Below are 144,179 nucleotides of genomic sequence, written 5' to 3'. Positions count from 1 at the left end.
GTCCGCCTCCTCAGCAAGCTTCCTAGGGTTAGTCAGCTTGCTATCAAAAGCTCTGGAAAACAATTACTAGACAAATGCTCCCATGCAATCAAATCATAGAGTGCTTCAAAATCATTCACTTTGCTACCCTTCACCCAACCATCCAATGCTCTGCAAAAAAAAGACACATATTCCAACCAAGTACTTGACTCCAGTTTCTTACAATTCCTAAACCTTTGTCTATAAAGCTTTGGGGTCAACCCACACCTGGTCATTAAGGTTTCCTTCATGTGGACATAGGAATTCTGGTCCTCAGAGGGCAAGTCTAACAAGGTGTCCCGCCCATCACTGAGAAACCGCCCCCACAACCCCGCTCCCCAATCCTTCTCAGGGACCCGGTGGGAGGTCATAGCTACTTCATAGGCCTTAAACCATTGCCCAATATTTTCATGCTTGTGGAACTCCTTAATGACATATTTGGGGAGGAATACTCTTGTTTCTACAGGCACGGAGGGTGTGCTGCCACCAGAGGGAGTAATTTCTAAACTCTTGGCTTTCAACTCCAACTCCCTCAACATCCTTTCATGCTCTAAATGCATCCTCTTCTCTTCCAAGGCTAACTTCTTCTTCTCTAACTCCATCTGACCACCCAGCTAGAGCATGGCTAGCTCCAACTTATGCAACCTATCCCTCTCCCTGTCCTCCAGCTCTTCTGAGGACAGGCCCTTTGAAGAAACACTGATGCCTGTCCTGAAAGGTGCTTTCTCCCCGTCAGGCCCAATGGCCCATTCAGCTGCCCATCTGTATTCTCTGCCTCATCCCTAGGCTCTTCAGGATGCTCAGTAGCATCTCTTGATTCCAACCAGGCCCTCAGCGCCTTTTGGAACTCTTCCTTCTCGGTGATGCCTTTCACAGGGGTTTTAAATATTTTACAGAAGGTTTTAAGCTGTGGCACAATGTATGTATCAACCCTCTCTTCTTCAAATTGTAGATCCATAGATGCATTGGATGCTGCTTTGGTCATGGTGGCAAGAATTGGCAGTTCTTAACAAAAATAGAAGTCCCAAGGAAAACAAATTTTACCAAAATGTATGTGGTCTCATTATGGTCTGCACTCACTAGTAGTGTACACCAATCACTGTATATGAGTCATAAATGCAAGTCCAAATCCTCACCACTGACAACCAATGTTAGAAATGGGGGTATCTAGTTAGCAATGGCTTGCACCTTTGTCCAAATAGGGACCCTTGCTTCTAGTCAGGGAAAGGGGGATACACTCCTAAAATAACCCCTGCTCACCCCTTTGGTAGCTTGGCACGAGCAGGCAGGCTTATCTCAAAGGCAGTGTGTAAAGCATTTGTGAACACACACAGTAATACAGTGAAAACACTACAAATGGACACCACACCAGTTTAGAAAAATAAGTAATCTTTACTAGACTAGACTTAACACAAGACCAAATAACAGAAATCCACAATACAATATCAAGAATATGACTTTAAAATGGTAGAAATAGCTTAGTTCAATGTAGATGGTAAAAGCGACACTTTACTCTCAAAGTACCTTGGATGCGTCACGAAAACAAACAAAAGGGTCGCAGGGAAGGTGATGCATCGGTTCCTTGCTTCGGGGGAGGTCATGCATCGGTTCCTTACTGCAGCGCAGGGGAGGTGATGCATTGGTTCCTTACCAGAGAGGATGTGATGCTTCGGTTTCTTACTGCGTTCCAGTTAAGATGCGACAAGATGGCGCCTCGATGCGATGTGACGATCCGGTGCGATGCGACAAAATGGCATCTTTGATGAGATGCGTGCACATTCGAAGGCCGTGCGGCGAAATCAATGAACTTTGGAGCCGCGACAGGCCCTGTGACATGCTTCTCTGGTAATACAACGGCAACCGCTGCAGCAGCGGCACCCTTCTCCAGTGATGTGACACGCTTCCTCGGCAATGCGCCGGCGAACAGCTGCGGCGGCGACACGCTTCCTTGGCGATGCGATGGCAACTGTTGCGGCGGCGACACGCTTCTTCCTTGTTGCGTGGCGCTTCCAGCTTCCAGCGACACGCAGTCTCCAGAGGGCCCAAAACAACAGCAGGCACCTCACTGCAGGTAGAATTCCCAGCAAGGAAATTCAGAGGGAGCTGGTGGTGAAATCTTTGTGTCCCTGAGACTTCAGATCAGGAGGCAAGCTCAGCTTCAAGCCCTTGGAGATCTTCCTCAAGATAGTAAAAATACACACAAAATTCCTTTTCTCCTTTCCTTGGCACTAAGTAACTATTGCAGGCCAACCCCCAACAGCAAACAGCACAGGGGCAGTCTCCTCCTTCAGCTTCCTTGGTTTCTCTCCTTGGCAAAGGGTTTGTCTTGATTCCCAGAAGTGATATAAAGTTCTGGGGTCTGGGCCCCAATATTTATACTGCAAAATCCTTTGTCCTCTGAAGGCAGAGGGTGTCTGTGCCCAGCCAAAACCAGTTCTGTCCTCCCTGGTGCAGCTTCCTGGCAGGAGGTGGAGACAGCATTGTTGAAAGCAGACATGGCCCAGGTAGCTGAAAAGAAAACTCCTTCCCATACTCTCTATTCTATGAAGGCTCAGGTCAGTGAAAGGAAATCTCCTCCCCCTACTCTCTATTCAATGCAGGTCCTATTCAGCCCAGCCCTGACCCATCAGACTGCTGAAGCCAAGGCCCTCTCCAGCCCTCTGTCACTCACAAACCAGAAATGGAATACACAAACCTAGCAGAGGCATACTGGATGGTTAGGCAAGAAAATACCTACTTTCTAAAAGTGGTATTTTCAAACACAGAATGTAAAAATCACCCACACTAAAAGACGTATTTTAACCTTCTCAGTTCAGGCATACTAAACTTTATTTTCCTATCTTGTTCCCTGGGTCAGTTATGATTATAAGATGTTACAATCAAACTGCCCTTTCTGGCCTATGGGAACTGATAGGCTTGCAATAATGAAAAATGTAATTGGCTGTAATTCACTATCAGGACATGTCACACACATCAGGGCATGTCCTACCTTTCACATACAATGCACCCTGCCCTTGGGCCTACCTTAGGGGTGACTGACATGTAGGAAAGGGAAGGTTTAGGGACTGGCAAATGTGTGCACTTGCCAAGTTGACATGGCAGGCCCAGACTGCATACAGGCTCTGCAATGGCAGGCCTGAGGCACACTTTACAAGCTGCTTCTATGGGTGGAACAACCAGAGCTGCAAGGCCACCAGCAGCATTTGATTTACAGACCCTGGGCACACATGGTGCACTGTACTGGGGTCTGACAAGTAAATCAAATAAGCCAATCATGGAGTCACTAATCCATTACAACAATTTAAAATAGGGAGCACTTGCACTTTGGCACTGAATAACAGTGGCAAAGTGCCCAAAGCATGTAGACCAGCAGAAACATAGCAAAAACACAGGAGGCACCAGCAAAAAATTGGAAGGGAGACCCATCCCAATGGTGCCAGGTCTAACATCCGTGTTGAGTTGTAGGCAGCTGCTTTTCATTCATTTGGCAACAGCTTCCATGCCTTCTTGAAAGTTGTGTTTGGCTGTGTTGGGTTCCTTGGATAGGGAGAGGATGAGTTGGATGTTGTCTGCATATGAAACAATGTTGAGTCTGTGGGTTCTGACAATGGGGGCGAGCAGAGCCATGTAGATGTTGAAGAGCATGGGGCTGAGGGAGCACCCCTGGGTGACTCCACAAGTGGTTGGTGTAGGGTCCGAGAGGAAGGGAGGGAGTCTGACACGCTGCGTTCTGCCAGAGAGGAAAGAGTGGATCCAGTTGAGGGCCTTGTCCCGGATCCCTGCGTCATGGAGTCTGCGTGTTAGGGTGCAGTGGGAGACTGTGTCGAAGGCCACTGAGAGGTCGAGGAGGACGAGGGATACTATTTTTCCTTTGTCCAGTAGGGAGCAGATGTCGTCTGTTGCGGCGAGGAGGGCAGTTTCTGTGCTGTGGTTTTGAGGATGTTGTGCTCTTCGATGAAGGTGGCGAGTTGGCTGTTGATGGCTTTCTCAATTACTTTTGTTGGGAACGGGAACAGGGAGATGGGTCTGTAGTTTTTGAGGTCGGTGGTGTCCACCGAGGGCTTCTTCAGGAGGGGGTTGACCTCGGTGTGTTTCCAGTCGTCGGGGAAGGACGCGGTCGCCAGGGAGCAGTTGATGGTGTGGCGAAGCAGGGGTGCGATGGTTAGGCGGCTCTGTTGAAGATGTGGTGGGGACAGGGGTCTGTGGGTGCTCCGGAGTAGATTGACTTAATTGTCTTCAGTGTGTCTTTGGTGGTGAGGGCTGTCCAGCTGCCAATCATTGGTTTCAGGGTGTCGGGGTAGCTGGTGAGGGTTCAGTGTGTTGGTTATCTTCGTCGAAGTTGTCGTAGATGTTCTTGATTTTGTGGTGGAAGAAGGCGCTGAGTTTGTTGCAGAAGTCTTGTGAGGAAGGATTGTCAGTAGACTCGCTGGTGGGTTGGGCAAACTCCTTGATGACGCTGAAGAGTTCTTTGCTGTTGTTTGCGTGTGTGGAGATTCTGTCTTTGATCGCTGTTTTTCTCGTATTTTTGATGGGTTTGTGGTGGATGTTGGTGCGGTTCTGAAATTGTTGTGGGCTTCTGTGGATTTGGAGTTCCTCCAGGCCTTTTCGGGGCGGCTGGCATGTGCGTCTGGACTTTCGGAGTTCGGTGGTAAACCATCTGGCTTTCTTGGCATGTGTGTTGTTCTTCTTCTTGAGGGGGGCTATGGTGTTGTTGGAGATCCATCTGTGCAGGGTTCGGGCTGCGGTGTTGGGGTTGTCGTCTTCTGCGGTGGTTGAGGTTGAGTTGCCGAGTGAGGAGGTGAGCTGGTCGTCGGTGATTTTGGTCCAGTTTCTTCGTGGGAGGAGGTGCTGGGGTCTGTGGGTGGTGGGTGTTCTGAAGGTGAAGTGGATGCATCAATGGTCTGTCCACTGAAGTTCGTGGTGTGGCTGAAAGTGATGGAGTTTCCTGATGTGTAGAGGGGGTCAAGGGTGTGTCCTGCGGAGTGTGTGGGTTAAGTCACGATCTGGCGGAGTCCAATGTTGTGGAGGTTGTCCAGGAGGGATGCGGTGTTGGGGTCTAGTTGGTTGTCTAGGTGGATGTAGAGGTCTCCCAGCAGGGTGTAGTTGGTGGATACGATGGCTTGCGGGGAGATGATGTCCATGATGGAGTTGGTGAAAAGTCCGCAGGGTCCGGGTGGTCGGTAGATAAGAGTTCTTTGGAGGGTGGTGGTAGGGCTGGCCTGTATCTTGAAGTGTAGGTGTTCCATCAGATCTCTGGGCTCGTCGGGGAGTGTGCTCAGGCGGAGGGTGGATTTGTGGATGATGGCGATTCCTCCTTCCGAGCGGGTGGGGCGGTCCTTCTAGGAGATCTTGTATCCTTGGGGGATGGTGATGGCGATGTCAGGTCCTGAGGTGGTGTTGGTCCAGGTTTCGGTGAAGAATGCTATGTCCGGGGTGGTGCTGTCGAGGAGGTACCAGATTTCGGTGGCGTGTTTGTGGAGTGATCGGACTTTGAGGAGAATGCATTGCAGGGTCTTCAGTTCGGTTGTGTTCTTGCGCGCGGGTTGTGCTGGGTCCGTGTTCCTGGCGGTGCTGCAGGTGTGACGGCAGTGCTAACAGCTGAAGGGTCCGTGGGTGTCAGCAGGTGACGCTAGCTTGCAGTTGTTATTGTGGACTGGGTTGAGTGCGTGGAGTGCCGTTGGGTTGTAGCGTTGGCAGTGCGGAGGTCCAGGGTTCCTGGCGCTGGTCGCGATCAGGTCGCGGACAGGCGCAGACAGGCTTGGATTTGGCACGCCAGTGGTGCGGCCACACAGCAGCCCCCATTAAGTAGGGGTCGGGGAGGGCTGGACAGCTGGGAGATGGGGTTGGGGAGGGGAACTGACTCGGGCTGGTCGCGCTGGGGGAGGAGGGGCCGTGGGGGCAGCAGCTGTGGGGAAAAACGGGGTAGAACAAGCAACAGAGGAAGAAAGTAAGGAGTAGAAAGGGTGAAAAAGAAACGAAAAAGATCTGAAGAGTAGAAAGGTGGGAAAAATAGAGGGTGAAAATGGAGCAGAAAGCAGAAGAAGAGTGCTGAGAAGAGTGAAAGGGTGAAAAGAGCTAAAGGGTGAAAATGGAGCAGAAAGCAGAAGAGTGCTAAGAAGAGTGAAAGGGTGAAAGGAGCTAAAGGGTGAAAAGCTGAGCAGAGAGCAGAAGAGTGCTAAGAAGAGTGAAAGGGTGAAAAGAGCTAAAGGGTAAAAAACGGAGCAGAAAGCAGAAGAGTGTTAAGAAGAGTGAAAGAGTGAAAAGAGCTAAAGGCTGAAAAACGGAGCAGAAGGCAGAAGGGTGCTAAGAAGAGTGAAAGGGTGAAAAGAGCGGCAGAAAGCAGAGCGAGAGAAAGGAGTCAGAGGTCCACTGGACCACCAGAGATGAGGCACAGGGGTAACCTGCGGGTGGAGGTGGGCCTCGAACACCAAACACTATGGGAGTGCAGGGGCTCAGGAGAGGCCTCACTTAATGGTGGAGCTGCGAGGTTGGGAGAGCAATTTCACTGACAATTAGTCAGTGGTCTTGCCCCCTCGATACTCCTCTCTAAATCATTGCACAATGAGGACTAAAAACAAATGGCTAAAAAATTAGAGCAGCCAAGAAAGGAGGATATCTGAGTGGAGATGTGAATGATGATGGTCAGACTACAAATGGTATGAAAGGTTTAGTTTCATATGACAATACAGTGACACAGATGGTTCCGATGGGTCATGGAAGAGGCAGAGGTAATTTTGAGAACATAGAAGATTTCAAACAAAAACGTCCTTGTTTTAATTGTGGCAAGTTTGACAATTGGCGTCGCGAGTATAAGATGGTGTTGAATAATAATGGGAAGTCAGGTTCATTTGATTAGGGACAAGAGCAGATGCAGAGCCAAAATCAGAACTATCAGGTGCAGATTAATCAGGCGCAGAATCAAAATCAACAAGTGCAGATGACAAATAGGGTACAGAATTTGCACATTTCACAAGCTCCAATGTCTAATGACAAAGTGAATTGTTGAATGCAAAGACAAAATGTAAATACTAGTTTGCGTACAAATGCTCAAAACAAATTCAAATGTGCAGGTTGTTTCACAGTATGTTTTGCAAACAGATGGGAGTGATTTGGATTCATCACAATGACTGTGCCTGAGGGGGGAGGAGGAGTGTGTTCTTGGCGCATCTCTAGTGGTAGATCAGTCGGGTCCATATGTGGATGGCGAGGTTGATGGTAATGCAATTACTTTCCTCGTACATACTGGTGCTACCCGTTCCACTGTGAGAACTGTGGAAATTCCAAACCTACCCCTCTCGGGAGAAAATATCTGAGTTGTCGGAGTATCAAACAAACTCATTAGAACACCAAACACTAAGCCAATGAAAGTTCAAATAGGGAATTTCAAGGAATTACACAAATTTGTTGTGTGTGATTCAAGCCCTGTTAATTTACTAGGTAGGGATTTGTTGTGTAAAATGAATTGTTCCATTTATTGTACACCAGATGGAATAGCGTTTCACACAAAAGATGAAGATGTGGTCTTCAAAATGCTGACTCCAGGGACAGAAGTGAATGAGTTGTATCCATTGCTTACAGAGAATGATTTGCCTGTTGAGTTGAGAAAAACGGTGTTGTCTAATGTGCGGGATTTTTCTGGGAAAGATATTGGTCTGATGAAAGGAGTTGCTCCAATTCAGATTACAGTCAAACCTAATGCAGAGTTTCCGAGAACTTCACAATACAAAATGAGTCCTGATATTATTGCAGGAGTGACACCTGTGATAGATATGCTGATTGAACAAGGAATTTTGAGAGAGATACTAGGAAGTCCATGCAATTCGCCTATAATGTGAATTCGCAAGCCTAAAAGAAAGTACAGGATCGTACAGGACCTGAGAAAGGTTAACCAAATTGTTATACCTTGTTGTCCTATAGCACCGAATCCAGCAGTGATTCTATATCAAATTCCATGTGATGCAGAATGGTTCTCAGTGATCGATCTGTGTGAAGTCAATCTTTATTTGCATTCCGGTTGGGAAACAGTGTCTTGGCACAGTGCCGAGTTCCTCAAGGGTATACAGAGAGCCACTCGATTTTCAATCAGATATTGAAGAAGTATTTGGAGTCATTGGTCATGCCCAGAAATTCAGTTTTAGTGCAGTATATTGATGACTTGCTGGTGGCATCAAGGACTAGAGAAGATTGTGTGACAGATACAATTGCCTTACTGAATCATTTAGCAGTAGGTTGTCACAAAGTGTCACCAACAAAATTACAATTTTGTAAGACTGAAGTGCTTTATTTTGGACACATCATTGAAAAGAGAATTCAAAAAGTTTCTCAGGGTCGAATAAATGCCATCATGCGATTGAAACCACCAAAAATGCAGAAAGAGGTTAAAATGTTTTTGGGAATGGTTGGTTACCACAGACAGTGGATTATGAATTTTTCACTGATCGCAAAACCACTTCAGAGACTGACACAAAAAGATGTAATAGATCCTATACATCTTGATGAGGAATGCATTAAGACTTTCCTAGGATTGCGAGACAGTTTATGTCGAGCCCCAGCATTAGGGATGCCAGACTTTGAGAAAGAATTTGCGTTGTTTTGCAATGAGCGTGAGGGTTGCACACTCTCAGTTCTAATGCAAACAGAAGGGACAGCACGCAGACCAGTGGCATATTTTCTGCTACTGTGGATCCTGTCGCTGCAGCATTAATGGGATGTTTGAAAGCAATTGCTGCTACTTGTGTGAGTCTTGAACAATGCAAGTCGATTGTTATGGGACATCCATTGAGAGTGTTTGTACTGAATTCGGTTGAGATTATGTTGCCGTGCACGCAAACATTTGACAAAATATGAGCAAGTGATTCTTGGTGCTGAATATGTGACAATAATGAGGTGTACTAGCCTAAACCCAGCCACGTTATTGCCAACTCCAGACTGTGAGGAAGTTCTTGATGAAATGGATCATGATTGCCTGGATGTGACAGAGATGTACACAAAACCAAGGCCTGATATCAAGGATACACAGTTACCTGAATATGATGTTGTTTTGTTTGTGGATGGCTCATGTTTGAGAGTTTCTGAGGGTTGCTTGAGAGCTGCCTATGCAATTTGCACAGTAGCAAATGTGATTGAAGCATCAAGGTTGAAAGGAGTGAGTTCTGCACAAGTGGCTGAATTGAAAGCGCTCCCCGAGCTTGTATCTTGTCAAGACAAATGAGGGTTACAATTTTTACGGATAGCCAATATGGCTTCGGTGTCGTACATGACTTTGGGCAGTTGTGGTCCCAACGTGGATTTTTGACCTCTTCTGGTTCTCCGATCAGAAACGGAGAGTGTGTAAAAGATCTACTGATGGCATTACAGTTGCCGGCACAAATTGGGGTGGTGAAGTGCAGTGCACATAGATCTGGTTGTGAGTACATCACACTAGATAACAGATACGCAAATGAAATTGCTGAATTTTGTGGTTTGAATGCATATTCGATTAATATGGAACCATCAGTAAATGAGCAAATTGAACAAACCGAATGCAAATTATTGTTCACATCTGTTGAGACTTGGGATGAAGTGAGAGACTTAAAAGAAGGGTGGATTAAATTGGGGTGCACTTGCAGGTCAGATGATGAGGTCTGGGTATACACTGATGGGAGAATAGTAATGCCAGACAGCCGCCTTTCTCAGATGGCCAGAGTCCATCATGGGCCGACACATATTGGGGAATGAGAAAATTCGATTTTCGATCGTGATCGAATCGACCCGCCATTTTGTGCTCCGCCGCCATTTTGTGTTGCCCTCACTCAGGCAGCACGGCGAACAAAGTCTATTCTGCTTTTTCTGCAGCTTCGTGTCAAAATAAGCCTTCTGCCTCTATTTGCAAAGCTGGTGTTAGGACTGGCCGAGTACACTAATCCCTGTCTGGTTTTCATAATCCCCGTCTCAACTATTTGTTGGTTCACACTATTCTCTTCTGACTTTATCTTATCGTCTGGCCTTCACTGTCCTCTGCTAGCATTCTCTCGTTTCACAACTGTCCTCCAACACACACAAACGTATCTCGCCACCTGCAAGTTAGTTGCAGACCTGTTAATGAATTAGTTCGAGGGAGGGGTGACAAACACAGTTGGAGGAGAGGTTTCTTCGAGTCATCTAATACTTTGTTTTCAAACCTTTCCTATTGGTTCTGTCCTGTTTTCCAACTTTTCTTATTGGCTCTTTCTTATATGTTCTGGGTGTGTATTTGGTTAATGTATATTTCACATATGTGGTATATAAGATTGTGCGCCACGGAGTGAAGTGGCAGTCTCCTGAGAACCTACCTTGTGTACTTCTGGGATAACTGTACTAGCTGCAGCTAATAAATCCGATCTTCTAACGCCTAACAAAGTGTCCCGTGTCTCTGTGTAGCTGAGCAGGAGAACCCCGGAGATTAAGGCGTACCCTGCGCCGCCAGGCCCAAAAGGTTCTGGTTCTTCAACTGGCGCCCAACGTGGGGCGGCTTCAGCGGTACCGGTTCTGCCTGAAGGTCGTGAGGAACCCCGCAAGAAAATTCCGGAGGATTCGCGAGCCACGTCAAGCGACCCCTGTATGTCGAAAGTGGTTCGAAGGTCTTTTGCAGCGTGGTTACTCCTTCCTGACGGCTACTGACGACTGCTGCCCTGACTGCCGCCCTACCTTGGCCCTTCCTTTGGTGATGTATGGTAAGGCGAGACGATAGACGGGCCTCTGTTGGCATGAGAAGACGTCCTTAGTTAAGTATTTGGTGGGTCGCTCCCACAATTTTGTTTCTTAGTTGCTTTGATCCTTTGGTTCTTAGATTCGACTATTGCAATAGCCGAAGCCGAGGGGTAAGTGCATTTGTGCTGCGTAAACTAAGTTTTACCCCCTTGAAGTTTGTGAACAGTCCGGTGAAATCACGAGATGCCTGGTCTGAATAAGTTTGGGAAACTTTGTTGCTTTGGTTGTAATAGGGATTCCCGGCTTGAGGACTCTTCTCCGATTCCTTCGGTTGGAACTCCCACATATGAGCTCTATTCAAAACATGGTATTGGCCCCATTGCCTTTAACAAGGCATGGACCCGATACACAAAGAAAGATGGTGTTCTAAAATGGCCAGAAAATGGTAGCTTTGAGACTGATGTGTTAGATGATTTAGAAGCAGTTTTATTCAAAAGAAAAGCCCGGCCGGCAATGTTTGACTCTTTCCGCCTTTGGCGTAAGGAAGCCAAACAGAAAGAAATTAAGCAAACAAAACGAGATAGGAAAGCACATGGTATGACAATTATACAGGCTGCACAACGATTTAAAGACGATGAAATTGATAATGCGACGGAAATCTCAGAGAGACAGCATCATATGGCGATAGATAAATGCTATCCGGTGTTGCCTGTTTCCCCTTCCGAAAACAAGAGGGATTTAGAAGAAGATCCCCTAATGTCTCACTTATTGAGATTGCCTCCGCCCTATGCACAAGGTGCCAATGCACCCCAGTTGTTACAGCCTGTTCAGCCGCCAGCCTGTTCCGGTATTACCGCCTTTGCCAGTTTTACCATTAACTACGACTTCTTTGCCCTCATCTCCTGATCTTCGATCTCCTTCGCCTTCTGCACCTCCTGCACCTATCGGTTCTCCTTCCGTTAGCTCGCCTAATACTTTGTCTCCTATTCTTATGTCCAATTCTCCGTCTATGTGTAAGCGACTCACGGACACTGTCACTGGTATTCTATCTCCTTTCTTTGAAGCTTTAAATGTCTCTCTGGCTTTTGCTCGAAGACAATCTCGTAGTCAGTTCCCAGATTCTGAAGAACGAGAGAGATTGGAATCTCTCGCACGAAGATGGATTAAAAAGGGTCCCCAATACAGTGTACTCGATATTATGCCTACCTTCTCACAATGGAATGCACCCACGCAAAGATATGTTTTCGATGTAATGTGTGATACTCTCATTAAAGAATGGGAGGATGTAAATTTGAATTCGGTTCCACAGGGCCTGCTAGATGTTCAGGCTGACTTTGATAAAGGACTTATTGTGGGTTCCAAAGTTGAAAATGCTGTAAGGACACTTATTTCCTTTAGAAACTTATTATCCTCTCAGACTTTCCTTGATTCCGATTCGTCGGTTAGACTGACACTGAAAAATTATCCCATGAGAGAGGTTCCTCCAGTATGGAAGGAAGAGGTTGCAGCAGTAGGTGCTAATCCAGCTATTCCCGCTCATTTTCAGCGTATATGGGTACATGTCCCCTGGAAGAGATCTGAAGTTTTGGCCCTTAAACAGACTCTACCGGATCCTCGTAAAAACCCTGCGGGTTATTATAAAGAATTATCACAGACAGTTGACGCTTGCATTATGAACCTAGCTGATATCGATATGTTGATGGGAAATGTAGTCCCACAGACAATATGGGCTAGGATTCGTAAAGAGAATCACGCACAGGAATTAGGTGCTAATTGGGATGTTATAACTGCCGCAGATAGAGACCAAGTGGGTGGTGCAAAGCCTGACGCTTTGATTTCAGAACTCCCTGGTAGGATTATTACATTAATGAAAACGATGATGCCTGCATTGAGAGTTAATTGGGATAAATTAGCGGCATGCAAACAAAAGAAAGATGAAAGTGTCTCTGATTTCTTTACTCGTTTCGAGGAGACATTTATTGATCACAGTGGTCAAGATATGGCTACAGAGGGTGGACAGCGATTATTTGTGGACAAATTTGTATATAATTTGCTTCCCGAGCTGTCACACAAATTGAAAGATTCTGAAAGTTCATGGGCTGTTTCTTCTTCTGCCCAGATATTGGCTACTGCACAATATTATGAAAACAGAGATAAAGAAGAAAAAGAAAAGCAAGCGAAAAAGACGAGGAATTAAAAACGAAGGTTCTCTTGCAACAAGCTTATCCTCCTCGCTATGCTCAGCCTCAGCTTCAACAGCCTCCACAGTTTCAGAGGTTGTATCAAAAACCTGAGCCATACATTCCGCGACCTTTGTTAGGACCTAATCAATGTGCCTATTGTAGAGAAGAAGGTCATTTTAAGAATAGTTGTCCGGTTTTATTGCAGCGCAGTGGAGCATTATTTGCTCCACGAGGTCGTGCTGGTCTCCAGTCAGCAAACAGAGGTAGAAGTCGAGGTGTGTTGACTTCAGAACAGCGTGCTCTTCCCTCTCCCAATTCCATGAATTACTTTGATCAGCAAAATGTTAGGTCTACACAGTACTATAATGAAGACCATTATATTGAAGACGGAAATGAAAGTCTTCATGCTAACTAGGACAGCCATGGACAAAGTAAGGGAGTTGTGTCGGTTCCAGTAGATCAGAATGGACCTTATGTTAATGTCACTACAATGGGTGTTTTAGAGCCATTTCTTCTAGATACTGGGGCGATGAGAAGTTCTATCATTCATTCTAAACTCCCTGGGGCACCTTTGTCTGGCTTAACGTATGTATCTGTAGGAATTTCTGGCGCCCCTGTTCGTAATCCGGTTTCTTGCCCTTTGCCTATTTCAATTGGCCCTTATGATTTGGAAGCTCCACTTCTTTTGACGAATGGTTGTGGTGAGAATCTATTGGGTTTAGACTTGTTGAAAAGAATGCATGCTACGATATATTGTTCTCCTTCTGGTGTACATCTTACTTTAGGACAGAAACTGATTTCTCCAATGTATTTGTCCAAAGATCAGTTTCCACCTGAATTGCTTTCTCTCCCGGCAACGCTTTGGGCCACGGGCCCGAACGATGTGGGCTGTCTTGAAATTCCACCTTATGTTGTCACTCTCAAGCCTAATGTTGAATTGCCGCGTATTCTGCAGTATAGAATTTCCACTGAAGGTGAAAAAGCGCTTTTGGAAATCATTCATGATTTGATTCAGAAGGGTGTGGTTGAAGAAACGAGAGGAAATACATGTAATAGTCCTATTCTTCCTGTTCTTAAACACACTGATCCTTCTCAGCCACCTGTATATCGTTTCGTAATTGACCTTCGGGAGGTAAACAAAATTGTTGTAACACAATTTCCTGTCGTTCCAGATATCGCTGCTCTGTTAACAATGATACCTTCCACAGCGACTTGGTTTTCTGTTATCGATCTAAAGAATGCCTTCTTTAGTATTCCCATTGCAGAAGAGAGTATGGACATTTTTGGCTTCTCTCTTGGAGGCCGAAGCTTCCGGTTTAAGCGCGCACCTCAGGGCTATTGTGAAAGTCCCTCCATTTACAGCCAAGCTTTAAAATGTCATCTTGATACTTTTAATTTGCCGTCTGGTGCTGCTCTTATACAATACATGGATGACTTGTTAATCGCTGCTGATTCAGAAGATATTTGCAAAAATGTCACTGTTGCATTGTTACGCCATTTGTTTAGTCTGAATCATAAGGTTTCACCTTCCAAACTACAATATGTCCGTCGAGAGGTTACCTATTTGGGTCATCTCCTATCAAGGGAGCGACGACGATTAACACCAGAACGAATTCAGGCGATTACGTAAATGTCTGTGCCATCCACACAAAGGAAGGTACGTGCCTTTCTGGGTATTTCTTCTTATTGTAGGCAGTGGATCCCTAACTTCTCTCTGTTGGCCAAGCCTTTGTTGGCCCTCACTTTGAAAGATACGCCTCAGCCCCTTCCTTGGACTGACGAATGCCAAAGGAGTTTTACTGACTTACGTACTGCTCTGTGTTCTGCTCCTGTACTAGGTACTCCAGATTACAGTAAGCCTTTTACGCTCTATGTTCATGAGAGAGAGGGTTGTGTGCTGTCAGTTTTAACACAGCAATTTGGAGACAAACAGCGGCCATGTGCCTATGTTTCGGCTACGCTAGATCCCGTAGCTAAAGCATTGCCTAGTTGTCTCAAAGCGACAGCAGCAGCAGCAATTTCTATTCGACATTCTGCTGGAGTGGTGCTAGATAATACTCTCATTGTCATGGTACCACATGCAGTGGATACCTTACTAAACAAAACGAAAACGCAGCATCTTACGAGTGCTCGTCTAACTGGATACGAGCTGACACTTTTGGCTAGTCACGTACACATCAAACGATGTAATACCCTAAATCCAGCTACTCTGTTGCCCCTTCCAGAGGAGAAAGGTGTTGAGGAACAACATGATTGTTTCTTTCGTACTGAGGAAGAGACAAATGGAAGAATTGACTTGAAAGATACGCCGCTAGAGAATCCGGATGGAACTCTATGGGTAGATGGTTCTTGTTTTAAAATGCCTAATGGAGATACAGTTTCAGCCTATGCTGTTACTACTCTACATACAGTTGTGGAAACAGCCCGTATCAGACACAACTCAGCTCAAGCAGCAGAACTGATAGCATTAACGAGAGCATGTGTATTGTCAGAAGGGAAAAGAGTGAACGTGTACACCGACAGTCAATACGCCTTTGGTGTAGCGTTCAATTTTGGGCGTCTTTGGAAAGAAAGGGGATTCCTTACTTCACATGGCACTAAAATACAACATGGTCAGTTGGTGACTGATCTTCTTGAGTCACTTGCCTTGCCCACCCAAATAGCAATCGTGAAGTGTAGTGCGCACCAAAAGATTACAGATGATGTTGGCCGAGGAAATGCATTTGCAGATGAAGTAGCGAAAAAGACAGCGAGAGATGCTACAAGTCGAATGTGTGTGGCGGGTCCTGCGAATTGGGTCAGAGAAAGAGGAATGTATGAGAATACAGTAGAAAGTGTAAAGTCGATTCAGAAAGAGGCTACAGAGAAGGAATTGAGTAAGTGGAAAGAAAGTACAGGAATGTTAGATGGGATGGGTTGTTGGGTGGAATTATCTGAACACCAACGTTGGCTGTTACCAGATGCCTATGTACTCCCAGTGGTTACTATGGCACATGGTCCAGCCCACTTAAGTGCGAAAGGTATATGCAAGCTTCTGGCTCCAGTGTGGCAAAATGAAGGAATCCCAAAATGCGCAGACAATGTAGTGAAACATTGTATTGTTTGTTTAATGTACAATCCGGGAAAGGGAACCCCAACTCCAGCGGGTCACTTTGCCCCTCCGACATATCCATTTGAGGTGTTGCAGATCGATTACATACACATGGAACGATGCAACAATCTCAAATATGTTCTGGTGGTAGTAGGTGCCTTCTCTAGATGGATAGAAGCATACCCTCTAAAAGACAATACAGCCTTATCCACAGCCAAAATTTTACTGAAAGAATTTTTCCCTAGGTTTGGTTTGCCGCGCATTGTCTGGAGTGACAATGGGAGCGAATTTGTTGGCCAAGTCATGCAAAAAGTTTGTGCGGGTCTTGGTATCAAGCAAAAGTTCCATCCACAGTCAGCAGGTTTAGTGGAATGTTATAACGGAACTTTGAAGCTCAAACTGGCAAAAGTCCAAGCTAGTACAGGACTTAATTGGCCTGATGCTTTGCCACTGGCTCTCCTGTCCACCAGAACTGCTGTGCACTCTCGTTTGGGACTTAGCCCTTACGAAGTGGTCTTTGGGCGCCCAGCTAATGTATGGGGAGTCCCTCGCCCTAAGAAATACTCAGACTTGCCATATCCAATGTTGATTGACTACTTGCAAGAACTTACAACTAAATTGCGTGTTCTCCATCAACAGGTTCAGAGTGCTTTACCGGAGGCTTCCACAGATCCAGGTCATTCCATCCGACCAGGTGACTGGGTCTGTACAAAGAATTTCCAAAGGACGAGAAATTTGGAGCCCAGGTGGAGGGAGCCTTGTTTAGTACTTTTAACAATGAGAACAGCAGTCAAAGTCGAAGGAAAGAAGAATTGGATTCACGGCGTGCATTGTAAGAAAGTGCCTTTGCCTCTACCCTTCGATCAATGGGTGCGTAGGGGCATTGGTGACTCTGAGAGTGAGAAGGTTCCACGATTTGTACCTTTTAGCGATGCACGCCTGAATGGAACACTATCTGAGAAAGAGGACGACGACATTCTGCAGGAAGCGATAACACCACATCGTCGCTTGGATACGACAATTCCGCGAACATTGTTCCGAGACCAAACTGTACCGGATAAAGAACATTATAATCTGAGACCTAGACCAAAGAACACTTAAGATTTTTCTCTCTCTTGTGTAGTATTCTATCCCGGTTGCAGGGTCACAGTAGGAGTCTTGATTGTGACCTGAGTAGTGGCAATAGGCCTGCAGGACTTGCAGTGTCATAGGACGGCAGATAATCATAATTAAGTGATCGAGGAAGATTGCCGTGAGCATCCATTAGAACAATGGAAACTACACTAGGCAAAAAAGAGAGGAAGGATGAAATGAAAAAAGAATCCTGTAGATTAATGTACAGTTGTTTCAGTATAATCTTATGTATTATTATATTATTGTGTATCCTTCTGGCATTTATAAGTTGGATTATTTATGCTCTGCAGCAAAAAGTTGTCTCTCCTTCTTCCTCTTCGTCTTCTTCTACTGTCTCTCCACATCTATTTCATACCCTTCCTCAACATGAACTCATTAGAAGAACTGAATATTATAACAATTCCTTTGTCCAGTAATTACATCAACACCAGTTAGTGGTCAATACAACTGACTGTTGGGTATGTGGACTTATGCCACATACCACAGAAAAAGGAATGCCATATTTAGTTCTCCCGTTTTCTTATGAGGGTTCTGCTTGGGCTTATTTTGTCATCTTCTCCAATGCCTACCAAAGCAAATTCAAACGATCCGTTAGTTCATATATTGGTGGTCCAGATTTTAGTCATAGCTCATTGATAAAGGGAATGGTAGTTATGGCTAAAATCATGGAAAATAGTAAGATTTCCATTGAGGAAAGGAAAGCGTACACAAATTGGAACGTCACCCATTATGTCACTAGCCTTAGTGATAAGGTTAAACAAAGAAAATCTCCACCAATTTGGACTATTCCTCATCAGGGAAATTTCTGTCTGCAAAATAAATGATAGGTCTTCTGACACCATACAAAGAAACAACTGTTCCCACACATACGTCTACTCCTCTCAGAACTCGCCTCCTCTAGTGCCATCTCAAGGCACGTATTTTATCTGCCACAATAGGGCTTACACATGGTTGTCAACTGTTTTTTCTGGTACCTGCTATATAGCTTTCCTTCTTCCCCCTTCATACACCGCTTCTGCAAACTATCATCGAAACAGATATGGCAGAGGGATTATTGATTCCAAAGACACAGCAGGACAAGAGGGAGGAGATTTCCTCAAAGGATTTCTTCCATTTTGGGGTCCATTGGCCAACAGCAGAAATATAAGGCAACTAGTTTGTGTCGTAGAAACCACAATAGACATCACTGTAGGAGCCTTAAGTAATATCACGGCAGAACTACAGGCGGATCGTCTTATGACCTTACAAAACCGAGTTGCCTTAGATTTTGTTCTTGCGGATCGTGGTGGAGTGTGCAAATTGATCGGGTCAAGTTGCTGTATTTTCATACCTAATGACGCTCCGACAGTATACCGAGCTATCTCTAAATTGCATATAATCTCTGAGTCGATTCATCAGGACGAAGGAGATTGGTCATTTTCGGAGTGGTTTTGGGGACTACTGTCCAAATGGGGTTGGAAAGCGTTGACATTCCTTGGAATAGTTTTGACCATTATTTTCTCTTCTTGCCTTTGTATGCACTGTGGTCCCGCCATCTGCGACCTTTGTGCTACTATGTGCATCCCTAAACCCAAATCACAAAGAGCAGAGAACATAAGAATGATGTTACAGCAACAGCTCGATGACCTCATGGCCATCGACATTGACTCAGATTAACATGAGTCTATCTTGCCTGAGTTCTGGCAAAAGGAGGGTCTGAGAAAATTCGATTTTCGATCGTGATCGAATCGACCCGCCATTTTGTGCTCCGCCGCCATTTTGTGTTGCCCTCACTCAGGCAGCACGGCGAACAAAGTCTATTCTGCTTTTTCTGCAGCTTCGTGTCAAAATAAGCCTTCTGCCTCTATTTGCAAAACTGGTGTTAGGATTGGCCGAGTACACTAATCCCTGTCTGGTTTTCCTAATCCCCGTCTCAACTATCTGTTGGTTCACACTATTCTCTTCTGACTTTATCTTATCGTCTGGCCTTCACTGTCCTCTGCTAGCATTCTCTCGTTTCACAACTGTCCTCCAACACACACAAACGTATCTCGCCACCTGCAAGTTAGTTGCAGACCTGTTAATGAATTAGTTCGAGGGAGGGGTGACAAACACAGTTGGAGGAGAGGTTTCTTCGAGTCATCTAATACTTTGTTTTCAAACCTTTCCTATTGGTTCTGTCCTGTTTTCCAACTTTTCTTATTGGCTCTTTCTTATATGTTCTGGGTGTGTATTTGGTTAATGTATATTTCACATATGTGGTATATAAGATTGTGTGCCACGGAGTGAAGTGGCAGTCTCCTGAGAACCTACCTTGTGTACTTCTGGGATAACTGTACTAGCTGCAGCTAATAAATCTGATCTTCTAACGCCTAACAGAGTGTCCCGTGTCTCTGTGTAGCTGAGCAGGAGAACCCCGGAGATTAAGGCGTACCCTGCGCCGCCAGGCCCAAAAGGTTCTGGTTCTTCAGGCAGATGCAATGATTCGATTATTTCAACAGACATGGTTTAATCCCACGTTCAGAATGATTGCAGAAAGTCGCTGTCAGAGATGTACAACTTGTCAGCAGAAAAACCCTGGAAGAAAGACAGTGATTAGCATGGGACGAATTGGGAAGGCAGCTGGTCCATTTACCAGAATGCAGTTGGATTTTATTGAGATGCCCCCTTGCAATGGATTAAAATATGTCCTTGTGGTTATCTGTTTGTTTTCTCGTTGGGTTGAAGCATATTCAACAAGACGAAATGACAGTTTAACAGTTGTTAAACTGCTTCTTAGACATATTATTCCTAGATTTGGTTTTTCAGTCACGTTGGAATCAGATAGAGGGACACATTTTAATAATAAAATAATTTGGATGCTTTGTGCAGCATTACAGATTGAGCAAAAACTGCACTGTGCATATAAACCTGAGGCTTCAGGTGTAGTTGAACAGGTCAATGACACAATAAAATCAAGGTTGGCTACAGTTTGTGCTTCCAAAAAACTGAAATGGCCTGATGCATTGCCATTAGTATTATTGAGCTTAAGAAGTATCCCAGACAAGAAAACTGTATAGTCTGCCCACGAAATCATTATGGACAGGGCTATGAGACCGCCAATAGTTCCAGCAAATCAACTAATGAACATTACTGATGACTTGGTACTGGATTATTGTGAAGGATTGGCTGATGTGGTGCGTTCTGTGTCTCATCAGGTTGGAGAAGTTGCGACAACAGCTCAACAAGAACAAGGCCACGATCTATCTCCTGGAGATTGGGTTGTGGTGAAGAAACATGTCAGAAAGTCATGTTTAGAACCTCGCTGGCATGGCCCTTACCAGATCATACTGGTGACTACGACAGCTGTCAAATGTGCAGGTCTGCCGTATTGGATTCACGCAAGTCACACGAGAAAAGTCCCAAGTCCACTTGAAAATGAAGAAACTGCTGGAGAAGAGCGACGTGAACAAGGAAATGGTCCAGAGCAGGTTGAAGTCGGAGTAGCGTGGGCACAAGTTACTGGGACTAGTGAAGATAACATTGACGCTGTTAATGGTGAGAACAGGGTGATTCCTTCAGCTCCTGCAGTTGTCAGAGACAAAAGAAAGAGGAACTCATCTGAAGAAAGTTCAGAAACTATAGTTAAAAATGAAAATGGAAAAAGGCCAAAGAAGGGAGACAAGTGGCCAAAGGAGTGAAAAAGCTGAAATACACTGTCAATAGCAACGTTCCTGAAACAATACTTGAAGTATCGAGTCAATCAGAGCAAAGTGAAGCAGAAGAGGATAATCAAGTATGAAGAACAAAAAGAGTAAAAGTAGCAAACAAGAAAAAAACTCAGCACCAGAATGGACTTATGTGGTTGTAGGTGCAAATGAATTTGTTTCAAAAAATGATTGGGAAAAATATATTTTTTTAATTCTGTGTAAAGAGGGACAACTCTTTTAAGCCGCCCTAAGTGAACTGCTATTTTGAAGAGGGTGTTCAAAAAGAGAGAGGAGATTTATGTGATAAATGTGATACATTAAAAATCTAACATGATCAGAGACCTGAATGTAGTGAGCACTGTTCACTTAGAACTGCCCGTTCTATGATATGTTTTGTACAATTTACATGTGTGAAATCGAAAGTAAACAAAATCCATTCAATAAACACTACTCCGTTTTGTTGTGTCTCATTCAGAATGTTATTGTTGAACAAATCGGATTTAACACATCATACAATTTGCTGTGTTCAATAAGTAACAGTAAAATTGCATTTAAATTGCAGTCATGTTTTACATTCCAAACCAAAATATATATATATAAAATACAATCTTAGCAGACACAGCTTGTATCATAACATTAATGTAAAGCCCGATGCATTTAGGGACTCTGTGGTCCCTTCCTCAGGGGCATATCTGCAATTAAACAAATTCAATATTATATAATTGTATGCAAGTATAAATGAAGAAAATCCCGTGGCCCAACAATTAATCAATGCCCTCACATGCTTGTATATAATATGAAATGAGCTCAATTCAAGGAATATGGAAAAAGATATCTGGGTAAACAAAACATGCACAAGATAGAAAAGTGCGAATAAGATCTAACAAAAGTTAAAAAACGTTAGAACAGCATGATGAATATGGACAACCTTAGTCAATAAAGTTTTGTGAGGTTCATGGTGAAAAAATAGAAGTGATCTGAACCCTGTTTGCCGATTCACCCAAAAATGTGAAGTGGAGTGCTGAGAAGGATACGCGATAGGGAACTTGAAGAGCGTACCTGTATTATGAAAGCTGTGACCTACAGTGAAAAGATGCCATATTAAAAGGGCGTGTCTGTATACCGATTCTGTGTAAAGAAGAATATTGACGATAACATACCTTGAGCATATCAGTGTTGTCCTACAAACATTCAATTTTTATTGATTGGATTTTGTTTACTTTAGATTTCACACATATAAATTGTGCAAAACATATCATAAAACGGGCAGTCCTGAGTGAACAGTGCTCACTACATTCAGGTCTCTGATCCTGTTAGATTTTTGGTTTTCTAATGCATGTGCCGTCAACACGTGCAGGGGTGAGGCACCCATAGATTAAAATTAGTTAAAAATAGTTTAGATACATAAGCAACTGAGCATAAAACATTTCATTTAAGGAGTGTTCCTCTACCATCCACATTCATAACTTAACACAAATGTGATACATTTCCAGAAGTGTCCGAAGCTGTGGATTTTGAAGAAGAGCTCAAGGCTCAAGTATTTGGTGTGGAGTGCACAAACTAAACCAGCCTAGTAAAATTTATAATTATTTGGAGTACATTTTTTTGTTAGAATTTTTTTGTCTATTTTTTTCTTTTACATAATTTTTGAAGATGATTAGAACTGAGACTGGTGGGCGGAATCAGGGAATGTGTAGGCAGCAAGGCTTCAATATTTGTGTTTTCTGTGTTTTATTAACAATGTCTGTATGGTTGGTTTTAACAATTGTGATACCACGCTTTATGTTTATTAATGTAGTAAACACTATGATTAACAATAATGAGCATGTGACTTTGCTTACTAAAAGTGAGCTGAAAGAAGATTCAGAAATGAATATGAAAGAAATAACGGTAGTGCCTTACATTTGGATAAATCTATTGGTGATTATTCGTTAAATGTTTTTACAAAATTGCTTTATGAGTGTGTAGATACAATGGATGTGAGATTGTTATGTCTGCATTCAGTTACCTACATCTGTGTCTGAGGGTATAACGTACCACCACTTACCACTAACATATGGTATATTGTGTAGTGTACTAACTAGTCTATTTTATGCTAAAGGGGTTTTCCAACATTATTACTCAAATTATCACTTAGTGTTTTCAGAAATTCCTATCAGAACGAATATGAATATAGAATATTGTGCTAAGGGTGCAGAATATTTGGGATAGTATGTTCACACTATTAAAACAATAGATACAGTTTATCCACATAGGCATAATTTGACCTGTAGGTTACACAGTGTAGAGATTGACTTAATACATTATGTAGAAGATAGACGTAGAGAGTTCAAACGTAGGGCTGCTGAACAGAAGAGTAAAGAGCCTCCATGGGTGCATAAAGAAGGAAATTATCAGAAGACTAAGACTTATGCTGCAATGGTTCTGGATTTGCCCCATAGGGGAAAGCTTTGAATACTAAGGCAGAAAACGGATTATAATAACCATTTTATTGGTTCCAGTGAATGTGAACACACTTTCTTAATTACTGGTGGTTGGGGATTAAAGGGTAGTACAGATCCTGTTTACCCTGGGGTGTACTTCATTTGTGGTAAAAATGCCTATTATATGTTGCCACCACATTGGTATGGATGTTGTTATATGGGAATTGTTTTTCCTAAGATTAACCACGTGAATGATGAACAAGGAACCAATGAAAAGCAACTAACTCAAAGCAAAAAGGGTTTGAGTGCTGCTGAAATAACAGGGGATATACTTGGTGCATTGATACCTTCAGTTGGGGTTATTCTAAATTCACAGAAAATTTGAAAATTGTCTACAGTGGTTGATCGTTTATCTACAGATACCGCTGGAGGGGTCTTGATGGTTAATACTGAAATGGTTGCTATGAAGACCATGGTTTTACAAAATAGACTTGCCTTAGATGTACTATTGGCAAAAGAAGGCGGAGTCTGTATTATGTTAAAGATTCAACAATGTTGCACTTATATCCCTGATAAGAGTAAGGATTTGGAGGGATATATTAGTAACATTACTCATTTACATGATGATCTGTCAAATCTGAAGGCTGATGGTGCATGGGTGAACATTGGTAATATTTCTTCCATAGGTAGCTGGTTTTCTAATTTTTCTAACAGCTTATTAGGGAGGATACGAACACCGATAATTGCTATTGCTACAAGCATACTAATGATAATACTGCTTTATAAGTGTCGCAAGAGTAAGCCTACTAAGGGAAAACGACGAGCAAGAAAAAGGAAAAGAAATAGAAATGGAAGATCAAAGAGGGGTTTATTACGATGCCAGGAAGGATATAGAGTGTGTTAGGTTGAAACAAATGAGAATTACTGCATTCTGATTGTTCTTTATCAGATAGTAATCTGATATGGGTTAGTGTGATAAGTTTGGGATACCATCAAATGGAGGTTTGATGGAGCATGATTTTTTGCTAATATAATCTGCTCTGGAAAATCCACCCATGTGTGTGTTTTAATAAATTACTAACGTGTGTGAAAACCGAAATTACTAAAACGTGAAGATTTAGAAGGTACGTCCAAAAATGTGCAAGGCTGCACGCATTTTTAAAAGTCAAAATAAAACATGCAGAAGAAATTATTAATTTGTGTGTCTAATATTAATGTTCTTATTTTTCCTGAAATGCAGGAATATTCAAGCACAAACATGAGCAAGCACTTTTATTCTTCGTGAAAGAAGTGTAGGCTTAGAAATGTAGAAAAGATTTTTCTTTTCTCTCTGTCTTTCATTGCTAAAACATGCAGGCATAAGCAAACGTATTGGTTAGGGGGATGTGCTTCCGTGCTCCTTTGTTTCTTTTCACATTGTTTCCTGATGTCCTTGCAAAGAATAACATTTACATCCTTAGAGAGCTGAGAATACTATGCCTCTTTCCTGTCTAGGCGAGGATTTAGAATGAAACTGTTGCTATGTAGTTACAAAATATGTAATTGTAATTTTCTACTTCCTCTCTAGGAAGTTATACAATTTTAGACAAAGACTGTTTAGAGAAATTTGTAAAGTCATCGTTAGGAGATGTTTGCTTCCCCTAGTTCTGACCAATGAGAGTGACTTGTAGAGTTTAGGAGAGTTGCTAACCTAGTGTAACAAAGTTGCGAAGTCAGTATAAAGACGCTGGTGTAAGAAATGATCATCGGCTCGTTCATATTCTGGTGACCTGTCCTGCATCCATGATACGCAGTATGCTGTGTTGTGCTGATTCCTGATCAGGCTGGCAATCCTCACTGCAAAGAACTTATCCCTAGAGACTTTGCACATCATCGGCTGGTGATGCTACCCACACTATTCTCCTACGGCCGTGGAGATAGTTTTCTTGACTAATTGCACGCTGTGCATTCATTTTATCTAAATACAGAGATACCTCGATGTTCCTTGTTTCCCTCTCTTCCTCCCTTATTTGTCACCTGAGTTTGGTGATCTCCGATTTACTCTGTTTGTGATTGATGTTTTACCTGTAATATTGTGAACAAAGTGTTATCGTATGATTTGTATTTGTCTATGACCATTCATATTTTCTGAAATAATACCAAAATGTACCTAGATAGAATAGAGTCTGTCGTTATTTCCTGAGTCATTACATTTTTAGGATAATATTTGTTATATTATTGATGTATTTGTGGTGTATTTTATGGAATAGCTGTTTCTTCATTAAAGGTCATCATGAAGGAATAGTTCTCTGATTTCTCAACTTAGTCCTTTCAGCTCTACCAAAGATCCATTGGAGGACATTTGATATTGCTATTGCTAACAGAAAGGATAATGAATTATGGGCCCCTCATTATAGTATTTACGCTTCCTATGGTATTGTAAAGGTTAGTGTGGAATATTATATGACCCTCCACCGCTTCACGTTTCATCACTGGTATGGCAAAAAAAGAGGAAGGACTATGATTCCAAGATGTTATTTAGGGGTTGTGTGGGGCCTGATTAGTGGAATATGGGATGTGGGGCTCATGGGAAATGTAGTGTTTTTTTCTTTATGTTACTTTGCGGCTGTGTTCAGTAGATAAAGAAAGAGAAGCATAATCGAAATAATTCAAAGATAGTTTCGACGGTCCTAAAATGCTTTTGATAAGATCTCTTCTTATATTTGGTGCGTTGTTCATTATTTAGGGGAAAATGACTAGTGCTGATTTTTTTCAATGTCTTTTACGTTCTTAGACACAAACATTAGACATGCCGATAAAATATTGGTCAGGTGTCTACATTAGCTGCAGCTCGCTTTAAAAGTGTGTTTATTGTCGTCTTCGTATAAGTTTATTTGGGAGTTGCGGAGTTCTGAAGTCATGATACTTTGCATTCCAGTGAACAATACATGTTAAACATTCGCACTAAATGGCGCTATACATTTACCAAATGAAATAGGGAACTTGTAATTTCCCTACGTATGAAATGGACTGGCCTGTTAAAACCGCTGTACTCGCAGGGGCAGCCCCTTCCACCTATATTCCCTCCCCTTTCCCTTGCCCGCCATTTCACTACCGCCTCCTACTACCCGAGCTGCCTGCAATCTAAACAGAGAACAAGGAAAGAAAAGGACGAGGAAGGATTCCAGACGGATAAGGTGCAGCGTCTACTTCGCCTGTAAGTAAAAGAACACCTCACCGGATGCTGTGCTCACAACAGTAGACCGTGTCCACTGGGCCAGATCTAAATAACTTTGGTTCTTTACCAAAAACGAGCAAATGCTCTTCTTCAGAAACAAATACGGGGGTATGTGTTTAGCCAATGAATGACATGCTTAGCTGCTTTGAGTACGTCGCTTCCTCCACAATAAGATGTGATTGCAAATGCGTAAACATGTGTGTGCTTTAATAGTTTTTGTCATATCGTTTGAAGGCCGTGATATTTTACGCACACATTAGCAGTATGTTGTGTTTGATGCAGAAGCGGGTTATGTGAACTGTCCTCCCCAAGGAGGTCCGAATGGAGGGCGCCATCTCCTCTGCTGCACACAAGCTACTGTTCCCGCCTCTTAACGTAAAGGAAGGTACAGCCCGAGGCCCACTCTGCTGTAAGAACCGATTAAATAGAGACGACCCGACCCCCTCCCCTCTTGCGAGCGACACCTTTTATTCTTTTACAGTATACCCCTTTTAATAGTTTCAGTTATTTTCTTTACCCCTCCCGCTTTTCAACCCCGCCTCCTCCGTGGCCTAGCCGAACCTGCAGTTTTTTTCATTTATAAAATGACGCGCCACGGGTGGGCTTGACGGATTATTTTCGCTAATTATTTTGCATGGCGTTTCAAGCAGCCCCCTACAGTAACCTTAGTTTATGTTTCGTTGTAACCTCTAGCAATAAAACAATCACTCGACCCGCGCTCTAAAAACCGCACCGTTCTTTCAATTGGTATGTTTTTGTTTTCTTTCCCAAGATTGTTTGAATTAAACAACAAATCTGTTTCGTGGTTACCCCAAACCTGATTCGACCTCTTTTCTCCACCCTCCCTTTCCAACGGACTCCATTTTCGAGGTTATAGGCGGCGTGGAGAGGGGGAGGGGCACATTGGACGGACCCATGTTACCTCTATACAAACGAATTTAAAGTAAAAATACATTTTGCAAAGAACAATGCTGTGCGTTCCACGCGTACGGCGGGTATATAATACTTTGCCTACATCCATTTTCTAGTCATCTCGTTTAGCTACAAGCAGTATTTGTCAAAGCAAGTATGTATTTTCATCGTACTGTGATAGTTCAAGCCAGCTGAGATGGAACACTTAAGGCGCTCATCCCGGCCTCAGGGGTCATTGCAGTAGCAGTCGTACACCCTTTGTGTCATGGCGGACTTCTTCCGGATTGCAGCGAGACTGGTGGTGTGATTGTGCACCAGGGTTGCACTTCCCGTTTCTGCTGATTGTATGTTGTGCGTTTTAACCGCGTAATTGTCTCCGAGTTGTCCATCTAGTCACATTTAGAAAGGTGATTTTCAAACCACCTTAACAACTGTGTTAATTATTTTAAACAAGACTTTTGGGGAGTGAAATAGCTCACAATGACTTATAGTGTTTTAGGATTGTTTTTTCTAACACGATGCCTTACTATAAGAGCATAATTTCGCCAAAGCGGACAACTGTCTCTGCCAGTCGCAAATTAGCACTTTTAACAATTAACGGCGATTTATTTATTATATTATTAGCTAGTAGTGCTCTAGCAACCCGGACTTGAATACTGTGATAATGTAGAAAGCGAAACTGCAACCAACTGCAGGCACTTAGAGGGCGACTAGATTTTTTCAAAACCGAGGACTTCTCGCAAACATAGAAATAGGACTACTATTTACATCCATGGGCGACATGGAAATGCTTTAATTAACAGTGCAATAAACAGAAAATACAGGCAATGAGGTACTAAGGGGCCATTATATGCTCACAACATCATTGTGCTAATTAAATAGTTTTCTGTTAAGGGTAGCTAACCAATTAAGTAAGTATCGGAACACATGTAAACTTGCCTCCTGTGTTCAGTCGTCTGAAAACCGGACGTGTTAATATTCTGAAATCTGATAGGATAGGTGGTGAACCAAACGGACATGACCAGCAAATCAGGGTCGCCTGGTCACCTATAAACTTTGGTATGCTGAGCATTTGAAAAACTTAAATGGTTGTGAAAGTAAATGGCATGAAAAATAACGTGGGCTAAAAGTTGGCATTCGTAACCCGTTCAGAAAAGCCTTTGTCCTTTAGTTCTACCTAGGGCCACTGGAATTATGTGACAGGGAAGGACCAAATTATGTGGGATTTACTAAATTATGCTACAAGGAAAAAAAAGTACAAGCATATTGTGCCTATTACATACATGCCAACATTTTAGGACAGGGACGTGGGAGATTTAAAATAAAAAATCGGGAGAATGAAAATTCCCCCTTGACTTCTATTGTAGAAAATACAATTTCCGGCAGCTTGAATCGGGTCTATTGGCATGCATGCTATTAATTCTTATTTTGTCATGTTTACTTACACAGGTTAAGTATGGGAAAAAGTGGACTAGTCAACCTTTGCAGAGGGCCTTCCACGGTATGGCAACTTATGTTGCCACTTTTTCAGTAACTTTGATCCCTTTGAGCGAGTGTTAGACATGGGGTCTCTAGTTGCCAGTGGTTTGCACCCAGTCAAAGTAGGGACCCACAATCCTAGTCTGGGTAAGTTACAAAATAAGAATACCCTGTTCTCACCCCCTTGGTAGCTTGGCAAGAGCAGTCAGGCTTACCCACAGAGGCCATATGTAAAGTATTTACACACACAGTAACACACTGAAAACACCATAAAAGTGCTCCACACTTGTTTAGAAGGTTGTTGGAATGTCAGCACTTAAGGATAGTGCATTGCACTAAGTTGGTGAGGCCGTACTGAAGCAAGTGATGCAGCTGTGCAGAGTCACTGATGCCTGGGAATGTTGCAGGGCGCAGAGGAGGTGATGCAGCAGTTGCCGAGAAACACACTCTGTTCCTTACTGCTGTGCGGCGTCGGTGTTGCTGGTCAAGTCACGAGGCTTCGGTTTCATGGCGTCTACGTCAAACCACTGGGCCACGGGGGAGTGGTACGTCAGACGTTGGTGGCACGGTGCTCAGGACTCCAGCAGTGGCAGTCATTTAAAGGCTCTGCAACGCTGTCGAAGCCTGTGTTGTAAGGTGCAGTCATTGCGTCGAGTGGGAACCACCGCTTGGTACAGACAGCGGCACGTGTCAGAGTTGCAGACAGGTGCAAGTTCTGAATCGCATGTTGTCTGGTTCTTCTGGCAGCACTGAAACACTTCCATGGGCCCAGGAACTGGATTTGACCCCACTTGGCAAGTAGGGCTCTCAGCAGAGGAGCCCAGGTGTTACAGGTGAAGTCTTTGATGGCCCTGAGACTTCCAACAGGAGGTAAGCTCAACTGAAGTCCTTGGAGAAACTTTAAAAAGCAGGATGTTCAGGTGCAGCGGTCGGCCACTCTCACCACTTTAGCTCAGGCTTATCAGCCTGGTGATGGGCAATCAGGATATGCAAAGCACACCTCAGCTCCCTTTATGTGTGACTGTCTAGAGAGAATTCACGAAGCCCAACTGTCATCCAACCCAGACGTGTATTCTAGGGACATGCAGAGGCACAGATTGGTTAAGTTAAAATCAATCAATCAGAACATTTATAGAGCGCGCTGCTCTCCCGTGAGGGTCTGAAGGCGCTGAAAGGGGGGGGGGGGGTGCTGCTGCTGCTCGAAAAGCCAGGTCTTGAGGTGTTTCCTGAAGATGAGATGGTCCTGGGTCATTCGTAGGTGTGCGGGGAGGGAGTTCCATGTTTTGGCTGCCAGGTAGGAGAACGATCTTCCCCTGGCGGTGGTTCTGCGAATCCGTGGGATGGTGGCGAGGGCAAGGCTGGCGGGTGGGAGTGTAGAGTGAGAGGCGGTTGTTGAGGTATTCGGGGCCCATGTCGTGGAGCGCTTTGTGTGCGTGGGTGAGGAGCCTGAATGTGATCCTCTTGTTGACGGGGAGCCAGTGCAGGTTTCTCAGGTGGGCAGATATGTGGCTGTGGCGAGGGATGTCGAGGATGTCGTGCGGAGGCGTTCTGTATGCGATGTAGTCGTTTCTGAAGTTTGGTGGTGGTTCCTGCGTATAGGGCGTTTCCGTAGTCCAGTCGGCTGGTGACGAGGGCCTGGGTGACCGTCTTTCTGGTTTCGGTGGGGATCCATCGGAAGATCTTTCGGAGCATGCGCAGGGTGTTGAAGCATGATGACGAGACGGCGTTGACTTGCTTGGTCATCGTGAGGGAGGAGTCCAGGATGAATCCCAGGTTGCGTGCGTGGTCTGAGGGTGTTGGCGCGGAGCCCAGTGCTGAGGGCCACCAGGAGTCGTCCCAGGCGGATGGGGATTGTCCGAGGATGAGGACCTCCGTCTTGCCTGAGTTCAGCTTCAGGCGGCTGAGCTTCATCCATTCTGCCAACTTTCTAAAAGTGTCATTTTCAGACCTGAAATTTAAAAACCAACTTCACTAAAAGATGTGTTTTTAATTTGGGAGTCAGTGCTCAGATTTTTACTCCTAAAAGTAGGGGTGCAAGCCAAATGGTGTCTTCTAAATGGTTACGCCCCACTTTGGAATCGCAAAGCAAAGTTGAAGACCCCTGTGGGTCCATCAAAAATCTCTTAAGGAAGGTGTTCTCAGTATCTTGGAGCTTAGAACAGTCCCCATAACCCCAAACCTCTACACCATAAGTTGCTATATAAATTAACTTTTCATACATTTTTGTATGAATCCGTTCAAGTGGGACAGCTCTGTTTTTAACAAACTGATTGTTTACATAGATTTGTACTCTGTCGTATCATGTGAAGAGTTTGGAGTCTAGCCTTAAGCTGAAAAATTGCTTTTGGTTTGAAACTCTGCTTAATCATTTAGATGATTAACCTGGAAATTATGGTGTAAATTCTTGCTTCTGCTTGACACCTGCCATACATCTCTCTTTGCAGTATTACAAAGATTGTAGATTTATTGTATTGTAGAGGATATGGGGGTGTATTTTTTTTTATATATACCACGCCTTTACTTCTCGATTCCCTGCCACCGTAATCAGTCAGGAACGGACACCACTTTCTGCGTGCAAATTGTTTCTTTTCGTGCTCCTGTCGCCATTGCGCGTATCAGCCCCTTGAGGCCTTGACCGCCAGTAGGTGGTTATAGTTGGGACCTAGTTTCCATAGGAAAAGCGTTTTTTTGCCCAATAATTTAGACATCGTTTGACGAATCTTCGCGAAATTTTCAAACCTAGTGGGGTGCTCCGGTCCGCTCCTGTCTTGCAACTTTCAGGGTGATTCGTCAAGCGGGGGCCGAGGAAAAAGGGGGTCCCAAAACGCGTTTTTCCATTGGAAAATTTAGACCAAGCTAGAGCCCGAACCGCTGAACGGAATTACACCAAATTTGGCAGATGGGTAGCTCTTGGTTCAGAAAGCGACCTTTTTGTTAAATGGTGTAAATCCATTCAGTAGTTTTTTTAATATTAAAGGAAAAATAACTTTATATATCTGGGCGGAGCCTAACCACACATCTCATCGTGAGATCTGATTGGCTGTCAGCACTTCATCCAAGAAGTGTTGGCAGCCACCTTGGGACCAATATACATGATAGCACCTCATTAAAAAACATTGTAGTGAATGGAAGGTTTTGAGGGTCACCAAAAGGAGAACGTATAAAGGGCGATAAGACTTTAGTTACATTCTAAATCATTTGTTGATGGTACCATATTAATTTTAGGAATTGTGGTGTGTTCTAAGGTGATTTTACCCTGTGAAAAAACTTTCTGTTGGGATATCATGAATCGTGTTTGAGAGAGAACTATTTTCTCATACTTTTACCACAGAGGTTTGGAAGGTGACCTAGAAGCAAAAATGAGAGCATATTTTCTGTAAATTCACATTATCTTTCTCAGTCGTGAGAATGTGTTGTGATCTTCCTGTCACTGCGGCAGCGCACGCGCGCCTCAGTGGAATGCGGGGAATGTCAAGATTCTAATGTTAACGGTGCGCTTGCGTCCTGTCAGTGGAACAGCTGAAGGATGAGGCGCGCTGATGTTACGTGCTTGAAGAAATAAACCTGGAGTATTCTAGCCACTGTCTCTGTGTCGTGTTGTGGCTACAACAGAATGCAGTCTGACATTCTAAGTAAAACATGCACATCCAACAAGAGCAGAGACTGTCAGTTGATTTCTATGTGTTCTACTGCAGCTTCCCAGAGTGTTCTAATTAACAACTAGAGCGCTAACAGTCTAACTTATGACAAAAGTACAAGTTACTGTACCACCATACCATTCGCAGATACATGCCATTAAGCACGGGGTCCCTCAGGGCTCGATATTGAGCCCTGCACTGTTTAACATTTAGGTTCAACCCCTAGCAATGGTTGCCAAAAGTAGAGGGATGTCATTGGTATCTTATGCCGATGACACCCAGCTAGTAATTGCCTTTTCAAAAAACTGTAAAAACAACCTTTTTAAATTTAAAGAGGTCTCAGACTGGATGACAACAAATTGCTTGCAGCTTAATGCTGCCTAGTCGGAAATTCTTGTGCTAGGGAGAGATCTCTCTGGTCAGAACAGTGGTGGCCGGATAAACTCAAAACAGCGCCATTGCCCAAAGAGGCGGTTAAGAATCTGGGCTTCTGGATAGATAGGGATCTTTCATTTGATACACAATCCAAAGTTCTTGCAGGGGTCTGTTTTGGACTCCTGAGGGTGTTGAAACCCCTGCTTGGATATTTTGAACCAAAAATTCGCCAAACCATTCTCCAGGCCACAATATTATCCGGGTTGGATCATGGCAACTCCCTTTATCTGGGCGCCAGTGTATCTTACGCCTCCAACTAATTCAGAATGCTGCGGCTCGGGCTTTGCTGGCTCTTCCCAAGTCCTGCTCGGTATTAATTTTTTATCAAAGTTGCATTGGCTGCCTATAGCCAATATAATTCAGTTTAAGTCCTTGTGTTTAGGCCACACAATTCTGACTCACCAAGGCCCTCCGATTTTAATGGACCTGTTAGTCCAGTACATTCCGAATCGCCTTCTTCGTTCTGCCAACTCGGGATTGGCTTTTCCTCTCATTTTCAAAGAGTCCGAGCTGGTGGACGTTATTTTAAGGTCCAGGCGGCCCACCTCTGGAATTCCCTCCCGATCGCTATCAGAGGACTCCAGAATCATGATCTTTCGAAAGGCTTTAAAGATCTGGCTTTTCCCGACGTAACTGGTCTGTGTTGGTTGAAGCAGTCTTTTGGCACTTGTCCTTTGGGAAGCGCTGGGACGCCCCGTGGCTGGGGCAGCTACGCGCTGTATAAATCCGTAAATAATAATAAGTATTGCACACCTGAAGCCATCTTGATTGGAATAAAGTGGTAACTCTAAAAACATTTAATTTAGCAAGCATTTACAATGCAATGGTCTCGGCATTGTTAAAGTTAGAGCTATTGGCATTGCTCATGACATTATTTTTGTTTTTTTTGTTTATAAACATTTAAAGAAACGGCATTGTTATTTACAATGTCAATAGCTTAATCACTCTCAAATGCGAGACCTATTGCATTTGCACCCACACACAGATCCACACACACAAATAGAGCCACCCACAGAGAGCCACTCACATAGAGCAACCCACACACAAATCGAGACACCTACACACACACACACACACACACACACACACACACACACACAGAGTTATTAAAAGGTGTTTATGATGGCGTGACAATCGTCTGCTCTAAATACACAAACACATTAGGGTATTTATTATCTTTAATAAAGTTTTATTTTCTTACAGCCTCACAAGCACGCACAAGAAAGGCACACAAACTTCAACAAACACACATTTCTGCATATGGGTGCACCTTCGTTGGCATAAGGAACCACGCTTAAAAGCATTTCTATATCCAAAATAATCCTAACACAATAGTTAACACAACCACAACGCATGTGTGCATTTCGCAGCACACATAACGGCATAACACTGACACCACACACACATACACACCGGTAAATGTGAACCAGTGGTTGCAGGTGGCACTCACCGGCATTCATTTTTTATTTGTTGTTCAGCTTTTTACTCTTGTATAGTGCATGCTTTGAAACAAGTCGCCTCCAGGTGTTTATAACCGCAACAATTAAGAGATCCAGAGTTGAGGCTGAAAGCAGTGAGAGTTTCTCGCAGTGGCTGTCAGTGGGCCAAAAAGGTGATCTGTGGCCGCGGGAAAGTTTCTCTGTACGCTGACGTGCAGCAGGGGAGGGCTAAATATGACCGGCTTACTACACCTACAAAGTCTGAATGCCATGCGTGGCAGGAGCACGTCGAAGTGGGTATCTGTAGGCACAAAATAACACTGTTGAAAGGAACATTACGAGTAAACCAGGCTTGGGGTGTAAGTGTCGTATTTTTCGTTGTCGGCAAGTTCCATACATGTTTGTTTCAGTGTAGCCCTAACAAATACACAATCTTACACATATACACACACAGGCGCTGAAAAGACACATTTATTCACGCGATGCCTTAAAAACACACTCGTATATAAAGACTAGCGCAGACACAAACAAAAATGCATTTTGGCTGTGCAAACGCAGGCATGCATATAGGTAACTACACACATAGAAAATAAACACACACACACATCCTTTCAAACACACTAATCTGCATTGATGATTGCAGCACACATAGAAATAAACAACGCATTCACTCGGGCAAACGCACACACATGAATGTACATGCACACCCGCTTGTGAATAGGCACATACAACACACACACGAATAGGCACAGACGCATATACACACATCCTTACGAACACTAATATGCATAGATGAGTGCCCACACAAACACAATGCGCACACTTTGGAAACTCATACGAATGAAGAGGCACACACAAACACGCACCCGCGAGAGAATAGGCACACACGCACACAGACATGAATAGGCATGAACACATACACACACATCCGTACAAACACACTAATCTGTATAGATGAGTGCCCACACACAAACACAAAGCACACACTGGCAAACACACACGAAGAGGCGCGCACACACACAAATGAAGAGGCGCACACAAACACAGATACGCGAGTAAATGGGCACACACACACCAACACAGACATGAATAGGCACGAACACATACACACACATCTGTACAAACACACTAATATGTATAGATTAGTGCCCAAACACAAAGCACACTCTGGCAAACACACACAAAGAGGCGCACAAACACGTACAGGCGAGTGAATAGGCACGCACTCCACACAGCCCACAGACATGAAGAGGCAAAAATACACGTTTACAGACCTCTAGCTGTAAAGATAGAACCAGCTCTCTTCCCCGGGCAGGACTGCCCCAAAAGCGGAGAATATGGTAAAATTGACCCCTGTGCAAACCATGTCTCAGCTTTAGCTCTTAGAACGTGTCCGGACGCTGCGTGGCGAGCTGCACGTGGTATTAAAAGTGAATGCTGGCTACACACACACTGATAAGACCCGTCCAGGCCGCCTACCAAATGTTGTGCTTTCCATTCTTGTATTTACCTTCGTAATGTTTCCCTTGGAGGATGTGTGTGTGTACGCGGGGGCATGGTCTGTTTGGCAGTTTTTCGACACGCTTCTACAGAGTAGGAAAGTGACGCACAAGTTGATCAATAAAAATGCAAGTTCTCCAGACAATGCACACCATAAAAAGGCTAGCTGGGAAGACATTTATGGGCGACTGCGTTATCAACACACACACCTGTTCTATGAAAGGCAAAGCCCATTCATAACGTCTATTTGAATTACGACTATTAATTATTCAAGCGCCTTCCTCCCTCCCCTCTTAATATTTAATTTGGCTGCACCCCCATTAAGTCAGACGTGTCTTTAACATGCAGTGCTTACTCGGAGATTAAGGAAGCGCTGCCTTTAAAAGTCCACTCACTTCATTTATATGAAGCAGAGGTCGGGAAAGCGGGCCACAAATCTGAGGCTAGTGCTTTCACAAGGCCCGGGCCCTTCCTGGCCCTGCTCCCTGGATTCTTTCCGTTGTCTTTCATTCAAAAATGTGCCTGCTGTCTCGGGTGTCACCAGAGCTCTGTTTCAGCGACCCGACCTGCAAGCCCCTTCAAACACTGCACCTTTCACTGGCAAATCCCGGCGCGCCCCACGACTCCTGTGTGCTCCGGGGCTCGTGGCTGATGTACGAGGCGCCTAGCAATGACTGCGGTATGAATTAAAGCGCTGCCCTTGCAGCTTTTTTACAAAGCACTCAGTAGGAGTGAGTTGAGTTGAGATGTGACTGGTGACCTGCGTGCACAGCCTGAGAGGACAGGGGGAGGAGACAGAGCAGCAGCCGGTCACGGGAGCACCGAGGGAGCCGAGAGCAGGGGAGAGGACGAGCACACCACCGCCTTTCTCCGAGGTCAAGCAGAAATGCCTCTGAGAAACGCAGCGGCGTTTTCGGATTGGGGGGCGTGTTTTTCTTTCTCTCCTCTTCCCATTGGCTGGAATGTTTACATTCCAGAGGAGAGAAAGAAAGTTAAAAACGCGCCCCCGAATCCGAAAAAGACGGGGCTTAAACGGACAGACGCCCCTCTCCTCCAATGTCTGGCCTCCGTTTAGGAAGCCAGCCAATGGAGAAGAGGGGCGGGTTCAAGCCCCGTACTAAAAAACATTAAATCTCGCCAGCGAGACTGCGCAAGCACAGCCTTCGCTAGCCGAGACCTAAAAAGGAACAAAATGAGGGGGTTCATTTTGCCATAGAAAGTATGATTAGTACTGCAGAATGAAAAATTAGGGCACATTTTGAGTGACTTCTTAAATCCTCTTCTATTTCATTAAAGAATTCTGACATGCAGACTGAAACAAAACATGCACTTTTAATACCACCAGCAGACTTCACTGTAGCAAAGCTACTGCTCACCAGGGATCTAATGAGCAATTAGAGTGCAAACATTCTGAATTTATGGCAAATGTGTGACACATCTGAATGCCTTCTTGATGGAATCAAAGTAGAAAACTGAAAGTATTTCTTACTGAGAAGACTACAGTAAATGAGGAAATTAGGAAACTTCATAACAAATAAGTCTCCCAAGATGGCCACCAGAGACAAAAGATCCCAAATGTAGCACAAATATCATCCATATGTAGCCCATGTGTAGCCCAATGACAGAAGTGTGCAAAAACACTTTTTTATTTTTTGTTTTTGCAGTTTTATATAGTGCAGCATGGTCAGGTATTGGGAGTGCTTTACATGAGCATTGGTTACATCACACACGGACAAATTCCTTTTGGGTTGTATACATGGGGAGACTAAGTGATTTGACCAGAATCACAGAATGTCGAGCTGAAGCAGAAACTCCAACCTGGTTCCCCAGTTGCAAAGTCTGCAGCTCTGGAAGTAACACCACATCCTCTCCCCTAAGTGCAACATTTAATCAAGTGGTCAACTTTATAAAAAAACAAAGATAACAAATAATTTAAAAGTGCTTTGTCGCTATTTGAAAATTCAGAAAATATGTCCTCATGGAGCACAAACCATAATTTCAATGCAAATAAGACCCTAGTCTATGTAATTTCTAAAGGAAATGCTCTAGGTATTACATATTTGATTACATCAAGATGTCAGGCGTGCCACACTTTTGTAATAAATATCGAATGTTAGCAATCTAGTTGTTCATTGGGATACTGTTGAGAGGCAGAGGCCAGGAGCACGGACTCAGAAAATTGAAGGCAGGTAGGAGGGTGCAGAGGCAACAATTTGACCGCACTGGGCAGGCAGGAAGGGCAGTGGTAGCACAACAGACTATGGAGGGCAGTAGAAAGGGGGGCAGGGGCAAGAAACTTATCATACAGACCAGGCAAGAGAGGCTGTGGCAATATAATAGACCATTGGGGGCAGAACGAAGAGGAAGTGGTACTACAACCATACATGCCAACAGACCCGATTCAGCCGGGAAACACCCAATGTTTTTAAGCCCAAATGGGCTTTATTTGATCTGTCTCATGTTTACAATCTCCTTTTTTAGGTCTCGCCTGACCCAGCACATGCGCTGGTCTGGCGAGAGTTTTTGAGAGGGCTCCAAAAAGTGCTACCAGGCCAGCCTAGAGCTACAGTACATGTGCGCGGGCGCCGCGCTTTTCCGCGATTACTTTCGCGGCCGCTTGGCATAGCCAATAGGTCTCGCTTTTGGGACCTTATAAGTATTTAGTTATGCAACTGTTGCATGGCTAAACACTTTGAAGGTCCCAAAGGCGAGACCTATTGGCTATGCCAATGCTTGTTTTTCAATGTAAGTCAATGGGGAAAATCAATAACCCAGTTTTCTTTTTTTTTCAAAATCTCCCTCTTATCAAGTTCAAAATATTAGCAAATATGGTACATTGGATCATGGAAGGCAGGAGGAATTGGGGTAGGGACATGGACTCAGATAACAGAGGACAGGAGGGACATGGAGAGGTGCACCAACAGGGCAGGCATCAGGGTTTGCAGCAGCACAATACACCACAAACGGAATGCAGGACGGGAGTGCAGCACAACAATCCATAGAAAGCAATAGGGAGGGGACAGGACCATGCGCATGGACAACAGAACAGAGGGGAAAGAGGCAATGGCAGCTAGCTGACCATAATGGACAGACAGGGGAGAAAGCTGCGGCATAACTCACCATAAAGGGCCGAAGGGAGGGATCAGGGTTATTACAATGGAACAGACAAGCCAGGAGGGAGGGGAATAGGGGTCTGCACATGGAAAACAAAGGGCAGGGGGCAGGGCAGGAGCAGCAAGCTGACCATGGAGGTCAGGCAGCCTTTGACACCACCTCTCACTGCACACTAGCCACAAGACTCCACGACGCCGGCATCCGAGGAAAGTCCCTAGACTAGATATGCTCATTCCTCTGGACACAGAGTCCGACTCCCGCCCTACCTCTCCGATTTGAAGGAGACCAGATGGGAAGTACCTCAAGGATCTTCCCTGAGTCCCACCCTCTGCAACATCTACATGGCCCCCCTCGCTACCATCTTCAGAAACCACGGGCTCAACATAGTCTCCTATGCCGATGACACGCAGCTCATCCTTTTCCCCTACCAAGGAACCCAACACCACCAGGTACCACTCCCAAGAAGAGATGAAAGTCGTCGCAACCTGGATGAAGAACAGCTGCTTGAAACTCAACTCCGAGAAAACAAGTTCTCAACCTCCGCTCCACCCCCTCCGCTTGGCAAGACACCTGGTGGCCCCCCGCCCTTGGGAACCCACCCACCCCGACAGGCCCTGCATGTAACCTCGGCATCATACTGGACTCATCGCTCACTATGAACTCCCAGATCAACGCAGTCTCCTCAGCTTGCTTCAACACCCTCCGCATACTCCGTAAAACATTTAAATGGATCCCCCACAAATCCCAACAAGCATTTGCAATGCAATAGGTCTCGCATTTGCAAAAGTTTAAGCTATTGGCATTGTTCATGACAATGCCTTTTTTTATCTATTTTATAAAACAAACATAAATAAATGCCATTATCATTTACAAAGCCAATAGCTAATGTTGCATTATTATTAGCAATGCCAACTGCTCACACTTTTATAATGCGAGACCTATTGCATTGCAAATGCTTGTTCCTGTTTACGTCCAGTTGCTCTTTTGTGCAAGTAGTGATTCTGGGAGAACGTAGCTGGGCAAGTTTCTCTCGCCCTCATTTCTGTGAGAATGCTGTAAAAACGCACGTTATTTGCCGGGGTTAATTGCTGGCGGGGCTGTGGAGTGAGCTGCAGGAAGCATTCACCCCAATAAAGTGAAGCCAAATATCAGAAATCCAAAGACTGGTTAAGGGGTCCCACCTGGACAGATCTGCAATCAGTCCGCGTGTTTCAAACAGCAAAGTCCAACAACAGATGATGCTTTGCAACCGCAACAGGAGACATGAAGGGAATAAACATTTAAAATACATTCTGCCTTGTTCATATTTTATAACAACACCTTGAGGCTTTAAAACGAATTACTTAGGTGGAAAGAACCGAGCAAATAAATTCCAGTACTTTAAAAAATTGCAATTGAAACTTCACGGGGATATGCCTCTCACTTTGGGAAGGAAGTGAGTTTGTTTCAAAGAGCTCATTTGACACAAAATCTTTGCGGGTTCACGAGTAAATTGCCTTTGGGATAACCAGATGTCTTTTTAAGTAGTCAATTTTACGGCAATGGCCTTTTATGTATGAATAAATTAGTTTTTGTTAATTATATCATGAGGCTTGCGTGGGTTTTAGTTGCAGTTTAAGTGCACACTGAGAAACTCTGAGCACCAAATGCGTGACTCGAAGTGAGTTTAGTTAGACGAAGGCTGCTGATGCTCGAGATGATTGTAACTGAGAAAGGAGGACGCGTGTGACAGGAGGCAATAGACTGCTGTAAAGTGAAAGCAAATTTGTGTGCGCGCTTGGGGGTGGAGGAGAGCATTCCAGGCGGGGGAGCGGACCCTTTGAAGTACGATGCCAAACGGATTGCATGGCGGCACGATGCACGTGATTGTACGCGTGCTCGCCATGCTATCCACTTTTGGGAGCACTTTTAAATGCCCCTTACTAGAGTCTTGCATAGCAATTGCGTAAACGCAATAGCTAGGCGAGACCTAAAAAACGGTCACTCACGCCCTCATCTCCTGCATCATGAGTTCACGTTAAAGGCGGCCCATCATATGACGATGCTCCATCCAAACACACCCCATCCTGGTCTGAAGCTACTACCGCCAACCGTGTTTTCTCTCCTGGTGCGGCAAAGCAGTAGGCAGTTCTTTGTGATAAGGTATGCTTTGAATCGATCGATCTATCTATCAGAATCTCTGTTAACCCTTCTCTGTTTAGCGGCATTTACTCACATTAAGGCCACACACCAAAAATCCATGAATGCCACTTGTCTCTCTTTTACAAAATGTTACCTCACTTGGCCTGCTTGAACATACATCATTTTTTTTTTTACATACCACACTTACGAATTGCTAGAGTTTTTGGATACCTCTAGGGAGAGGGCATGATATTTTTTTCTAATTGCAGTATTCCACCTCAAAAAAAATTATTCACTGTTCCATAATCATTCTCCCAGGATCTAGGGCAATTATGTTGCAATAGGTACAAGTTTTGTTCTCCTCATGCTGCTTTATTGTGTAGATTAGTATATATTTCCTGCTAGGGGCGAGGAGGGGGCTCAAAGACTTTTTGGTGGTGGGGGCATTAGCATGCCCATTCTCGGCACACCCACCCCCCTCACTACGCATGAAAAAACAACATAATCCCTGGTACCAGCCCCCATCCCTATGTATAATAAAAAACATAATCCCTGGTGCCTAGTGGGTTTTCTGCCTCCTTTGGGGGGGCGGGGGGAGGAAAGACTGTGCTTAATTGTTTTGTGTGTGGGTGGCATTTGCATGCCCATTTTGGGAAGCCCCCACCCCTGCGTATAAGAAGAAAAAAATGCCAAGTGGGCTTTCTTCCCCCTGTGGCAGGCAGATCAGGGGCTATTGCCCCATCTACCTCCTGGGGGGGACAAAAAGACTGGAATTTTGGGGGGGATTGGGGCAGCCCCCACCCCTGCGTATAAGAAGAAAAAAATGCCAAGTGGGCTTTCTGCCCCCTGTGGCAGGCAGATCAGGGGCTATTGCCCTATCTACTCCCTGGGGAGAACAGAAAGACTGGAATTTTGGGGGGGATTGGGGCATTGACATGCCCATTCTGGACAGCCCCACCCATATATACATTAAAGTACCTAGTGTGATTTCTGCCACCCCGGGGCGGGGGCGCGAAAGACTGATCTGGCCCAGAAATATAGGGAGCAAAAGCCCCTACCCAAGGGGCCGCTCTTCCTCCCAACCCCCGCCCCCCCCACCTTTGGTGCCTAGTGGGTGCATTCCTGCTTGGGGATCACCCTCCTGAGGTGATCCTGGGATGTGTACCATTGGAAAAGGGAAATTCGCCTCTTTCCAATGATACCGCTCACATCTGCCTCTGTGCTCAGGGGGCTGAGATAGCCCCCTGAGCATCAAGTCAGTGACCCTGAAACTGAGTTTGTTTTTCTGAAATGACGTGCTCGCCAATCCTAGTTTCTGAGAAAGTATCAGTACACCCTCAGGAGCTGGGGAAGCTCTTCCCCCAGCTCCATAGGGTGTTTTGTGGTCATTGTATGCATTCAAGATGCAAGTAATTCTATGCCAAACGTCCTCCCAACATTTCTTAACAAAATGACAATCCTGTAACATATGTCTTAATGAACCTACATCTAAAGGACAATTCCATCAATTGGAAAAAGTTGAAAGTTTTGCATTCTATAACTTTAAAGTAGTCCAAAAACAATTCAAAATTATATAGGCATTAGTTTGATATAATGTTACAGGTAACCAACCCAAAATAGAATTCAAACAAATCATCCTTAAGTGTCCAAGGATAAGGACAACTCTAATTCTGCATTCCAAAAGGTGGAAAGAAGATTGATATATAGTACTGACACTTTATGGGAGGAAGACGCAATTGTTTTAAGGTACATTTCTAAATCAGATGAAACAGTGGAAGGAAAGCCATTCGGGAAGGAATTAAGCATAGAATTACAGCTCAATTCATATTTTACAATATCAGATCATAGCAAATGAAGTCTTTGTTTTAAGTCATCAAAACTAACAGACATTATTATAATAAATATCTTTAAAATACAAAAAGCCCGCTCTTATCCATGAGTTCCAAAAATGTGTATGGCAAACTAATTTCACTGATGGGTTATACCAATGCGATGGGCTCAATGTATTAGAAATATAACATTGGAGAACAGAATCCAAATTGTGTGAAGTTAATCTAGTAGATTTCAACAATATTGATTTCTTTTAAAACATAGAACAATTGGACATTGTAAGTAAAGCTGCTAAAGGAAAAGGTGATACTAAGTTCTGTTCAATGCGAAGCCATGCAGGTGAATTATTAGGATCTAAATGTTGAAACCATAACATACTTTGTTTTAAAAATAAAGGCTTTAGAATATTTTAGAAAATCTGGTAAATCAAACCCTCCATTGATTTTAGCCAATTTCAGCTTTTTATAACTTAACCAAGGCGATTTATTATTCCAAATAAATCTTGACAAAAAGTATCTATAGTATTGTAACATTTAAGAGGGAGTTGAACCGGTATCATTGACCACATATAAAACAGTTTAGGAGCCAAGATCATTTTAACTGTGTCCATTCTTCCCCATCAAGATAAACATAAGGAGAGCACTTTTGAATTTTAATCTTCATATACGCCAAAGTAGAATAAAAATTTAGGGTCAAAGTTTGTTTTACGTTATTGGCGCATAATATACCCAAATATTTAAGTTTGTCTTTTTGGCAAACAATATCCTTATTAGAAAACATACCAGGTGAACAGTGAATATTTAACGGGAAAAAATCTGTTTTATTAGTGTTAAGTTTATAACTTGAAATGTTCAGAGTAGACCGCAATTAAATTCAGCAATGGAGGAATGGAAGATTGAGGATTAGCACTATAAAAGAACATCATCTACATAAGCTGATGTTTTAATAGAGACGTTGGATAGTTGAAGGCTTTCAATTTCAGTACAGTTCCTAATAGCAAATAGGGGTTCAATAGCAATAAGGACAAGCATTTGCAATGCAATAGGTCTCGCATTTACGGGAGTTTGAGCTATTGGCATTGTAAATGACAATGCCTTTTTTTATGTTTTGGGTTTTAAAACATAAATAAAGGCATTGTCATTACTAATAGCATAAACTCTCGCAAACGCGAGACCTATTGCATTGCAAATGCTTGTTTATGTTTGATCTGCTTAGCTGGGACGCTGTTCTGATAATGAATTTGCTCCTCCTCTCCAGCTTTATATCGGAAGTAGGAGTACACTTGTAGCTTTCTGGAAAGCTGTCAAGCGGGGGCTCGAGTGGGCAGACTGTCACTCTTCGAGGGAAGGATGGTTGTGAGGAATGTGTGCTGCTGTTTCTCTGTTCACACAGCTCTCCAGTGCTTGCTCTCAAAGCCCGATAAGGACTATGATTGAGGGCTGCATATTCTGCTTGCTCATGTTGTACCTAAACAGGACGTCCTAGATGGAGTAACAGATCTTTAACTAAACAATAAGCTCTTCAAAACAAGCCCAAAGAAGGGGGACGGCGGAGATTTCAAAAAAGACAAAATAATGTAAGCGTTAGTAAAGGCTATAAGTCTGCCTTTTTCATCAAAGGATTTATTATAGATAAGAGAGTTTGCGCATGTGAGTGCCTTTGGGGAAATGTGTGAACGGCTGTGCGAATCTATTATTGGGTGTGCATAGATGGATATATGAGCAAGTCACTCATGGAAGGATGGTTGAATAGATAGTTGAGTATTTGCAAGATTAAATGAGGTACAAGTATACGAGTGCATGAATGAAAGGGTGGCTGAGTGCATGGACAAGCGAGTGAATATAAATGAGTGCTACCTGGGTAGATTAGTGGATTATTAGGAGAAAGCATAGATCACGGACTGGTGAATGTATGGAGTGATTACCAAGTATGCGAAAATCAATGGCTGAATAATTTAAAGAGTGCATGGATGGACGAGCGCAAGTAGAGGAGACTGGATGGTTGTATATGAGTTAGTGAGTGAATGGACATATTTACAAGGATGAATGAGTGGGTGGGTGGATGAATGACTGGATGGATTACTCGATGCATAAGGTTATCCTGAGTTGTTGCAGTTTGTGGCAGAGGAAGCTACAAGGTTGGTAGGATATGTAAGACGGGACAATCCAGACCAAATAACACAAGTAAAAGAGCACAGCAGGCTATTCAGAGGCTGTGTATGTGCCCCTAACACACTTTGGACCCAGCTTAATCTCTGTCACATGAACTATTGCGATGCCAACCACCTCTCATTAGGGGTTAGACTGGGTCATAACATTATTTGATCACATGTTCATTCAAACTGTAACCTCTTGACAGAGCGCACATAATTGTCACATGTGCAACTGTAATTACCATACACCGGCGGCTATCAAAATACCACCAAATTCAAGAAAAGGAAATACTGTATTTACAGGACGGGGAGGGGGGGGGGGGGGGTTGTAGACAGCACAGTGAAGGGGTGATGGTAGGAAATTAATGGAGAAAGTAAAAATAGCGTAGAAGAGGAAGGATGTATGAGATCTTACCAATATTTAGTATTGTCAGAACTGAAACAATTTAAATTCTGTTTAATCACATCAAAATCATTGTTTTTACTCACGGATTGTTTCATTTTTTTATGGAGTTTTATAGAGCGCGAACTAGACAGGAAGGTATCGGAGCGCTTTACATGAGCACCAGTTATGTTACAGACTGATTTGAACTGCTAACCAGCATTGGCAACGCGAGTAGGTCTGGCTTGTTTGAATCGCATGTTCTGTGTGATAGGTCTGTAGGCAATAGCACAATTCACAGAGGAGTGACTTAAACACTCGAAATTGTTACTGGAAGTGTGTCATTTCACATTAGAATGTCACTCATAACTGAAACCATAGAAACAATAACAAATAGGAATTAAAAGTCCAGTCTGGGAGAAGTCTGGTCTTCAGCTCTGCCCTTGCTGTCTTAGGCTTACTGTCCTATATGCCCCAGGCACGAGCATCTGTTGTGTTCTGGACACATCTGTGCACCTCAATGGCATAACATAGCCCCCCTCCTCCACCCGCCAGACCTTGGCCTAAAACCTCTTGACTGAGTCCGGAGGGTGCCCCTCCCGGTACTTTGCAGAGTGTGGGGCGTGGCTCAAGTTTTGTTACATCACGGGTGCGCCTCAAGCGCGTGCAAGGCTCCGGCACTGAAGGCGCGCGTGACATGCCTCCAGTGTGTTTGCGTGTAGCGGGTCTAAATGCTCAGTTTATATGCATGCTGTGTGTTTTGTTCTGTGCATGCCTGGGTGTGTTTATTTGTGTGCACGCCTCTTTATGTGGCAAGGCGCCCCTTCTACTTGTATATATGGTGCGCTACGAGCCCTTGCTGTTTTGTGAAGAATTCCATCTAAGGCTGTTGAGATAATTCAGTGGCATTCATGCCACCGGATATGCTTGCAGGTCACCGGTTCGAATTCCAGGTAGGTAAAAGAAGTGTGCCTAAAAGCTATTCACGTTATGATATGTGCTACATACACAGCAATTATTGAAATGAAACGCAAGGGTGCATCCTTGTGTTATATTTTAACTAGTATTTTGTATGAGTACTCGTGACCCAACAGCATGGTAGTGTTGATCGCTCATAATTTACTAACAAAAGCAAATGATATTAATGCATGTTCTAATTAAGAATGAAGTAGGTTGTCACACTGCAAAGGAATGACTGAAGGGTTGTTGTTCAATTACACAGTCGCTCATGAAATATTTAAGTTACAAGCAGGAAGTGGGATAAGGGAGTGGGTGGCAAATGGTGTGCACTTTCGCGGCCGCTTTGATGTTCTTAGTGGCCGTGCGGCTCACTGAGAACATCAAAGCGGCCGTGAAAGTGATCAGCAGGCTGCCAAATGGTGCGCGCGCCCGGCGCACATGCACTGTAGTTGGCGGTTTGAAAGCACTGGTTTGCACTTCCAAATCCCCCTTTTACAAAAGCTCTCGCGAGAGCAGCGCTAAAGCGCTGGCTCGGGCGAGACCTAGAAAGCAATGGGGATAGAGGGCAACCTTGCCTGGTCCCTCTATAAAGGCAAAACTTCTGGGAGAGTCTACCATTAATAAAAACGTTTGGCAGAAGGACTAGAGTACAGTGCTGAAATCATACGGATAAACAAGGGGCCAAAATTAAAAGCAAACAGTGTGCGAAAAAGGTATTGCCAATTAATTTTATCAAAAGCCTTTTCCTCATCTAATGCTAGAACACCAGAAGGTAAAGTTAGTAATGCTCCGGCATCAATAGCATGAAATAATACCCTAATATTATTTGACAAATGTCTCTTTTTCGTAAAGCCAGACTGATCCAAATGAATAATAGAAGAAAGTATATCGGCTAACCTAGTCGCAATAATTTTAGCATACAGTTTACAGTCTTGATTTAGTAAAGAAATTGGGCGGTAATTGGTAACCAATGAAAAGTCCTTATCTGGTTTCAGGAGGACAATATTCACAGCTTCAGTAAATGAGCTAGAAATCGACCCTGTATTGCTAAAGTGTGTAAAGAAAGAAAGCGGGTACGATGAGGTGTGTTGAAAATTCTTTATAATATTCCGCAGGAATACCATCCGGACCTGGAGATTTCAATTTTAGTGATTTAATAGCTGAAAGTAATTCCTCAACCATAATAGGAAGTTCACATCTAATTCTATGGGATTGTGATATTTTAGGTAACCCCCAACCTTCCAAAAAATTGTCAATAAGAGCTGTATCCAAAGAAGGTGGTTTATTATATAGGTCCCAATAGTATGTCATGAACTCATTAATTATATCCTCGTGGGATAAAGCTATAGCGCCATTTGGAGAGGGAATAGCATTAATTTGAGTTTATCATTTTATATACGGAGATAGTTAAGAATTTAGCAGACCTGTTAGCGCTAAAACATAATTTCGCTTTATTGTTTGAAATTTGTAATCCAGCTCTATTGCTTAAAATAGAATTCAGTTTTCTTGAATGGTTTTTCTTACTGCAAAAGGGTCTCATGCGCAGTTGTGACCACTGGCTTGTTTAACTTTTAACCAACGGGTAGCTCTTCGGGGGCCATGGGGGACAGAAGGGGGCAACTCAGAGATGCCTTTAGGGAGGTCAAAGGTGAGGGATGTAAATGCCGCTAGATCTGGTGTGTTTATTTTCGAAAAAACATCTGTTAACCCGCTCGGTATGTCCGACGGCTGGGAGCCGTCTGACACCACAGTGCTCATTTGCGTTGGACAGCTCCCGGCCGTCCTCGCACATGGCACAGGAAATCCCTCTGTTGCCCACACCAGAGGGATTTCCTTTCAGTCAAAACACCCTTTGGAGTGGGGTTTCGTGCGAGCAAGATGGCCCTGGCTCGACCTAGACATTGTCATTTACAACACCGATAGCTCCTAACTTTGACAAATGCAAGCTCAATTGCATTGTTAATGCTTGTTTTATAAATGGTGTTAGAATGAAGTGCAGGGGTAGAATTGTGAAACCGTAGCGAGAAAGAGGAGCACGTGTTAAAAGGTTCATGGCGATGCTAGTTAGCTCTCATTTCTTGCTGTCCTGTTTCCTTGTGTACTTTTTGTTTTGAAGTTTCGTTTTACCTAGATTATTTGTAGCCGAAGTGTAAATTAAAAGGTTTTGTTAGCTTGAGAAATCCTGTGAGTGGCCAGATGCATCCAACAACCTGTATTTTAGACTTCGTCTTGTTTCATTGGATAGCGCAGTCGTTTTCAGGGCTGGCATGAACTGAAACTCTTTCAGCTGCTCATATCACAGAGAGTGTGGGCAGGCGGAAAGATCAGTGGCTCCTTTAGATGGTAGTAACCTCCTTGTAACCATTCCTGTTTAGGTCTCGCCTGACCCAGCGCATGCGCTGGTCTGGCGAGACTTATTGAGAGGGCTCCAAAAAGTGCTACCGGGCCAGCCTAGAGCTACAGTGCATGTGCACGGGCGCGCGCGCCGCGGTTTACCGTGATTACTTTCACGGTCGCTTGGCATAGCCAATAGGTCTCGCTTTTGGGACCTTAGAAGTATTTAGTTATGCAATTGTTGCATGGCTAAACACTTCTAAGGTCCCAAAGGCGAGACCTATTGGTTATGCCAATGCTTGTAATTAAATAGTTTTTATTTTGGCAGTCTAACTCACTAAAGACAAAACATTTCAACGGTGTGTTTTAATTTCCGCACAGTGGCAGTTGCTGAAAAAGCGCTTTGTTGCTTTATACATTGGAGTGAAAAACAACTGCCGAAGAACCGTCAGGACGGGCAGTCGGTCACAACACCGGCCTGGTATTTTTATTCAAGGGCGCTGTTATTTTAAAGCGCTGATGCAGTTGTTATTTTCTCTGCCTGATTGTGGGGCATTGTTGGATTATTTAAAGTGAACTTGCAAATTCACATTGACCCAAATCATTTCTGAAGCTCAAAATAAGAGTGTGCAACCTTCATGGAGATCGGCTTCATCATCATACCTCCCCTTAACTGGCGCAAACTTCAGCAGCAGTCAACAGAAACAAGCATTGGCATAGCCAATAGGTCTCGCCTTTGGGACCTCATAAGTGTTTAGCCATGCAACAGTTGTTGTTGCACCAAGGATATTGTGCTGCATAACTAAATACTTATAAGGACCCAAAAGCGAGACCTATTGGCTATGCCAATGCTTGTTTTCATCTTATTTTAAATGGAAACCGGCTATACAGGTCACTCACAACCAAACATGTATGTTCCCAGGAAGCATGTCTACGGTCTTTTTCTATCATTTGCACCGCGCTATCGCATTTGTAATACAGATGGGCAGCCAATCAGTCCACCCATATATTTACGTGTATCTTCTACAGTGCAACCCGAACCATTTCTAGTGGTGTAAATAACGTAGATTTTACCCAACCTACTGGTACTCGGTTTACTGGCCTTTGAATGATGGAAGGCAGTGTTTGCTTTAGTGGGTATAGAGCATGTGACCTGCAGATCACAGCAGATGCCAGTGGCAAGCGTTTAACACATTGAACAGTAGTGCTGACCATAAGGTAGGAAATGTATAATATTTTCATTTTGAGGAAATCCATTTTAACAGCAAATATTTGAGTTCCACAGTTAATGAAGATGCGTAAGAAAGGAAGTAATATATCAGGATGGCTTTACATGTTTTGCAGTGTATCTTCTCTATTATGGCCAAACCTGTAAACATCTGTCTATCAATAGATTTAAAGCTCAAAGTCAAATCAGAATATAACCTGTTGGAATAAAATATATTCTTTTATGGGAAATGGAGAAAACGCAAGGCACAGTCATGAAAGAAGCCCACATCAGTTTCCCCTCACCCTACTAGTAGCTATCCCATGTTGTACCTATCAAACCTACTTGCAGAACTACAAGCTCAAAATATCTGGCTTAGGTAAAAAAAGTCATAAACAATCTGTTAATTCTCATTTAGCATTAAAATCTCTCAACAACATGTCAGCAAGCCTCGGTCAGGGTCCTATCATTACAACACTGAGCAAACTTAATGACCAGGCTCCGCCTGTTGACCTCGTGTAATGGTGCTACTCCAATGCATGTCCAATAGGGTGCATGTCCCCTTACCTCTCTCCCTCTTTCTTTCTCTCCCGCCCCCTGCTGGCAACTGTACGTTCGTGCTGCCGGTTAATCAGACGTCGGTGGTTGTCCTCCGTTCACATCTCTTGGCGAGTGCAGAGAGACGTGTTTCCTTATTTTGTCATTATGAATAGATTTTTATTTTTGGATGGAACGGTTTAATTACAGATTGTGTTTGAGCTTGGTTAGAATGTGCTTGTTTGCAAGTCTGGCCCGTTGATGAGCTGTGCGTCAGGTCGCTAACAAGGCATCGCAAGTGCACATCAAATGCGGAGTCTGCATCCTATGGCATAAACCCAGTGGGTACCCGCTTGACTACCACTATCATCGTAGGGGTTACTTAGGTGTCTGACTCGGTAGTCCGTTTTGGTGCGCCTTGTCTCCGGCAGACATGTTTGACGGCGTTGGTTACAATGGCAACGATCGGCCATTTATACCACATGCGCGTGCTCTGCCCAGCCGCTACCAGCTAACAAGCATTGACATAGCTAATTGGTCTCGCCTTTGGGACCACACAAGGATTTAGTTATGCAGCACAATATATTTACTGCAACCATTTACTTTAAACATTTTCTACTTGCTCTGCCCATCTTTCCATACTAATGGTTTGTTCAAGATGTCTCCACACTCTTCGTTTGGAGACAAACCACCTATCGGGAGCAAGGCCTGAAGAGCTCCATCTCGCTATAAAACTACTGATCTTAAAGATTTGAGACTGCTAGCAATTTGACCATACTATTTGACCATATTATTGATACTGATTTACCTGATACCTTATCCTTTCTCTTTGCAGTGTTTTTCATCAGTAATTGAGGGACTTCATCTGGGCCTCGGCAAGCACTCGACTGCATAAAGATGTCTGCGAGAGGTGGGAAGAAGAAAACAACAAAACTGTCCCGTTCGTCTCGGGCAGGAGTTATTTTCCCCGTTGGAAGAATGATGCGATACTTGAGGAAAGGAACATACAAGTATCGGATAGGCATGGGAGCACCAGTCTATATGGCGGCTGTAATCGAATATTTGGCAGGTAACTGGAGTACCAGCCTTGCTGCATTATTTTTGTTTTGCTCTAAACCAAGCACCACACAATTACTTGTTTCAATGGTAGCTCGAAAGTGTCGTGAAAAGTGTTAAAACAGCTACCGTTTTTTCCTTCTCTATTGGATTCGTCGTCCAGTGTTTTCATTTTATATTTGGGTACTCTTCAAATATTCATTTAGCTTACTGTAGATTGTTACACACTTGTAGAGTTAGCCTTCAATGCCAGCCCAAAATTTGCTTCTCGGATTAACGCCATCCCCCCCACCCCCGTCCCCCCCCATTTGTTTTCTTTTAGCAACTGTTAAAGACTTACTTGGAAAATGCAGAGTTGTAGCCAAACTGAAAAATTACATCTATGTGAAAACGTTTTTACTAGGTTGGAAGATATTAAGAAGGCAGTGTGAAGGAAACATGCTACTATAATTTCTCAAGAAAGTGGTGATGGATTGGTGGGACTTTTACCACCCCTGCCCCAGTATAATATGAGTTTGGGTACACGCACGCAACCTATCTCACTTGTCACACATCAACATACCCTTGCAAAGAAGGAAACTAACACGGACGCCTCCCCTCCAAAAGAGATGGCGAGAAAGAAAGAAGATAAAATGTGTAGGTTTTTATTAGGGCTACATATTGGTCGTGGTGACTACGTGGTTTGTAACTATGGCCACACCCCCATGGTGGCATTACATAATTATAACTTGTTGCTGGTTATGTATTTCAAATGATGCATCAAATATATCCTTCTCTTCTGTATCTGAAAGATCCCCGATGCCTTCTTGCTGCAGGCATCTTAAACACATCAGTGGTTTGCCTTGAGGTTTAGATGGAGTTCAAGAGGCTGATTGCCCTTAAAGCATTGTTGGATCAGGTTTTTTGGTTATTTTGTTCTGGAATAACACATCTTTTCATAAGGCCAGAATGCAAAAGGATCCAAGCGGGCACATCCCGAGCCCATTTCACCTTTATTTTTTTGTACTAAACTGGTGTGGAAGGGTATCAAGCTGATTCAGGCGAGAGGGTTGTCTTTTTGCTCTCCTCTAGGTTTCAGATTCAACTTTTGTTTTTACTAACACTGTCCAGTTTTGCGTGTCATGTTTCCAGCCAGGATCTCATCAGGCTGCGCTTTGAATGTAGGGGAGGAAGTGTAAGGCAGCCCTCTACTTCTCACGGGGAGCGGAGGGATTTTAGGTTTGCACTTTGAGAACATTCTGCTCCTGCTCTCAATAGTGCAGACTCTTACAAATAACATCCTGGTGTGTTCAGGATCAATAGCTTTAGCACCAATGCTTGTTAATGATATTTCCCAAACTGTTCCCTTATAGCTGAAATCTTGGAATTGGCTGGGAATGCTGCCAGGGACAACAAAAAGGGAAGGATCACACCAAGGCATATTCTTCTAGCTGTTGCAAACGATGAGGAATTGAACCAGGTAACTTTGGCTCCCAAGCACCTCTCAATAAGTTGCTGTCCGCAGATGCTGCTTTATGTTTGAAAATGTTGACTAAACCTACACTATTTCAGGATATGTGAATTATTAGGATGGCTTCATTTCTGATGTCATTCTTTTTTTTTTTTTTAAAGAAGAAAAAAAATGTTTTATTTTCTTTCCTTGAGCTCACAGGCCAGAGAGTGTTTTAGAAAATGTTGGTTAGTATAGTGTCACATGTGTTGTATCCTACCTATGTTGCTGTACACACTTCCCTTACGAGTTTGTTCACCTCATGATTCTTTAGGTTTATTACTTTTTGTATGTTCTATATTCTGGAAATAGTATGTTCTCGCATGCTTGGTAGGAGTTTCAATAATTATTAAAAGAAGTTGTCGGAAACTGTCATTATGTTTCACTGCATAACCGGTTACTGTATATTACGTAAACACAGCAGTTTGTGTAATTCGATCTTGTTAGGGCACAACCGACTGCTTAGTGCGATTGGTATAAATGTGGTACATTGACGCCATATCTTGATGGGGTCTGAGCTGCTCCGGGGATGTGCAGGCATCTTTGAGCATGCTGTTTGATGGCTCTTGCTTTTTTTGACATCAAGGCAGATTTGAACCTGGAACACTTTAAGGAAAGCGGGGCCAAAACGTAATCCTTCGTTTCTTTCTGCCCTCACTAGACCGTTAAAAAAAAAAAAAAAATCCGCAAAAAAATCACCACCTTCATGGCTATGGCAGGATGTCAGTTTTACCAGCGTCTGGCACCTCCACCATTCCAGCAGGCTTTTAAGCCCATTTCAGGCTACAGTTGATAGACATTGCCCAGGACAGCAGGAACCATGTGCAGCTCCTACCCCCCCCCCCCCCCCCGCATCTGCAAAGCCACGTTAGCGTGTCCTTGCCTGCATACAGCCACCCAGTCAAAGGCAGAATCTGATATTTCCTCCAAGGCTGGCAAACAATCACTTCAAACAGTTGGATCCTCCAAATTGTACAGCAGGGCTACGCACTTCATTTTCTCTTTATCCCACTGCACCTGCCACTACCATCAGGGCAACTGACTGAGGACCACCTGTATGCCTCGCAGGCCCATTTGTCCAAAGTGGCTTCCGGCATCGGAAGTAATAGCTGGGTGTTGCTCTCTGTACTTTCTGGGAGCAAAGAAAGACGGAGGTCGTTGTCCTATATATTTTATTTTTTAGATAGCCCTTTTCTCAGTGCCTTCCAGTCAAGAGACTAATTCAAGATGCTTACGTTCCTACCTGCCCTAGAACCCTGGAGAATGGATGGTGACATTGGACCTGCAGGACATTTATTTCCACATCCCAGTCCTGGAGGGTCTGTTGGCTTAGTGAACAAATGCGTCTACTGTAGGGGACAGTGTTCGACCTCATGGTCAGAGTTTCAAACTTGGCAGGTCCACTCAGCCTTTCAGCCTTCCGAGATCGATAAAATGAGTACCATTGAGTTGGGTAACAAACATCTGCTATTCAGCGCCAAGATACCCTTAGGTGAACATGCGCTTTACAAATACATGTTCATGTTCTCCTATGTTATGCTGGCACTACCTGCAGTTCAGTGGGCCACACACGTTTTCAGCTTGCAGTACTCACTTTTGGCCTCACAACTGCCTCTGTAGTGTTCTTGAGAGTGATGTCAATGGTTGCAGTCCACCTTCGGATGTTGGGGGTGGATGTTAAAGGCTGGCTTGCCCCAGGTAGTCGTCAACCACCTTCTGACAAAAGCGAACCTCATCACATCGTTGGGGTTTGTGGTCAACTTGCAGAAGTTGCACTTTACTCCTTCGCAGATGCTCCCTTTCATTGGAGTTTTTTTGCCTTTGCCATCAAGTGGAGAGTACAGGACATTCGGGCAATGCACCTAATTTGTCAGGCTCTATCCTGGATCTTGTTGGGGTAACTCTGAGGCTGCTGAGAATGTCGGCTTGCGTCGTGCTAGTGCGGCATGTCAGATGGCATAAGCTGTGTCTGCAGTGCACCTGAAGTCCCAGCGGACACAGAAGCACAAGAATGTGTCTGATTGTATTCATATTTCAGAAGTGACTGTAAAAGAAAAGCAGTGGTGGCTGCTGGACTGTGATTGGGTCAGTGGCAGGCCCCTCTTTTGAGGAGGCCATCTAGGAGAAGGGGTGGGGGAGATCAGAGTTCTCTGGCAGGAGCTCCAATCCACATCAACCTATTGGAGTTGATCATGTTGCTTGGCCTTGACAGCCTTCCTGTCTGCCATCAAAGAGAGGCTGGGGCAGGTGCGCAGCAACAAAACCATAGCCATGTGGTATTTTAACAAGCACGGGGAAAGTGGTTTCTTGGATCATGTGCCATGAGGCTCTGCATTTCTGGAAATGGATCGACCTCCAGTGAATCTAACTGGTGGTGGATCACCCGATGGGATCTCTAAATACTGGAGTTATGTCTTCATTTTTCTGCGTTGGAGTTTCGAAGAGAGCTCTCTTTCAGACACATTTCTTCCAGCTTGGGACTTCTGTATTCCTTCCTGCCGCTTTCTCTCCTGAGTTCTGAAAAGCAGGAAAGAGCAGGCCCAATTCATCCTCGTGGCACTGGGTTGGGCAAGGAGTGTGGTATTCAGAACTCATGGGCATGAGTGTTCGAGGCATGTGGGCTGCTGAATTCATATCTGTGCATAGATCGCCGCCTAGTGTTTGGTCCGGATGATTGCACATTGTTGTCCTGGAAGAGTCTTCGAAGTACCACGAGATAGGTGACTCCTCCCCTGGACCACAGTGCGCATGGGCATCCTTTCCATCCTTAGATTGTTTTTTTCCGCCATTGGGTTCGGATGTGCTTATCTTAGCTCAAGTTAGGAAAATTCAGTTTAAGGCCAAAAGGCCTTTAGTTATCGTCGGTACTGTTCCCGTTCGGTATCGACTAGTTTCTTTAGTGCTTTAGCACCTTCTTCAAGCTTTTCGGATCCGCTTGGTCCGAACATCGAACTTCGATCGACGATGGAATCGAGGACTCCCTTCAAAAGGTGTCCTTTATGCCACGCGAAATACCCACACATCGACGTCCACCCGGTATGCAACAAATGCCTCTCACCGGATCACGATGAGTCGAAATGTATGGCCTGTGCCCGATTCCGCTCGAAGAAGACTCTCCGGAATCGACGGGCAGCGAGATTGGAGGCGCAGCAATCGGCACCTGCCCCGGCCAACATCTTTAGCACCGAAGACGAGGACGCCGAGAGCGTGGAAGACGTAGAATCCAGCCCCGCTTCCGAACACGACTCCCGATTGGAAGACGACTATGAGGTGATCTTCCTGGGAGAAGAAGTCGTCGAAGAGGTAGGAGACTACGATGAGGCCCTTGGGGCCGAGGAAGATAGCTCCAGCGAGGAGCTAGGCCAACCCGTCGATACGGAAGCCGAAAACATACGTCGTCAGAAGGCTCAGGTCGAGGGATCGCCTTCGGGCCTTACCCAAGATCAATCTCACGGTTCTTCGGCCCGGCCTCGAACATTTCGCAAGAGCCATTATTATCGAGAACGACTGGATTCCCTTCAGCGAAACCGAAACCATCCGTCGCACCAGTTCTGTCGAAACCGAAAGTGAAACTGGTTGTGATCGGCTCGAAGGCCTCGAAGCCCTCCACTCCTTCGACGCCGGCAAAGGTCATCGGCTCCGACCGCGCAAAAAGGGATTTCGGTGCCGAGCTCACCGCAGCGGATACGGGTGCCGAGCCAAAGAAGAAGGCCCTCGGTCCCCACAAGGCGCCTCAGCCTCTGGCACCAAAGACATCGGCCCAAACCACCAAAGTCAAGGTGGCCACCCTGTCTGCGTCGACGTCTAAGACGGCGGCGCCTGCCAAGTCATCGACTCCGACGAGCGTCGATACCTCCCTTCGGATCGATGACCCCATGACTGCAAAGAAGTCGGATGCCGTTTCGTCGCCTACCTCCAAGGTGCAGATCGATTACAAGGAGCCATCTGGGTTCACCGTGCAACAGGTCTCGGCATCGTTGCAACGCATCAGAGAACGGGCAGCCCTCCACTCTACGTCGGGTCCCGACACGCACAAGGCTTCGAAAGCACCCTCGGCGCCGACCAACATCACGTTTGGGTTGCCGCTGCCCACGGTGCCGAAACTGTTTGAGATTCGGACACGTGTCCGCCAGACACAGTCCCCATCCACTGGACACACAGATTTCGAGCCTTCCCAGCCACAATTTATCGACGCCAACAGTGGTAGGTTGATGCTCCGCAAGAGGAAAATCACCCCAGAGAGGGGATTGGACTCCTACAAAATTCCTCTCAAACACAAATTGCCGGCAGGGTCAGAGCCAGTGCTTCATGAACACTTTCAACCCTTCCATCAGGATCCACCTTCCTTTTCTCCTACGCCTTCAGAGGCAGACGCAGGAGAGGACTATGTAGGCGATGATACCACCTACCCTGGGGATATCGATCCTGATGATCACTTGCAAGACCCAGATCAGGCATGGGATGACCCCACAGACCAGGGTACCGCACCAGATACCCATGACACGCAGCTTTATAACATAAAGACATCTCCCACAGAGGACACTGCTGCCTTTAATGCCCTCATAGAACGGGCTGCTGCCAATCATGGAGTACAACTCCATTCTGACACTGTCGAAGAAGACTTCTTGGTGGACACTTCGCCTCTTCCGAAAAAACTGTCAAGACTCTGCCAGGGCACGGGTGCTAAACCCCAGGATTAAAAAAAAAAAAATACAAGCCTGCACCCGGAGACCCTATGTACATTAGGGGTCAGTTACCTTTGGACTCCATGGTTGTTGCTAACGCTCGCAAAAGAGCCCACTCACAAACAACGGGTGATGCTCCTCCCCCAGACAAGGAGTCCAAAGTGCTGGAGACATCCGGCAAACGGATTGCAGCGCAAGCAGCAAACATCTGGCGCTTTGCCAACACACAGGCACTCCTGGCCCGTTATGATAGGTCCCACTACGACACATTAGAATCACTACTCCAACATTTGCCAGATGAATATAAAGAGGCAGCGGAGCTCCTCATCAGAGAGGGACAACTCCTTACCAATGCATCCATCAAGTGCGCACTGGATGCAGCCGACACAGCGGCGAGGGCAATCAACACAAGCGTCATGTTGAGGAGGCCCGCATGGTTGAGAATCTCAGGCTTCAAGCCGGAGATTCAGAACAATATCTTAAATCAACTGGTCAACCCAGACTATTTATTTGGCCTTGAAGTTGACACTACCCTCGAGAAAATTAAAAATGACACTGCAAAATCAATGGGGGCTCTGCAGACGCAGCAGTTTCGTAGTGGCTCCTTTCGTCGCCCCGGGAATAGAGGAGCAGCTAGAGGTCAGGGGTCTCAGCAGCAGTACACTAAAGGGGGCACACAAAGTACCTATGATAAAACCAACAGAGGTGGATATCGTGGCTCCAGCACAAAGGGCAGAGGACGTGGTTACGGCAACACCAGGTCCTCCCCCAAAAACAAACAGTGACGCCCTCTCCCTGCCCCCCGACCACATAACACCTGTCGGGGGAGACTCCAACAGTTCCTGTCAGCATGGAAAACCATCACCACAGACAGGTGGGTCAGGGACATTATCCAGCACGGTTACTGTCTCGAATTAACGTCCACTCCACCCAACATACCGCCAAAGCACCGTCCTATGTCCGTAGAGCACTTGGCATTATTGCAGCAGGAAGTGCTAAGTATGCTGCAAAAAGGTGCAATAGAGGTCGTGCCCGTCAACCAACAGGGGACAGGGGTGTACTCTCTGTACTTCTTAATCCCAAAAAAAGGACGGGTCGCTCAGACCTATACTAGACCCGAGACCCCTCAACCACTACATTCTCCCTACAGCAGGTTCTCCCGCTACTCAGTCAGGGAGACTTCCTAGCCACACTGGACCTAAAAGATGCGTATTTCCACATACCCATACACCCATCACACAGGAAATATCTCAGGTTCACTATTCAGGGGCATCACTATCAATTCAAAGTTCTCCCCTTCGGAGTAACAACAGCACCCAGGGTCTTTACCAAGTGCCTAGCAACAGTGGCTGCATATCTACGGAGACAACACATTCACGTCTTCCCTTACCTGGACGACTGGCTTGTTCAGGCAAAGTCAGCCCAGCAATGTGCCAGCCACATGTCCCTCACCATTCACCTTCTTCACAGTCTGGGATTCTCACTAAATTACCCAAAATCACACCTCCAACCCGCACACGTACGACAGTACCTGGGCGCCACCATAAACACTCTGGCAGCTCGGGCGCCACCATAAACACTCTGGCAGCTCAGCCAAATTTAGTGAGGATCAACAGCATGCAACTGCTGATCTCCAAGTTCAAACCTCAACACTCCCTTCCTGCGCGAGTGTTCATGCAGTTGATAGGCATGATGGCCTCCTGCATTTTCATAGTCCCGCACGCGAGACTACATATATTCGCCCGCTTCAGGAGTGCTTAGCACGTCAATGGAATCAGGCTCACGGACAGTTAAAAGACCTAGTGTTGGTGAGCGGTCGGGCATACAACTCTCTGCATTGGTGGAATCCACAAAACCTTTGCAAGGGCCGCCCGTTCCAAGAGCCTGTTCCACAAATAATACTGACTGCGGACGCCTCTCTCCAGGGTTGGGGAGCTGATGTACTCACTTACACAGTGCAGGGACTATGGACGACGCAACAAAAGAAGATGCACATCAACGTTCTGGAACTGATGGCAATCTTCCTAGCCATGAAGGCATTCAAAGTACACTTGTGCAACAAAGTCGTGTTGATCCGGACGGACAACATGACTGCCATCTACTACATACAGAAACAGGGAGGAACACACTCTCCACAGTTGTCTCATCTGGCTCAGAGCATGTGGAAGTGGGCCATTCAGAGGAACATATTCCTCATGGCGGAACACCTCCCGGGCAAGGACAACCAGATGGCGGAACTGCTCAGCAGACACCGCCACCAGATGCACGAGTGGGAGCTACATCCGTCAGTTCTCCAACCGTACTTCCAACAGTGGGATCAACCAGAGATGGACCTATTCGCCACAAACGCAAAATGCCAAAGCTTTGCCGCCAGGTTCCCACACCCGCAGTCTCGGGGCAATGCGATATGGATGAACTGGTCCGGCAGATTTGCGTACGCTTTTCCCCCAGCGCCATTGATACCGCTAGTGGCACGCAAACTGCGACAGCACTCACTAACACTCATCCTAGTTGCTCCCAACCATGGTACACCACCTTTCTAGAACTTTCCGTGGTGCCGCATCAAAGGCTGCGGATCAAACCCGCACTTTTAACACAGAACCATGGCGAAATTCAGCACCCAGATCCGCAACAGCTGAACCTGGCAATCTGGCTCCTGAGGTCTTAGAGTTTGGCTACCTGAACCTGCCTCCAGAATGTATGAATATCATCAAGGAGGCCAGGAGACCCACAACCAGAGCTTGCTACGCGGCTAAATGGAAGAGGTTTGTCATTTACTGCAACAACAATGACACTAACCCGCTGGACGCATCCATTCAAAAGATCATCTGTTACCTCTTACACCTATACCGATGCAATCTGGCATACAACTCAATACGTATCCATTTAACCGCGATAGCAGCTGATCTCCAAAACAGGCAGCGCCTCTCTTTATTCAGAGTGCCTGCCATCAAAGCCTTCTTGGAGGGACTCAAACGAGTAATTCCCCCAAGACACCCACCGGCACCGGTGTGGAACCTCCATTTTGGTCCTCACCAGATTAATGGGTCCACCCTTTGAACCTCTCCATTCATGTGAGATTCAATTCCTCACCTGGAAAGTAGCTTTCCTAGTAGCAATCACTTCGTTAAGAAGAGTTAGTGAACTCCAGGCACTAACCATTCAAGAGCCATTCATACAGGTTCACGCAAACAGGGTTGTACTACGTACCAACCCCAAATTCATGCCCAAAGTGATATCGCAGTTCCACATGAATCAAACTATTGAACTGCCTGTTTTCTTTCAAAATCCACAGAATGTCGCAGAGAGAATGAATGTCGCAGAGAGAATGCTCCATACACTAGATGTAAAGAGGGCCCTCCTGTACTATATAGACAGAACTAAGGACTTTAGGAAAACAAAACAACTTTTCGTTGCCTTTTCTCCACAACACAAGGGCAACGCCATTTCCAAAGCAGGTATAGCCAGATGGATCGTTAAATGTATTCAAATTTGCTATCAAAAAGCTAAACGCACATTAACGATTCCCCCACGAGCCCACTCAACACGAAAGTTAGGGGCGTCCATGGCTTTCCTAGGAAAAATTCCTTTACAGGAAATATGTAGAGCAGTCCACTATACATACATTTACCAAACACTACTATGTAGATGTACACTCAAAACAGCAGGCAGCTGTAGGACAGGCTGTTCTCAAAACTCTTTTTCAGACTGCTGCAGCTGGCACGGGTAGCCGCCGCTAATGGAGGTACTGCTATATATTCTATGCACAGATATGAATTCAGCAGCCCACATACCTCGAACTGAATATGCTACTTACCAGTATGCATCTGTTCTTGGCATGTAGGGCTGCTGACATTCATATCGCCCACCCTCCTCCCCGGCGCCTGTAGCGGCTGCAGCACTCAGAATTACTGTTTAGCATGGTCATCACTTACTGCATCTACTCCATCACTGCCACAATGGCGAAAAACAATCTAAGGATGGAAAGGATGCCCATGCGCACTGTGGTCCAGGGGAGGAGTCACCTATCTCGTGATACTTCGAAGACTCTTCCAGGACAACAATGTGCAATCATCCGGACCCAACACTAGGCGGCGATCTATGCACAGATATGAATGTCAGCAGCCCTACATGCCAAGAACAGATGCATACTGGTAAGTAGCATATTCAATCTGTCCTCCGATCAAACTTCTAGTGGAACTTTTGTTGCAGCAACACGACTTTCCTCCTCAAGTTGTCATCCTCTGCAAAATCTGTGTATGCCAGTCGTTGGGACAAAGCTCTTCCAAATTGAACCACTGCATGCCATGTTGTCTGTAGTTTTGCTGTTTTGGACTCTCCAAAGATTTTTCATTGGCACTTTTAAAGGTTTTTTGTTGGCTTTTATGTATTTTTATTTTTTATAAATCACCATAGACTTTGGAAAGGTTTAGAACATTTGGATCTTCCAAAGCCTTTTGTGATGCCACAGTGGGATTTAAACGTAGTCCTCTTTTTCCTATGTGTACTCCCTTTGAGCAACGACACCGTTGTCTATTGCGGCTTCTAACCTTGAACACAGTCTTTCTTGTAGCCATAACATCACCTTGGTGTGCAGGCGCGCTCTCTCAATGTTCCATACACAATATTCTTCCCAAACAAGCTTGTGTTGAGGACTTTAATGCTTTTCTATGAAAGTGGTCACTCCTTTTCATGTCAGGCATGCTATCATCCTTTCTGCATTCTCTGCTCCGCCTCCTCTTTCGAAAGGGCAAAAGAGGCTGCATTGTTGGGATGCCTAGAGGGCACACAATTTTTAGATTGATCGCACCAGAAACGTCAGCTGGACAATGTCTTTGTGAGAGTCTCCGGGGCAAGGCAGTGCAAAAGTGGACTATCTCTTGATTGATTGTTCACCACATTAAGATCTGATATGCTTTGGCTGAAAAGCAGCCTCCTGAGCACATGGCCTCATTCCACCCAAGCTAAAGCTGCTGTCATTTTGTTGGGACGCAGAGTACCTGTGTGGGTGACTGTGCATATGTTAATGAAGCACTACCACCTTGACAGTTGGATCCATCATGAGACATTTTTTCTGCTCTGTCTTGCACCACCTAGTGGTCTGAGCCAGTTCACAGACCCACCACCTGGGTGATGTACTTCTATGGTATCTATTTCCGAGGTGAGGAATCTGCAGTTTGAAGTATCAATTAGAGGAACAGGTTTTTTACCTTTTAACACTTTTTCTGGTGGCTACTCTGTCAAAGTAAAGATTTCTCATCAACCCTCCCACCTCCCTGTTCTGTGAAGAACTGGATTCTTTTCCATCTAAAAAGATCCAAATTTAGAGTATTTCAACTACCAATAGGCTCTGCGTCTGAGGGTGCAGACAGCAAGTTATGTCGGCATGCATGGGTAGCACTTGTATGCGGCTTCAATCATTACTTTGGAGCAGAACAACTTTGATGCAGAGCTGCACAACACCACCTACTGGCGCACATGAGTACTTCTTGGAATGCCCTGGATCCAGTGTGACGCCTTAGGAGGATTCGCAGGGTGAGGAGAATGTGGTTAGATTAGAAACAGTATCCACTAGAAAGTGCATTATCGAAGGTAAGCAACTTGTTCTTTGAGGACATTAGTTCTGTTTTAGAAGATCATTGGCATTCACCCAGTAAAAAGGAGTGCTAGATGTCAATACGGGAAGAGTGGTGTTTTCTAATTCAACTAAAGCCAGGATTACTTACTACCCATGAAACAAAAGATCCACCCTAAGCTCATAGTGCTCCTAAACAGCACTTGATGATCTCATTCGAGGGCTTCCATAAGGTCACTGTCATGTATCATCAAGCAAGCATTGGCAAAGCCACTGGCCAGCAATGCTTAATTTTATTTGTTTTATTGCAAGCGTATGCTACCAAAATAAAAAGGAAAGAAACAAACCATGCAGCTACCTAAACATTGCCACTTTATGCACGCAATAAACAAATCTATTGCACAAACCACATCAAATATTGCATATTGAAATAATTTTGTCTTCTCATGGATTCGGCACACTATTTCCTTAAAATGGGGTTTTAAAAATCTCTGCCTTTCTAGCATAAAAAAATTTGCAATTTAATATAATATGGGAATTGGTACATTTAATTTCCAACCCCCATTTGCAAACTCAATTCTCAAGAACCAATTTTAATAATTAACTTGCTATACGTTCCCAGTTCCGCACTCCACTTAGAATCAGAGTTTCAGTGCCATAATAAAAACTTAGGAGCCAGTTACGATGTTGTTTGGAAACTGTCCCCGAACAAATCTGTTCCAGAATAGTCTCCAAACTAATCGGGTTGTCAGTCTGGACGACCGATTACTATGCCTCCCAACACCGTTCGGTCGGACTCACATTGACTTCAATGGGAGCCTGTGTTCTGCAAGCAAATACAGGCTCCCATTGGGAAAAAAAAGGGGTGATTGGGGGAAAACCTTGCACCGTGTGGTGGGCACCCCATGGTGCCTACCAGATAGTGCATGGTCTGGAAGAGGGGTCCCTTGGGTACCCCCATGGGCCACATTTGGACACCTCTGGGTGAAGGGGGCCTGCAACGGACCCCCAAAAGACAGATTCCGGCTGTCCCAATCGGTTATTGTAATTGCTCGTTCGCAATCCGCTGTGCGAATCGGCTCTGAAAGACACAGGCTGTCTGGATGCCTTTCGGAACCGCTTCGGTTTGCTCGAACGGTTTCTGGGCATCGTAATTGTAAACTGTATGATTTGGTAGGAAACAAGGGTTCCGAATCTGATTCGACAATACCGAATCCCATCTGGAGCCTTTCCTAATGACATCGTAATCTGCCCCTTAGTCTGAACCATGGCTTTAAATGCTATTAACATCGTGCCAAAATCTGGCCCACCATTCTCTTTCCCAAACTTGCTTAATAACTCCCTTATTGTTGGCAAGGCATTTGCCTTTGCCATTCCACTTACATATTCACCCTGTCAATCTTTGCCTTTTCCGGATATCATTTGATTTTTTTCATCTTGTGCCCAAATACCACTATTCTGGCTTTTATCTTATTACATATTAACCAAAACTTGGTTGGGGGAGGTGGGGTGGTTTGTTTGTAGAATAACCGTGGAATGCATCCAGTTTTCTTTTGGGGCCTGTCTGAACCTGTCCATAATTACTAAACTGCAGACGGGACAGATGTCAACCTCCCATCTTAGGAGAAAAGGACACACTCTTCCACAAAATCATAGGCAATTCCAGCAAGTAAAGTGCAAATAATGTTGATGCCAACACAATGATCTGACATAGGCTGTTCCTTCTCTCACTCTTTTCTAGAAACTGACGTCTTTATTCAGTTCTACTCTAGCCCAGTTCTCCTTATGCATTTCCTTTAAGAAGCCTAGTTAAACTCTTGATTACGAGCTTCTCTAGGTTCTGCCACAGTGTGTCGCATTTTACAAGATCAAATGCCGCTCGGAAGTCTATGAAACTGGAAAATAAGTTCCCATTACAATTAGTTGCTTTCTTGGCTATTGACCATGGGCTAAAGCAATGGTTATTGTAGAGTGCCCTTCCTTTAAAAACTCCCTGCTCATTCTGGATCGGGGAATTCTCATCAGCCCATTCCTTCCTCCCGAGCATACATTTTACGTAAACGTTTGCCTCCTCTCCCCCACCCCAAACCATCAAACTAATCAATCTATAATTCTTACAGTCTGAGGCCTAGCCTTTTTAATGCAAAGGTTTAATGATTTCACTGTTAAAATTTTCAGATATCAAGCTTGATAATGTTATTACTGTTGTAACCTAAAAGAGATCCCACTCCAACGGTTTGTATTTATCTTTAACATTATAGCTGGAAGATTATCTGGTCCCACAGCTTTTGTCAAGGAGAGATCTTTTATGACTTTGTTTATGGATTTCGCACTAATACTTCTTAAAATTCATATCCACCAAATGGGCACGTGAATAAGGCACTGTACAACCATTAGTATAGGTATCTCCTAAATATTTTACCCAAGCAACTTCAAAACCATACAGTCTGTTAAAGATTTGTTATTTCCAATCCTGCAATGCACCAATTTCCAGAGTCGTCTTACTCCCTTAGAAGAAATTGCTTTTAGTATTCTCTCCCAATTTGATTTATTAAACACCTTTTTTTCCTCCATTCCTTTCTTGTACCTTTTTATAGACTGCATACTTTTCTCCCTACCTGTACTTCCCTCTCTTCTCCACCGTCTCTGAAGATTCCTTAACTTACTCATTAACTTTTGACATTCCAAGTCAAACCACCTTTTTTTTAAATAAAATTTCTCTTTTGAGTCTTTTACAGTGAGCTGGCTGATGTTCCTATGTTCAGTTCATATACAATCCGCTTCAGCGATTTATATCCATTCATCAGCTCTGAATTCTTTAGCTTATGTTTTCCCACTTCCCTCTGTTCTTGGAGCGATGCAAGCATTTCCAGCTCTTCTTCTTTCCTAGTTGTTACCCTTCTTGGATAGCTAACATCGGTGATCAGCTCCTTATCCCTTTCACTTATGGTCCCCAACTGTAAACTTGCTTCCAAAAGCAAATGGTCACTTTCATCAACTGATAGTACACGAAATTCTACAAATAAGTAAAAATCCTGGCACAAATACATAATCAATCGGCCATTTTTGCGATCCTACACAGAAAATTTGAGCTGCTGGCACATCAAATGGAAAGCATTCATTCTAGGAGGTGATTACTAGGTTTTGCATCACCTCTAGCCATTTTTTGACCATCTTTGAACAACTGCTGGCCAGAAAGACTGCTTTAGGGATATTGTGGGCATCGAGTAACAATCATTTGTATAATCCAGCACATCGTATAAAAAGAAATTCACTTGACCCTCCTTCTATAATATTCCATTCACATTCACCACAATGACAGTCTATATCTGCCATGTTCTGATAAGAGAACTTTTGCATATTTGAACCCAGCCACATATTGAAGGAATGAGTTTTACATCCCTCGCTAACGTAACTGATATTAATGGTAACCAGCCTGTGCCAACCCCACCCCTCAGGTGGGGAGGCGAGGTAAGGGGACCCCTCCAATCGGGAAGAAGCCTATGCCCCCCTCCCACTGCAGTGTGGCATACAAGGGGGTGTGGACATCCCAGGGAAGGGACCCATTGGTCCCAACCTGCACACCCCTGTAAAGTCCCTAAATTTAGTATTTGGGGGCATCCCTTGAACCTTGCCTCTTCGGAGTCTATGTGACAAGAAGGACTGAAAAGCTGTGCTACAGAAGAGGACGACCACTTCTTTGGCCCCATCCCTACCGGCCTGTGTGTGGCCCAAGCCATACTGGCCTGTCTCCTGCTCTGAACCCCTGCAAGCTGAGCCCTGCTCTTGAATAAAACAACAATATAACTTTTTATACAAACAATTGGTCTGGATTCAGTCTTTGAGTGTGTGACACCATTTCTTGTCGGAGTGTGTAGAACAGATTTTCACCACTACCCTCTGATAAGCCTGACTGCTCAACCACACTATCACAAAAGAGTAAGGTATTATCTACTTTAGTCTCTGCTATATCTCTGGGGATCCTCTGGACATCGCAAAGGTGGAAGAATAAAAAAAAAATGCATACAGGAGACAAGTAATTCTAATTTGGACATCAGGGTTGGTTGATGAAGGTGATCAAGTGAATGCAGTAAAGATCAGAACTCAGTCCGCAAGTGGTGGCACCAGCAGAAGCAGTAACGTGAAGCGTTCAGCACCAGTGAGTGCTCAAGGGAAGTCAGCTGGGTCTGCTATGTGTGTGATAACAATGATCATATAGCGAATTCTGAACAGTGTTTTACTGTAGACAAGGATTGCCGCAAATGCGGGGGAAAAGGGCACTACATCTGCATGTGTAATGCAGCTGAGAAGAAAGTTGTGTGTGGAGGAAGACTAATTGGAATATAGGGTACTCATGGTACAGGATGAAAGTACACTGGGAATCGTTGTGGAAAGAAGAGCCTGTTTCAAAGCAGTCTTTGAGGTCAATGGGATGATGGTGTCTTTGATGGTGGACACAGGCTCTCTTTACTCAATAGTCCCAAGAAAGTTGTTTGCCACGTAGCCAGGAGGGCAGCTGGTGGCCTCAGATGTTATACTGAAGGGATATCAAGGGGCAGACATTGGTATTGTGGGGTTCATGAAGACACAGATTAGGTTTGCTGGACAACAGACACCTGAAAAAGTATATGTGGCTTTGGATGGTCCCTCTATTCTGGGTTGGGTACCTCCGTATGACCGTCACATTAGTCACTCCAAGAGCCAATAATCAAGTGGTGGTTATTGATGCAAATGGGTTGGGAGATATTTTGGTTTGCCATGTGAAAGTTATCGATAACCGGTTGGGGGGAACTAAGAGCTATGTACACTAGATTAAACTTAAGAATGCGGTTATAGTTGGACATGTTGCTAGGTAGATGCAGAGGGGGGAAGTAAAGCTGATGATCCAAAAGCTGCTAGAGGATTAAGTGATAGAGACAGTATAGGCGACTGAATGGCTGTCTCCAACGGTTATCCCTAAAAAAAAAAAAAAAAAAAAAAAAAAGCTGAAGGCTCTTGGATTTTGTGTTGACCTTTGTGGTCTCAATCAAAATGTGGTTATGGATAGTTTCCCATTGCCAAATATCTTGGAACATGTTTTTAATGTTGTCTAGGGGAAGGTACTTTTCAAAGCTGGACTTGAGGAGTGCATATAGTCATCTCAAACTTCATCCACGCTCCAGACACTTACGTCATTTATAACGTCTGAGGGCACTTTCCAGTTCTGCAGACTTCTGTTTCGATTATGCTAAGCTGCGAGTATCTTCCAGCGGTTCATGACGGAAATTTTGTCTGGTCTTAGTAAGGTCATTGTGTTTCAGGATGATATCTTGGTGTTCGGAGGGGAAGTGGAAGAACACAGCAATGCTTTGAGTTAAGTTTTAACTCCTTTGAGAAGCAGGGTTGACCTTCTGTAAAGAGAAGTGTTTTTTTCTCATGCAAGAAGTGGAGTATTTGGGCTACTTGATCACAAGGGAATGGGTGAGGCCAAAAATAAATTTGGTGAGCACGATTGTTAAAGCCCAGGTCCCACACGATGGGCACACTACTATCCTTCATGGGTTTAGTGGAGTACTACTCCAAATATGTACAGAATTCTGCCCATAAAACTGAGCCTCTTAGGGAATTACGGAGGAAGGGTAAGAAATTCATGTGGGTCGAACAACAAGCTGCGTTATCTCTTGTTCAAGACCATATTGCACATGCTGGTATTAGTACTGTTTCAAAGTGGTTTGAAGACCATTGTCACTGTGGATGCCAGCCCAGTAGGAATTTGGGCTGTTTTATCACAAATATGTGACAAGGAGGAGGAGATTGTAGCATTTGCCTCCCGTTCATTGACTGATGCCGAACATAATAAATAATTCATTGAACATGAAGCATTAGCTGCTGCTTGGGCCACAGCCAACTTTACTCTGTATGGGGAGGTATGGTTATCCTCTGAACGGATCATAAACTCCTACTCAAAGTACTGGGACTTGGGGAGGGGGGGTGCAAGACATTTCTCAGGGAGTTTAGCAAGATTGGCTGTTAGGTTGCAGGAGTATGAGTGCAGGGTGGACTATGTTCCTGGATGGAAGAATAGGGTTGCGGACTGTCAGCCTTGAGGATGTCAGACGGATTGGGAAGTTCCATTTCTAAAGGGGACTAGGTGAGAGTCATGGAGCAAAACATAACACTTTAGTGTGTGCTGAAGTTGGTTGAACAAGTGATCAGAAGAGAGCATATTTTGCCTGATGGCGTGAAACTATTTTTTAAGGTGGTTGATGAGTTGTCTATTCAGAATGATTGCATGTTAGTGAGAAATAAGATGTTTATGCCACCCAGTGCATCAGGCCTAGGTTAATCATTTTGGCACAAGAGGGTCACTTAGGCCACATTTTAACCTCCAAGAGGGTCAGAGAAAGGTTTTGCTGGCCTCTCATGGACAGCCAGGTGAAAGAATGGGTTGAGAATTGCTACATTTGTAAAGATTCAGAAAAAACGTTTGAGTGGGAATAGGAACATTGTATGAGGAAAGCATATGTCTGAAGCAAAAGGAGGTATGGGAGAAGGTTTGCTTAGACTTTATTGGACTTTCTTACCTTTCTTTATGGACTGGATAGGTTTGTGGCTGTTTTGGTGGATGCAAAATCCATGTGGGTAGAGGTAGCATTCATGAAATGTTACCACCACTTCTACTATTGATTTTCTTAGTCAACTGTTTATAAGGGAGAGCATAAAGATATGAAACCCCACATGCAATCTTGCCAAGCACAGCTAGCAACTGACTGCCAACGTTCAAACCCCAGAACTCCCCACAAGTTATCGAATGTACCTATGTTACAAAGTGTGCAGCTTCAACCTGGCTGAAGCTGCCTAAGCACTTTATTACACATCTCCTTATCTTGGGGGTATAATAACAGTGGAACATGCGCCCGTAAAAACAAAGACATGACAAGCTGGTTAAGGGAAACAAACACCCATGCGGACAAGACCCGACTATCCACAACAAAAATTCACTAGTGAAAAGCAAGATAAACTTGAGCTACAGAAGAAAACTAATGCTCAATCACAAACCTATTCCCACAAATAGACAGACCTCACACTTACTTCCCTTCTAACTTGTGAAGCTACCTTTGACTCTTCTCCTCTTCCCAGCGCTTTTGAGGTCTTCTGACACCGGTCTCATCCCAGGTCACTTGTGAATTTACTGTCCATCATCAACAGCCATGGAGAACATGGACCCGACCTACCTTCCACTGAGCTCTCTTCCGACCCCCCCACCCAACACCCCTTGTCTTTGGTATAGGGCTTCTCTCCTGCCCGTTGTCTAATTTGATCCAATGCCACCCACTGTAGTCCACTGTTCAATCTCTCTGCCAGAAGTCAAACAAGAGTTTTACTCTCAAATTCTGAAATGAGCTGGGCAGCGTCACATGTCTGACATTGCCATGTGTTCCTACACTACACACCTCTTTACTATGTAGATTGTACAATGCATCCACTACCACACATTCATTCACCTTTTAAATACCTTCACCAAGCAATCCACCACTACGTAGACTTTTAACACTCTTACGATTAGTGAAAAATCCAGTCTACTGTCACCTACTGTTCAAAAGTTATACATTTATTGTTGGTATGTGTGTGTGTATATATGAATATATGTGTATGTATGTGTGTGTATGTATATGTATATATATATATATATATATATATATATATATATATATATATATATATACTCAAAATACATCTGTTTACAGGCTTGCTAATATTTTAAGAAATGTTATATTTTTGTAGGGAGAATGCCGCCACCCCCCCTCCCCCCTTTTTAGGTCTCGCCTGACCATGCGCTGGTCTGGCGAGACTTATTGAGAGGGCTCCAAAAAGTGCTACCATGCCAGCCTAGAGCTACAGTGCGCGGTCGCGCATGCCGCGCTTGACCGCGATCACTTTCACCGCCGCTTGGCATAAACAAAAGCTCTCGCTTTTGGGGCCTCATGAGTATTTAGTTATGCAACTGTTGCATTATTATAAAGCAACAGTGGTCCCATTCAATTCGAGTAAATTAAAGTGCCACAATTAGTTCAATGAAAAATTGGGTTTTATGTTTAAAGACAATGCAAAAATAACTAAAAAATTACTGTAAATACTTTTTGGTGCTCAAAGGTAATTGTTATCAAAAAGTCAATAAAACATTTCATACTCCGACAGTGTATTACAAAATTGAAATGTCGGAGTATGAAATGTTTTATTGACTTTTTGATAACAATTACCTTTGAGCACCAAAAAGTCACTTTTTAAAATCACTTGCCTGGGTACCGGAAATCGGCTGATTTCCTATTACCCTGCCACCAACTCACTCACTGTTTTATTAATTTTCTCACTATTTACAGTAATTTTTTAGTTATTTTTGCATTGTCTTTAAACATAAAACCCAATTTTTCATTGAACTAATTGTGGCACTTTAATTTACTCGAATTGAATGGGACCACTGTTCCTTTATAATAATATTTACACCCTTGGTCCCTTCTGACTCCTAGGGTCTCCTTGTTCCTTATAAACATGCAACTGTTGCATGGCTAAACACTTCTAAGGTCCCAAAGGCGAGACCTATTGGCTATGCCAGTGCTTGTTTTAAATTTACCCGTAAACCTATATAAACTGCTTACAATATACTGTCCTATAGAAACATATATGCGTTGTAAAGACTTGTATTGTAACGGTAATTGCGATGTAAAAAATGTGGTGTAATTACGTTTTGTAGTAAAAACTCTGTGGTAAAGTCTGTTCCCCTTGGTAGTTGGCTGTGCTCCACAATTAAGGTAGTGATGCTCGTGGCCGACCTCTGAAAACTGCCTTGGTTCTTTAGCTGAGTAAAGGAAGTCTTTAGCATGCAGTACACCGAGTAATCTCCATCTTCACAGGAGCAGAAGACTTACCTTGAACACAAGGATCCTCCACTCTTTCCTTGGCGCCAGCTGTTATCAGTGTTTTGTTTTGGACATGAGTGGGTGGTTCTCGCACATGGTAAAGGACTACAAATTTGGTTGGTACACGTCTGCAGATGATTAGCACCTCTCGGAAAGCTCTGTTGAGTGCTGGAGTCATCCAAAGAGCCAGGTCTTGAGGTCATTGCTCAACTGGGCCAATGTCGAAACTTGCCGGAGGTGTAGGGGGAGATCATTCCAGGCCTTGGCTGCGAGGTAGGAGAAGGACTTTCCTCCAGTTCTGGTCTCGTAGATATGTGGGGCTGTGGCTGAGAGAGCGAGAGATCAGCTAATCGGAGGTGTATTTTGGGTGCGTGGAAGGGAGGTGGTGGTTCAGGTATGTGGGTCCTGCGTTGTGAAGGGCCTTGTATGTGGGTGAGGAGTTTGAAGGCTATTCTAATTTTGACTGGGAGCCAGTTGAGGGTACGGAGTTGTTGGATGATGTGACTGCAACGGGAGATGCAGAGGATCAGTCTGGCTGCGGCATTCTGGATGGTCTGAAGTTTGTGAAGGAATTTCTTGTTGATTCCGGCATAGTGTTGCCGTCGTACAGTCTGCTGCTGATGAGTCCATGCATCAGTTTTGTCTGGATTCGGTTGGGATCCATCGTAGTGTCTTTTGAAGCATGCGGAAGGGGTTGAAGCAGGTTGAGGAACATTTTTGATCTGGCGGTTAATTGTGAGCTATGAGTCTAGTATGATGCCGAGCTTTCATGCGTGGTCCGTCTGGGTGGGGGGGGGAATTTCCAAGGGTGGGAGGCCACCATGAGCCATCCCATGCGAAGGTAGTGGAGCCAAGAATGTTTTTTCGGAGTTGTTTCAGGCAGCTGTTCTTCATTGAGGTGGCGACTGCTTTCATCCCTTCTTGGAAGTTGTTTGGTTATGTTAGAGTTCTTTGGTGAGGGAGAGGATGAGCTGGGTATAGTTGGCGTAGGAGACTATGTTGAGCCCGTGGTTCCGAACGATGGTTACGAGGGGGGTTGCCATGTAGATGGTGAAGAGGGTGGGACTGAGGGAGAATCCCTGGGGTACTCCACAGTTGGTCTCTGTCGGTTCCGAGAAGTAGGACGGGAGTATGATCCGCTGAGTTCTGCCACTGAGGCAGGAGCATATCCAGTTGAGGGCCTTGCCGCGGATGCCGGCGTCATGGAGTCTGGTGGCTAAGGTGCGGTGGGAGACTGTCGAAGGCAGCCGAGAGGTCCAGGAAAAAGAATAGGGCTGTCGTGTCTCTCTGGTCAAGGAGGGAGCAGATGTCGATGGTGGCGGCAAGTAGGGTGGTCTCGTGTTGTGGTTGCTCCGGAATAAGGATTGGTATTTGTCCAGGACATGGTTAGCTTTGCTGAAGTTTGCTATTTGGGTGTTGACTGCCTTTTCGATGACATTGACTGCGAATGGAAGCAAGGAGATGGGCCTGAAGTCCTTGAGGTCCGTTGGATCTGCAGAAGGTTTCTTCAGGAGGGGGTTGACTTGGGTGTGTTTCCAGTCATTGGAAAAGGTGGCGGTCTCGAAGGAACAGTTGATCGCCCAGCGTAGTTCCGGTGTGATGGCAGATGCGGCTCTGTAGAAGATGCGTGTGCAGGGGTCTGAGGGTGCTCTGGAGTGGATGCTTTTCATGGTCTTCAAGTTGTCTTCTGTTGTGAGTGGGGTTCCATTTGAGCAGGGTCTGTTGGGTGGTGTCGCATGAAGGGGGAGCTGGAGCGATGAGGTCTTGATTGTCGAAGTTGTCCTAGATCATATTAATCTTGTGGAGGAAGAAGGTACTGAGTCTGTTGCAGAGGTCTTGGGAGGGCGGGATGTCTGTTTTACTACAAGATTTGGCAAATTCCTTGACAATGGAGAAGAGTTCTTTTGTGTTGTGAGCGTTGGTGAGGATTCTGTCTTGGAGGGATTTCTTCCTTGTGGATTTGATGAGATGGTGTGCGGTGTGGCTGCTTTATAGATTGTGCGTGTTTCCAGGATTTTGTTGTTCCTCCATGTCTTTTCGAGTTGTCTGCTGGAGCGTCTGGATTCTTGGAGTGTAGGGGTGAAACAGCTTGCTTTCTTGATATGCCCTCTGTGGCTTTCTTGAGGGGGCGAATGTGTCGGCGCAGTTCATGATCCAGCAGTGGAGGTTTTGTGCTGCAGTGTTTGCGTCTGGCTTAGTCGGTGGTCGGGTACTGATGAGGGCAGAGGTGAGCTGGTCTTCGGTGACTTTGTTCCAGCTTCTGCGGGAGAGGTGGTGGGTGTGCTTGTGCACTTTTTTTATTTAATTTTTTTTTTTAGGTCGAGCCTATGGCAGCGCACATGCGCTGCATAGGAAATCGACCTCTTGGAATCACTTCGGCTTACTTGGAAGCTCGTGCGTGTGGTGCTCACACGCGATTGGCCTTTGCGTCTGGCTTCTGTACGCAATTGGCCAAAGGCGTGTGAAGGTCCCAGCCTCTTGTGAATTGTTTACTCCCCAAGCGTTTTGCTCTCGGGAGCCAGCAGCGGCGCGCAGGGGTCATGTGGTTTTAATTAGCGTGCCTGCGCTTGTTTTTAAAGTTGCTTTCCGACCAGCCTGTGTTGTGAGAATATTCCCTTTTATTTTCAGTGCGCATGTTTTGGGGTTGAACAGGCTTTCGCTTGTTAGTGTTTGCAGGCATGGCAATCAAAGTAATATCCTGACTTAATCTTGATAATGAGGCTGCTCAAACATGATCAGTGAGTGACTCAGTCCCTCTGCTACTATAGCTTACTGGCAAATTGCCAGCTCCCTTGATCGGTTAACAAATATTTAAATTTCAACTGCCCTTGAACTACCATTTAAGCACTTAAGAAGCTGGGTTTTTTTCTGGATTCCTTTTGCACAGCCAGCGCCGTCGTATTGTACCTTCCTGCTGATAAGGTGAATCCTTCCTCGAGGGTGTCTCTTTTCCTCAAAATAGAAATTGCCCGCTATTAGAAATGCATTTATACAAGTCGCCCCGGATTCCGCCAGCAGCGGTACAGCATTTCCTTTCATGTTTGGCGCTCGCTTCCTGAGCGCCATGGCTGCTTCAACGGGCACTTATGACTTTAAAGGAGAGAAGTTAATATAGGCATTACCAGCTAAACTGCTGCCGCGCCCCGCAGGAGACCCATCAACAAAGAAACCAGCCTGATCAGTGGGGGAGAACTGGCTGGCTAATCGGAAGAGAGGGCATCTTGTCGGAAAAGCTGTCATCCCCGCGTCTTCAATTGGCGGGTCATCTCGTCCTCCCCAGGGGTGCCGGCGTGAAATGCAATTCAGTCTCTCATTGTTCAATCCGTGTGACCACGTTTGCTGTAATGTGGCGCGTCTGCTTCCAATGTACATTGTTAAACTGACATTATATGGTGCAAGAGGAACAAAATGTCCCAAACCAAAAATAATACGCTGCTTATTAGGCCCATTTGTAGAGTGGTTTCTGTCGTTTTATACTTCAAGTGCCAGAGGATAGTTCCCATGTTATAATTGACAGGCTTTGTGCCAGTAGAAAAACTAATTAATGCAATAATGCAACAGCCGGGAAGAACCAATGAAAAGATTGTGGGGGCACGGCTGGAAAAGCGACCTGCAAAGAGACTAAATTATTCCAGACCGCCCCCTACCCTGGGGTAAGGCGTACATTTGTGAACAAATAATAAAACTACACATTTATGTGGCGAGGGATACCGGGGGCTTGCTGCAAATGGTGGACAGTGCGTATTAGGGCTCTCATCATCCGATCCTGTGGCAGTGGGGCCGGGGTGGGTCTGTTACTCTCTTCCCTCAGATGCCTCTCTCAGTCCGCTCTCATCAGTTGTAACTTGTCACCGAGATGATCATGATCTGATAATTTAAGACACAGCGGAGCAGGGCAGCTTGGTTTCCAGTTGCTAAGCTTGTATTTTTAAGAAGTGGCTGCAGTGGTGATCTGTCCAGAGGAGTTCTGTGGCTTGGCTGTAGGAGAAGCTGTTTCCTTCGGCAAAGACTGGGTCGAGTGTGTGTCCCGCTGTATGCTTGGGGGCGATGACTAGATGTTTCAGTCCTATGTTGGCATGGTTCTCTACGAGGGTAGCAGTATTTGAGTCGTCGTGGATGTCCAGGTGGAAGTTTAGGTCTCAGTCGGAAGTAGCCCGTGGCGACGAGTGCGTGGGTTGCGATGAGGTCGGTGATGGGGTCAGTTAAGGGAGCACGGGGCCATAGATGAGGGTTCCTCTGAGTCGTTTTAGGGTTGGTCCGGATCTGGAAGTGGAGGTGCTCCATGAGGGTTGTTGTCTGGGACAGTGGTCATGAGGAGGATGCTTTTGTAAACTATGGCGATGCCTCCCCCTGGGCGGATGGGGTGGTCCTTGCTCAGGATCTTGTATCCTTTGAGAATGGCGGTGGCGATGTCTGGTGCAGAGTTGGCGTTGGTCCAGGTTTCTGTGAGGAAGGCGGCAGTACATAGGAACATAACTACTGGTGACAACAGCTACACAAAGGAGGTCTGATGGTACTGTAGTAAAGCATAACTATTTTCATCTCAATGTGTCGTAATCTTATATTTACAGAGGTTGCACATATATTTGCAACATATTAATAGTGTAATGACGTGGGCAAAGAATGTTTAGCTCTTGGTGCAAATGAGTACGAAGGTGAGAGGGACCAGATTGTTATGACACTGGATATTAGAGAGGTGGTGTATTTTTAAGGCACTGTTAAAGTATATATGGTCGTAGATGGCACGGAGTTTTAAGAAAGGGCATGCAAAGGTCGGTTTAGCTCAGAGGATCCAAAACTTAGAGTGTGAATAAGGGTTCCATAGTCAAATTGTTTGAGCACACTTTATAGTGAATCAAATGCAAGCAAAGGAGCACATGTACATTGAACCAGGTGAACTAAAGGATAGAAAAACAGTAAACTGTGTTCCAGAGTAAATCCAATATTTCAGTACACCTCGCATAGAATGTATACGTGCTCAGATTAGCTACAAAGCTAGTAAAATAATGTATATTGCAATTTTCTGAACAATGACAACCTTGCAAGAGCATTGAGAAGGCTAGGTTAAATATTTAAAAAAGGTCATAGGAGGTCTTACTAGGGAAGAGGGACTTCAGAGTCCCATAGTTGTAGAGTCCTGGAGATGTGTACGAGAGGTAAGAAAGGTAACTGTGGAAATAGTCAGAGGGAATCGTGACAAAAGTGAAAGGAAGAGACCGAAAAGGGATACAGAAGTAACCGAATAAAGCTGACAGAGAGCTACTATTAGAGTTCGTTTTGCTACCATTAGAATTCTTTCAATGATCCGAAAGAGGAACACTTGCAGAGAATATATGGAAGAAAAGGAACGAGCTACACGTGCTCAATGATTGCAACAAGAAAACGACATTTGGTATTTATGGAAAATATTAAAAGGAGTGGGACGAATGGTTTAGGTGGAGAGAAAAAAGATGTGTCTTGAGTTTTGACATCAAAGCCAGTATGTCCTTAGTGCATCTGATTTCTTCTGGAAGCTAATTTCAAAGTAGCACAGTAACCTGCAGTTGTATTGTCTGAACAGTCAAAGGTGCATCTTGTGTTTTTGCACCAGGCACATTACAACTAGTACTTTTGAATTAAAATATTTGTATAGCTCATATTTGTGAATTGAATTAAATTTGTACTTGTATATATCCGAAATGTATGATGATTTAATTGGGCCTGACTGAGTTTTGATTTCTTTTTACAACGAAGCAAACTTGATAATTTAGTTATAGGGTTGCCACAGCCTTTGCATCTGCCAAAATGAGTGACTGCAGGCCAGCTCTCTTCTGTGCCGTATCACTTCGTAGGCCCCTTAAGGCTTGGAACCCATTGCCGCACATTCTTTGGCTCGCTTAACTGTATGTACTCCGATCATTGAGGCAAGCTGATGATTGCAAGCCTCTGTACTGTGAAGAATAACCGGGCATTTAACTATTAGAGCATTTGTGCTCTTTCGAGAAATACCTTTTATTGTCCTGATTTGAAGGGTGATAAATTAGGATTTGTGGTGATCATATCACACTGGTTGTAGGTATTTGGGTTGTTGGTTGACTGGGGTGTCAGTCCTGGTCAAGCAGCAGCCACCATCCTGGTCAGGGTGGGGCACAAGCCAGCCCTAAATTAACCTGTGCGCATCCCTCTGGTAGCTTGGCACAGAACAGTCAGGCTTAACTTAAAAGCAATGTGTGTATCTGCTTCATAAAACCATAAAACTTCATGGCAAAATATGTGGAAATATTTGCTTACTCCTGTCTTATGCTGTAACGTTTTTTCATAGTTGTTAAAGGGAGTAACCATTGCAAGTGGCGGAGTCCTGCCTAGAATTCTCCCCGAGTTGCTGGCCAAAAAACGAGGTTCCCGAAGCAAAGGGGAAACCATCCTCTCCCCAGCTCCCGAGAAGATCAAGAAAAGCAAAACGCCATCACCGGCCAAGAAGCCAGCAAAGAAAGGGAAGGCTGCCAAAGGCAAGGTAGCAAAAAAGGTATGGGCACATGCTCTGTTTCTCTGTTAACAACAAGCTGATGTGATCATGAATGTTCTGTACTTGAAAATGTTATTGAAGACGTGGAAATGGTGATATAGGCGTCTGGCTCAATGGCAGTGCATTCCCTAATACGGGCGTAGGAAGGACTGAGTAAATTGTGCGGGCAATGTAGTAGTAGACAGTTAAGGTCATGATAACATTTAAAGCACATTTTGTGGATTCCCACATCTTCGCATGAGCAAATTAGGTCACACAAATGCATCTTCCCAGGTGCAAAATGTATGGCAACGTAATATCTCGTGCAGCTCTCATTTCATGGTGTGCACTGGCGTCTTCACCCTCAACGCTCCGACAGCACTGCTAGAACAGGGTTCTCGCAGGTTAAGATGCATTGATACTGGGGTACAATTGTCATTCGTGCTTTAATACTCGGGTATAATTGTTTCTTGTATGCTTTGCTGACCCCATACCCCACGAAATTCATGAACTGTGGAATGGTCGCTTACATCCATTCCTAACGCAGGATATGTAGAACGATTTGGTGGTAATGAGGCAGAGCAATTACTCGGTGGATATGTAAGAGGAGCAGTAGTTTGTAGTGATCAGGCTATTTCGTGAGGCCAGAAGCGCACTTTGCAGCCGCTAAAGTGCATTCTTGATAAACACTTAACGGTCCTTAAATAACCAAGTGATCAATCCCCTCAAGCTAGAATATGGGGCCAGAAACTTTCAGCCGGTTCAAATCTAATGAAGTCCAGAGATCTTTGAGTTTGCTGCATGTTGATGTATGGCTTGTCCCTCGTTTATTTCTGTCATATGAAGTCTGTAGCATCTGATTCTGGACTCACCTTTACTGTGAAATTGCCTATTAAATTCATCTGTGTTGTCTTCACACTTCTCCCCTTCAGTTGCTAACTGAATGAGTTGATTAGTGTGGTTCTCCACCAGCAAAATGTTATTGTTGCACTCCTAAATGCTCAAGTTTGTTAACGTAGCAAATACACTCCCAGACCTGCTGTTAAACATATAGGTTATGGATGCATTCCTTACTGTTGTGGTCTTTGAATAGAGTTCCCATGGTCTCTAGAACCAGTCTTCACAATCTTTATTCATAATTTCAGAAAATACATTTTAGATTGTGGCCTCCACTACCTCTCAAGTATGTAATCGGGCTACAGTATCTTGCAACAAAATGCCTGGATCAGTCGAGTAGATGAGTCTATCCTTTCTATGCTTGGGAGGAGAAGTGTCTTTGCTGCAAGATGTGCTGATAACCAATTATACTTGGTTTTGTATTGCAATGGGTGTGTTGCGACTTAAAACTAAAAAAGGTAGTTAAATGTTTTGTAGATTCTTATATATGTTTGGTCAGTACTTGTATATTTATTGAGAGATTCTCGGTCTCAATAGGAAAAGTCGTCTGATGGTGGGAAAGAAAGTTCTTCAAACGCAACATCCGAAGATGGGCCAGGGGATGGATTCACTGTCCTGTCTTCGAAAAGCCTCGTCCTCGGACAGAAGGTAATGCATATAGTCCTTAAATTATATTGTCTTTTAAAACCTGAAATTAACCTCTTGGTGTCAAACGAGACACTAAGGCCTTATTCAGCTCTCCCTGCTCAAGCCTTTTGAATGTGCATCGACATAACCGCTAGTAAGTAGTAAACGCAGCTTGTTTCTGAATCACCCCCACACACACACACTTAAGAATCCTAGTTGGAAACGGTATTTACGTTAATCTTGTTTTTATTTTAATAGAAATGGTTTTAGCCTAACTTTCCATTCTTAACATCTGCAACATTCTGTTCTATCACACAGCTGTGTCTGACTCAAAATGACCTGAGCCACATTGGCGCCATGAAGGTTGAAGGAATCATACACCCAACTTCGGCTGAAATAGACCTCAAGGAGGATATTGGTAAGTTCCCGAGGAAGTCGAATGTTGAGATTCCACTTCTCACCTATAGCCAAATATACTGGAATACCTGTTTATTGGTCTCGCCTACCACACATTGCAGGCTGTCTGGTTCGGAAACGTCCGTTGTGAACTTACAGTGGGCTACCCACTTACCCAACCAACTCTTCCCCCGGCATAGTGTTGCACCCATCCCTGCTTGTTTTTTGGTTTTGTTTTACTTCCTGCCTTCCACATACCCATGAAAGCACAAGCTTTAGCACGCAAATATGTTTGTGGCACTGAGGGATCTGCTGCACTCACTCAGGTGGCATGTGGGGCAGACTGTGTACGTCGTATCATACTTCTGGAGATCCATAAATCTGGTCCCTCTGCAACTACAGCAGATCAAATGACTGAATCCTGTGGGAAGCAGATTCAGCCTTTGGAAGCATATTTCTTTACAGTCTGCTTTCATAAGTACATTTTTTTTTAATTTCCAGAGTTAAAAGAAGTTGAAAAGTAAATGTTGACATTTATAAAGATTGAATCTTTGAATTCAGTGTACAGATTTAAAATGCCATACGATGATTGCTTTTAGTCTACTATTTTAATATTTTTTCTTTTACTTTTTAAACGACACTTTACAGCCAATAGCGCTGCACTCGTTAAGGCAAGACCTAATGGCTTTGCCAATGCTTGCGTACATTGTATAACTACTACACCTTTGAAGATTTCACATCTTTCCTGTTGGTTGGGTTCTTTGCTTAGCTGACATGGATCAATCTACAGTCAAACATAATACACAGTTGAGGAATGTTTGACATCACTCTCTGTAAAATGAACTGTCATCCATTCTTTGACCCTTCGCCCAATAACTGCAAAGTGAAATATTAAGGAAACGAAGAGTCTTTTCTTTTTTGAGTCTTGGTGTAGAGTAGGCCTATTTGTGAAATTCTGTTCTGTTTGCGTAGTTTTCCCCCTCTGCGTAGCACACAGAGTATTTTCCTCGATCGCCACCATTAAATCTTACTCCAGACCACCTCCCGGCGAGATTCCACTACCACTGAGGAACTTTCGTTTGCGTTGAGGAAGCTGTCGTTTTAGTAGAACATGTACTCAAGCGGCTGAAAGAAGCAGCGCTCTCTTGCACTGCGTCTGGTGCTGTTTCCTGATTTTTCCAGTGCGGGACAAACCGTACTGCTTGCGGAACTTCATGTAGTGCAGCGGAGTTGTTTGGTCACTTCATGTAGTTTCGCATTGTGGAACTCCACCCTGGCCTAGTGTAGAGCTCATTACTTACCCGGTTTAAGAAACTAAAGAAATAATTATTCCTGTTGACATTCCTTTCACCGGACTAAGATCATGCTTCTACGGGAATGTTGCTGGTTTCAAACAATGCTTGAACCAGGTCAACACCTAATTTCTCCTTGAGTTTGGTGTTCTGCGACAGGAAACTTGTGAAGGTCAATGAAGTGTAGGCATATGGATACTTGGAATTTGTGTGGCAGTGAAAGATAATTGTGAATGTCTATTTACTCTGCTGACATTTCAGTCCCTCTTCGCTCTGGAAAGCCACATCTCTTAAACAGAATGTTTGTCTGTATACAAGACCCCAACTAACATTGAGCGTTAAGTTAGTTTTGTATATATATTTTGTTTTTTAAACTTTCCATCTGTGTTTGATATCTAGGTTTAAAAAAAATCATTTTATCTGTATATATCCACATTTTCCAAGAAGGAAAAGAAACTGCAGCCCGTGTTTTTCTACACTTAAAGAGGAAATTAACACTTGTAGTCCGCTGAATTAAGAGGCATGGAGACTTGATGGCTCTCATGCAAAGTTTTCACATTCTGAAGACTAGCACTTCACCCTTTACAGAAAAAAAGTATTGCTACCTCCACATTCGATAATATAAATTTATATTCTCTCCCTTAGCTACAAGTTCTCAAATAGCCTATCAAAACCTTCACTTGTGCTTAAGATGTTGCATAATCTAAGATGATGGCCTAGCTCTAAAAGGTATGCTTTCACACTTACATGTGTCACGAATGAGGGTAGTTCAATGCACCCATGATTGAATGTGAAAAACCAGGTTGTTGTTGCCCCACACAACCCCACTCAATACATAGTTGAAGCAGTGTCTGTGTTATGAGGTTACTAGCAGTTCTTAAACAGGGATGCTGTGGTAATTTAGAAGCCCAATTTCGTACTTTACAATATCACACACACAAAAACTGCACTTAAAAAGGACGCTTTAAGTAAAAAAGTGTTAATTTGAACATTCTGATCCTGTTGCTTAGCACATCTAAAATAACCACCCAGAATATAATTAAAACCGCACAATTGCAGGGTGCAAACTAGAATAAAATTAACATTTTTACCATAGTTAAAAGGTCCTCTACCAATATACATCCTAAAACCTACTTCTATGAGCTATATTAGGAGAGCATGGAACAGTGTAACACACATTTAGGTTCTTGGGGAGAATTATTGTGCTGCATACCCATTTACAGCAAAATGTTGTTCTCTGTAGTTGGGAGGATGTGTTCCCTTGAGAGGAAAACATACCTCAACAGTAGCTTCTCTCCTTCAAGAAATGGCTCAGTATCCGCTTTCAGTGCTGAACGGGATGCAGCAGCATCGCAGAAGTCTGAAGATCTTCTGGCAGCATTTTGAAACCTAATCTGGATGTACCTTTGCTGCCAAGTGTTCACTTGGCAGTCCTTTTGTACTGTATCTTATCTGATCTTGGAATTTGACATAATCCAAGGAATGTCTGACATAACCTGTGTGCATCAATATGCCAGTCTTTAGACACGTTTTTATAAACAAATGAGGGGAAAAAACTGTCCATTCACACTACACTTGTTATGTTATCTGTCCTTGAAATAGAAATAACAAGGCACTTCTTCCAGACTAATGTCATATCAAGTGTCTTATAGAGGTTATTGCCTGCTCATCAGGTGTCTTATTGATGACATTGTCTGAATGACTTCACACTTTCACAGGGTCTTGGAAAGATGAGGACAGACCACATCTGCTTCAAAGGAAGACATGTCAATGATTAGACAAAAATAGAGAAAATGGAGTCTCATCCTGCTCAAGTTTGAGCGTGGCCTTAGAGACTTTGTCAGGGAAGTGTAAAACGTTTTTAGGGCTCGCGCCCTGCGTTGCAGAGTGCAGCACTGCTCGCGCAGGCGAGAGCCCTTTTGTCCGGGGTTTGAAAACGGACCCTGGAATCGAACACGATCGTGCGTGTGCTTTTCCTTTTGGGTTCCGCTATTGGGCTTTGATTGCGTGTTTTTTTTTAAACAGCACGCAATAGGCCAAAGGCGGGCGCATTGCTCCGCCCATGGCCTATTGGTGTCTGTTACGCTCACCAAAGCCCATGTGTTTTCAATTATCGTGCCCAGACACGGGCTCGATAATTGAAAACATATGGCTCGCTGTGGCGCGCGCACCACTAGCAGGCGTGTTTTATTTTTTAAATAGCGATCGCTTTTGTGATTGCATTCTGTGCCGCTTGTTGTTTTTGATGGAGGGGAATATCAATTTCACTTAAACACGGTTTTAGTTTAAACTTAATTGTTCAGCATTTGCTAAATGGTTTGAATAATACTGTCAGGTCTCTGTAGATCTTTGTGTGTTTTGGTGAGAGTTGCTGCTTTAGTGTGGTGGTTATGCGGTTCACAGCTTAGCAAAAGCCACCTTTCTTTCTTTGTGTGGCATGTCTAACGCCACTCCTGTACAGCCCAGATTGAGAATAGCTATAGTGACATTAAAAAGTGTGGTAGATTGGTTTTAGATCTTTGTTTGGACAAATCTTCACTAGTGTAGGGCTGAGACTTGAAGTTATTTCTCAAGTCTGTGATTGACCTGGTTGGCCACAACTGAGCAGGGGGGCTTTCCGGAGATGCAAGGCTGTGTTTTGTGTCCAAATGTAGCTCAGAGCAGTCCAGTGTACCACATAGTTACGTTTGGTGTTTTTTTCCCCCCATTAGTAACCATGGTAGGCTTTCTGGCACTACTGAAATGTGGACTTGCCTGACTGTTCTTGGGGCTGCTCTTGCCACTGCTTTATGGAGTCTTCAACCTTCATTAAGAAAGTTGGCGTGGGAAAAAAAAATGCCATTTGCATTGTGAGGCCTGGATAGTATAAGCACACTGCTCTACTGGTGTTGTGTAAAGTTGGCCTGACGGACAATATTTTGGCAATTTCAAGCACCTCTTCTGTGAAGCTGCTACTAAGGGTGGCTAGCGGAAGTGCTGAATCGATAGGAGCAGGGAAGATGACCACGCTAGCTGGACTAGGGATGGATTCATGGAAGGAATGCCAAACATTCTGGGAATCCAGTGGAGCCTTACTAGCTCCATTCCTCTGCTTTTTGTTGCGTGCATCAATTTGTCCAAGGTAATCGGACATAGGACAAAATAAGGACCTGACGTTTGGTTGGAGCTTTAACATCCTTAATGATTGGTATCACTTATGTAACTGGAAGCACCAGTGAACCTAGACAATGCCAATGAGTAGCCATTGAAAAAAATGTAAACATACTGCAGAGGTACAACTTCATATTGCATTTGCCTTTATGCTTAACTGAATAAACGTGTGTGATTATCTGAGAAGAGACCAAATCTACTTTAGGGCAATCTCGCCTTAAATTCTGATTTAATTCCTCTTTTGGAGTTTTAATTTTTCCCTCGTTCTCAGCAACATAGCCTGCTTCAGGATCTCACATGCAAAGACAACAAGCATTTGCAATGCAACAGGTCTCACATTTACGTGAGTTTCAGCTATTGGCATTGTAAATGACAATGCATTTTATTTAGCTTTTGGTTTTTGAAACATAAATATTTGTAATGCCAATAGGTTAAACTCTTGTAAATGCGAGACCTATTGCATTACAAATGCTTGTTTTTTATGTGAAAGACTCCACTGCATGAGTCTTGGCCCCTTAAAAATTACTGGTGTACCGATGGACAGAGTATTCAGGTAGCCCCTGCTATTAGTTGAGTGACCGGCTGTGATGGGCATAAAATGCAGGATGGACCCCACTGCTGATTCTTCTAAAAAGGATGACTACCCTCATCCATAGTATGAAGCATGCTTTCTCATCCGGTTCTCACCCTGGTCATTGGTCTCCTGGTCCATGAAGGGCTCCCAATGAATTTGTTTTGAGGTGCAGTCTTTTTTCTTTTCTAAAACTGTCAAATTATTTCGGACTGTATGTGTTGTGATATGACTATACCTATTCTGGTATGACCACAAGGACTTGTATCTTTATCCTTGTGGCGGGGGTGAAGATTAAAATCTAGCATTAATCAACCCTGAACATATTTTTAGCCTAGGTTGACCTTAAGTATCATTGGTCGTATTTAGTGGGGCATCTCAATAGCTTTTCCTCATTACCTTTTGTCAGTATATAGTTACTGCATGAAAGCTGTTTTAGCAGATCTTTATAAAAAAAAAAGTTAGTTTGCATACACACATTTGTTATGGGGTTCCTTAAGTATTCGTTAATTTGCTAGTTTCGAGCCTGTAACATTGAGTGTACACATAGCATACCCTCAACCACATGACCCATCTCATTTAGATTTAAGCCTGTAAACTGCAGTTGAATGTGTCTAGCATTGTGTAAAATCAAGATGCCTATAGTTTGAAACCGCTTCTAATTTGTATTCTTATTCTTGTAGGAAATGCTTTGGAGAAGGCTGGAGGAAAGGAATTCCTGGAGGCTGTAAAGGAGCTACGCAAGTCCCATGGGTCCCTTGAAGTGTCAGAAGGTAAGGTGAAGTGTGCGTGATATGCAGGCACTTTGGGCCCGATTGGTCCATTGCTACTGTGACTCAGTACCCTCTCCGCCAAACCCTCAGTCCGCCTGCCTGATTTACAAGCAAGCGGGTCTTAAGTATCTTGATTACAAGCCTACTATGGCTTTGTTGCTGAGATAGTGCTCCCACGGCCTGAGCTAGCACAGGCCATTGACATCTTGGCCATTTGCCCACCAGATTTGAGAGTAAGTGGTTGAAAGGCCTGTTTTCACTGTCCATCACCCTTGGGTAAAACCATGTGGTAAGGGACAGTAAAAACGTTTTAAATGTTGCCCCACATGGGGAATGACTCCAAGGTGTGGGGGTCGATTAGTTTGATTTTTCAACAACATTCCCGCTTTGAGAGTTATTTTTAAAAATCCAGAAATATGTTAAAAGTTTGAACATTTGCCAAATTGATGGTACCGTCCGGCACACTTTTAACACATTGACCGGAGCCTCAGTTCAGGTGGTTCCTACCAACATCTGGAGATTTCCGCAGGGCTGACAGGCAGCTCTAAATGAGGAGTACAGGTACTCCGTCAAAGCGACTGAGTATTTTACTGCGTCAGCCTGACCGAATACAAACTACACTCTAATCTAAATGTGTCCCTTTCATCAACTGATCCTGAATGAATGTTGAATTTGTTTTCTCTCTGCATATCACATTATCAATTTGATTCATCCTTAAAGTATTGCATGCCAAATGTGCCCACCCTCACAACAAGCAGGTAGTCTTAGAAACCAGCTTGTTCCAAGCATCCTCTCGAAGACCCTTTTCTTCATGCAGGTAAATTGTCTAAGAAAATAAGTTTTGCAGCGTGAATCTTTCTGGATTCACTATGCTGTGCATTATTCCGCGATCTTGTGGTTGGGTCCGGATTCGTAGTCTTTCCTTTGTTTTTTTTTTTTTTTTTTTTTTTTTGTAGCCCAGGTGGGCGTCGACGTCCACCATTTGGTGCACCTCCCGTGACGTCGTCGTGCTTCCTGCGGAAGTCCCACCTTTGGGGCGCCATCTTCAGATTCTTTTTTCCGCCGTTGGGTCTGGATCGTCATCGGGAAGCTCCAGAAGTTCACTCGGAGGAAGAAGGAACAAAAGCGAGTTTCATCGATAGAATCAAGAGAAGACATCAGGAAAGAACAGATTTCGACAGGAACGCGAAGAAAGAAGACCAGCGAGCCTTTTTCTTCGACGACCTTGGAGAATGCACGCTCAGAGACCCTGAGCGAAATGGACAAGACGCCATTCAAGTTCTGCCCAAACTGCCACCACAAGTTCGCGCAGAAAGACCTGCATCCGGTCTGCAACCTCTGCCTACCGGTGGATCATCAGAGTATCGACTGCAACGCCTGCTCAGTCTTCGCGCCGAAGACACTCAGGGTGAGAGAGAGGCAGAGGAGAGCCAACGCCAACATGGAGGGCCAAGGAAAACCCCCGACACTCTACGCGCTGGGCCTCGACACGGACGACTAGGACAACGTCGCCGAGACAGCCGAAAACTTCACGGTCGTAGAGACCGACAAGAAAAAAGAAGACGTGGTAAGAGAATCGTCGAGCGCAAATCAAAAAACACCTCAAACACGAGGGTGACTCGAGAAAAACTGAGTCAAGGTCCACGAAGGGAGCCCCGGCGCCGAAAACTTCGACGTCCAAAGGGGGAACTTCGGACAAAAGGCCCAGCGGATCCTTACAAAAGGACTCCCTGGCGCAGAAAGACGCCGAAAGGCAAGGGTCGTCGAAATCATCCCATGAAACGGGCCGATCGACGCAGAAAGAACGTTCGACGTCGACGCAAGTTTCATCGAAAAGACCCGCGGTCGACGCCGAAAGCATCTCCGAAATGGAGAAAAAGAAGAGGCGGCTCGAGGCCGAAATGGAGAACATCCTTCAAAGGAAGAAGGAGTTCGACGCCAGGATGAAGGAATTCAAGATTCCAACGGTTTCATCGGCGGACGTCGTCGAAGTCGAGGATGAGTTCGACGCCGAAGGGCTGACAAGGGACCTCGAAGAGGAAGAGGAGCCCTATTATGAGGAAGAAGCCGAGGAAGAAGACTAACAATCGTTCTTCGAATCGGCGACATCTACCGGCAACGACGTCGAATGGCAAGATCTCGACACCGAAAACCCGGAGGAGGCCGTGGACACGTACCCCTCAAGGCCTTCGCCACCCGACGACATCGGGGTGTACAATATGGTGGTGAAGAGCGCAGCAATGGCCTTCGGCGTCAAGCTCGACGAGGAGAGGCCGAAAGCAGATTTTCTCGTCGAAACACTGCTCCCCATCCAGTCTAGGAGCCAGTTCCTCCCCATGCTACAAAGCGTGATGAACCAGGGGAGAGAAGCCTTCAAGGAGCCTGCCACCTGTCGGTCGATCACGCCCAGGACAGAGAAAAAGTATAAACACTCCTCCCTGGACCCACCTTACATCAAGGGTAGCGTCACCGCAGACTCCATCATTGCCTCCACGGCCAGGAGAAGGGCCAACGTGCCAGCAACCTCGGGCCCACCTCCAGATAAAGAGAGCAGGAGAATCGACCTCACAGGCAGAAAGGTCGAGAGGAACGCCGCAATGCACTGGCGCATGGCGAATTCAAATGCACTCCTAAATAGACACCAGTACCAACACTGGGATGAAATGGGGGAGCTAGTAAAGCACCTCCCCGAAGAATACCGCCAGAGAGCCTCTCACCTGGTAGATGAAGGCAAGAACATCGCCAACTCCTGTATAAAGACGGCGTTGGATGGGGCAGAGACTTCAGCAAGACTCATGGCCATAGGGGTCACAGAAAGGAGGCATGCATGGCTAAGAATCTCGGGATTCAAACCGGAAGTGCAGAACAACATCCTTGGCACCCCCTTCAACGGAGAGACACTGTTCGGAGCAACGGTGGACGAGAAGCTCACCCAGCTCAAGAAGGAGAACGAGACAGCGAGGTCCATGGGGGCCCTGCAGCTGAGGGGAATGAGACGAGGAAATCCCTCGAGGAGACCCTACGGTAGGGGTGGAAGCCAACAGGGGACGTCGCACCAGGCGTTCCAACAAGGTCAGCAGGGCGAAGGTCACGGACAAAGTCAGCAGAAGCAAAGCTGGCAATATCAACCTCGGGGCCAGTCCTTTCGAGGGAGAGGGAACGGACGTGGCCAAAGGAGGAGAGGGGGCGATCAGCCCTCCTCGAAGTGACTCAGCACGCAAGAAGACGCCCACCCTCGTCAGGCCCCCAAGGGTGAGGCGCAAAAAGGTGTCATCAGGGGGAAGAGAAGATTCAAGAGCCTACGAGCATACGTCACCGGTAGGCGGAAGGCTGAGGTTCTACCTTCAGGAGTGGCGGCGCATAACCACAGACAAGTGGATACGGAACATCGTGCAGTACGGATACTGCGTAGACTTGGAGAAAAGACCTCCAAACAGAAAGCCGAAGGGAAGACAGAGATCGGCCCAAGAACTGGCAATACTCAGAGAAGAAACACGGAAACTCCTGCAAAAGGGAGCCATAGAGACAGTGCCGTTCAGGGAACGCAACAAAGGGGTCTACTCAAACTACTTCGTGGTTCCGAAGGTAGACGGAGACCTCAGACCCATACTGGACCTCCGGTACCTAAACAAGTTCGTCAAAACACAAAGGTTCAAAATGACTTCACTGCAGGAGGTACTGCCACAGATAAGAGAAGGGGACTTCATGGTCACCGTGGACCTCAAAGATGCCTACCTTCACATCCCAATAAACAGAAGGCACAAGGGCCTTCTAAGATTCAACATCGAACAGGAACACTACCAGTTCACAACCCTGGCCTTCGGATTAAAATCAGCACCAAGGGTCTTTACAAAATGCCTGTCGGCGGTAGCGGCACACCTACGAAAGCAGGGAATACACGTATACCCCTACTTGGACGACTGGCTGGTCAAGGCAAACTCACGCGAGAAGTGCGAGAGGCACGCAAAACGCGTAACAGACACCCTCACAAATCTGGGGTTTTCCATCCACTGGGGAAAATCGTCGCTGGAACCGGAGCAGGTAAAGATTTTCCTGGGGGCAAAGATCAACTCCCTACACAATACGGTAGTGCCCAGCGACAGGAGGACAGATGCTCTACTGAAGGAGACGCAGCTCTACCAGAAGGGGCGAGCTCTGACAGTGAGGGCGGTGAGCAAGATGATGGGAATGATGGCGTCCTGTATCCAGCTGGTGCCGAATGTACGCCTGCACATGAGACCATTCCAGGAATGGCTGCAACAGCAATGGTCACAAGCAAACGGAAGTTGGGAGGATCTAGTGGTTGTTACGCACGCAGTGCAGGAGGAGATAGCTTGGTGGAACAGAGACAACATAACAACGGGGAGAAGCCTGACACCACCAAGCCCAACAGTGACCGTTACCACGGACGCATCACAGAAGGGATGGGGAGCGCACATGGACAACCTCAGGGTGAGGGGTCTATGGGCTCCAGCGGACGCGGTCCGCCACATCAACTACCTCGAGTTGAAAACGATACTGCTAGCCCTGAAGGCATTCCAGAAACACCTGTTCGGCCAGAGAGTGTTGATACAGACAGACAACACCACGGCGATGTTCTACATCAACAAACAAGGGGGGACACAGTCGTTTCCCCTCTCATCCCTAGCTCAGGAGATTTGGAGATGGGCCATACCTCTCAAGATAGATCTACTGGCAATTCACCTGCCAGGGAAGGACAATGTGGAGGCAGACTGGCTGAGCAGGCAGACCTCAGCATCGCACGAGTGGGAGCTCAATGGCCAGGAAACGGAGAAAATCTTCCAGAAATGGGGGACTCCCACAATAGACCTGTTCGCAACACGCCACAATGCAAAATGCCGAAGCTTCGCGTCCAGGCAACCAGATCAGCAATCCAGGGGAAATGCCCTATGGATAAGCTGGTGGAAGACATTTGCCTACGCCTTTCCACCGATACCCCTGTTGCACAGAGTGCTAGAGAAGTGCAGAACCAGCAACATGACTCTGATCCTGGTGGCTCCACAGTGGGCGAGGCAGACATGGTTCTCACAGATTCAAGAAATGGCGCAAGGCAATCCGTACAGGTTCGAGAGGAAAAAAGACCTGCTCTCAATGCAAAACGGAGAGGTAGTGCACCCAGAGCCAGAGAGCCTCAACCTGGCAGCATGGCTCCTGAAGACCTAGAGTTCGCACACCTAAAGTTGCCTCAGAGCACCATGTGAGTGCTACGGGAGGCAAGGAAACCTACTACAAGAAAGTGCTACAGCGCAAAGTGGAAGAGATTCACGGTGTGGTGCAGGAAAAAGGGACTGCAAAACAGGATGACAAGAGACTCAACTGTGCTGAGGTACCTCACACACCTTCTAAAGAGTAACCTCTGCTCGAGCTCCCTAAGGGTACACCTAGCAGCGATCGTTGCCTACACCAGAGGTGAGAAAGGTGGAAGTTTCTTCACCTCGCAGGTGGTGAAGAGATTCATGGAGGGAGCCAAAAGAATGGCACCCCCGAAAAGGTTGCCGCCGCCGGCATGGAATTTAAACGTGGTTCTGACGGAGCTCATGAAGGCGCCGTTTGAACCCATTCACAAAGCCACTCTACAAATGTTGACGATGAAAACTGCCTTTCTAGTGGCCATTACCTCACTACGCAGGGTGAGCGAGCTTCAAGCACTAACGCTACAGGAGCCCTACATTCAAATTCACAAAGACAGGGTGGTCCTCAGGACGGACCCCCACTTCATGCCCAAGGTAGTGTCAGCGTTCCACATGAACCAGACTATCCAGATACCGAGTTTCTTCCAGAACCCGACTACAAACGCAGAGAAGGCCCTGCACACCCTCGACGCCAGAAGAGCGGTGATGCACTACATTGAAAGAACCAAGGAACTCAGGAAGTCGAAGCAGCTGTTTGTGTCCTTTGCTACCAGCTTCATGGGTAGACCAGTGACCAAGGGCACCATCGCTAGGTGGATTGCCCTCACTATTCAATTCTGTCACAAACAGGCTGGACAGGAGCTAACGGAGGGGGCCCAAGCCCACTCCACAAGGAAGAAGGGGGCCACAGTTGCCTTCCTGGCAAACACGCCCATCCAAGACATTTGTCTCGCAGCAACTTGGGCATCCGTGCACACGTTCACGAAGCACTACTGCGTGGACATTCAAATGAATAAGGAAGCACAGGTCGGACAGAAGGTGCTACAACACATTTTCAACGACCAGCGATCATCTTCCACCCAGCCACCACAGAAATAGGAAAACCGCTACAAAATCTATGCACAGCATAGTGAATCCAGAAAGATTCACGCTGCAAAACGAAAAGTTTCTTACCTGTCGGTGTAGTTTTGCAGCTTGAAGATCTTTCTGGATTCACTAGCGAACCCACCCACCTCCGCCAGGAAGATGAGGCTGGAGGAAGAGGGGGTGAAATGGATAGGATCAAAGAAGTGGAAACGTACAGAAATATGGACAAAAGGATTAATCAATCGCCTAGGGTTAAAAAAAAAAAGGAAAAAACAGGGAAAAAAGAACCCGAAGATGGCGCCCCAAAGGTGGGACTTCCGCAGGAAGCACGACGACGTCACGGGAGGTGCACCAAATGGTGGACGTCGACGCCCACCTGGGCTACAAAAAAAAAAAAAAAAACAAAGGAAAGACTACGAATCCGGACCCAACCACAAGATCGCGGAATAATGCACAGCATAGTGAATCCAGAAAGATCTTCAAGCTGCAAAACTACACCGACAGGTAAGAAACTTTTCGTTACTTACCTGCAGTTCTCCAGTATAGGTATCTTTCATAGATTCACATGCTTGAATCATTCCCCGTCGTCGTAGTGGGAACCCCGTGGTCTCATCACAATGCAGTGTGTATCACTGTCATAGGCTATAATGGTAATGAAAAAGTCAGTTTAATAGCCTATCTATATCATTTTTTTTTTTTTTTAAATAAAAAGACTACCAAACTTGAACTATAACCAATCATCAGGCGACAGCACCCTCTAGAACACTCCCAACAGAGGCGGAGTCCCTCAGATTTTCAAGCACAAATGAGAATAAATAACCCCGAGCTGTACGTTGAGCCTCTCTTGGGGGGGGGGGGGGGGTTGGGGCATGTGAATCTATGAAAGATACCAATACTGCAGATCTGCAGTTACAGTGAAGTAACCTATTTTCTTCTCCAATATTGGATCTTTCATAGATTCACATGCTTTAAACAAAATAGTTACTTTATTTGCATATTTTATAGTATTGGCGGATGGTGGGTAGAAAATATATGCACAACATGTTCATGTGCAATTTAATAAATTAATGTGTATGTATATGTGTGTGTGTGTGTGTGTGTGTGTGTGTGTATATATATATATATATATATATATATATATATATATATATATATATATATATATATATTTCTCTCTCTGAAAAAACAGGTTTTACAGACGTTATAGTTTGGAATTGGCATTTAAAAAACCTTTGGAATTCACTAAAACCATAGGCTTTACAGACGTTATAGTTGGACATTTGACTCCTATAAAACCAGAGAAATTCACCAGTTATAGTTAGTTGAGCTCACTATAACTCGTGCGCCCGCAATGCACTGGTGATGACGTCACATATTACATCACTTATGACCTGATCAGTGACATCACTGATGACATCTCAAATGACATCACTGATGAAATCATCCAGTGAATGTGTGTTTCTGTAAAGTTTAAATAGTTTTCATATTTATCTATGCCAAGGTGTATTGAAGAATGAGTAGATTTACAAGTGCCTGAATGGATTATTTAGTAGGTGCGTGACTGACTGTACAAGTAAGTGATTGAACGTGTCTTACTGAATGCACGGGTTAGGGACTAAACTGTGTGAAAGTCTGTATTAGTCTCTCAGTTGGTGTATAAGCGGCTGCATGGGTTGGTGAGTAGCTACATGAGTGTCTATATGGGTTATTGATTTGTTGTCGTGAGTATCTGTATAAGCGTCTGTGTGGGGGGGTGTGTCTGTGCATAGATGTCTAAGTGTGATTTACTGGTTGTATGGATTCAAAAGTGCATCTGCGAAGGGCTGTATGGGTGAGTTAGTGTGTGTATGGGTGTGTTGGTGAGTGAATGAATGTCTCAGTGGTAGATGTGTGAGTAACTACATATGTTTTAAGGCAGTATATGTGAGTGTTGGAGTATATAAATGACTATATGTGAGTAAGTTATTTGAAGAGTGGGTGTATAAATGAGTGTCTGCTTGTATCAGTGATTGTATAAGACAGTAAGTATGTGTTAGTATCTGCATAAATAAGTGATGTGGTGTGTGTATAAATAACGCAGTTGGTGTGTATAACTATACATGAGTAAATGGGTATTTGATTGATTCTTTGCGTGACTGACTAGGTGTGTTTGTAACTCTATGGATGAGTGGCGGAGTGTGACTGTATGTATAGTGTATGAGTGCATATTATAGTACTGTATTGATGAGTAACTGCATGTATAAGTGACTGGATGTGAGTGCAGACCTAGGAAATAGTGGGTGGTATGTAGTGTTCGAGGCATGTGGGCTGCTGAATTCATATCTGTGCATAGATCGCCGCCTAGTGTTGGTCCGGATGATTGCACATTGTTGTCCTGGAAGAGTCTTCGAAGTATCCTGAGATGGGTGACTCCTCCCCTGGACCACAGTGCGCATGGGCATCCTCTCCATCCCCATATTGTTTTTTTCCGCCATTGGGTTCGGATGCAACTATCTTAGCTCAACTTCGGAATACTTAGTTTTAGGCCAAAAGGCCTACAGTTTTCGTCGGTGCAGTTACCGTTCGGTGTCGACTACTAGTTCTAGTGCTCCACACCCTCTTCCAACTTTCGGACCGAATTGGTCCAAACTTCGACGCTCGATCGACGGTGGAATCGAGGACTCCGTTCAAGAGGTGTCCGTTGTGCCACGCCAAGTACCCTCATATCGACGTCCACCCAGTCTGCAATAAATGTCTCTCGCCGGATCACGACGAATCGAAATGCATGGCCTGTGCGCGGTTCCGATCCAAGAAGACTCTGCGGAACCGACGGGCAGCGAGGCTCGAGGCGCAGCAGGCAGCACCCGCACCCACCAATATATTCAGCGACGAGGACGCCGAGAGCGTGGAAGAAATAGTCTCTAGCCCCGCTTTAGAACATGGTTCCCAATCGGACGACGATGACTAAGTGCTCTTTCGACGTGAAGAAGCCGTCGACGAGGTAGGGGACTTCGACGAAGCCTATGGGGCCGAAGAAGACAGCTCTCCCGAAGAGCTAGGCCAATCCGTCGAAACGGAGGCCGAAACCGTACATCGTCGTCAGGCTCTGGTCGAGGGATCGCCTTCGGGCCTTACCCAAGACCTAATACATGGTTCCTCGGCCCCGCCTTCCGGCCAGGCATCGAACACTCTGCAAGAGCCACTATTACCAAAGACGACCGGGTTGTTAAACCCAACCACATCCGTCGCTCCAGTCCCTTCAAAAGTGAAACTGGTGGTGGTCGGATCAAAGGCGTCGAAACAGTCCACTGCCCCGGCGCCGAAAAAAGTCGTCTGCTCCGACCGCGTACAGAGAGACTTCGGCGCCGAGCTCACCGCAGCAGACGCGGTCGACGCACAGAAGAAGCGCGCCCTCGGGCACCACAAGGCACCGACACCGAAGGCCGTAACCTCCGCAGTCAAGATGGCCGCCTCGGCTACGTCGACGCCTAAAGCACCAATGCCGAATAAGTCCTCGACTACGTCGACGGTCGATGCTTCCCTTCAGATCAGTGACCCCATTCCGACAAAGTCGGGGTCGGCCTCGACGCCTACTACCAAGATGCCCACCAAACCACCATCTCAGTTTGCTGTGCAGCAGGTCTCTGCATCTCTACAACGCATCCGTGACCGGGTAGCCCTCCACTCTACCTCGGGTCCCGACACTACCTCACCCTGTAGAGTGCACTCGGAGCCCACCAACATTACATTTGGGCTGCCACCGACATCGGCACCGAAACTATTTCTGATTCGGACACGTGTCCTCCACACACAGTCCACCACCACTGGCCTAACAGAACAAGATTCTTCGGGGCCACAATTTATCGACGCCGACACTGGCAGGTTAATGCTCCACAAGCGCAAAATAACGCCAGTCAGGGAAGAGGTGCCATACAAAATTCCTCTTAAACGCAAGCTGCCGGCGGAGCAGGAACCAGTGCTACAAGAACACTTCCATCCCCTCCACTTAGATCCGCAGTCCTTTTCTCCTACCCCTTCTGAATCGGACCCGATGCAGGAATATGGTGGGGAGGATACCATCTACCCGGGGACGCAGATCCCGATGAACCACTACAAGACCCTGATCGGGCGTGGGATGACCCCACAGACCAAAGTATCACGCCACATACTCAGGATGCGCAACTCTACAACATTAAAACATCTCCTACAGAGGACACGGCCGCATTTAATGCCCTTATCGAACGGGCTGCTGCTCATCATGGGGTGGAGCTACATTCTGACGCCATTGAGGAGGACTTCCTGCTTGACACTTTCGCATCTTCAGAAAGGACTGTCAAGACTCTGCCCATGCTAAAAGGGGTTCTGAAACCTGCCAAAGACATTTTCAAGGACACCACAAGAGCCCGGGTATTAAACCCCAGGATTGAAAAGAAATATAAGCCTGCACCCGGTGACCCTAAATACATTAGGGGTCAGTTACCATTAGACTCTATGGTGGTTGCCAACGCTCGCAAAAGAGCCCACTCACAGACGACTGGTGATGCTCCTCCCCCAGACAAAGAGTCAAAAGTCCTTGAAACATCGGGCAAACGCATTGCAGCGCAAGCAGCGAATATCCTGCGCATTGCCAATACACAGGCACTCCTGGCACATTATGACAGGTCACATTATGACACGCTGGAGTCACTGCTCCAACATCTACCAGAGGAGTATAAAGAGTCAGCGGAACTCCTCATTAGAGAAGGACAACTCCTCACTAATGCATCCATAAAATGCGCCCTAGACGCAGCTGACACAGCGGCCAGGGCAATAAACACAAGTGTCATGCTGCAACACCATGCCTGGTTACGCATCTCAGGCTTCAAACCCGAGATCCAAAACAATATCCTGAACTTACCAGTTAACACGGAATTCTTATTTGGCCCAGACGTTGACACTACCCTAGAGAAAATAAAGAAAGACACAGACACGGCGAAATCTATGGGGGGCGATACAAACGCAACAATTTCGTAGTGGCTCCTTTCGTCGCACCGGAAATAGGGGAACGTCAAGGGGTCAGGGGTCACAACAACAGTATGCTAAAGGTGGCACACAAAGCACCTACGACAAAAACAGGGGTGGATATCGTGGATCCAGCACCAAGGGCAGGGGACGTGGCTATGGCAACACCAGGTCCTCCCCAAAGAACAAACAGTGACGCCCTCTCCTTACCCCCCGACCACTTAACACCTGTCGGGGGACGACTCCAGCTGTTCCTGTCCGCATGGAAGAACATCACCACGGACAGGTGGGTCAGGGACATCATCCAACATGGGTACTGTCTGGAACTAACTTCCACTCCACCCAACATACCACCAAAGCACCGTCCTATGTCAGCCGAACACTTGGATTTACTCCAGCAAGAAGTGCTTGCTATGCTCTCAAAAGGGGCCATAGAAGTAGTGCCCATCACCCAGCAGGGCACAGGGGTGTACTCTCTGTACTTCTTAATCCCAAAAAAGGACGGCTCGCTCAGGCCTATCCTAGACCTGCGACCCCTAAACCTATATATACTATCGGAGCATTTCCATATGCTCACCCTCCAGCAGGTTCTCCCACTACTCAGTCAGGGAGATTTCCTAGCTACGCTAGACCTGAAGGATGCATACTTCCACATACCAATACACCCTTCACATAGGAAATACCTCAGATTCACTATTCAAGGGAATCACTATCAGTTCAAAGTTCTCCCCTTCGGAGTAACAACAGCACCCAGGGTCTTTACCAAGTGCCTGGCAACAGTGGCCGCGCATCTGCGAAGACAAAACATTCACGTCTTCCCTTATCTGGACGACTGGCTAGTTCAGGCCAAGTCAGCACAACAATGTGCCACCCACATGTCCCACACCATTCACCTTCTTCACGATCTGGGATTCTCACTAAATTACCCAAAATCAAGTCTCCAACCTGCGCACGTACAACAGTACTTAGGCGCGACAATCAACACTCTGGCTGCCACGGCTCAGCCGACTTTAGTGAGAATCAACAGCATGCAACTGCTGATCTCAAAATTCAAACCTCAACACTCCCTTCCGGCGCGAGTGTTCATGCAGTTGATAGGCATGATGGCCTCCTGCATTTTCATAGTCCCACACGCGAGACTACATATGCGCCCGCTTCAGGAGTGCTTAGCACGTCAATGGAATCAGGCTCACGGGCAACTAAAAGACCTAGTGTTGGTGAGCGGTCGGGCATACAACTCTCTGCATTGGTGGAATCCACAAAACCTTTGCAAGGGCCGACCGTTCCAAGAGCCTGTTCCACAAATAATACTGACAGCGGAGGCGTCTCTCCAGGGATGGGGAGCTCATGTACTCCATTACACAGTGCAGGGACTATGGACTACACAACAAAAGAAGATGCACATCAACCTTCTGGAACTGATGGCAATCTTCCTAGCCATGAAGGCATTCAAAGTACACCTGTGCAACAAGGTCGTGTTGATCCGGACCGACAACATGACTGCCATGTACTACATACAGAAGCAGGGAGGAACACACTCTCCACAGTTGTCTCATCTGGCTCAGAGCATGTGGAAGTGGGCCATTCAGAGGAACATATTCCTCATGGCGGAACACCTCCCCGGCAAGGACAACCAGATGGCAGATCTGCTCAGCAGACACAGCCACCAGATGCACGAGTGGGAGCTACACCCATCAGTACTCCAACCGTACTTCCAGCAGTGGGGTCATCCAGAGATAGACCTATTCGCCACAAGGGAAAACGCAAAATGCCAAAGCTTTGCCGCCAGGTTCCCACATCCACAGTCGCAGGGCAATGCGATCTGGATGAACTGGTCCGGCAGATTTGCGTACGCTTTTCCCCCAGCGCCGTTGATACCGCTGGTGGCACACAAACTGCGACAGCACTCACTGACACTCATCCTGGTTGCTCCAACATGGGCGCGCCAGCCATGGTACACCACCTTTCTGGAACTTTCCGCGGTGCCGCATCAAAGGCTGCGGATCAAACCCGCGCTTTTGACGCAGAACCATGGAGAAATTCAGCACCCAGATCCGCAACAGCTGAACCTGGCAATCTGGCTCCTGAAGTCCTAGAGTTTGGCTACCTAAACCTACCACCTGACTGTATGGAGATCATTAAGGAGGCCAGGAGACCCACTACCAGAGCTTGCTATGCAGCCAAATGGAAGAGGTTTGTCATTTATTGCAACAACAATGACATTAACCCGCTAGACGCATCTATTCAGAACATAATCTGCTATCTATTACACCTATAGCGATGCAATCTGGCATACACCTCAATACGTATCCATTTAACCGCAATAGCAGCCTATCTCCAAAACAGGCAGCACCTCTCTTTATTCAGAGTGCCTGCCATCAAAGCCTTCTTAGAAGGACTTAAACGGGTGATTCCCCCAAGGCACCCCCCAGCACCGGTGTGGAACCTCAACTTGGTCCTCACCAGACTAATGGGTCCGCCCTTTGAACCTCTCCATTCATGTGAGATTCAATTCCTCACCTGGAAAGTGGCTTTCCTGGTTGCCATCACTTCCTTAAGGAGAGTTAGTGAACTCCAGGCACTAACCATTCAGGAGCCATTCATACAGGTTCACGCAAACCGGGTCGTACTACGTACCAACCCCAAATTCATGCCTAAAGTAATATCGCAGTTCCACATGAACCAAACCATTGAACTAACTGCCTGTTTTCTTTCAAAACCCACAAAATGTCGCTGAGAGAATGCTCCACACACTAGATGTAAAGAGGGCCCTCATGTACTATATTGACAGAACTTAAAACTTTAGCAAGACCAAACAACTCTTCGTTGCCTTCTCTCCCCAACACAAGGGCAACGCCATTTCCAAAGCAGGTATAGCCAGATGGATCGTTAAATGTATCCAAATTTGTTATCAAAAAGCTAAACGCACATTAACGATTCCCCCACGAGCCCACTCAACACGAAAGTTAGGGGCGTCCATGGCTTTCCTGGGAAACATTCCTTTACAGGAAATATGTAGAGCAGCCACATGGTCCACTATACATACATTTACCAAACACTACTGTGTAGATGTACACTCAAAACAGCAGGCAGCTGTAGGACAGGCTGTTCTCAAAACTCTTTTTCAGACTGCTGCAGCTGGCACGGGTAGCCGCCGCTAATAGGAGGTACTGCTGTGTATTCTATGCACAGATATGAATTCAGCAGCCCACATGCCTCGAACTGAATATGCTACTTACCAGTATGCATCTGTTCTTGGCATGTAGGGCTGCTGACATTCATATCGCCCACCCTCCTCCCCGGCGCCTGTAGCAGCTGCAGCTCTCTGAATTACTGTATAGCATGGTCATCACTTCCTGTATCTACTCCATCACTGCCACAATGGCGAAAAACAATCTGGGGATGGAGAGGATGCCCATGCGCATCAGCAGAGGATTGCGGTCGCGTGAGTTATAGTTGCCTGCACTAACTATAACGGGGGAATTTCAATGGTTTTTCACGAGTGAAATGTCCAGCTAACTATAACATGTGTGAAACCTATGGTTTTTTAAGTGAATTTGCAAGTTTTTTTAAATGCTAATTCCTAACTATAACGTGTGTGAAACCTATGGTTTTTTTCAGTGAATATATATATATATATAATATATATATTGTTGAGAAAACTGAAGTCCCGTATCGGTAGTGTACCAAGCTCCAGCACGCGAATCCTATCCGCCATTATGCTAAACTCGTAAATGATGCGCATTTCATATCCATCGAGTTTGTGGCACCGCTTCCCGTGTAATATCATATACGTATGAGGTTGCGCAAGCTGCTACTTTGGTATGCGACTGTTACGCAGTACCAAGCCGCGCGTTACGTCATGTACGTATGGGGTCGCGCGCGTTGCGTATGCGACGAGTGCACACTGCCAGGCCCTGCGTTGTGGTGTCGCGCTGGGTACGCCATTCCCTCTTTTTTTTTTTTTTTTGTCCCAAACCTATATCTAAATAAGTTTAAAGTGTATATGAGAACAAGCGATAATCTTAAACACTTTAAACATTTATATATTTCTAATAAATTTATAATATGGTAAATATATTTTCTCAATCGCATCGGTTGCGGCCTCCTTGCGTGCTCTGTGCGCGATTGCCATGTGACCTTAAAGAACAGCATTTGATTGGTTCATAACATTTCCCATTGTAACAGTTGGAGGAGCCCACCCATTTTAGTCATTCTCTCTACAGCGTTTGAGGAGCGACTCCTCTTCTGCTTAGAGAGCTTTTTTGAAAACTTTTTGCCATGTACACATATCTGACACTACACACAACATGCAACCATCCTCTTCATCAATAGTCCTGCTCAGTAAAGTAGCCTTCCACCAGTGATAGCCATGCACCTAAAAGTTACATACCCAAAGTTTTCCCCACTGCCAGAGGTAACATGGTTGCATACGCTGTCCACAGGACAAGATAATGTGGTACGGCCCAGGGGCAGTATCATGCATAGATAATGAACACGTACACAGATAGATAGTGGAAGTGGGTACGGGCATGTGCGCTCGACTCCTCTTTATTCCCAGGGTCACATATCCAGTGACGTCTGGGCTGAATGTGTGTGGGGTGAGTGTAAACCATCCCTCAGGAAATGGTTGCGGCTAGCATCAACTACAACAGTAATCATTGGATCACACACAGATTCAATAATAAAAGGGTCAATTGTTTGTGCTGCAGTAAGGTAGGGACACTAGATGTGAAATAATACACAAAAGATTCCATCGTAAAAGAACCATAACTTGTGGTATACTGAGATACAAGCAGTAGATCTGAAATAATACACAAATTGTATCATAAAGGGTTCACCAGTTCTACTGCACTCAGCCACTTCAAAAGCATTCAACATGTGCACAGCCAGCGATGATCCGTGCTGCGGACGGCCCGTACTAGTAGCAATGTTTCTTGCCTACAGGACTGCTTCATCTGCAAAAGCGACTCGATCTGAATTGTAAACACTGCTGTCTGTAGTGTAGGCCAGAGAGCGGTCAGCAAGGGCCCACAGCCACGTGGCGTTGACTTGAGCTGCCCAGTTTGTCATACGCGAAGCAACAAAAACCGTGTGCGAACCCTGCGATGATGCGTATGCGTGGTGCGTACAGAGCGCACTGGAGCAATATCTTTTGCCTACAGGACAGCCTCATCTACAATAGCGACTCGATCTCAATTGTGAACACTGCTGTCTGCAGTGTAAATTGAAGGCAGTAGTCCGCACAGTCATCCATGAATACTTTTTCTCACTTCCTCTTCACAAAATACAACATAAATTACAAAAAAAACTCTGCAATAAATAAATTATAACAATTCGAATTGCGATCTCTGCTGTCCACAGTGTAGACTGTCATTCAGTGTTCTTTTCCACTACCAAGAAGAATTTGGTCATTGTACTAAACCTATAACTCATCTGAAAAAAACCTCTTCAAGCAAGTATACTAAAAGGATATTGTGTATATTTCAATAGACGTAGTTAGTTGCCTACTGGATTCTGTAATTAAACAATCACCACTCTATCTGAATTGTGAGCCCTGCTGACCGCAGTGTAGGCCAGATGCAGTGGTCATTAATGCCTCACAGCCACGTGCCGTTGGGTTCGAAAGCACAGAGTTGGTTGCACCTGATCGGAGGGGGTACGCACAAATCATCACAGACTTTAACTTCTGACATCCTCAATCACAGAATCAAGACCCCATTTCACTGTTCGGACCTGCTGTACTGTGGTGTACTCCACCGACTGCAGTCCGCCAAGCCCAATAATCATGTGCAGCAGTTAGCTACGGAAGCCCAGAGTGTGATGCACCTCAACGGAGTGAGTTTTGTGAAAACCAAGCAGCAGGTAATCTCGGACATCGTCCATTCTGGGATCAAGACACCGTTCCACTGTTGGGACCTAGAGTTGGTTACACCTGGTCAAAGGTTGAGTGCCTTCATCTCCACTCTCATGCAGTTCTAACATCGCCCATTGTGGGATCAAGACACTGTTCCACTGTTGGTACCTGTTGGACTACTGTGTTAGTAGTATACATGGCACTCCATGGTGCTGGGCCTCAGGCTGGGCGCTGTCTGCCTGTGTCACGGTAGCCAGCGTTGATCTCAGGAGCCTTCCCAGCTCGCAGACCTCAGCCCAAAAGCTTCCGCCGGCACGTGGTGTGCCCTCTTTCACATACGGCGGTGTCGAAAGGTGAACTGTGGGGGCATATGTGCGTTGCAGCGGCCATGATGATTTCTGGGTACCAGCAGGCTGAGAGCATTATTCCCACAGCCACTTTCGCTCACGGCGTCAGCCTCGTGGCGGTGTAAGCTGCACAGACCTGGCAGACATGTTCGTCATTCCGGAAGAGAACTACACCCAGAGAAACGTGCCTTTTATTCATACCCCTATGCTAGCCTTGCGTACTCAGAGCCAGCCCACTACGCTAAAGATTTGGTGGGGGGGAGGGGGCACGTACGCGCTATGTTTTCGTAATCTTCCCTACTGACTGTACTATCATGTTTGCGTCCACTGTCCACTTCACTCAATAGACCATCAGTGTATGTTGACATGTACATGTCTGTGCTCTGCAAACTCATGTCTGTCCGGCACCGCCCATCAACACTTTGCATTGTATACTTTTATAATCGAGAATCCCTTGCCACCTGTGTTTAACTTGCAAATGCCAGTTAATGGTCACCCATAGAATGTTCTCCATCACATGGAAGCAGTTGCCTCTGAGACAATAATATTTTTTGTCTAAATTGATGTCAATTACATTACAAAGGGATTTTGTTTGTTGACCGTATGGTTGTAATAAGGTTTGTTTGGTTTTACTGCTATTAGTAATGTCACATATAACCCCCCCCCCCCCCCTCCTTCCCCAACCATCTTTGACAATCAACACAATTTTATATGCTTGATATATGGCTGTCCTAGAAAATAGCACATTCGGTTTATGTATTCCAATTAGATGTTTTTAAAGTTTCTGAACCATACTGCCCTCTTGGTGACGATGACTTTAGCTGCATGATGGTGGCTGCCCATTTTAGCATATTTTTTTTGTTGAGCGCTGTGCTTTTCGCAAACGCTACTGCCTACTTGTTAATGGTAGTCCACTTATAAGGTCCCAAAGGCGCGACCAATTGGCTATGCCAATGCTTGTTTAAAGTTAGTCATAATTGTGATGCAGTGGGCCCTCAAATCCCTGGGCCTCAGTCCTGCTGCATCTGCTTCCTTAATGATAACCAGCATTGGCCACTTAAACACTAGGTAATCGTATCCGCTTCACTAATGAATGTTCCTTAAAAAAAAAAAAAGTTATATTGTCTACTTCTTTGGGGTATCTCTGAAGAAGCTGCAATTTCTGCAGCAGCAGCATTTCCCACATAATTATCAGTTTACTGCATCTGGGGTATCTCTGAAGAAGCTGCAATTTCTGCAGCAGCAGCATTTCCCACATAATTATCAGTTTACTGCATCTGCTACATAATCTGCAGATTTCAACAAAGAGAAAATTTGATTCTAGCTCAAACGGAACAAAAGTTACTTAAAGCGTGGCCAAGTGTTCCGGAGCAGTGGAAGGCCCTATGCAAAGATTGACTGGTAATCTTGTAGTTGCTTACTGCTGTATTTGAGTGCTAAACTGATACTAATGAGGTGAAATAATTCCCCCGTCAGTGTTACCTTGAGTTAAAATGACAAAATAAGCAAGTAATGCTAACCACAAAATGTGGCGCATTGTGCCGCATAATTTAGTCAAACCTTACGCATAATGTTGTCCTCTTCTGCTTGAAGCATCAAGGTGGCAAAGATCTGTTCTTTTTGAGATGTAATGTAAGGGTGTTATCAGCTAAGATCTGGAATAGTGGAAACACTTACAAAAATATCTGCATTAGATACAGTTTGATAACTTATTACTAAAAAGTGTATTTTGTAAGAACTTGTTTTATCTCAATCACTGCATCATTTTGCAGCAGCCTAGCTTAGAGTATGTATATACTGTTTTAAAATAATGACTTTCATATTTACAGTGCTTTCTGACACAGGCTGGGACCTCATAGCACTATAAACAGGGCCATTGGAATTATGCGGCAGGAGACGGTCAAATTATGGAGCCTGGTTGAATAAATTCTGCAGCAAGCAAAGGCGAATTATGCTGCAGAATGCTGCTTATTTTGTGATAGCATTACGGCATTATTTTGCTATTTTTACACTTGTTAACACTGTCCTGGCCTTTATTGCCCCTCATAAGTACCACATTAACACCTCCATACAGCAATAAGCAACAGAAAGGTGATCAGTCAACATTTAGAAAGGGCCTTCCACTGTGAGGTAGCATGTGTTGCTGCATTTTTAGTAACTTTTGAACCGTTAGAGCTAGAAACAATTTTTTTTAAAAATCTGCAAATAATGCAGCAGATGATGGATTATGTGGCAAATGCAGGAAAACCATAACTCTGCGCTGTGAGTGCAGGGTGACCGTAAAAGTGAAGGGTGAAAATGGAGTGAGTTGTCCGAATGCAGGGTGCATTCCCAGACACTTGAAGTAAATTAGCATGTTATTGACTGGGGCGTAGGGTTTCAGATGCAAGTTAAACTATTGCTATTATGGCATTATTCAGGGATCAGGGGTGAAGGAAATAATGTGCTGATCCTGCAACAAATTTCCAGTCTTATGATTGGGATTGTCAGCTCATTATTTTCCCAGACGGTACAGAAATAAACAGTCCCCTAAATCCCTATTTTCAGCACTTATCTGTGCGTACTTCGTACAGCAAATATAAATAGGAAGTACTTTTAATTGTGTTCTAGGGTGGCCTGTGGTTCATGACTGACCATTAAAGGAAACGGACAGAAAAGTCACATTACAAATGAATACATACTTTATTTATAACCCTAATTAGTGTAAAGACAAGGTCTTTGCAGGCTCTTCAACATACATGGCTTGGATTTTTTCTACTGGCAACCCTACTTTATATTCCTTTTCATAAAATGCATTTTCACACTACAGCAGTAAATACAAATGTAAGGAATAGGTGCGGAGTGGGGGCCCAGGGGTGCTGGAAACAGACAAAACTAAGCCTTCGGGCATCGTGCCGGAGAGAAGACTTCAGACACTGCCCAGCTGAGCCCACAGCAGCAAACTCACTGACCTCCGGCCCCACGTAAATGAAGACCGCCTGGAAATGCAGCAAATAAACATTGCCGCACTTCCAGGACATCTTCATTTACATGTACATGCAGAGGCCTTTGCGCCCCCAAATCATCTCTGATCACCCAGACCCAACCGACAGCTTCACATTTTTATCTCCCTCCCGTCTTTCCTAGAGGACCAGCATCCTTCTTTTGTGTAACAACGGTAATTTAGAAGCGTGCGTGCTGGACCTTCTAATATGATCCTAGTCCCTCCCTTGATTGCCTCCTGACATGGTCAACTTAAAAAGTAGTAAAAGTTCACTGTTTGTAATGAGTCTTTTATCAGAATGACCCCAGCATTTTACTAAGTGGGTTTCAGGAAACTGGTGGTAATTTAGGAATTGTGCTCGATATTGGGAGCAATGCTATTTTTCTGCTAACAGTTTTGTTTTCATTTTTGATCATCAGCTGCCCTCAGCCAGGCCAATGGATTAGCTGCCAAATTTGTCATTCACTGTCACATTCCTCAATGGGGATCAGACAAATGTGAAGAACAGCTGGAGAAGACCGTCAAGAACTGCTTGTCTGCTGCTGAAGATAAAAAGCTGAAGTCTGTGGCTTTCCCTACCTTCCCTAGTGGCAGGTAAGTTGTACTAAATCGCTTGCTTATATAGAACAATTTTTATTTGAAGCCAGATGTTTGCAGAATTTAGAGCTCTCACGGATCTGCATAGATTTGTGTGATTTTGCAACCTTTTCTCCCTATTGTGTGAATTCAAATGTTACTGAAACAAATCGGCTTTTAAATGTCTTCTGAAAGACATGAGGGAAGGAAGGTTTGGTGTTTGATCGACTGGAAGAGCATTCCAAAATGTAGTAGCAGCTCCTTAGTGGGATTAATGTTGAGCTTGAATTGTTCAGTCTTTAGATGCATGTAGTTCCTGTTTTTAGTCCCCTTTTTTTCCAGCCAGATGTGTTGGGCAGCTTAGATAAGTACAGGAGTTTCTTAAGGTGAAGGGTCTTGTATGTTGGAGATTCAATTTTAAATGCGATGCTCAGTAGATACTGTGGTTGAACTTTTTGGTAGACTTGTCAACGTAGTGCAGAACAGCATTGAGTGGGGTGAACAAGGGAGGCATTGTCAAAAGCCAATTGAGAGATATGCAGAGCAAGGATTTCTGCTCTTTGATAAGTAGTCGGTACAAAACAAAAACACCCTTCAACATACATACACCTGCATTCCTGATGACCCTAGACCCGTGCATGCTCAACTTACCTTAACCTCTTCGGCCCCTGGATCATCTTCTAGTTCCTGGTTCACTTCCTCTCCTTACCAAAGGGTTATACAGCCTCGCTGTGGGACACTCACCAGCATAGGGAATCTACACTCCCAGGTCCCTTTGGGCTCTGAGCAAGATGGAACTTCCCTGGGCTGTTTCTTCCCTTCTGATTGCACAGTCAACTTGGGGTGCACTCCACACCCTACCGCACAGGTTGGGCAGACTAAGCAGACCTGTAGGATTCCACCCCAAAAGCGTTCAAATATTCCTACATTCAAGGAAAAGTTTCCCACTGTTATAGGGCAGCCTGAATTCACCCCATATTCTACTAGACCTGCTAGCCTATCCCTTACAGGGGGCCCTAGACAGATTGTCTCAGCCCATTGTCAACCCATAGTCTGCAAGTCCACTGTGCTATGGTTCTGGCTTTGGTGCGGACGTCTCCTTGAGCAATCCTTGGAGCCGAAGACACTCATCGGAGCCCCACCAGGCTTTCACATTAGGATGCTCCCTTCGAAACATACTCTTTGAATGCCACAGATACTCCAAATGCCTAGCACACGTTATGCTCTCTCCAGCACCTCTTTCTGATAATAGTCGATCCATTGGGCTTCATAGATTTGGTTTTCCTTCTGTTCCTTACCTTTCATCTTGCAAACATGATGTATGCATTGTAAACATGTGCAGAAGAGTGCGTAAGCACAACCACTCTGAGTGCTTATGTTACCTTTTTGGGGGCGGAATGAGGGAGTAGGGGGGTAGTTTTATTTAGTGTGTACTTGACCAAAAGGTTTCGGAGCACTTTACTTGAGCACCAGTTGCGTTACAAACAGACACAATAATTTTGTTAGGCTCGGGGAGATTCAGTGGTTTGCCCCAAATCGCAGGATGTTGAGCTTCCCTGCTGAGATTCTAACCCGGTTCCCCCAGCTTTGAGGTCGACCGGTCTAGCCGTTTGTTTGGTGTGCATTGTTCTTTTGACTTATAATCCTAAATAAACAATTGCAATAAAAAAACACTAAATTGCAAATAAAAAAAAAAAAATACTAGATCATTCCTTAAACCCATGGGAACATAGGCAATTAGTATTTAATCATAAACAATGGTTTTTAAAATGTTAATATGCAGAAAAGATTACGGAAGGCAATGAATGCCACTTCAATTGGTAAGTCAAATGGCCAACGCGCTTTGCATTTCACAAAGACTTTTAGCCAACGATTTTATCCAATAGTCCAAGTCCAAACATGGATGTAGCAACATGCATACAAAGCGTGCCCAGTGTAAGAAGAAAAAAAACGCAGTCAGAAAGAAGTGACCGTGATGTGAATTTCTGTGTGCTTATAAGCAGCCAGCAGTTAATGAGGATATTCTCAGAGGATAACCAGCCTGGGGCTCAGCAGAGGCGTAGAAGACCCAGTGACATCCCCAGGATTATGTCACTGCCTATACAATCTCAAGGATGCCCTCTCCACTACATATACAGGAAAGCTTTTCTTTACCTGCCATACCTGGATGCAGATAACCATATTGTAATGGTCCTCTTCATTATGCAGACCGGTTGTGCTCTATAGCCGTCCACATCCAGGCCACCTCTGTCCGGTTAGCTTCCCAAACCTTCTGTAACAAGCATTTGCAATGCAATAGGTCTCAAAACTTTACGAGAGTTTGAGCTATTGGCATTGTAATTGACATTGCCTTTTATTTGTGGTTTGAAAACATGCAAGCGGTGCGTAAACACACACAGTAACTGCGCCTTTTTTATGCCGGCTATTAGTACAAAGTGCGTGTTTATGGACTGCTTGCAGGTTTTCAAAACACATAAATGAAAGGCATTGTCATTTACAATGACAATAGCTCAAACTCTCACAAAGGCAAGACCTATTGCATTGCAAATGCTTGTTCTACTTTCTAACATACGCTACTGCTTTCTGAGTCACTGTCTGCATCTTTCCTCTTCGGGCCTCTTTTTCTGCTTTCATTCGTCTTTGCCTAGCTTCCTTTTTGCCATACCTCAAACATCGCCTGCCTACTTCGTTTTGCAAACAATTTATTCTGCAGGAAATTCAGTTTTTGTTCATCGAAGGTACCTGTTAGCGGCCACTGCAGCTCAGCTTTGTCCCTCGTATATTTGTGCCATAATGTACTAAACAAAAACGGGTTAAGGTCATGCTTAACATACATATCAAAGTTTGGGGTGCCTTCAGGAGGCACAGGTTGCCTTTCCTCCAATCGAGCCTCAGCGGAACAACGGCACCCCAAAAAACACAACTTGCTCAAGCAGGGCATCTTAATAGGGGACAAGTTCACTGTTCGTGCCAGATGAATAGCTCACAAATGTCTTTCAAAACGATTGGTCCTCAGACCGTATCAAGCAAAGAAAACCAAAAGTCAGTCCTCAAACTGTACCAAAGAGACAAATCAAAACTGACACCGCAAAACCAAAAGCCGGCTAAATACCAGGCGTTTTCAAAAGTAAGCCAAATCCATTATGTTGCCTGGCAGAGTGTCCACAGACGCTCTGTATTCAAATCGGTCCGCAGACCTACCAAGTTCAAATCAAATGGTCCTCAGACCATACCAAATATTATTCAAAATAGCGCCATATTCACAAAGAACCAAGACAAACTCACCTGGTGCACACAGGTCGAACAAATTTATTCTCCACTACCGACTATTGGGACCAAACAATCAGATCCAAGGGTTTCGCCTTTCAGGACCCCGGCCAGAATGACCACCGGGCGAGGCACCGCCCGATCAGACAGGCGGGGCAGCTGCGAGTGCTAGGCTCTATCATGCAGGGATCCCCGATCCGCCCATCTGACCGGATGTGGCCCCTTCCTCCTCACCCGTCCGTGGGCGAGAATGGGTCAGCCTGATGGAGTCCCTGTTTGGGCGCCAACTGTAGGACTTGACACGATTAGGGCCACCCGGGTCACTCGCGACCACCTCTCACCCTTCCACACGAATGAAGAGTCGGTCAGACCGTAGAGAATACAAACCAAGTTATTTATTAGTTTTTGCTCAAGCGGAGTCCAGGCGGACTAGCCTCCTTAGATGCTACAGAGGGGACAAACTTCAGACAACATGGTAAGGCATAAAGTACATTTCCACTACCCGTGAAAACACGCCCAGACTGGATTTTTCCTGTTGGGAATTAATAAACAATGAAGTTACAGCCAGAAGAGTTACAATCATGGTACCGGACACAGAAACCACTCTACACCACCATGTGGCTGGACAAAATGGTGCAGCAGATTCAGACTGCCTTTTTTCCAAAGGTTGTTACTCCCTTTCATGTTGGCCAATCGTTCACTCTACCAGCCTTTTTTGCTCCCTCATACCTCTCTAGAGAGGAGAGAAGGCTCCACTGATTGGACCCCAAAAGTACTTTTTGTAACAATTGTACCAAAGGACCATCAAGTGGATTCATGTCTTTGACGAGTTGTCTGGAGCGAAAAAAGGGAAACTGTACACAAGTTTCTCGAGGTGGATGTTACTCTGCATCAACATCTGCTACTCAATAGTCAAGAAACAGCGAGTCTGCGAACCCATTCCACTTGCGCTAAGACACTATGACTGCATTGGGGTGAGGGGTGCCTGTCATCGACATCTTTCAGTCTGTGACTTGCACGTCTGTATTAACCCCTGCGGGAGAAATTAACGGTGGGCGGGATTACGACGGCTCCCGGCCGTCGTGCGCACACACCCACCGTGATGCATGACGGCCGGGAGCCGTCGTGCGCATCCAAGGGGTTAATGGTACATACATTCAGGAAACACCACTGCCTTGACAGTCAGGTCAGTGAGAAGAACATTTTGGCTGCTCGGTTCTGCATGACTTTTTAATTTTAATCCACCCCACAGACACTCCACGTTTGAGAGGGACTGCTTTGGTGTCTATTCTAAAGGTGAGTGTCCCTCAGAAGAACAAGACCTCTTCGGTAATGCTCTTTCTGGTGACTACTCCTAACTGCAGATTCCTCACTGCCTTCCCACCTCTCCATTTTGTGAAGTGTTCTCTTAAACATCAAATTAGGTCTCAAGTTGGCATTTAGCACATTGTCACCTACACTTTTTTATGCTCCACATGTGAGGACATGAGAAGGGACGAGAGAAAAAACTGAGGTCAGCTCTCAGGGTACTGCTTATATCCGCTCTCAGGGTGCTGCTCTCCTAGGGCAGTTTGGAGGCAATGCAGAGCCGCATGACATGACCTAGTGGTGCGCAGGTGCACTGCTGAAAAGTTCTCAGAGCCCAGTCTGGCTGATGGGGAATACCCGAAAATTGAGGAATGTCATTAGACTGCCCATCAGAAAGAGCATTAGTGAAGTTTAGTAACTTTAATTGATCTGTATATTTAAACAGGAAGGAAACGGTGACGAACACACATGCCCTCGCCATGCCATCTTCTGAATCAATTTATGATGGATAGGGGTGTATAATTTGCCATCTTAAAGGAGTGGGTGTAGACCACAGGATTTGTCCTCAAGCTCACATATAAACTACAGGTGTCTGTGCCTTTTAGAAAGCTGGCTGCCAGCTTGGAAATTACACTATGGACGACTTAAGATTTGCATCCTGTTCTGCAGGTTCAGGTATGTGTTATGGTCATGTTTTCTGCATCAGGTTTGTCAACAGATGATTCTCAAGCGAATTCGCCTTCTCTCTGTTTGACCAATTATTGTCGCTCACTTTTTGAGGCCCTGAAACCTCTTGTGCTTCAAAGTAATGAGTGTGTTCACTTGTACCAACATCATCTGTTGAGTGACCCATGGTGTCCTGTGCAGTGACTGACTACTGGGGCAGTTCAGCCAGGGTTTAGCTTGAGCGGGGGGAGGGGGTTGTTTGGGGTGTCCCACCCCCCCTCCCCCCTATAAACGTATTATTTAATAAAAAGTTGGGTACAGAAACTTTCGGTTGGGTGTGTTAAGGTGTCTGCCATATTTCACATGTGATTTTTAAATACTCGCACAAAAACACACACTCTTTTCTCTGTTTTGAAGGTCTCTCATATAAAGATTAACATAATTTGCCAGTGTAATTGTCTGAAAATCTGAAGCTCACACCCCCCAGTCTTACTGACCATGCGACGCCCCAGAGCTCCGCTCCTCTCCCTCAAAACCGCAGATTCAGGCTCTAGTAAATATGTGGGGGGGTGATGAATCAGTACCACTCCTCCAGCTAATCGTTGACCACTTTGGTAAATTAAGCCCCACTCGTGCAACTAGTCATTAGCTGCTGGGGGCATTTTAACCTCTGACTGTCTGCTGCACCATTGTACTGGCCGAGAATTCACTATGGTATCCCACCAGGTGACCTAACACCCCAAATTAGTTTACTTGGCCCTCTGATAATCTCTGATTTTAGTCTCTGGAAGATATGAACCTTTTACTGTAAAATAACCTTGCGTTTACTTGTTTAATTTGCACTGTAGAAGCAATGTGCATGTAGATCTGTCAAAAAGTGCAGCACATTATATCAGCAAATTTACTGTAACTTAATATGGAGAAGGCTTTAAGAGGGAGGGTTATTAGAAGCGACAGGGATGTTTACAATTACTTGTGCATGGCCAGTAGAAGTGGGTCTCCAGGACTGGGTGTGTTTCTGCTCCTAACACTCCCTCTGAATTTCACTTTCATAATGCGTTTGTCATGTCGGCGCTCCCCAGTGACCTTTGTGTAATAAACAAGAGGAATTGCTTCCTGCCTAATGGAAACCATTTGTCCTGTACTGCCAGCGTCAAAAAATTAACCCTTTAGATGTTAAATGCATTCTAAATGTTATCGCCAAATCTCAGGTGTAGCCTACACTTCAGTAAGCTTACACCTTGCAGCCATTGCAGCCTGTCTGTACAACCGACAGCATGCATCTTTATTCAAGATACCGGTCATTAAAGCATTCATGGAGGGATTAAAGAGTCATGCCCTTACACTTACACCAGCACTAGCTTGAAATCATCATTGTACTAACAAGGCTCATTGGGCCTCCATTTGTGCCACTACCTTCCTGTCAACTTCATAGCTAATAAAAATGCTACTTTACAAGATAAGCAATCACTTCACTCAGACGTGTCAGTGCATGGAGCTCACTAACCTTAGAAGAACCATTCTTCCATCTCCAATGAGATAAAGTAGTGCTCAGAACAAACTCAAATTTTCTTCCTAAAGTAGTTTCACCTTTCCATATTAACCAATCAATAGAATCTGAAAGAGACACATTAGTGATAGATTCCTTACCTTACAATATCCCCAGGCTGGATCTGGAAAGTTTTTTCGTTAGCAGTACCCCTGCGCGTCAGTAGGTGGCGTCGTGTGGCTCCGCGTCAGTCGCTGGCGTCGTATGCGCCGAGATGACGTTACGGAGACTACTTGGGTGCCACCCATGCGCGCTGCCGTCAGTTCTTCCTTTTTCCGCACCAGTAAGCGCAGATCCGGTTAGAGCATGTACCTCAGTCACTTTTTGAGACTTTTGCCTCCTGTCAGTTGTCTACTCTGGTGCACGTAGGGATACCTGGGTTTAAGTCTTGTGGGGCCTGCCGTCACAATATGTCGGTGGCGGACCCCCACGACATCTGTCTACTGCCTGGAGAGCGACCACGACTCCCGGGCCTGCATGGACTGTTTGGCCATGGCCCCGAAGGCCTTGCAGAAGCGGCGCCGGAAGCTGTTTGAGGTCCAGCACTCCTCCGCACGCCGTTCGCGGTCCAGGGGCCGCTCGCGAGGCCACCATCATTTCTCCTCAGGATTCACCCTCTGATTCGGCTAAGAGACGATACAAAAAGAAGTCGAAGAAGCGTTGTCGCTCTCAGACTTCGATCTCCGGATGCGGACGAGGGGGACAAAGGTACTGCTCCTTCGGAGCCTGGGAGTCACGCGGCCCACCCACCTTACCCGGGTCCTTCGGCGACTCCCGCTCAGGTGCAATATTTTCTTGCCACCCTGGACTGCCTGTTTATGCCTCGGGCTCCTGCCGGCGGGCCCTGCGGTCCCGTGTCAGGATCCTGTCAGGCCGGCACCGCTGGCTCCGGCCACGGGGCACAAGGTCCCGCGCCGCAGTGGGTACCATTTGTCCCACCCCTGCCCCGGTTCTCGGAAACTTTTGTCCCTACCGGGGATCCGCACTGGGACACGGCGCCGGTTCGGCCCTGTCTGGTGCCGTTCCCGGCGCCGTTTGTTCCTTACCTGGTCCCTGCCCTGCTGCCTGTCCCACATGAGGTGGAGGATGACTGGGAGGGGTCCGAGGACCCTCTTGCTCGCCAGTGTGACTCCGAGCAGGATTGGGCGGACGAGTTAGAGGAGGCCAGCGGCCTCGATCTCTCCTCTGACCCGGGGTTTGCATCTCCTCCGCCTACCATGGAGGAGGGCGCCTCGTACACGATAGTGCTTTGTCGGGCCGCTGAGGTCCTCCTCCTTGATCTACCTACATGGCCCTGAAAACTAATCCCCTCCCCGAGGTGCTCCAGACGGCGTTCACTTCGTTCGAGCCCCTGCTGCCATTTAACGACACCCTCACTGACGTCTTGCCGGGCACTTGGTCGCGGCCAGCCACAGGGGCCCAGGAGGATAAGAATGCTGCCAGGCGTCCTGGCCCGGCGCCAGGTGACCCTGCCTTTCTGACCACTCATTCTACGCCCGAGAGTTTGGTCATCCAAGCTTCAACATCTGAGTGCCTTTCCCACGGCTCCGCCGGATAAGGAGTCTAAAACTGGAGCAGTTCGGCAAACGGTTGTTCTCTTCGGCCAGCTTAGAGCTGAGGTCAGTGAACACCGCCTGCCTCTTGGGCTGCTATTCCCACGCGGTGGGGGATGCCGTTGCACAGGTGTTGCCTCAGTGTCCTGAGGAGGCGCAGGCTGTGCTGTCCCAAGCTGTTGCCGAGGGTAAGGATGCGGCTAGGTTAGCCATTCGGTGTGGTTTGGACACCGCAGACTAACTAGGTAGAGCCATTTCTAAGACAGTGGTGCTTCGTCGCCACGCCTGGCTGAGGTCTACTTGGTTTTCGCCAGATGTACAAAGCTCGCTCATGGACATACCCTTTGATGGCACTTGCCTGTTTGTCGATAAGGCAGACCGTGCGCTGGAACATTTTAAGGACTCCAGGGCTACGGCCAAGTCCTTAGGTCTTTCAACGAAAAGCCCAGCCACTCCTGGTTTCCGTTCCTTTCGTGGTAACTGCAGGGGCGCCCAGGCACGTTCCTTCAGCAAGCCTGTGCAGAACCAACCGCAGCGCATGCGCGACTTCCACAGGGGCAGGTCAGCTTTGTAGAGCACACCACACCAGTGGGTTGCAGGATCCACCATCACCTCCCCCCCCCCCCACCTGCCACGCCATCACATCGGACACGTGGGTGCTGCAGATCATCCGCAAGGGTGACTCCATTCCCTTTCAGTCCACCCCCTCAAGCCATGCCACCTCAGTACCACCGTATGTCGGGGGAACACTTGGCGACTCTCCAGCAGGAAGTTACGGCCCTCTTGGCCAGAGAGGCCATCCAGTGCGTTCCTGGGCTGGAGGTAGGGAGTGGTTGTTATTCCCACTACTTTCTGGTCCCCAAGAAGGACAAAAGGGGGTCTTCGTCCCATCTTAGCTCTCCGGAACGTCAACCGCTTCCTCGGGAAGGAGAAATTCAAAATGCTGACTCTGGCTCCGGTCTTGGCTGCCCTGTACCCTGTACCCTGGAGACTGGATGGTAGCGTTGGACTTGCAGGATGCATATTTTCACATCCCTGTCCTGCCGGCCCACTGGCGTTACCTGCGGTTCATGGTAGGCCAGGAGCATTTTCAGTTTGCGGTGCTCCCCTTCGGCCTTACCAGCGCCCCTCAGGTGTTCATGAAGGTGATGGCGGTGGTCGTGGCTCACCTGCGCAGGTCAGGGGTGTCAGTCTTCCCTTACCTCGACGACTGGTTGCGGAAGGCGGGCTCGTCCCAGGCAGTCGTCAACCACCTTCAGACTACGGCCGACCTCCTGTATTTGTTGGGGTTCTCCATCAACGTGCCAAAGTTGCACCCGGGTTCCTCTCAGAATCTCTCCTTCATCGGAGCGGTTCTGGATTCGACGCTGTTTCGGGTTTATCCTCCCGAGCAGCGAGTCCAGGATATTCAGGCTATGATCCCGATCTTTCAGCCTCTGTTGTGGGTTTCAGTCAGGATGACCCTCCGGCTCCTGGGCCTGATGGCCTCCTGCTAGTGCAACATGCCAGATGGCCTATGCGGGCTCTGCAGTGGGATATGATGTTCCAGTGGGCACAGCATCAGGGCAACCTGTCCGATCATGTCCAGGTCTCGGAGGGCACTGCACCACAATGGCAGTGGTGGCTCACAAATAGCAATTGGGTCAACGGCATATCCCTCTCCCTTCCCCAGTTGGAGCACACAGTGGTGACGGATGTGTCCCTCCTGGGAGGGGGCGGCCACTTGGGAGAGGCAGATGTCAGAGGCCTTTGGTCTCCAGCGAAGTCCCGGCTCCATATCAACCTTTTGGAGCTTCGGGCGATCAGTCTCGTACTGAAGGCATTCCTTCCCTCTGTCCGGGGAAGTGTGGTGCGGGTGTTTACGGACAACACCACCACCATGTGGTATTGCAACAAACAGGGCGGGGGGGGGGGCGTGGACCCTATGTCAGGAGGCTCTGCGCCTCCTGGACATGGCTGGAACATCAAGGCATTACCTTGGTGGTTCAAAACCTGGCAGGTTCTCTGAACGCCAGGGCGAACAAACTCCGCCAACGGTGCTTCATGGATCTCGAATGGCGCCTGCACTCGGACGTGGCGCAAGGTCTCTTTCTGCAGTGGGGAGAGCCTTGGTTAGATCTATTCTCCACCGAAGAAAACGCGCTATGTCTTCAGTTCTACGCGTTGGAATTTCCTAGGCGGCAGTCGCTCGGCAACGCTTTTCGTCGCGAGTGGAGTTGTGGTCTGTTGTACGCCTTTCCGCCTTTACCACTTCTGCCCATGGTGCTGAAGAAGATTCGGCGCGACCGGGTCCAAGTCATCCTTGTGGCTCCGGATTGGGCACGAAGATACTGGTATCCCGAGCTACTCAGCATGGCGACCGATCCATCTGCCTCTTCGGGAGGATCTTCTGTCGCAGCAGCAGGGGACGGTCCTCCACCCGAACCTGTCCAGCCTCCACCTCCATGCGTGGAGATTGAGCGGCGATAGTTGCCAGCTTTCGATCTTCCTCCCGAGTCTGTGATGACATTCTGGCAACCAGGCGTCCCTCCACTAATACGGTATACGCCTGCCGTTGGAACAAGTTCATGGTGCACAGCGCAGTCTGTGAATCCCCTTTCTGCCCCTCTTTCTGAGGTTCTTCTGTTCCTACTATCCTTGGCCCAGCAGGGCTCTGCTCTGGGCACTATCAAGGTTATCTTTTGGCCATCTCCGCCTTTCTAAGGCTTCCAGATCAGCCTTCTCTCTTTCAGTCCCCGGTTGTTAAGTTTCCTGAAAGGCATTACACACACGTTTCCTCCCGTGCCTTTCATACTGCCTCAATGGGACTAAAATCTTCTCTTAACCTTTCTGATGTGCGCTCCTTTTGAGCCCCTTCATAACTGTCCTTTACGTCTTCTCACTCTAAAGACTGCTTTCCTGGTAGCTATCACTTCTGCCAGAAGAGTGAGTGAGCTCCAGGCTCTTTCTTCTAAACCTCCTGGTTTTAAGGACCCGTCCTTATTTCTTGCCAAAGGTTGTCACGCCCTTCCACATCGGGCAGACCATCACTTTGCCCACCTTCTTTCCACCTCTGCATCTTTCTTAAGAGGAAGAGAGGCTCCACATTCTGGACCCAAAACATGCGCTCTCGTTCTATCTGAAGCGTACACTACAGTTCTGGGTGGATGACCAGCTCTTTGTTGGGTACGTGGGCACTAAAAATGGTCGGGCTGTACACAACCGAACCATCTCTCGATGGCCGTTCTGTGCATTAAAGCATGTTACTCGTTGGCTAAGAAGGAGCCTCCTGTGGGGCTGCGTGCCCATTCGACCAGGGCAACTGCAGCCCCTACTGCCTTGGGACGCGGCGTCCCCTTGCAGGACATTTGTCAGGCAGCTACGTGAGCTTCGCTGCACACGTTTACCAAGCATTACTGCCTTGACAGTCTGGTCCGGAGGGATGGCTTCTTTGGCTGTTCTGTTCTGTGACTTTCTGCTGTAATCTTTTCGCAGACCCACCACCGGGGTTGGTATTGCTGGGGTATCTATTCTAAGGTAAGGAATCTATCACTAACTTGTCTCTTTCAGATGCACAAGTTACTATTTGTGTAACGATATATCTGTAAGAGACATTAGTTTGTGATAGATTCCTTACCGCCCCACCCATCCTCCCCGTTCTGCGAACTGATTTCTAGGGTTAAGGTCATCCCTTTCAGGGCCCTAGTTTGTTGGCACCAGTGGTCAGTTTCTTTCATGGCTCTGCGTTCCTGGCGCGGAAAGTAGTGTACAGAACTGACATCAGAGCGCATGGGTGGTGCATAAGTAGTCTCCGTGACAGCATCTCCGCGCTTACGACGCCAGCGATGGTCATGGAGCCGCAGGACGCCACCTACTGACGCGCAGGGCTACTGCTAGCAAAACGTTCGGATCCAGTCTGACACATGGGGATATTCTAAGGTAAGGAAGCTATCACTAACTAATGTCTCTTACAGATATATCGTTACACAAGTAGTAACTTGTGCGTATTGTATTGACCTAACCAAAACATCTAGGAAAACTAAGCAATTATTTGATGCTTTCTCACCTCCCCACACTAGAAATCAACTTTAAAAAACTGGGATTTCTCGATGGATAGTCAAATGCATTCAAACTTATGCTAAAGCTAAAAAGATCTTTACCTGTTCTCCCCTATGGCCCACTCAACTCGTAAAATAGGGCCCTCTATGGCATTCCTAGGAAAGATACCCATTGCTGACATTTTCAAAGCAGCAGTATAGTCCACACCACACACTTTAGCAAAACATTACTGTGTGGATTTATTAGTAGGTCAACAATTCAGTGTTGGACAAGCAGTGTTTTGCAGCGTGAATCTTTCTGGATTCACTATGCTGTGCATTATTCCGCGATCTTGTGGTTGGGTCCGTATTCGTAGTCTTTTCTTTGGTTTTTTTTTTTTTTTTTTTTTTGTATCCCAGGTGGGCGGCGACGACCACCATTTGGTGCACCTTCCGTGACGTCGTCGTGCTTCCTGCGGAAGTCCCACCTTTGGGGCGCCATCTTCAGATTCTTTTTTCCGCCGCAAAGCAATCTAACAGCACTATCACCAAGAAGAGGAGCCCCACAACCTTGTGACTCAAAATCTCCTTAGAACAAAACCAGCTTGCAATCATCCGAGCCCAACACTAAATGGCAGACTTATGCTAAGCATGTAAATCTACAGCAAAACATGTCAAGAACAGATGCTTACTAGATAAGTAACATAATCCTTCGGGGAAGCCATGACTCCTCTGTCATTTAGTCACTAAAAGTACAATACAAGACACTCGCTGTAGGAAGGTGGAATCTGACTAATGGTTGCCCCCAACTTTTTGCCTGGTATTTGAATGGTTTTTGACTAGTTTGGATGGGATTCTGCTATCCAGGACCCCAGCCTATCTGCTTTCTCCCTAAAACTAATGTGAAGTACCCTAGGTACAAACCAATTGGATGCTGAGGATGCCCTGACAGTCCCTTGTAGATGGTACCCTAAGTACCCAGGGTATGGGTTCCTCAGTAGGCCTACCAGGGCTGCAGCACTTATTGTGCCACCCTGGGACAGCCACACAAACTGACACCACCAGACCACTACTGTAGTATGGGTAAGGTGGTGCTAGCACCCTTTACAGGGATTTAGGTACCCTATATCCCACCCCATTACAACACATCTACTCTCATAGGTCACCCCTATAGCAGGCCTTGGTAATCCTGCAAGGCAGGGTGCTGAGGTATGTGTGAGGGGGGACCCCTACATGAGTAGGGCCTCTCTGCAACCCTCGTAAAATCATTGCTGGGTTGTTTGTAGTGTAGCCATACCATATACTCTTAACCGCATTATAAGTCTATCGCGATAGCGTGATAACTTGAGAATGGCTACACAGAACCATATCGTGTTTGGTGTCAAACATGTAGGAATCATACCCCCAGTCCAGTCATGGGCATGAGGGGTACGATTCCCCCCTGCTAGAGGGGCGATATGGGAAAAGCGGTAGAATTTAGACACCAATTTAAAAGTGCACAAGTAACACAAAATGGCTACTGGCCCCCACCTACACGACCCTGGCTGGCTGTTGCTGGGGAAAACCCCAGCCTCGCCAGCTGGACAAACGGGCTCCTGTGGCAGGGAGGTGCTAGCATCTCCCCAGACAGGATAATGTGGATTGGAACAGGGTGGGTGCACCAAATGTCCTTTCAGAGTTGCACTTAGGCAGCTGCAGAAGCCTCATTCTGCATACCCCGCTTGGAACCGGTTCAGGGGCATCCTGCCCCTCGCCCAGGTGGGAAACACACAAAGGGGAGAGGGTGTAGCCACCCTTTCCTGCCTCACCTCCCATTGGTGGACACTACTCTGGACACTCCCCTAATCTTGGGGATAACGGTGAATAACGTGGCCCCAGAGCCTCAGATTAATCTTGAACTTTACAGTCTTGACCTTCGACTTGCTGCTGCCCAGCTGACGGAAGAAATCTCCCTTGGGATAAAGGAGTTATCCCCCTGCTTGGCAGGCACCTGAAACACTGCAAGTGACCCGGTTGGAACTTCGCTGCTCTCACGAACTTCGTCGACTTCCAGAACCCTTGAGGTGGGTTTCCAGCGCATCCCAGAGGCCAGTGGACCGCGTGGGTGCCGAGATCCCCAATACCCCAGGACACCGGCCACCTCTTGCGTAGCACACGACCCTGACCAGTGGGGAAGTTGTGCTTTGGCCCGTTTTCGAGCCAACCACTCTACAGCAATTGTGCCAAAGACCAGCACCCTAGCCCCCTCCGGTGGCCCGTGGGTGCCCTTTTACGCACGCCAAATTGCCGCCTCCCGCGGTCCCTTGTCTCGACTTGTGGGCCCTAGCGGAGGTCTATCTCTACAATCAAGAGTTCCCCTGGTTGCTCCAGGCCTGCTCTACAGTCTCCTCGAAGGAGACCTCTCCCAGACCTTGTGGGCCTGCACTGTAGCAGATTTGTTTATTCTTCGTGGGTTGTGGTTGCCAAGGCTTAGTTGATCCATTCCGGACACTAACACCGCAGCAACCCTCATCCGACGTGGGACAGTCGCCCTCCTGAAGCTGGCCTTCCTTGAAGCCTCACGTGGCTGCAGATCCAAGCTACTCCACTTTCCACCTGAAGCACCCGACATCGAAGGGCTCCTTGCTTTGAGCCTCCTGGTCACTTTGCCGTGACCCAGACTCTGTCCCCTCTGATTTCAGGTTCTTCTCTACAATCTTCATATCTTTGATCTTCACGGCATCATCGACGCTTTTGGCTAGAAGAACTTTTGACTATTTTCCCATTGAAAATCAGCCCGCGACCCGACAGCAGAAACGACCTATGCACCCGGCTTCCCTGGGGCAGGTAACTGTGGTACCTCGGTACTCTCGTGGTAGTGGGCTTTTCAAAAGCTTAAGTCTGAAGTTATAACTTTGTACTCCTGCTAGAAGTATTTTTAAACTGTTTATGTTCGAGGCATGTGGGCTGCTGAATTCATATCTGTGCATAGATCGCCGCCTAGTGTTGGGTCCGGATGTTTGCACGTTGTTGTCCTGGAAGAGTCTTCGAAGTATCCTTGGATAGGTGACTCCTCCCCTGGACTACAGTGCGCATGGGCATCCCCTCCATCCTCAGATTGTTTTTTTCCGCCATTGGGTTCGGATGTGCTATCTTAGCTCAAGTTAGGAAAAAATTTTGTCGAGGCCAAAAGGCCTTTAGTTCGCGTCGGTACTGTTTATCGATCGGTTTTCGATACCACCTTGTTAGTTTACTAACTTTCAGGACCAACTTTTTTCGCATTTACCTGTCCATCGACTACTTCGACGATGGAATCGAGGACGCCATTCAAGAGGTGTCCGGTGTGCAATGCGAAGTACCCCCACATCGACGTCCATCCGGTGTGCAACAAATGCCTTTCGCCGGACCACGACGAATCGACATGCATGGCCTGTGCCCGGTTCCGTTCCAAAAAGACTCTACGGAATCGACGAGCGGCGAGACTCGAAGCGCGGCACGCGGCACCAGCGGACATCTTCAACGAGGCCGAAGATGTCGAAGAATTGGAAGTCCTACCCTCCAGTCCCGTTTCCGAACACGACTCCGGATCGGACGAAGTCGACGAATCACTCTTCCACAGAGGTGAAGACGACACCGAGGTAGGAGACGACGAGGAGGCCTTAGGGGCCGAAGAGAGTAGCTCCAATGATGAACAAGGCCTACCTGTTCAGACCGAAGAAAGCCCAGTGCCACAGTCTATGGCTCCGGTCGAGGGATCGCCTTCGGGCCTTACCCGAGACCCATCCCGCAGTTCTTCGGCCCCGCCCTCGGGCCCGGCCTCGGACATTAAGCGGCAGCCATTACTGCCTAAACCGGCTGGTTTCACTTCTACAAAACCGAAACCGAAAGCTGCACCGGTTCAAACGAACCCGAAAGTGGCGCTAGTCGGATCGAGGCCTCCCACGCCTTCGACGCCAGTGAAACGCGTCGGCACCGAGCGCACCAAGAGAGACTTCGGTGCCGAACTTGAAGCGGGCGACGTCGGAGTCGACGTACGGAAAAAGGCCTTCGGCGCCAACAAACCTGCTCAACTCCCGGCGCCACCGACACCGAGGACCACACTGCCTGCTACGTCTCGCATCGCTCCCTCGACAACACCAAAGCCTCACGCATCGAAAACGTCGACGGTCATTTCCACACCTCGACTCGATGAACCACCGGCGCCGAAAAAGTCCACGGCTGCCTCTACGAACCTGGTCGGTGCAAAATCCTCAAAGGCGCTCCAAACGCGACCCTTTGCGGCACAAAGCAGCAAAACCAAGACTGCCCTCCAGGACCCGTCGGGTTCCGGACCGATCGACGCTCCGGCAGCCTCTTCGGTGCCAGCCAACATTACCTTTGGCTTGCCTCCGTCCACAATCCCGAAAATATTCCAACTCAGGACACGGGTCACCCAGTCCACGATTTCACCTGCCGAGACGTCTCCGGCACATGTCATCGACGCCAACACTGGCAGAATGATTCTCCACGAGCGGAGAATAACTTCGGAACCACCGTTGGACCCTTTCAGGATCCCACTAAAAAGGAAGCTGCCTGTAGAATCAGAACCTGCCCTTTATGAACCTTTCCACTCATCCTACCAGGAACCACAGTTATTCTCTCCCACACACTCCGACACGGATGCATTGGAGGACTACATGGAGGACCAAATCCTCTACCGTGGAGACATGGACCCTGATGACCAGCAGGACCCTGATCACACTTGGGGCGACCCAGTAGACCCAGGTGCACCTCTCGATGCACAGGACCCACAACTCTATGGGGCAAAAACATCTCCCACAGAGGATACTGCAGCCTTCAACGCTCTTATTGAACGTGCTGCCAATAACCATGGGGTGCAGCTTCACTCTGACACCATCGAAGATGACTTTCTTATGGACACTTTCGCATCCTCAGAACGGCTTGTAAAGACTCTGCCCATGTTGAAAGGAGTCCTCAAACCAGCCAAGGACATTTTCAAGGAACCCACCAGGGCACGAGTGATAAACCCCAGGATTGATAAGAAATACCGATCAGCACCTGGGGACCCTACTTACATCAGAGGCCAATTACCACTAGACTCCATTGTCGTAGCGAATGCTCGCAAGAGGGCACACTCGCAAACGACAGGTGACGCTCCTCCCCCGGACAAAGAGTCCAAGGTGTTAGAGACCTCTGGCAAGTGAGTTGCCGCCCAAGCTGCCAACATATGGCGCATAGCCAACACTCAAGCGCTCCTTGCTCGCTATGATAGAGCGCACTATGACACACTGGAGCAACTATTCCAACATCTCCCTGACCAGTTCAAGGAAGGCGCAGAAATTCTCATCGGAGAAGGACAGCTACTCACGAATGCTTCCATCAAGTGTGCACTAGATGCCGCTGACACAGCTGCCAGGGCCATAAACACAAGCGTCATGCTGCGACGCCATGCCTGGTTACGAATCTCTGGATTCAAGCCTGAGGTACAAAATAATATACTCAACCAGCCTGTCAACCCCGACTATTTATTCGGGCCGGAGGTTGACACCACCCTTGAAAAGATCAAAAAGGACACGGACACTGCAAAGTCCATGGGCGCCCTCCAAACTCAGTCCTTTCGGAGCGGCTCCTTTCGTCGCCCCGGAAACAAGGGAGCAGGTAGAGGACAGGGGTCACAACAAACCTATAACAAAGGCAATACACAGACCACCTACAATAAAAACACCCGAGGTGGATATCGTGGCTCCAGTACAAAGGGCAGAGGACGCGGCTACGGCAACACCAGGTCCTCCCCCCAAAAACAAGCATTGACGCCCTCTCCCTTCCTCCCGACCACATAACACCTGTCGGGGGAAGGCTACAAAGGTTCCTGTCCACGTGGAACTCCATCACCACGGACAGGTGGGTCAAAGATATTGTCAAATACGGTTACTGTCTAGAGTTAACCTCCACTCCACCCATAATACCGCCAAGAAACCGTCCTATGTCCTCAGAGCACTTAACGCTCTTACAGCAGGAGGTGCAAAGTATGCTTCTAAAAGGCGCTATAGAGGTTGTACCCGTCCACGAGCAGGGTACGGGAGTGTACTCCCTCTACTTCTTGATACCAAAAAAGGATGGGTCACTCAGACCTATATTAGACCTAAGACCCCTAAACCGGTACATTCTTTCAGAGCACTTTCACATGCTCACTCTCCAGCAAGTCCTTCCGCTTCTCAAGCAGGGAGACTTCCTAGCCACGCTGGACCTCAAGGATGCGTATTTCCACATCCCCATTCACCCCTCACACAAAAAATACCTCTGGTTTACTGTTCAGGGTCAGCATTACCAGTTCAAAGTCCTTCCCTTCGGCGTGACAACAGCGCCCAGGGTTTTCACGAAGTGCCTAGCTACGGTGGCAGCACATCTACGGAGGCAGCACATACACCGTCTACCCCTACCTGGACGACTGGCTCGTTCAAGCGAAGTCAGCCCAGCAATGTGCCAGCCACATGTCCCGCACCATTCACCTTCTTCACAGTCTGGGATTCTCACTAAATTACCCAAAGTCCCATCTCCAGCCCGCACACGTACAACAGTACCTAGGGGCGACTATAGACACTCTGGCGGCCACAGCTCAGCCAAATTTAGTGAGGATCAACAGCATGCAACTGCTGATCTCCAAGTTCAAACCCAAACACTCACTTCAAGCGCGAGTGTTCATGCAGTTGATAGGCATGATGGCCTCCTGCATCTTCATAGTCCCACACACGAGACTACATATGCGCCCGCTTCAGGAGTGCCTAGCACGTCAGTGGAATCAGGCTCAAGGACAGCTAAAAGACCTAGTGTTGGTGAGCGGTCGGGCATACAACTCTCTGCATTGGTGGACTCCACAAAACCTTTGCAAGGGCCGACCGTTCCAAGAGCCTGTTCCACAAATAGTACTGACAGCGGACGCGTCTCTCCAGGGATGGGGAGCTCATGTACTCCACTACACAGTGCAGGGACTATGGACGACACAACAGAAGAAGATGCACATCAACCTTCTGGAACTGATGGCAATCTTCCTGGCCATGAAGGCATTCAAAGTACATCTGTGCAACAAGGTCGTGTTGATCCGGACGGACAACATGACCGCAATGTACTACATACAGAAGCAGGGAGGAACGCACTCTCCACAGTTGTTTCATCTGGCTCAGAGCATGTGGAAGTGGGCCATTCAGAGGAACATGTTCCTCATGGCGGAACACCTCCCCGGCAAGGACAACCAGATGGCGGATCTGCTCAGCAGACACAGCCACCAGATGCACGAGTGGGAGTTACACCCATCAGTACTCCAGCCGTACTTCCAGCAGTGGGGTCATCCGGAGATAGACCTGTTCGCCACAAGTGAAAACGCAAAATGCCAAAGCTTTGCCGCCAGGTTCCCACATCCGCAGTCGCAGGGCAATGCGATATGGATGAACTGGTCCGGCAGATTTGCGTACGCTTTTCCCCCAGCGCCGTTGATACCGCTGGTGGCTCGCAAACTCAGACAACACTCCCTGACACTCGTCCTAGTTGCTCCTACGTGGGCACGCCAGCCATGGTACACCACCTTCCTCGAACTTTCCGTGGTGCCGCATCAAAGGCTGCGGATCAAACCCGCTCATTTGACGCAGAACCATGGAGAGATTCAGCACCCAGATCCGCAACAGCTGAACCTGGCAATCTGGCTCCTGAAGTCCTAGAGTTTGGCTATCTCAACCTGCCACCTGACTGTATGGACATCATCAAGGAGGCCAGAAGACCCACTACAAGAGCTTGCTATGCAGCCAAATGGAAAAGGTTCGTCATTTATTGCAGTAATAATGACATTAACCCGCTGGACGCATCCATCCAAAACATCATTTGCTACCTATTACACCTATACCGATGCAATCTGGCGTACACCTCTATACGTGTCCATTTGACCGCAATATCAGCCTATCTGCAAACCAGGCAGCACCTCTCTCTATTCAGAGTGCCTGCCATCAAAGCATTCTTGGAAGGACTCAAACGAGTCATTCCTCCAAGCCACCCACCGGCTCCAATGTGGAACCTCAACCTGGTCCTCACACGCCTAATGGGTCCACCCTTTGAACCTCTACACTCATGCGAGATTCAATTCCTCACCTGGAAAGTAGCTTTCCTGGTAGCGATCACTTCCTTAAGAAGAGTTAGTGAACTCCAGGCACTAACCGTTCAAGAGCCATTTATACAGGTTCATGCCAACAGGGTCGTACTACGTACCAACCCAAAATTCATGCCCAAAGTAATATCGCAGTTCCACATGAATCAGACTATCGAACTGCCCGTTTTCTTCCAAAACCCGCAAACTGTCGCAGAACGGGCACTCCATACACTAGATGTACGAAGGGCCCTCATGTACTACATCGACAGGACTAAACCCTTCAGGAAGACAAAACAACTGTTCGTTGCCTTTGCCCCGCACCACAAAGGTAACGCCATCTCCAAAGCAGGGATAGCCAGATGGATAGTTAAGTGTATTCAAATCTGTTATCAAAAGGCAAAACGCACATTAACTATTCCACCACGAGCCCACTCAACACGTAAGTTAGGGGCTTCCATGGCTTTTCTAGGAAATATTCCCCTGCATGATATATGCAGAGCAGCCACATGGTCCACTACACACACTTTTACTAAACACTATTGTGTAGATGTGCAGTCAAAACAGCAGGCAGCTGTAGGACAGGCTGTTCTAAAAACTCTTTTTCAGACCGCTGCAGCTGGCACGGGTAGCCGCCGCTAATAGAGGGCACTGCTATACATTCTATGCACAGATATGAATTCAGCAGCCCACATGCCTCGAACTGAATATGCTACTTACCAGTATGCATCTGTTCTTGGCATGTAGGGCTGCTGACATTCATATCGCCCTCCCTCCTCCCCGGCGCCTGTCGCAGCTGCAGCTCTCAGAATTACTGTAAAGCATGGTCATCACTTTCTGTATCTACTCCATCACTGCCACAATGGCGAAAAACAATCTGAGGATGGAGGGGATGCCCATGCGCACTGTAGTCCAGGGGAGGAGTCACCTATCCAAGGATACTTCGAAGACTCTTCCAGGACAACAACGTGCAAACATCCGGACCCAACACTAGGCGGCGATCTATGCACAGATATGAATGTCAGCAGCCCTACATGCCAAGAACAGATGCATACTGGTAAGTAGCATATTCATTCCAACCGCGACATTCTCCATAGGCTGTACTACAGAGCCCGATAGCAGCTACTTGCACTGCACGCGCCTCCCATGGGTCCCCTTCCTCATAACCTGGGGTGGATTCTTAAGGGGCCAGCGATCCTGAATGCCCTAGGCATTGCCTGTAGAATTGTCGTTGTTCTTATACCACTTTTTTAGTATATGGTTTGGTCCACCCCTGGGGCCCAATGTTAATAGTGCTATTTATTGTGTCTATCAATGCTTGTTTGATAGTGTAACTTTGCCACAGCTTCATAAAGAGACTGTGGGATTCTGTCTAGAATAAATACATATTTTTTATATATATATACCTGTGTGGGCTACTCTTTCATTTGGTTATTCAAGGGGTTATTATGGTAAAACAATAAGCTTAACACTCCTTCAAGACTTAGCCTGAAGGCTGCTCTCCACAGCTACCACTAGGATAGCTTTCTTTAAAGGTTGTCTTAAACCTATCATCAATAAGAGTCGAATTGGACTGGTGCAAGGTGGCCCTATAACTAGGAGACAGCATATGCCAGGCCAACTTCTCACACTCGCTCAATAGAACAGGATACAGACAGAGGAGGAAAATATTTTTATCTCAGACTCTGAAGAGTTTGGATTCAGCAACCCACATTTGGAAGCCTTGTGTGAAGATTTTCAGGCTGACTCTTCTTAGGAGAAAATTGAGAATATATAAAGACGGTATGCTGATCTAACACTACGTCTCCTGGGCAACAACACCAACACATTAAAGTACCTAATGCACACAATGAAACTGTTAACTTTCACTGTATTTTTAAAGAACAAGAGCAACCCATATGTCCATGTGAACAGGGTATTAAGCATTAGCTTTCAACCAGTGTTCACATGGAACTCATTTACAAAGACAATCTTCTGTTGTCACGGAAAGTTTCTATGTGGAGCAAAATGATTCAGAGTATAAGATAGTATTAATCTGTCTTGACCAAAGATTAGAACATTTCTTTAAAATTCTGTAGTCTGATCCAAGCTTTCAGAGCACTCACTATATACACACACACACACACAACGGCTCCAGTGATAAGCAACCCCAGGTGAAGTTACCATAACCAAACGTCTAGAAAAAGTGACGGTGAAGTGGCTTATAAAAAATATAGCAAATTGATAAGGTTATTGGTATATTAAAGGAAGTCTAATGCTTATTGAGACGATGGAGAAGGATCGACCAGAACGTTTCTTTGGTGCCTTCGCCTAAAGTCTGTCTTTTCTTTTGGTGTTGACATTTCAACCCCGTTAAGAATATATATGAGGGTCTCATCAGGACCTTAATGACCTAGGGTCCAAGGCTAGTAGGCACACAAGTTTCTTGGTATCTTCTGGGGACTTACTATTTCTCCATGGTGAGCACTGTCAAGAGGAATCTCTCCTTTTTAATGAAAAATAATAATGGCAGTCGGTCATCCAGTTCATGGGGCCTGGAAGTCCTCATGGAAGGGGTAACCTATATCCCCCATCCTCAAGGAAGGTCTGGTTCTTTCAATGCGTCCTGCCTGGAAGCCGTGATAGATGTGGTCTCCGAGTGCTCCCTTTATAAATATTTGGTGAATCTATTCCTGCGCCCAAAAGTAGTGCAACCGCCTGTCCGGGTATCCTTTCATCAATCATTGTATTAAGTTTCACTGGGCATAAGAATTTTAATCTCTTACAATTTTGAATGAGTCTCTGAAAGCAAAACATAGAATTTTCATTTTACCAAAACAATAAATCACACACCATAAAACCAATCTCCATATAATATGTGTTCAGTTGTTAAAAGGTTACATAGGCTTTCAGTGTAGAGATGGAGAACGAGCATAAATGCTTAATTTTGGAAAATTCAGGTTTATAAGAAAAAACAGTTGCTCCCGGTCTTCCCCATCATTGTATGGCAGAGTACAGTGGTGTTCTCAAGGCTTACTGCGGCAAACCTAGTCACTCCACGCATTGAGAAGAAATGTAGAACTTTGACTTGACCCAAAATATATACAAAGCCAGGTTGAACTTGATTTTCTCAACATCTAGGAAAAGGTACATGTCCCCGACTTCCATAGTCCCTCTGTCAGACAGGGAAAGAAAAAGGCTTGTGGCGGAGGGGAGAAAAATGGAAAGAGCAGCCACCACACAATGGTGCATTGTGGACTCTTATCGCCCTTTTGAACAGGCATGTCTATCAGTTTTGGGATGATGTGGAACATCTCCCAGAAGAATATCACAAGAGAGCAAAATGTGTGAAAGCCTAAAGTCGTCCCTCAATACGGATACTGTAAGCAGAAAGTTGGCAACAGGAGCAGTCATGAGACCTGCATTGTTTCGCATCTCCGTGTTTAAACCTGAGGTACAAGCCAATATTGTTGATATATCTCTCACTGGGAGCCAGCTCTTTGGTGCAAAGGTGGACCTATGGAGGAGATTAAATTAAAAAAAAAAATTAAGACCTCAAAGCAATGGAAAACGGCAAGTATATAGACCAAATTTTAAAGAGGAGCACCCCCATCTTTAACACTCCCCGCTCCCAGTCCCCCTCAAAAGACAGTCCATACATGTTTAGCCTTACCTGGACGATTTGCTTGTAACAGCAAACTCCTAACTCTGTCCGAAGAACATGGGGTATTTGCACTACTACACATGCTAGGGTTCACTGTAAATTTTGAAAGATCTTCACCATCTCAGTAACCAGAACAGGTTTCTAGGGGCAGAGCTCAGCACACAATTAGCTCTTGTGTACCATACTACTCTGGATTTATGCCACGCTAACCCAGATTCGCCTCTACCAGAAGCCACAATGTGATGGTGAAGACAGTAATGAAGCTCCTAAGGCTGATGGCTTCGTGCATTCACCTCATTCCCAACAAGACACTGCACATGAGGCCAGAACAAGAGTGAATGACCAATCAATGAGCACAGCAACAGGCTGGCCGGATCTAATGGATGTGTAGACGAAGTCAGCAAAGGACTGAGGTGGTGGAACATAGGGCCCTTCGAAGCACCACTACCAGAACACAATCACCACGGACGCCTCACTAGTGGGTTGGGGGTTGCACCTGGGGATACACAAAATAAGGGTTTTGTTCTCAGCACAAGATGTGACCAGACACACAAATGTCCACTAATTGAAGGCAACCTTCCTAGCACTAAAGGCCTTCCAAAGCCAGGTGGAGGGGAATCATTTACAAATTTTAATGGACAACACAACAGCAATGTTTTACATAAACAAGCAAAGGGGACGGTATCAAAAACCCAAAACATTTGGAAATAGGCAATTGCTAAGAACATTTCACTAATGGCAAATAACGTCCCTGGGATGGAAAACGTGCAAGCAGACTAAACAGACCAATGTGAGACACATGACTGGTAGTTGGCACACCTTTTCAGCAGTGGGTAAAAAAACCATAGGTAGACGTCTTCATAGCAGAAAATGCAAATTGCCGATATTTCACACCCTGGCACTACCATCCACAATCGCTATAGAATGTCCTGTCAAAGCTGAACGGGTCCTGTTGATAAGCCGGTACGAAATATGTGTTCAGGTTTCCTGCAGTACCACTAATTCCAGCAGTTCTAGCAAAGCTCAAGCTCCAACATGAGCACGCCCCAAGGTGACCTCGATAGCCATGGTCCTCACATCTGCTGCTATTATGGAAACACCAGTATGTCAGACGTCCCCCGCACGGGGACACTAACCATGCAAGAGATTGTATTGGACCCAGACCCTGGGGAGATGCATTTGACAGCATGGTTCTTGAAATAGCCAATTTGAATCCCTGAATTTACTGAAGGCTACGTCACATATGGTTAGGGAAGCACGGGGATCTGCCACTAGAAGTTGTTACACTTTCAACTGGAAAAGCTACATAACATGGTGTCAGAGTAAACCAAATGCAGCACATACTTCAAGACCAAACACCTCCCACAAAATGTAAACTTTCCTATGCTTCACTAAGGGTATATTTGCCAGCCATTGCAACTTATGTAAAAGTACAACATAACCAAATAACTTTTTCAATCCCACTGATCAAGAGATTCATGGAAGGGGGTAGGAAGTTCTTCCTGGCTAGTGATGTACCTCCCCTACAGTGGAATCGTAGCCTAGTACTAACAGGGTGAATGAAAGTACTATTTAAACTCGTATATAAGGCCATACTCGGGCACCTTCTTTTGTAAATTGTGTTCCTGGTGGCAATCACATCATTGAGAAAAGTGAGTGTCATGCAGACATAGTGCAAATACCTTACATAGCCATAGGTAAGGCAATAATGAGGACACTACCAAAATTCTTACCAAAGGTCTGCTTGCCTTTCTGCATAAAGAAGATGATTACTACACCAGCCTTCTTCCAAAAGCCTTCAAATGCAGCAAAAAGGGCTCTACACACATTGGATAGCAGGAGGGCGGTGTTGTACTGCATGCAAACAACACATAGCATCAGGAAAACACAACTGTTCTTCGCTGTACATTCAGCCTACGCCCTTAGGAAAGCTGTATCCAAGAGAACTATTGCTGGATAGATTATTCAGACTAGTCAAATGTGCTACATTTTGGGATATAAACCTTTGCTTGCCAAACCAAAGTCTCAATTGACCAGAACAACTGAAGCTACTCTTGGCTTTATGGCCAGCGTCTCTAAACAAGAAATAGGCACTGCTTCCACATGGCTTACTTTCACAAAGCATTACTGCATTGATTTACATCCACAGCTGTACTCAAAAACATTTTTACTTCCGACCTCTCTTCTACCTACCTCCGCAAGGCAGGTAATACCGCTACAAAATCTGTGAAAAACACGTGACTAAAAGATTTCATGCTGCAAAAGAATCCAGTTACTTACCTGTAATTATGGTTTTGCAGCTTGAAACTGTTCTAGATGCACATGTGACCGTCCCTGTCGCAGGGATTTAGTTGAAAGTGGGTTAGGGGGTATATTATGGTGAGCACACACATGGACATTGTGCGATTAAAGTTGTCATACAGGGTCTCTGCCTATGCAGAGTCACACCTACAAGCTTGCCAGCGAACATTTTTTTAAGGAAAACAAAGACTCTCCGGACCAACCACTAGATGGCAGAATTGTTTAAAGCATATTCAAGATGCCAAACTATAATTGCAGGTAAGTTACTTTTGCATGCAAGAAATACTTCCGTAATAAAGATTCCAGTACTCTTGAGATTGAGTGCGAAGTTTATTTGGTAATAAGATGAAGAGTAAGAAGGCCCCACTGGGAACTAGTCCTGCTGCTCAGCCGCTCACACTCGAACTGTCCCTTACATTCAAAACATGCATCCATCAACATTCTAACTACATCACACGCACATACGCGCTGGGCAGCCAGGAGAAGGAGAATGAAATAGTATAACATGTAACACATCTCCCTTCTTTAAACAAAAGATAAATGTGTAATAATATTGATAAGGAAAATAAATAAGATGATCACAATTCACTGCAGCAAATCAAATCAGAATAGATTTTCTACAATGCAGAATGATGGAACATGAAAAACTGGTTTCGTTTTCTGTTTAGACAATTGGTGCACTTCAACATTTATTTATGAAAATTCATGCGTTCATTTTTTTATTCTACCTAGAAATGGCTTTCCTAAGCAGACTGCAGCCCAGGTGATTCTTCGAGCCATTGCCAGTCATTTTGTTGGTTCAAGCTCTTCCACACTGAAGAACATTTACTTCCTGCTATATGATAGCGAGAGCATTGGCATCTATGTTCAAGAAATGGCAAAGCTGGACGTCAAGTAACTGGATCACAGCATGGAATGGACCGATCCAGTGTGGCACATTTTTTAAAAAAAGAGTTAATTGAATGGACGTGGTTGATAGAAACAGGATTTTTTTTATTTCATGATTTGTGGGATTTGAACTAGCTTGAAGTTACTTTTCTTTTTTTAAATAATAAAATGAGTGCTTCTTAGTTGAAGACTTTGGGTCAGAGGGTATATTGTTGATGAATAAGGAAGGTTGGGTTGAGCTGTATATCTTCTAGATTCTGTGCCCTTGGCAGTTTTTATAAATCCCAGAACTATTCCTTTGTGGTTACCATCCATAATCACTTCATGGGCTTGTTCTTTCCTCACAGTTTTAGACTTTTTGTAGTGCCATTTAAATACACAGGCCTATTATTTTTAAAGTGCATTCTAATCATTTTAACCAGTTTGTGTACTTTTTCAGGGTTGGCATGGGGAGGGTGTCTGGGGAGAGGGGCGTGGAACAGAGCCTAAGCGCTAAATACTGGATGCAAAGAAAGTCAAATAACTTGGCTACATTCCATGTTTAAAAGAATTTTAATGACCACACTGTGTTCACAATGGTTTTGTCCAGTTCCCTAAAACTCTTTCTGTAGTTTGTTAAATATTGCAGTTTTTGTTTTTTTGTAAAGAAAATGTTGGAAAAAATGCTGTTCTCGTGCATATTATTTTACGGTTAGCCATTTATATCTTTCTCATCTTAAAAGTTAATATTGTATAGTATAACAATATCTGGGATAGGGTCACAAGGAGGCATTTTCCATATGAATATTCGAACTTTGCCAAAGCAGAAACCGCTGAATGAACGTACAACAAACTTGGCACAAAACAAGAACTTTACACATAATAGATATGTTCGAGGCATGTGAGCTGTGGATCACATGCTATGCATAGCCTGCCATCTAGTGTTGGGTCTGGATATTTGCACTGTTTTTCTTCGAAGAAGTCCTTCCCAGTCACGAGGTAGGTGACTCCTTTCGGTGATAGTGTGCCTGGGCATTGACTACATTGTTGAATTTTTTTTTTTTTATTTTCTTCCGCCATTGGTTTTGGATATAAATTGCGATGCTCTGGTTCGACACATTTTCTCAGGTTCCCCTTGACGCCCAATCCACTACCCTAGATGATATTGTTTCTCGATCGTGTTTTCCATTCTCTGCGTATCGTTTCGACTCTAGGTCTTCAATCGGAAAACTCGTGGAGGGCCGTTGGGCCTATCCGCGTCCGGCTCGCTAGCAGTCGATGGAACGGACTCCATTGAAGGTTTGCCCCGGTGTCACGCTAAGTTTCTGCGCAGCGACTTGCACGAAGTGTGCAATTTGTGTCTATCCCCGGAGCAAGACTGCGACACGTGCCGATTGTTTCGATCTAAGACGGCGCTCCGTGATAGTCTGGCTCGACGTCATGAAATGAGACATCAAAGGGGCTCTGCACCGGACATCTTCGGTGAAGAATCCGATCAAAAAGAGTACCTCGCCTAAGGAGACGAAGAGGAAGCAGAACACATATCTGTGTCTGATGCGGACTCCAACATAGAAGAACAGGAACAAGTAACACCGGGTCAGCGTACCGTGAGTACAGATACCCCCCTGCCCCAACACTTGCCAAAGAAAAAGGCTCCGGTCCTTCCTCTGCCCTCGAGCCAAGGTCGGCACCGAGAAAAACTTTCAGACGCCCCGCCCTCAGGCCCGGCGACGAAACACATAGCAAGGCCTTCCGGCTCTGGATCGAGTCAGCCCTATGCTGTTGCCGAACCAAGACCCTCGGCGTTGAAGCACGTCGTTGTTGCCATCCCCTCGCTACCGAAGAGTAAATCTTCAAAGCTGAAAGCCTCGAAGCCGAAACTTTAGACTCCGAAAACGACGGCGTCCAAAGAAAAAATGACTTCACCATCTAAAGAAACTAGTTTCGGTTCCTGTTAACACGGATCCGAAACAAAAAACTGGTCATCCATCCAGGCACTGGCCATATTCACACTAAACTACCTGAAAAGAGGAAAATGGGCCTACAGGAGGACTACCACATCCCTTTAAAGTGCAAGACCATTGTCCTCATTACATTGCAAATCCTTCGCCCACTGACCCAAATTTGCTTATCACACCCACAAGTTCTCTTCAAGCACTATCACCTGATCCACAAGATGAGGGGGAGGGAGATGAAGGTAGGCCACATAACATTATTGATCCATGGGAGGACTATGACACAGATCCCAACACTGACAATGATCCAGATCTATAACCTTCCAAGCCCTCACCACCAGACGATAACAGGGTATATAGAGCTACTTAATAGGGCTGCTCACTACCATGGGGTGGAATTACACAAGGAGGCTCTTGAGGAGGATTTCTTGTTCGAAACCTTAAGTTCCTCTCGCCGATCTACTTAAACATTACCTATACTCAATGGAATGCTTAAGCATTCGGACAACATTTTTAAAGACCCGGTGCAGGCAAGAATTTTTACGCCCAGGGTAGAGATGAAGTACAAACCAACACCTACTGACCCCACTTGCATCAAGGGTCAGCTTATATTAGACTCCCTTTTAGTTTCCAACGCTCGCAAAAGAGCAAATTCACAATCCACAGGTGAGGCCCCTCCTGATATAGCCAAAATTAATCAACGCCTCCGTCAAGAATAGCATCGCAAGCAGCCAGTCATTGGCGAATTGCAATTGCACAATCTCTATTAGCTCGCTACGACAGCTCATTACGATGAGCTTGAAAAATAAATGCAGTTTCTGCCTGACTAGCACAAAACAAGGGCCAATTACCTCATTCAGGGGGGTAAATTAATCACTAGTACCTCTATTAGGTGTGCATTAGACTCCGCAGCCTGCGCAGTTAACACCAGTGTACTGCTACACAGGCATGCTTGGTTAAGAATCTCTGGGTTCAAACCAGAGGTCCAAGCCTCTATTCTCAACCAACCATTCGATAAAGAACACCTCTTCGGCCCAACAGTGGACACCACCTTAGAGAAAATTAAGAAAGACACTGAAGTCGCCAAGTCCATGGGGGCTTTGCAATTACCTTCCAATAGGGGATTCTTTCATTGCTCCTTTTACAGAGGTGGCTCCAAAAACATTTCACCGGAGCATCCCTCCTCCTCTTGCAAGGGCAACAATCAGTCCCCATCATCGAGAGGTTACTGTAGAGGTGGATTTAGAGGTAACAATGGTAAGGGAAGAGGCAACTCAACTGGCACGTCCCCTGCAAACACCAGACCGTGACTTCCTTTTGCTATCCCCCGATCATTCCACTCCTGTCTCACGACATCTCTCCCAATTTCTACCCATCTGGAATACAATCACACCAGACAGATGGGTTCTGCAAATTATCCAATATGGTTACTGCCTCAAACTTACACACACTCCCCCAAACATTCCTCCAAGGTCACGTGATGTCACAAGAACATCTCCGCCTCCTCAAACAAGAAGTTCTCTCTCTGTTCGAAAAAGGAGCTATAGAACCAGTCCCATTACAATATCAAGGGGCCGGTGTATACTCCCTGTACTTCTTGATTCCCAAGAAAGACCGCTCTCTCAGGCCTATACTAGACCTCCGAGACCTGAATATACATTTAATTGGATCACTTTCATATGGTGACACTCCAACAAGTGCTCCCACTCCTTCAGCAAGGCGACTTCCTGTCCATTCTGGAGTTAAAGGACGCCTACTTCCACATCCCAAAACCTTTCCAAAGGGCAGCTCCACATAAATCATCTAGAGCTGCTAGCAATTTTTCTAGCAGTCAAAGCGTTTGAAGTACATCTAGTTGGCAAAAGCTGTCCTGATCTGCACAGACAACATGACAGCAATGTACTTCATACAAACACGGGGGGACCCACTCTCTCCAGCTGTCACAGCTAGCACAGACCATCGGTAGGTGGGCCGTACGTCACAAAATACATCTCCTTGCAGATCACCTTCCAGGAGTAGGCAATCAAATAGCAGATCTACTCAGTCGACGAAGACGCCAGATCCACAAGTTCTCCTCCCATTGTTTCAGATGTGGGGCTTCCTGGACATAGACCTGTTTGCCACACACCTAAATGCAAAATGCCCAAGCTTCGCATCCAGGTATCCACACCCATTGTCCAGAGGCAATGCACTATGGATAAATTGGCCAGGGATATTTGCCTACGCTTTTCCACCGCTTTCACTCATTCTGTTAGTGGTTCGAAAGCTCAGACACACGTCACTGACATCAACCCTGGTTCATGACCATGTTGGAGCTCTCAGTAGTTCTGCACCAAAAACTACATCTTACACTCAATCTTCTCATGCAGAGCCGTGGAAAAATAAGACCTCCCAATCCCTGTTATCTCAACCTTGCGATCTGGCACCTGAAGTCTTCGAGTTTGGCTACCTCAATCTTCCGCCAGACTGCATGAACATTATCAAAGAGGCTAGACGTCCTTCCACAAGGGCTTGCTGTGCTGCTAATTGTGGTCTATTTTAATAACAATCAAATCACCCGCTTGATGTTTCAGTCAAAAACATTATATGCAATTTATTGCATCTACAACGTTCAAATTTAGCGGACACATCCATGCGCTTGCATCTAGCGGCAATAGCTGCATACCTTCAAAATAGACAACTGTCCCTCTTTAGAGTGCCTGTCGTTAAGGCATTCATGGAAGGACCCAAGAGTCATTCCTCCAAGACTGCCTCTGGCTCCAGTGTGGAACCTCAATATTGTCCTCACCAGACTGATGGGTCCATCCGTGGAGCCATTGCACAGATGTGAGCTACAATTTCTCACTTGGAAGGTAGCTTTCCTCATAGCTATCAAAGTGGTTCTTTGCAGTAACCCTACATTTTTACCCAAGAGGATTTCTGCCTTTCATATCAACCAATCTGTTGAGTTGCCTGTGTTCTTCCTTCAACCACATTCTGTGGCAGAACATGCTTCTACACACCTTGGACGTTAAAATATCAGTACTCTATTACATAGAAAGGACAAAACCTTTTACGTAAGACGAAACAACTATTTGTAGCATTTGCTCAACCTCATAAAGGCTATCCCATAGCAAAACGAAAGGAGTCACCTACCTCGTGACTGGGAGAGACTTCTTTGAAGAAAAACGAAGTGCAAACATCCGGACCCAACACTAGATGACAGGCTATGCAAAGCATGTGAAGCTACAGCTCTACATGCCAATACCAGATGCATACTGGGTAAGTAGCATCCTCAAGTTGTTTCTGAGATTTTTACGAAGGTGGGCTTTGAAATACTTGGGGGCATATGTAGAAGGGAATAGTGGGGCTTGGGGTTAAACACAAAATACCAACGCCATGCTCCGTCATTCCAAAAACACAGAGATAAGCTGTATTTACAAAGATCTGGCCCATCCTTGCCTTTTCCCTAATGTTGGTGCTTGAGTAAGCTGCCTAGTGCCAATGCAGTCATCCTTGCACCAGCGTGCAAGGGGGCTTCCATTGAGGGAATGATCGTTTATGTGCAAGAAGGTGTCCCTTCCTGCACACTAACAATCACAAATGACGATTTGTAATGTCTGTGTGCTGCAGTGTGCAGCACACATAGAAGTTGCAAATCGTCATTTTTCGTAATGATTGTTTATGTGCAGAAAGGGACACCTTGCACATAAACCTTCATGGTGTTTTGTTGTTTCTAGGTGTGCTGCACAATGCAGTGCACGTAGAAACAGCAAAAACAAAGAGAAATAAAGTATGTTCGAGGCATATGAGCTGCAGATTATACACTGTGCATAGATCACCATCTGGTGTTGGGCCCGGATGTTTGCAGTTTGTTTTTCCTCTTGGAAAGTCTTTGGCAGTCACGAGGTCGGTGACTCCTCCTTTGGTTCGTATTGCGCATGGGCTTCGGCTCCATCCTCAGATTGTTTTTTGCCGCCATCGGGCTCGCATGTAATACTTCGCGCTCCGGTTCCGAACTTTTCCAGTTCAGCGATCGACGCAAAATCCTCGCTCATCAAGATCCTTCAGATAATAAATCATCTTAATCACCTTCTCTTCGGCACTTCGATTCCGGTCGTCGACGGCGGCCTTCGGGCCTATTCCGGCTCCGGTCTCGGCTGATGGAAAGAACTCCCTTCAAGAAGTGCCCTCGATGTGGGTCCAAATTCCCCCACACCGATCTTCATGAAGTGTGCAACCTCTGCCTCTCCCCTGAACACGAGGCCCGAGACTGTCCCGCCTGCAAGTCTTTTAGATCTAAAAAGACTATTCGAGATCGAAGGGCCAGACGCAACATGGCGCACTCCTCGACCTCCGCTCCAGTCGACATCTTCGGGGACGACGTCGAAGCTCCGGGACAGTGGAACATCGAAGAAAAGGACGACGACCTCGTCAGTGCTTCCGAGGCCGACTACTCAGATGTGGAGGACATCACCCCGGCGCAGAGGGTCGTGAGTACTATACCCCCTCCCACACCGATACCCAAAAAGGCTTTGTCATGCCTTTGCCTTCGAGCCTAGGCAAGACCAAGGATACTGCTTCTCACACCCCACCTTCGGGCCCGGTAAAGAAGCCTGTTAAGCCTTCCGGCAGCTCGGGCTCGAGCCAGCCTACCAGCGGTACCGAAAGACACCCTTCGGCACCGAAGGAAAAAATCGGCCTCCACCTCCACACCGAGCCCAGCACCAAAGCCCTCGGTGTCAACCTGTCCTCTCGGTGCCGACCAAACATCATAAGGCCCTCGGCACCGACACTCCCGTGCCGAAGCCTCTTTTGGCACCGAACAAAAAATCGAAGGTCCCGAAGAAGCACGGCTTAGACAAGCCTAAAAAGCAGTCGGCCCCGAAAACCTCGGCGCCGACCGAACAACCAGTGTCGCAAGAACTTTTCACACCGGATCCTCTGCAAAAGACACTTACCAAGGATCCAAAAACTGGACATTTGACACTGTCTTCAAAAAAGAGACACTTGGACAAACCAGCTCCACCTCCAAAGAGGAAGGACACTGCTACCCCCCCTTTCAGAGTGCCTTCCCCACCTCCTCCACCCTCCCCACCTCCACCTCCACCTTCTCCATCCCTGTCTTCAGACCAAGATGATCTAGGGGACCCTTACTATGATCCAGCAGATGTGCCACAAGACCCCACCCCGACTGGATCTCCAGACCCATTGAATGACTATAACAATCCGGACATCCCAGATGTCCCACAGGATGACCTTTACCCATCTAAGCCATCCCCACCAGAAGATTTGTTAGGCTTAAACCACCTACTACAGAGGGCGGCACATTATCACTGGGTGGAGTTGCATACTGACCCAGTGGAGGAAGATTTTCTCCTAGACACCTTCGATAATGCACATAGGTCTACTGCCATTCTACCTATGTTAAAAGGAGTAATCAAACCTGCACCGGAGGTTTTTAAAGACCCAGTCAGGGCCAGGGTCCTAAACCCCCGTATAGAGAAAAAATACAAAGCCGCCCCCACAGATCCTTCATACAATAAAGGCCCTGCACCACTGGATTCCTTAGTGGTATCTACAGCTAGGAAGCGTTCAAATTCTCAGGCAAAGCACCACCACCTGACAAAGAGTCCAAGCTCCTAGACGCGTCAGGGAAGCGCACTGCGTCACAAGCTGCCAATATATGGCGTATCGCCAACACGCAAGCGCTATTGGCCAGATACGACCGGGCGCATTATGATGAGTTAGAGACCATCATGCACCATCTCCCTGAAAAATACAGAAATAGTGCTAATGAATTGATCCAAGAGGGAAAAACAATAACTAATACCTCTATACGCTGTGCCCTAGATGCGGCAGATACAGCCTCCAGGGCCATAAACACCAGTGTCCTCCTCCGTCGCTACGCCTGGCTAAGAGTTGCAGGTTTTAAACCTGAGGTACAAGCCTCCATATTGAACCACCCGTTCAACCAACATCATTTATTTGGCCCAAAAGTTGATGAAGCCATCGAAAAGATGAAGAAAGATACTGATACGGCGAAATCCATGGGAGCCCTACAGTCACACACTGCTAGGCGCTCCTTTCGCCGCTCTTCCTTTCGGGGCAAGGGCTACTCCTCGGATAGTGCATCCACGTCCTACAAATCCCCGCCTCAATCTACCTTCACAAAGGGTTAATCAAAGAGGCGGATACAGAGGTAATAATAATAATAAAGGAAGAGGCAAGACCAATACCGCCTGCTCTGCCACACCGCCTACCCAATGACTTTCCCCCGCTCCCTCCAGACCATTCCACTCCGGTCAGAGGCGCAGACTACAACATTTCCTTCACGTCTGGGAGACAATCACCTCGTACAGATGGGTGACACAAATTATTCAGTCAGGGTATTGCCTAGAATTAACATCTACACCCCCCAACATTCCACCCAGGCACCGCCCTATGTCGCAAGAACATACTGCGCTACTAACACAAGAGGTGATCTCCCTCCTGCAAAAAGGAGCAATAGAGCAGGTCCCCATAAATCAACACAATTTAGGGGTCTACTCCCTGTACTTTCTAATTCCAAAGACTGACGAGACCCTACGACCTATCTTAGATCTCAGACCTCTAAACACCTACATTCATTCAGACCATTTTCACATGGTAACCCTCCAACAGGTTCTTCCACTTCTCTCCCAGAATGATTTTCTCACCACTCTGGACTTGAAAGACGTGTACTTTCACATCCCAGTACACCAGTTCACAGAAAGTACCTCAGGTTTGTGGTAGACGGACAACACTACCAGTTCAAGGTGCTCCCGTTTGGGGTAACAACAGCACCAAGGGTTTTCACCAAGTGCCTAGCAGTAGTGGCGGCACACCTCAGAAGACAGCACATTCACGTCTTCCCCTATCTGGACGATTGGCTGATAAAAGCCACGTCCTACCAACAATGTGTGCAACATCACCGCCGCTACGGTCCAACTACTTCACCAGCTAGGTTTCACGGTGAACCATCAAAAATCCCACCTGGTACCATCACACACAAAACAATATCTCGGTGCCACCATAGACACCTCAAAAGCCATAGCCTATCCCAATCCTGCCAGGATTGCAAAAATACAGGCGCTGCGTCAAAAATTCCTATGTCAACACTCTATCACAGCAAGTGTTTATGCAGCTCCTAGGGATGATGGCCTCTTGCATCTTTATAGTGCCCCATGCAAGACTCCAAATGCGTCCACTCCAAGAGTGCTTGGCGCGCCAGTGGAACCAGGCCCAGGGACAACTGACAGATCTGGTGTTGGTAGACGGTCGCACCCATCGCTCTCTGCAGTGGTGGAACACCACAAACCTTTCCAGAGGTTGACCGTTCCTGCACCCGGTCCCACAAATAATCCTAACAGCAGATGCATCTCTCTCCGGCTGGGGAGCTCATCTGTTACATCTCACAGCACAGGGCACATGGACGCCGCAACAGAAGTTACTCCACATCAACCATCTGGAGTTACTGGCGATCTTCCTCGCCCTAAAATCCTTCCAGGCGCAGATTTCAGGCAAGGCAGTCCTCATTCGCACAGACAACATGACTGCCATGTACTACATTCAAAAACAGGGGGGGGGCACACACTCTCCACAGCTCTCTGTTAGTACAGAGCATATGG

General features: G+C 45.9%; 1 protein-coding gene across 1 annotated transcript; it reads left to right on the top strand.

The window, feature by feature from the left end:
- The first annotated feature begins 26,213 nt into the window (after positions 1 to 26,213).
- Positions 26,214 to 135,179, top strand: MACROH2A2 (macroH2A.2 histone). Its single transcript, XM_085603474.1, has 9 exons — positions 26,214 to 26,381; positions 51,278 to 51,511; positions 52,851 to 52,957; positions 78,446 to 78,649; positions 80,063 to 80,173; positions 80,471 to 80,570; positions 86,245 to 86,334; positions 107,160 to 107,334; positions 134,462 to 135,179. Exons 2-9 carry the CDS (start codon positions 51,340 to 51,342, stop codon positions 134,625 to 134,627), a joined length of 1,125 nt encoding a protein of 374 aa, XP_085459600.1. The 5' UTR covers positions 26,214 to 26,381; positions 51,278 to 51,339; the 3' UTR covers positions 134,628 to 135,179.
- The last annotated feature ends 9,000 nt before the right edge of the window (positions 135,180 to 144,179 follow it).

Source organism: Triturus cristatus, chromosome 1_2, assembly GCF_964204655.1.
Source record: "Triturus cristatus chromosome 1_2, aTriCri1.1, whole genome shotgun sequence".
Lineage (NCBI taxonomy): Eukaryota > Metazoa > Chordata > Amphibia > Caudata > Salamandridae > Triturus > Triturus cristatus.
This window is presented reverse-complemented; position numbering and strand designations above follow the sequence as displayed.

Bases quoted from the DNA above. Each gene is read 5' to 3' on its own strand.
- MACROH2A2 (XM_085603474.1), top strand. From the start codon at position 51,340: ATGTCTGCGAGAGGTGGGAAGAAGAAAACAACAAAACTGTCCCGTTCG. The intron at 80,174-80,470 runs GTAATGCATATA...TCTATCACACAG, and splicing joins GCCTCGTCCTCGGACAGAAG to CTGTGTCTGACTCAAAATGA. The intron at 107,335-134,461 runs GTAAGTTGTACT...TATTCTACCTAG, and splicing joins CCTACCTTCCCTAGTGGCAG to AAATGGCTTTCCTAAGCAGA.